This window comes from Alosa sapidissima, chromosome 10 (assembly GCF_018492685.1).
Source record: "Alosa sapidissima isolate fAloSap1 chromosome 10, fAloSap1.pri, whole genome shotgun sequence".
Lineage (NCBI taxonomy): Eukaryota > Metazoa > Chordata > Actinopteri > Clupeiformes > Clupeidae > Alosa > Alosa sapidissima.
Window position 1 is genome coordinate 8,326,773 of NC_055966.1, and position 144,179 is coordinate 8,470,951.

At 41.0% G+C, this 144,179-nt stretch overlaps 8 protein-coding genes and 3 long non-coding RNA genes across 14 annotated transcripts; 4 read left to right on the forward strand and 7 right to left on the reverse strand.

The window, feature by feature from the left end:
- Positions 1-5,588: 5,588 nt before the first annotated feature.
- On the reverse strand, positions 5,589-34,031 carry lmna (lamin A). 3 transcript variants are annotated; one of them, XM_042107315.1, is made up of 15 exons: positions 33,900-33,984; positions 31,913-32,081; positions 30,515-30,896; positions 14,601-14,757; positions 13,799-13,924; positions 12,963-12,968; positions 12,356-12,526; positions 11,907-12,032; positions 11,069-11,289; positions 10,088-10,373; positions 9,389-9,496; positions 9,161-9,280; positions 8,795-8,854; positions 8,224-8,424; positions 5,589-7,767 (listed from the first exon to the last, which is right to left on the reverse strand). In XM_042107315.1, the coding sequence occupies exons 3-15, from the start codon at positions 30,862-30,864 to the stop codon at positions 7,732-7,734; spliced, it is 1,968 nt and encodes a 655-aa protein (XP_041963249.1). In that variant the 5' UTR covers positions 30,865-30,896; positions 31,913-32,081; positions 33,900-33,984; the 3' UTR covers positions 5,589-7,731. The 3 variants fall into 3 exon arrangements, with proteins under 3 accessions (XP_041963249.1, XP_041963247.1, XP_041963248.1); XM_042107313.1 differs by lacking the exon at positions 31,913-32,081 and having other exon boundaries at positions 33,900-34,031; XM_042107314.1 differs by lacking the exons at positions 12,963-12,968; positions 31,913-32,081 and having other exon boundaries at positions 33,900-34,030.
- A 12,762-nt stretch (positions 34,032-46,793) lies between these two features.
- Positions 46,794-59,990, forward strand: mex3a (mex-3 RNA binding family member A). Its single transcript, XM_042108295.1, has 2 exons — positions 46,794-47,295; positions 51,009-59,990. Exons 1-2 carry the CDS (start codon positions 46,869-46,871, stop codon positions 52,133-52,135), a joined length of 1,554 nt encoding a protein of 517 aa, XP_041964229.1. The 5' UTR covers positions 46,794-46,868; the 3' UTR covers positions 52,136-59,990.
- A 95-nt stretch (positions 59,991-60,085) lies between these two features.
- Positions 60,086-69,817, reverse strand: rab11al (RAB11a, member RAS oncogene family, like). The gene is made up of 5 exons (XM_042108296.1): positions 69,423-69,817; positions 66,329-66,524; positions 64,770-64,963; positions 63,732-63,812; positions 60,086-62,400 (listed from the first exon to the last, which is right to left on the reverse strand). The coding sequence occupies exons 1-5, from the start codon at positions 69,460-69,462 to the stop codon at positions 62,261-62,263; spliced, it is 651 nt and encodes a 216-aa protein (XP_041964230.1). The 5' UTR covers positions 69,463-69,817; the 3' UTR covers positions 60,086-62,260.
- A 958-nt stretch (positions 69,818-70,775) lies between these two features.
- Positions 70,776-74,882, reverse strand: rab25b (RAB25, member RAS oncogene family b). The gene is made up of 6 exons (XM_042108297.1): positions 74,597-74,882; positions 72,342-72,537; positions 71,728-71,921; positions 71,486-71,566; positions 71,166-71,355; positions 70,776-71,130 (listed from the first exon to the last, which is right to left on the reverse strand). Exons 1-5 carry the CDS (start codon positions 74,631-74,633, stop codon positions 71,231-71,233), a joined length of 633 nt encoding a protein of 210 aa, XP_041964231.1. The 5' UTR covers positions 74,634-74,882; the 3' UTR covers positions 70,776-71,130; positions 71,166-71,230.
- Positions 74,883-75,213: 331 nt separating this feature from the next.
- Positions 75,214-79,109, reverse strand: lamtor2 (late endosomal/lysosomal adaptor, MAPK and MTOR activator 2). Its single transcript, XM_042108298.1, has 4 exons — positions 78,920-79,109; positions 78,416-78,578; positions 78,097-78,186; positions 75,214-75,790 (listed from the first exon to the last, which is right to left on the reverse strand). The coding sequence occupies exons 1-4, from the start codon at positions 78,985-78,987 to the stop codon at positions 75,734-75,736; spliced, it is 378 nt and encodes a 125-aa protein (XP_041964232.1). The 5' UTR covers positions 78,988-79,109; the 3' UTR covers positions 75,214-75,733.
- Positions 79,110-79,724: 615 nt separating this feature from the next.
- Positions 79,725-86,259, reverse strand: ubqln4 (ubiquilin 4). Its single transcript, XM_042108294.1, has 11 exons — positions 86,076-86,259; positions 84,976-85,127; positions 84,626-84,792; positions 84,270-84,532; positions 83,762-83,920; positions 82,908-83,145; positions 82,357-82,496; positions 82,176-82,259; positions 81,893-82,008; positions 81,440-81,743; positions 79,725-81,180 (listed from the first exon to the last, which is right to left on the reverse strand). The coding sequence occupies exons 1-11, from the start codon at positions 86,220-86,222 to the stop codon at positions 81,028-81,030; spliced, it is 1,923 nt and encodes a 640-aa protein (XP_041964228.1). The 5' UTR covers positions 86,223-86,259; the 3' UTR covers positions 79,725-81,027.
- A 5,912-nt stretch (positions 86,260-92,171) lies between these two features.
- Positions 92,172-94,562, forward strand: LOC121720835 (1-phosphatidylinositol phosphodiesterase-like). The gene is made up of 3 exons (XM_042107298.1): positions 92,172-92,215; positions 92,493-92,538; positions 92,833-94,562. The coding sequence occupies exons 2-3, from the start codon at positions 92,495-92,497 to the stop codon at positions 93,692-93,694; spliced, it is 906 nt and encodes a 301-aa protein (XP_041963232.1). The 5' UTR covers positions 92,172-92,215; positions 92,493-92,494; the 3' UTR covers positions 93,695-94,562.
- Positions 94,563-106,054: 11,492 nt separating this feature from the next.
- On the forward strand, positions 106,055-106,859 carry LOC121721383. Its single transcript, XR_006034815.1, has 2 exons — positions 106,055-106,110; positions 106,767-106,859. It is a non-coding gene; the product is annotated as an uncharacterized LOC121721383 (long non-coding RNA).
- Positions 106,860-118,202: 11,343 nt separating this feature from the next.
- LOC121721038 lies at positions 118,203-120,598 on the reverse strand. The gene is made up of 5 exons (XM_042107589.1): positions 120,513-120,598; positions 120,335-120,424; positions 119,205-119,384; positions 118,918-119,085; positions 118,203-118,515 (listed from the first exon to the last, which is right to left on the reverse strand). Exons 1-5 carry the CDS (start codon positions 120,544-120,546, stop codon positions 118,304-118,306), a joined length of 684 nt encoding a protein of 227 aa, XP_041963523.1. The 5' UTR covers positions 120,547-120,598; the 3' UTR covers positions 118,203-118,303.
- Positions 120,599-135,443: 14,845 nt separating this feature from the next.
- Positions 135,444-137,496, forward strand: LOC121720899. Its single transcript, XR_006034657.1, has 5 exons — positions 135,444-135,714; positions 136,512-136,580; positions 136,721-136,847; positions 136,962-137,027; positions 137,438-137,496. It is a non-coding gene; the product is annotated as an uncharacterized LOC121720899 (long non-coding RNA).
- A 3,095-nt stretch (positions 137,497-140,591) lies between these two features.
- LOC121720860 lies at positions 140,592-143,565 on the reverse strand. 2 transcript variants are annotated; one of them, XR_006034648.1, is made up of 4 exons: positions 143,415-143,565; positions 142,456-143,198; positions 141,357-141,542; positions 140,592-140,964 (listed from the first exon to the last, which is right to left on the reverse strand). It is a non-coding gene; the product is annotated as an uncharacterized LOC121720860 (long non-coding RNA). The 2 variants fall into 2 exon arrangements; XR_006034647.1 differs by having other exon boundaries at positions 140,592-141,542.
- Between the last annotated feature and the right edge of the window lie 614 nt (positions 143,566-144,179).

Genomic DNA, 144,179 nt, shown 5'->3' on the forward strand with positions numbered 1-144,179 from the left:
ATTACCAGGTATGTTACCCAGACACACTGTAAAATGACTTGTATGTAAGATGAATACTTTCCAAGGTAGACCTACAGCCATACAGCCAGTTTTACGGTACAGTACATGTACAGTAGGAGGCTCAAATTTTGCATGCTGGTACATAAATAGGAATAGTATGTAGCAAAATCGTCACGTTTGGTCTGGATGAACCTCAAAGTTCAGAGAAGGGTGTGGATGAAGAGTTGAAGAAGATAAAGAAACAAAAAAAGAACAACACCAAACAGAGGCCACATAGCATGAGTCAAAGGAAGTCATTTTAAAAGAGTCAAAAAGTCAAAAGGACTAAATTACAATTCTAAGAATTCTTACTGGTCTTAATCAGGCAAATAGTCATTCACATCCTCAAGGCCACTTTGTTGTGGCAAAATAAAAGAGCTTCATCCTACTATCCCCATCTTCATGTGCAGGGTGACTCACCTCTCCATTGGCACCAGGGATGTAGTGGTAAAATAAGAGGTGGATAAACTATGAATTCTGTGATCTTGGTGAGGTGGACTGCGCCATGCGGTATCCGATTTTTAAAAAAGGCATTCAGAACATGTTTGATGATGGCCGAGGTGATTATCCAATGTGTATAACAATACCAGTGGTTCCTAGAGTGTTGATGAGATATTGTGAATGTGGATAATACAGTGTGATTGTTTTGAATAATAGTTGCAATTGGTGAATAAACTCTTTTGAGGGGTGGATAAACTCTAATAACCTGGATAATATAAATCAAAAACATATTTTTACACATGTATAGGTCACAGAGTCTACTGCAGAACCTGTAAAAGTGAAAAAGTAATATGCCATAGTCACAGTAAAGTCAGTGAATGTGACATGCAATGACGCCCATCTTGGTTTAAGCATGGCAAAGGGACTCACCTGGTCAGCCTTGTTGCTCAGGCGGACAAACTTGCCTGCTGGGTGATGCGTGTGTGGGTAACGGTTCCGCACATCATGCTGGAAGCCTCGCTGTCTGTGTCGTTCAGACATTTTACAGAAATGTTAATGAATCTGTGTTGTCCTTATAAATGAATGAATGAATTAAATGTCCGATTTAAGTATCACTGACTCAGCACTTGTGTGAGTGTACACTGGTGTGTTAAATACACTGACTCAGCACTTGTGTGACTGTACACTGGTGTGTTAAGTACACTGACTCAGCACTTGTGTGAGTGTACACTGGTGTGTTAAGTACACTGACTCAGCACTTGTGTGAGTGTACACTGGTGTGTGTTAAGTACACTGACTCAGCACTTGTGTGAGTGTACACTGGTGTGTTAAGTACACTGACTCAGCACTTGTGTGAGTGTACACTGGTGTGTGTTAAGTACACTGACTCAGCACTTGTGTGAGTGTACACTGGTGTGTGTTAAGTACACTGACTGGAGTGAAGAGTGAGAGGGAGGGTCAGCTAGAAGAGAGCTATAGAGGCCATCAGGTGGCTGTTCCGCAGACTAGCAAGCGTTCCCAGGCTGCCACACACACACACACACACACACACACACACACACACACAAACACACACACACACACACACACACACACACACACACACACACACACACACACAGTCTCACTACAGACAAAGACATTTCTCACTACAGGCACAGATCAAATGTAGCCACAGTATATGTTTACTTTAAGTAACTCCACAGATATGTACCAGGGATTCAAAAGCACTGGCATGAACCTCAGATGAACCATAGGTATTAATCAGTGGAAACAAATATCCTACTAAAAGTTATTGTCTTGGAAATACTGTCCACTTATCGAATCCAAATTAGCAAATAATCACTTAACTATTTGCTAATTAGCACTCTAGAACAAGGCATCCGAAAGAGACAATGCAGACAGGAGATCTCTGAAGACTGTTGATCTTTATTCACCGTATTGCAGTGATAGTCCAGCCTAAATGATGTCCAGACCAGTCGTCAAGCAATAGGGTGAGGTGAGATGTCATCAGCTGGCGCCCCCCGATGAGATCTGACTTAAAGATGGCTGCACCCTATATTTTATACCCCTTAACCTTAGAGAAGTGTCCTCTCCTCGCGCCATTCTCGAAAGACATCTTTTGGCCAATCAGCATCTGATAGGGTTACTAATATTGGTGGAAACCATCCTCCCATCATGCATAAAAATATATGCAAAACTGTCTAGTTCTGGGTCTTTCTGGTTCTATCCAGTTGGGTGTAAGCAGGGCTTTCTTATCTTGTTTACTTCATAGCAGTCAATGCCCACCTATTATTTGTCCTTGCTCTTATCTTTACCAGCTGACATCATGCCATCTAATGAGAGGCCTAGTGTCTACTGTATCCTCCTGCACCCCACTCCTTGACTGCTGGTCTGGTCTGTTCAAGATATGTGCAGGCCTTGGAAATCTCATAATAACTGCAGTAATATTAAAGTGTATAAAACCATTCATGCATCCTTTAAAGGAACCATATGGAAGATTGTGGCCAAAACTGGTACTGCAATCACTTTCAAATTACTGTAGAGCGGTATATCCCCTCCCCCTATCCCCTGACTTGAGGTTGCCAACCCGAATGCTGAAACATTATTGACTTTGTGATTAGTAGATAGGTGGAGGGTGGCGCATCAGGCCAAAACACAACATGACATGACAAAACACAACTTCAACATCAGTTGAGGGCTGCAACTTCACTTTTTAAATGACAATATCCTGGCCGGACTACTGTTGTCAGTGATATAAGTATTTGAAATGAACAAGACTTCTTAATGTCAGTGACATATCAGAGCCATTTTATGATTAATTGAAATACATTTCTTACATATGGTTCCTTTAAGTCATAGAAAAACACGACATTATGTTATAGGCTACTATACCATGTGGTTAAGTTACCCTGTGAGTAGACCACTGATCACCTTGAGGTTGAAGGTCTTTTTGGTCTCCTCTTTGACCTGCTCCTGGAACTGTGCATGCAACTCACCCAGGGCCTCAGGCAGGTTGCTCTCAGTCTCAACCATAGTAGGCTAAAGCAAATAAATGTCTCTTGGCATTTGGAAAACAGTTACAAAAACATTTCTGCATCTATCCAATGGTATTTTTAAACATAGGCCTACTTCCTCTTGGTGTGGCAGCTACTCATTGACATTTCAATGCTTTAAATATTCAAGAGATATTAAAAATCTTGAACTTGGAGGTTTTACTTTACTAGTTTTAAAGATGAAAAATGGCTAACACACCCGGGAGCTAAAACTGGCCTAACGAGGTTAGCAAAATAGAAAATTGTTCCAATGTTCACAACAATTAAAATGCTTAGATTTGTTTCCCCCAAATACCTTAATTAGACAGCAAAAATGTGATATTAACTCAATATGAGAAATAATTGTACTTGATAACTTCTTCCATTAGGCAGGCATACAGTTAATAATTTTCACATGATTTCGAGATTAGCCCTGTGTGACAAAACCTTACCTGAAGCTTGTGAATCCCGCTTTAGCTACTTGGCTGACTGTGTGAGGTAGACACTGGTGTTTTGCCTAAATTTGGACATAATAATACATTTTCATTATCTTCTTTATTTCTTCATTTTTAAGAGTTTGGCAATGTGGTTTATGATGGGCAAAATGTGTGCAGTTAGCTATGTCAACTGTACAGAACCCATAGATAGGCCTAGGCCTAATCTAAATGTACATTGTAAATGTAGACCTAGACTTTAACTACAGTTTTTTCAGTTGGTCAAGTATGGACAGTGACACCATTTTTGCCATTTTACTTCTGTAGTTTACAAAACCAGGATGAATATGAAATGAAGCAATCAAGATGTGCTTAAAGCCTGGCTTTCATCTTTAATTTTAAGGGTTTTAGGGAAAACATAACTATATGTGGTGATATTTAATGCTTTTATGAAAACCCATCACAGTCAATGACTGCATGAAGTCCACAACCAGTAGACATCACCAAACATTACGTTTCCTCCCACAAGATGCTTTGCCAGGCCTTGACTGAAGCTTTTGGTCTTTCAACTTCAATTTGTCTTCAGTAGCCTAAGTAAAAAAGCATGGAAAACATGCTCATTTGGATTCAGTTCAACTTGGCCATTGAAGAATATTCAATTTATTTACCTTGAGAAACTCTTTGGTTGTTTTATAAACCACACCAGTGCATACAAATGACACTCGTCACATTTTGATCTTGATAAAATCTTGATATTAGCCTAACCTTTAAATCTTGACACAAACATCTATGTCCCATGATCCAAAAAGCATCACTGTTTGATTGCAGGGGGGATAATAACGGCACATCATTTCCCTGATAGGCTATGACAGAACTGTTGTTCAACAAAATAATCATTGATGGCACAGGACAATCCTAACAAACTTTATTTTACATTTTATACTACACAGTAAATGTTGCCTTGACTACGAGGACAGGATTTATTGTCTAACATTACTGTCAATCAAAAGTGCATTCAGCATTTTGTCCACAACTCAATTCAGTGCACAAGACAAATCATGTTTTGTTTTCTTTTTACTGAGTTCCCTTCCATATTTTGTGGACACAATATGAAAGCCTTCATGTTCTTTTGTGAAAAAAGGGAGACATAGGTTAACAAATAGGCCTGTGTTAGGCCTCCTTGGTGCCGCTGTAAAAGAAAGCTTGAAAGCATCTAAAAGTAACAGCTGCAGCAAATTTAATAATGCTACACACTACATGGCTATATCTATTTTCACACATTCATAATCTTGTTTCCTGGCCTTAACTGTCATATCTCACAGCATGCTGTTCTCTTGGCAACGTCCCTGAGCAGGAGCCTCAGAACCATTATGACATGCTCACCAACAGCCACATCCCAGGCCATTACGACCTGCCCCCAGTCCGCCGACCCCCTTCCCCGTCACCACGGAGAGTGCATTACTGACCCTCCACCCCCACACAGCGCTCCAGCCCACATAACAGGAACCCAGCGAGAGTGGAGCAATGCACAAGGACAATGACAACAAATGCACATGAGGACAATCAAGTTTTTAGATAGTGGCAGACTGATGCCACCTACTGGATATTCCATCCATTCATTTGTTCAAGTGAACCATCCCAGGCAATGCTGGGGACATGAGACCATTGCGATGATAAAAAAAAAAAAAGAAACATACAAGAAAATTATTGTAGGACTGCTAGGCTATATTTGCGTCCTAAGGGTTTATTTTCAAATTGTCAACTATTGTATTTTACTACAGCTAAAACTATTATGATTTGTCAATATTCACTATCCATTTTGATTCACAGCTATGTCATATAACCCTTGCCATTTTCTCCTATTTGAAATGTCCTCTTAAGTGATGAATGTAATCATTACTTTCTTTGTAAATAATGAGCAACGTTGTGCTTTATGAAGTCTTGTCTCCATCATAGTTGTATCATTGTTCAGATAACAAGGAAATAAGAAGCAATAGTTGTACTTGTAGGCCATATTAGTAAAAGTATGATCCTTTCAGAAGCTGTATTTTTGTCAGTCATTCTCACGCTTTCATAATTTCATGTCTGATAAGTCATCAATGATAGTGGTCACAAAAAAAAGAAAGAAATGAAAGAGTTGTGAAATTGAATTAATTATTTATTATGCATTATTTATTTTCCTATAGATGATTGAACAGAACAGTGATTTACAAAAAAAAAGAAAGTTTGGCATAGCTTGTTTCAAAAATATGAAATGAAAGCAACACAAATGCTCTAATCTTACAACATAGGGGAATGTAATCAGTTTTTTTCTAACATATATGTCTGACCGTTATTCTAACATGTTGATTAAAGATGTGCTGGTCTATCATTGAAACAATTTCAAAAACTGTGATTTAATTTATAGGAATTCAATTATAAGATGTCACTGGAAGCCTCAAGTCATTAATTTGAACATGAATATGAAATATACTCAAATTGTACACAATCACACAGTCATTGCACTGTGGATTCAAAAACACACAGAAAAAAAGTCCTACATATTCTAGATGAAAAACTAAGCGTCTACAATACAAACACCAAACGTAGCTGTCATTATGAAAACAAAAATATGACAGAAAGAATACATGCCCAATCAAAAAAGATATGTGACCCCCTCCCTCCCCTACCCAAACCAAAGTTTCCACTAAGCTTAACTAAATGCAAAACAATAAAAAAAAATATGTTCCTTAAACTAAAGAGCAGGAGAGAGGAGTGAACGGAGCACCATCAGCCACAGGTGACATTAGATGGGAAAGGCACGAGATACTGTGGGTCTGTGCCCAAACACAGTGGATTAACTGCATCGGTTGCAAAAAAACAAAACAATGAAACATAAAAATACTTGAGACTTCTTTGGCTTTACTCAGGTCATCAAGATGTGCAAAAAGATTATTACCCAGAGGAGTCTGTGGTATACCGATGTCTTTAGTCACTAGCCCCACTAGTCAGATCAGCCTGTGCTATGTTCAATATATTTAATTAAATCTCAATGTTTTAAAAAAAATAAATCTCAATAGGAAACAAAAATATATATTCTTTAAATTGTTCAAATAACGTTATACTCCAAATAGATCATATCTGGGTGTGGATATGTTTTTTTTTCACCTATCTGCAATCCAAAAATAATCTCAAAACAACTACCTGTAGTTGTATAACAGCTTTCTATAAAGTCTGTTTGATCAAAAATAAAAAAACATACCATTTCCAGTCTATGCTGCCATATAATGTCCCACAGTTTCCCTTTATACATACACTTTAGTAAACATTACTCAATCTTTTGATCAAACAAAATATTCAATGTTTTCACTTTCCAAATGTATGGAAATGACAGAAATTGATACCTTGACACTGACAAACAACTTGAATTCAAAACTTCTCTTCTGTGTCTTTCTTAGATTCCTTTTTTCAGCAAACAATATTACATGACTTTGACAGAGTACCACATGTCTTTGGCAGTGTAGTAAAAATGAAAAACATAAACACCAAGGCCAAGGGGCTTAGGGCCCTCAAACGTCAAAGGCATACATTTGGTTCAGCTTGGTTTCTTGAACATGTAAACATCTCCCGAGTTAAAGTAGTTTGGTATTCACCAACAAATCCTTGTGATATTCCAAACTATAAAAGGAAAATTTGATAGGAATCAGGACCATACATCACATGAATCGGACACATCTTTGGCTCCAGAGTCGACTTATTGTAAATAAATGTAACAAAATCAGCCCAATTTCATCATGGAGGCCAAACTACTAAATCTTACGTTTCTGTTCGCGTTGCATGCCAGGTCAGTAAAGACCGGTCAGAAAACAGACAGGTCTACTGAGGCAGAGACCGGTTTCCAAAGCTGTGCGTGTAAAACTCTGACAGCCATATCATTCAACACCAGGAGGGAAACCCCTGCCGTGACTGTTTGTGGTGCCCAAACAACATCCTCTTCCACATGAAGCCTTACAAAAGCAAGCCCAGCTACCATGCAACACTTGAATAATACACACAAAATATATGAACTCAATTAACTTTTTAGTGTTATTCCCATTACAAAGCCCTTTGCCACATGCAAATCTAACCCACTACCCCACCCTATCGGTTACATTGTACAAAATAAGACTGATTCTTAAAAGTATATAAAAATGAACAAAGAAAAAAAAAAATAGAAAAATAACCCTCATAAGGGGATGGCTGTCTCCTAACAGCTGTGGATGGATGACTCATTGAGGGTCTGAGGGTCTTCGTCTGTGTCTAGTCTACATGATGGAGCAGTTCTCCGGCCGAGGGCCTCCCTGAAAGAAGACAGGGACAGAAAAGGCCAAGTCAAACCAAATGAATGAGACAGAGAACTGAAGATGCTTATGAAAAAAATAATAAATATTGTCTAGGTTATTTTTCTGGAGTGTCCAGGGTCACAAGTACAAATATGAAACATGGCTGAAATTTGACATGCATACATACAAGTGCAAGAGGAAAAACTGGGGTTTCTCTTCATGTGTGTGTATGCAGCTGTGCATGTGTTTGTGTGCATGAGCTGAAGAAGCTATGATTCATGTAATATGTCTGTATGTAGTCGACACCATTTACAGAATAAGAAAACTACATGCGAAGAGAATCATTTTAATATTCAAATGTACCCTGTGTTAATTTTTTGTTTTTGAATTTAAACCAGGTCATCTACCAAACTTAATTAAACTGACATTAATTATATATGTATGTTTTTAAAGCACTCGTTGGCCTATACTTACATGCCGTGGCTGGTTGTTGCCTAGCACAAAAGACTGGGAGATCAGTCCCTCAGGCAGACCACCACCACTGCTGTAGGAGTGAGAGGAACCGGCCGACATGCAGCTGCCACTAGTTCTGTCCGATGGCTGACCGCAGGAGCCACACACGACTGTGCGGCTGCGCAGGTTGTACTCACTGTCCACGCAGGTGCTGTGCGCCGCCTGCAGGGGGAGACAAAGTACAGACTTCACCAGGAGGTCTTGCTGACCTGCTCCTCGTTCACGCTGGAGGTTCATATCATATAAACTGATGTATAACCTTTCTCTCAGCTAAGTCATTTATATGAATATAAAGACTGTATATACCAAAGTGCTGTTATCATTTACAATAATTTTTGGGACAATATTCTTAATATTTTGCAAATCTACCCAAGTCAACTCTTTCAAAATAATACATTGTAAATGCTCAAAGAGGAATGTGGAACGGTGAATAGAGCTTGGTCGTGGTCAGTACTTTTCATATTAAACTATTTAAAAAAGATCTGATATTGTATGTTCTTTAAAAAAAAAAAAAAAGTATGAAAAAAATTACCGTCTCGTCCTCCTCCTCATCCTGGAATAGAGTTCGTGTGACCTTCCTCATGGCCATTTCCTGTTTAATGGGATATGAGAGAGAGAGAGAGAGAGAGAGAGAGAGAGAGAGAGAGAGAGAGAGAGAGAGAGAGAGAGAGAGAGAGAGAGATGAAGAAAGTGAAAAAGTATATGGGTAAACACACCATTAAAAAGGTTTGAAGTGAAATAAATTAACTTTCCTGGGTGATCTTAATCAGATAGAAAAAAAAATAGTAATTTACAGCCTTAGAAAAACATCTCATGGGAAAGGCAGTTGAAAGCAAAAGAGCAGAGAGCAGCTGCCGCCCGCCAACTGTCGCTCTCTCTCTGTCTCCCTGTGACTCACCTCTCCATTAGCATTAATGAGGGTGGTCTGGAACAGGTCTCCGCTGCCCCAGGAGTTCTGGGTCTTCCACACCAGGTCAGTGGGGGGGTTGTGGGAGCCGCCTCCGCTGGCTGCCCAGATCTGTTCATCCACAGAGGAGAAGAGTGAGCAATGACATTGTTTCAGAACCACCAAGGCATTGAGTTTTATTTTGGCGATGTAGAAATACTAGTAAATAGGGAAACTTACAGTCACGGTTTGTCCGGCTTTGAGAGTGAATTTAGGGGGAAACTTGTAGACGATGGGAGCGTTGGAGCCGACCTGTCTCTTCACTTGCCAGTGGCCAAGCAGCTGGTCCTGTAGGTCAACACACACAATCACATTAGTTTTCACAACTCAACAGAGCAATGGGGCTGAACTGAATGTAACTGAAACTGCACAAGTATAGCTACAGGCAAATTGACACTGTTTTGAAAACAAAAAGGGAGATCGCACCAAATATTGTTTTTGTTATTACTGTTTACTGCACTTTCTATGTTGTTATTTACAACAAGTCAAAATCAATGTATAAGCCACAGCTAATATTTGGGAAATTACGGTACACTTCTCGGACAAGGCACTGTAAATACAAAATGACAGACACTGCATTCTAGTTTGATGGGATGGAGATCTGAGACTGAACACTGAAAATATATCTTAAGGGGACAGTTCATGATCATAAACATTGGGGAAATTATTAACAGATTAATTGACAAATTGTAACATTAAGTTGATGAGAGGTTCTAAATAAAAAGCTCTTTTTAATGTCTTGATACATTTTCAGTTAATTGCAAAGACCGACAATAAAGTAAAAAAAGTGACACCAATATGAAGGTGTATATAGTATTGTGCCGATAGCAAAGTCAGTAATGATGACCATCTTGGCCACAGTGTGGGAGAGGAGCTCACCTGGTCAGCCTTGTTGCTCAGGCGGACAAACTTGCCGTCCAGGTCCACCTCGTCCACGGTGACGCGGCCGCTGGCGGAGGCCTGCTGGGCGATGCGCGTGCGGGTGACGGTTCCGCCCATCACGCTGGACGCCTCGCTGTCCGTGTCGTTCAGACGGCGCTTCTTGGCGCTGCCAGAGGAGTTACGGCTGCTGCTGCTCTGGACGATGGTGCGGGTGTGTGCGCCCGAGCCAGACGAGCGGGTGACGGTCACACGGGTGGGTGGCGGGCTGGGAGACAGGCGAAGCCTAGGGGGCCGAAATCAAACCATTTTAAACAGAGCTGATATGTTCTAACCTAATAAATTAATGTCATTGTTCTGCTACACAGAAAAAGGAGAAAAAGAGTACAAGGAACTCATGTCTATTTAAACAGGGCGTAATAGACTTTAGGAAGTGTGTTTGGTCCAAGTATTACAAAAACAGCCATTAGCACTTCACCATCAGTACTTCCCATGGGTGTCATGTTACATGTGTCTGTCCAAAACCTGTCTAAGATAGCATGTGGTGGCAGAAAGGCATCAAGGAATATCCGAATCAAACATCTGTACAAAATTCTGCTTTCTAAGATACCTTCATTTTGCAGGCAACATGCATATATCTTTCCTGCTGCCTCCAGTATCCCATATTTTATTAAATTATGAAGTCAGCTGTCAGTATCTTGACAATGGTGTCCCAACAATTAATAAACGGACGGCAGAAATCACTAGCTTGCTAGCTTGCTAGGCCGTCCAAAGAAAAAGTTCACAGCTGGTACCTTGATGCCTGCTACGGCAAGTGACTTGTTAGACAGTTGAAGGCAGCGAGACAGCTGCCTCCCTGTTTTGGTCAGACCCCATGTGTGTAACCCGCCTCTGTAGAGCATGCTGGACATCACTGTGTGCTGTACACTTGAGTACACTGTGAAGCATGTTGCCTGTGAAGAGCTTCAGTCTGTCCCTCACCTCTCCTCCTCTCCCTCCAGCAGCTTCCTGTAGGCTGCGATCTCCATGTCCAGGGCCAGTTTGATGTCCAGTAGCTCCTGGTATTCGTCCAGCTGCTCCTGCATGCGCTGCCTCATCTCCGCCATCTCCCGGTCCTTATCGCCCAAGCGCCTACGCATCATGTCCCGCTCACGGGACAGAGCCTCCTCCAGCTCCCGAATCTTGGCCTCGCGAGCTGCCAACTGCCAATATGAGAACATGCACTTGGACATCAATGGCACATCAGGCATTTAAACATGCATGAAAACAGACAGAAATCGTGGTTGCTCCAAATGTAGATTGTAGACAAACGCTACTGTAGAGTGTAAAATTGTATGTGACATTGTTATAGAAGTAATTGAAGCAGATTTGATACGGATATAATAACTACATTGAATCTATCTGTGATCAACAAGCAAGGACTAAACTCCAAAGGTGGAAGTATAAGTATAAGTATATATACTCTTTTGATCCCGTGATGGAAATTTGGTCTCTGCATTTATCCCGATCCGTGAATTAGTGAAACACACTCAGCACACAGTGAACACACAGTGAGGTGAAGCACACACTAATCCCAGCGCAGTGAGCTGCCTGCAACAACATAGGCGCTCGGGGAGCAGTGAGGGGTTAGGTGCCTTGCTCAAGGGCACTTCAGCCGTGCCTACTGGTCGGGGTTCGAACCGGCAACCCTGCGGTTACAAGTCTGAAGCGCCAACCAGTAGGCCACGGCTGCCCCCAGACAGGCTTCCTGTAGAGTCAGATAAAAAGGCTGTCAGAGGAAGAGAGCTAGAGAGAGAGAAGTTGCAGAGGTGATGTTTACCGTCTTCTGCAGCTGGCTGAGCTGAGCGGACATTCCCTCCACCCGCACGCGCGTCTGCTGCAGTTCTTCATGGGCGGCGCCCACCAGGTGGCTGTTCCTGTCCGCAGACTGACGAGCGTTCTCCAGCTGGGAAGAACACGCACAAGATTCAAGAGAATGCCTTTATGCTATACAAATGCTATACACCGATAACAGAGGGTGCCAAAGAGTTTTCAAGAGGCATGTCTTACAACTCTGAACAGTCGTAAAAGGCCGACTTCAGAAAGTAAAAGTACTGCCACATATTTGCTCCAACCATTCACTAAATCAGATGAGTGTAAGTAGGCCTACAACTACTCAGTCAGATAGATAGTACCTGTGTTAGGTGCACAGGTAAAACCAATACAGGACTTTCACTTTCTGAAACCAGACTTTTACACCTCTGCCTGCAACCAATGCGGTCTGCTCACCTTGGAGTTGAAGGTCTTCTCGATTTCCTCCTTGTAGATGCGGACCTGCTCCTCGTGCTGTCCGCGCAGCTCGGTCAGGGCATCAGCCAGCTTGCTCTCGTACTCCTGCTGTTTGCCACTGTCGATCTCCACCATGCGCGACTCGTAGCGACGTTTGGACTCGCGCAGCTCCTGTGGATTAGGGTAGTGGACAAAAACGTTCAGTTTTATTCAGATATGTAAAGACGGTGGAACATTACCAGCTCATTCTCAAAGTTAAAGCCACTCTGGTAGAAAGACTTCAGTGACATTTCTTCACCCCTTATTCCCCTCCATTCTGTCGGTCTTTCTGTCGATCAACCTTTCAATTCGTTACATTGCTTATGCAGCCATTATTTTATTCAAGTGGTTGTAGGCTCAGGGGACATGACGCTCTTACACCACATTTAACTTCTAAAACAAGTATTTCAGGCATGATTTACAAAACACAATTAATTTACTAGAGTTACTTTTGTGCATAAATTCCTCATAGACAGTAAAAGGTATCTCTGTATCGGACACAGTGTATCCTATCTAATAGCGTTCAGGGGGTCCTAAACAAGCTGGGAATTTAGCTAGGCTATCTTACTTGTGTCTGTAACAGATGTGAGGAGTTCTTTGAAGCTCGGGGCACAACAAGGAAAATCCAAATAAATCCAGAAAAAAAGGATAACATCATTTTTTTTCCAGAGGGCAAACAATGTAAGTTGACATATATGGTATACATTCCCAGTCAATGTTCAATGCAATGGTCATCAGATCATTGTAAATCATTGTAATTGTCTGTTAACTTCTTTGGTATTTACCATGTGTTCTGGTAACTTGTAATGCCGTTCCCTCACATTTTCTAACATTACATCAATAAATGGTAACTAGTGGAGAGTGCATGTTGATTTGGTAATTTGATTGAAAACTGAATACCAGACAATTTAAGTAGGCCTACCTATCTGATCATGTGTGTTTGGATCACAGGCATATGACGACCTGTATAAACTGTTGTTCATTCATGGCTTCATAAAATATCAACATCCCATGTAGCTTTTAGAGTATTCAACCATTGGCTCAAGCAGTATGAAATAACTCAAAAGTAGAATTGCATAAGTGTAAAAGCTGAGACCTCCCACATAGCAAGCTGGTCTGAGGACAGATCTGGCATTCTTCCCAACCTCCAGTTTTGACAATTTTGATCAAAACATATTTTGAAAACGATCATTGTTATTATCTTAATAATTTGGCAAGTTTAAAATATTAGGATGTCTAATATATTAGGATATCTAGAAGCTGGATTTCACTATCTGGGTTTTTGCTCACATTTTGGTCCCACTCACTTTAAAAATATCTCCTGTGCCCCTGGTAACAACAACAGCAACAACAATGATAATCAGATGCATGGGTGAGCCTTTAACCAGTGGCTCTTGAACTGACCTCAGAGTAGATGTTCTTCTGGAAGTCCAGCTCCTCCTTTAGGGTCTGAATGCGGTTCTCAGCATCCACCCGGCGAAGCATCTCGTCCTGCAGCTGCTTCTTGGCGTCGTTAAGGCTGCCGTCCAGCTATAAGGATATAAGGTATAAGGAACCACAGCACACCTGAGCCTTGGGTCTCTCACATTATGGTCTACACAACATATATTTTCTGTATATTTTGGGAGGATTTTTGCCTTTATCTAGATAATGTAGATCGACAGGAAGCAAGTGGGAAAGAGAGAGATGGGATCAGGAAATGACCAAGGTTGGATTCAAACCGACGCCCCTGTGAGCACCTGGACTGTCCACACAATATTTAAGGAACTATACTAAGGAACTTTCAGACTGAGGGTACAGTGTCGGAATTCATACAGGTCTTACTCTGAGTGCAAAATATTAAAGACGGGCATGGCATAAAACTATTTCATCAAACTTTATGGCCATTTTCACAACAGTATTAAATACATTTTGCTTGACTACACTGAAACTCTTCCTAGAAGTTTAATAAGTGGCCAGCAGAGTTGACAACAGATCATTTCACCCATCCTGTGTGTATGCAGTCTGTGAAATGGCTGTAACACCAAAGAGAGTAATACGCCTTTTACTATACCATCAATATTAAACGTCCTCATGGAAAGGCCACTCATAAGGCTTAAGCCATCAAGTCATCAGTCATTGAATGAATATTTGTAATAAATTAAATAAAAGTTTTTTTTCTCATTCTGAATTTTATTTTCTCGATGAGCCAAAACAAATGTCCCACCTTAGCCAGCTGGGCCTTCAGTTCACGGACCTCCACTTCCAAAGTGCGCTTCTCACTCAGGGCGGTGGACAATGAGGCATCCTTGGAATTGAGAAGAGCCTCCAGGTCCTTGAGGCGAGCCAGAGCGGCCTCCAGGTCGGACTCCTTCTTCCCATTCCTGAGAGCAGACCAAAGAGAACCACGCTGGTCATTTGGAGGGTTTTTACCAAAAAGGCAATGAATAGACCAACATTTATTTGCAATTTGGTGGTCTTTATTGCAGAAAGCAAATGGATAGTGTGTTCATCTGATTGAGAATGAACCCCTACTTTTTCATGCTACCAGTTCTTACTAAGCAAATACAGCATTAGAATGAATATGGATATGCTGCAGACCTGAAGATCACCAAGATATTACAAAATTACACTAATTCAACTAGTTCAGAGGACCTATATGCAAGATAGCATACCAGATGTTCAGGAACAAGCGCTATACTGATTTACGCACATCCTTTATTGTTCTGTGTTCTATAGGGAAACTGATATGCGCACAGCCCTTACTGTTCGGTGTTCTAGAGAGAGACTTAATTATGCACAGCCCTTACTGTTCTGTGTTCTAGAGAGAGACTGATTTTTTCTGATGGGTTTACCACAGTGACCCATCTTGTAATAGGACCAGACAGTAGTAGTCTCGGTAGTCTCTCTCTCCCAGTTACTACACTGCTGTTAGTGTTTATCAGACCTACGTACATGTCGAACAGGAATCTGTCAACATAACTAAACAACATGTGCATTTGATTTCTTGGGGGGTGCAGGCGTTTACAAAAGGCGTTTACAAAAATTCAAACTTCCACATTAACAACCAAGTGGAAAACAAGACACTACATTTTAAATCATGAGCATTCCATTTTGAATGCCCCAGAATTAAGTTGAAGTAGGAGATGGGAAAACCAGCTCCGAGGTATTACATGTAGCCTCCACAGTGCAGGGTTCTCCAACACTAATGACACTCATCTGGCAAAGGAGATGGCTTCCAGACCACTGCTGCTCCTGGCACAACTCCTCAGACAATGGCAGGACCCGAATGTGTGCATTGATTCAATTACATAACACAAACTCAGAACCAGACAGTACATTTACGTATCGGTGATGCACACAGAGAGACGGCATACACACATACGTATATATACACAAATGGTAAGAGGCCTCTTTTGTAGATCTCTCCCATCAATAAACCACCCAGTTGGATAGTGTTGAGAGAGCCTCACTAGCCTGGGGGCACTTCCTTTCCAATCCTCTCAGATTTCAAAAGACAGAAAAGGGCAGCTTCCCAACCATTGAACCATTTGCGAGGGAGGCAAATGATTTACAACCTACGGCTGCTTTTCAACCCTGCGAACATAGACTACCCTCTCTTCTACTCACCACTGCTGCTAACAGTACACTTTAGATATAGCTATACTGTGCTTGCTACATGTATAGATTAGCATAGCTTCACACCCCTGCATTTCCACAAAGTGAGGCCCAAGCCACCTTTGCAATAGTGGTGTGAGCAATGGCCCGTGCGGATAAGAACCAACATGAGTGACAGTTGTAAGGAGTGTCAGTGTCGCTGACTACAAGCAATGTGAGGAATGTTCATAAAGCTCGAGAGAGAGAGAGAGAGAGAGAGAGAGAGAGAGAGAGAGAGAGAGAGAGAGAGAGAGAGAGAGAGAGAGAGAGAGAGAGAGAGAGAGAGAGAGAGAGAGAGAGAGAGAAGCAAGGCCTTTTGGGGGGGGGGGGGCTCTTTGAGCTCTGGCATCTAGTCATCACTTCCCTGTGCTATACAATACTCCCACCCAGCAGTGACAAACGCTACTGTGTGTCTCACCACATTCCTCTGAGATTAGGGAAGAGCTACAGACTTGAGGCTTTTTCAAATAAATTGACACAAAGTTAGCCCGAAATTCTGGTAAGCTTGTTAGCATGACCAGGCATACCTGAACAATGACAAAGTGTGTAGCACACAAGGGGAATGTGCAAACATAGGCTAGTCCACCTTTGTTAAATATTCCATTTTTCATATAGTAAGGCAGAAATCTGGATATTCATATGTAGTGGGAGAAATAGCATTCTTGTTTGTCCTCTGGGTATGAAGGTGCAGAAATACATGCGTCCACTGGGACTTAATGGCCAGTGTTAAAGCCGAGGGGAGCAGTGTGGGTGGCCATAGCTCAGCATCGCCCCAGTCCCACTAGCACTCCGGCAGGCTGGGAGAAGAACAATTCTTTATTAACCTAACGGGGCACAAAGTGTGTGTGTGTGTGTGTGTGTGTGTATATTTGTGTGTCTGTGTGTGTGTGTGTGTGATCTGTTTTTATCAGTGCTTACCATGGAAACAAATATTTACTGCATTAGTAATCCTTGCTTGAACACATTTAAGAAATAATTAGTTTTGGTCAGCAATTCCAAGACCACTCATCAGGAAGCCACATTGACTGAGGTGGACAATGGAAGGATGTGTCCCTGTGTGCTGTATAGGCTCAGCCTAATGCAACATCTGTCTCTGTGGAAAACACAAGTATTTTTATCCACTCCGTCGGATAGGTGGGTTTCCAGTGCATTACACATAGCCGTGATATTTTCATCATAGTTTACATTATGACCCAACGCATTTTGAATCACTTGGCAGGATAAACGTGCAAATGGAACCATGTTTATCATAGAGGAAGCGGTAGGAGTGGGAGATGTTTACACTGCCGAATTACCAGTCCAGTGGATGAACAGTGGAAAGTGCACTTCACTGGTCCAGACCCAACTGAACCTGGTGCACTGCATGAAGTGGACGAGAGTGGACAGCGATACTTTTGAGGTTGGAGGACGGTGATGCTAATTTTAGGAGGGGGTGACGTATGAGAAACCAATGAGGTTTATTTTGAGGGAATGAAATCAAAGACGACACAAAATGTGTGATTTGTAAACAGCCACACAGCAATCAGATGCAGAGGGCAAAACAAAGTAATTGCAATAGCCTTGCACACCATACCACAAGTGGAGACAGTGAGACGGACTTGATATTTGTCTCATAAACACACAGGACCTCTGAAGCGAATCAATGCTGGGAAGTGAGGAGAAAAAGGGAGGAGAGTAGGTTGTGTGTGTGTGTGTGTGTGTGTGTGTGTGTGTGTGTCTGTGTGTGTGTGATGTGGAGATATTTCATGGCACAAAGAAAGCAGAGGGAGAAAGAGGAGGAAGACAGAAAAAAAAGGTAGAATTCATCGGCCCCTTTGCCTCCAGCCTGCTATGACTCATAGCTATCTTTGTCCACTTCTGTGACGAAAATGGAAGCCACAGTTAAAAAAAAAAGAAAGAGAAAGACAAGCAACGGCCTACAGTGTGTTTGCTGTAGCATTGCCATGGCGACAGGGTCCAGACTGTAGTTCTAGTGGAAACACTGGCGTGTCGCACTTCACTCGCGTTTCCAAGGATACAGACGCAGAGTAAAATGCAGAGGGACTTTTCCCTTCTGCAACTTCTGTTTCTTCTTTTCTATTCTCTCTCATATCGGTGACGTTGAGGCTAAAAAAAAAGTATCCTTTCCATCCAGGAGGATCGACTATGGATGGAAAATCTGAAATGTCAGAGGCAGAAACAACCGCAACAGACCAAAAACTTGTATTTAACCCAAGGAGTGCTTATTATCCCAGTAAGTTCAAATTCCAAATGCTGGAGTCAGAGTTTATGAAAACCAGATCATGGCAACATTTTCAATCAAACAATATAATCTGATGACTCACACATCAGGCCTCTATTGAACAACATTTCCTAAACATTCAAGCTCAACATTTAAAATGCAAGCGGACTTTAATTTTAGTTTTAGATACTGTTATTAAGAACATTAAGATCACCCACTGTTCTGCTGGTAAGGACAGTCACTCTGGGAACAGTTCTTTAGTTCTCTATTCCAGAATATGCTATACCATTTACAGGGCTTAAAGCAAGGAAGAGTTCTATACCTGAAGTTATCAGAACCTAGCTGAAACTAACTTGGAAGTTATTATTAGTAATTACAGCACTTCGGTCAACTGTTGCTGGCTTTTTTTTTTTTCAAATCTTAAACAACTTGGCCCATGCCTGAATTCAGGTGCGGTACCAGAGAATTGTAAGTATTTCTACTTCTACATTTTACTTGCCAAAATAATGACAGTAACATGTCGAAAAAACCTGTGTTTAGTTATGGACATTCTCTGCATTCTGAAAAGGCAATCTAAATAGCACTAAACCTGCACTAAATAGCACTAAACCTGCACTAAATAGCACTAAACCTGCAAATGCCAGAAGATTCATTCTATGAAGGCAGAGAAACCGTAACAAATCACCTGTGTCCAAAACACCCGTGTTCAGTCATAAACCATCACTTTTTGACATTCTCTGCATTCTGAAAAAGCAAATCTACCTGCACACTAGGTCAAGATATAGCACTGAACCTGCACACTAGGTCAAGATACAGCACTGAACCTGCACACTAGGTCAAGATATAGCACTGAACCTGCACACTAGGTCAAGATACAGCACTGAACCTGCACACTAGGTCAAGATACAGCACTGAACCTGCACACTAGGTCAAGATATAGCACTGAACCTGCACACTAGGTCAAGATACAGCACTGAACCTGCACACTAGGTCAAGATATAGCACTGAACCGGCACACTAGGTCAAGATACAGCACTGAACCTGCACACTAGGTCAAGATATAGCACTGAACCTGCACACTAGGTCAAGATATAGCACTGAACCTGCACATGCCAGAAGATTCATTTGTCATAACGCCAAAAAAAATGGTATTTTGAATGATCCTTACAGTGAACAAAACATATAGACATTTCAAGTCTAGTTACACATTGATTTAAACTAAGGTGTCCATTTAACTTTCACAGGCTACTGGTTGGAAAGAAGGCCTCTATGGCATATATTAGGTCATAAAAGTATTTACGTCCTCTCTTGCAGTGAATGGCTTGAGGCTCTTAGAGTGTAAGAGGCTCTTACAACATGTTCTGCGTTCTTTGGCCATCTAATGTCAGGCATATTATCTCCAGTAATGTTAGACCATGCAATAAAGCTACTTTAAAAGGCGCTCTACCTGAGGCACCAGGTGCTGGTCCACTCTAGCAACGATTACTACTGTTGCCACCCACACCCACGCAGCCTTGGCTTGCAAAACCATCTACTCTAGTCACGGATGCAGGACCGGCATGTGCACACACACACACACGTACACACACACACACACACAATCACACACAATCACACACAGGCATGCCTGCATGTGTGGGCACACAAGGGTGGGGACCCTTTGGTGAGTCACACTCCAAACAAGCTAAACTTTTCCAGAGAAATTAGCCAAGGGTCCCCCCCATTCCCTGATGGATGATTGTTTAAAGGTTTCCCTCTGAATGCACAGACTGCAGTTTGAGTCACGCTTGCATACCGAAGGAGCTTTCCAATGAATTGAAGTGGAAATGTATGTGTGTGTTGAAAGACTACATTTGTGCTCGGGAGAGAAAGGTAGTAGATTGCAGCTGTTCAGAGAGTGGATGTAGCACACAGAGCCCTATAGACACATAAACTACATATAACCCGATCACTCAGAATTACCCAAAAACACACTTTTCCAAACTTGGGAGTTGGGCTAGTACACACGTTTCAACAGTCCACTATGAATAAAAAAGATCAGCTCTCCCAACTCTCTCAGAGGGAACGGCTCTGTACTGCTGATCCTAAATGATTAACATCACATTTTGGATAACATGCAATAGGAATAAACTCTTCAATGAAATGTCTGAATACAGTAGTATGATGATGAAGCGTAAGGCAAGACCAGACTGCACCAGCCAGACTGAACACAGATGTGTGGTAGACAAACTTCCATTGTTGGAGTACCACAGAGGCATATGGTCTATTTCAATATGCTTTCAAAAAAAAGGACAAGAAATAAGACATGAAGTCCTTCCAGACACTTGCATAACATTTACAATGAAACAGAAAACACACACACACACACAGAGGGAGAGAGAGAGACAAGCACAGACTGGCTTAGATGCATTCTTCTCCAGTTCTGTGGGGTTACGAGACAATAGAGATTGCTTGTTTAGTTGACTTGTTTTTGATACGAAAAATAACCAATCCCCAAGCGACACACAGCCAAAGCTACAGGGAAAGATCAAACACAAATCTGTCTGTTTTATATCTGTGAGCATGATGGAGGATTTCCTCTGTGCATTTCAGGAGTACTAGTGACTTAATAGTCCTGACTAGATTGGTCAAACTGATTTGGTGATTTATTTATATTTCAAAAGCGTGAAGCCAGTGGTAGCATGCCTTATTTGGGATTTCAGAACCCCATATTTATAGAGCTAATTTTTGAATGCATCATTGGTCTCTTGAGGTCTGAGAAGCAGTGCTTTCCATACACTTTGACAAGGTCAGATAACTGATTCAAAAGAGTTAATAAGAGATAGCCAAATCTTGTATTAACACTATCCAAATATAAGGCTGGAGCTACGCTAACACAAGAGCTGATTGAATGTGTACACCGTATACTGTACCGGTTGTTGGGTGTGGCACTTTCACACATCTTTCCTCTTTGTGTGAATTTCACAAACGCCTTGTGCTTTTCCTTTTATGTGCTTGCAAAAAAAAAAAAAAAAAAAAAAAAAAAAAAATATATATATTTTTTATGATCTCTTTTATGAGACTGGCCCGTGGAAGTGAATTGTAATTCACTGTGAATCATGCAGAGTGAGGGCTTTCCTTCCTTTTTTACTCCTGTGCTAATGGATGTCCAGATGAGTAGCAAATGAGCATTCACGCTGCAAGGCCTGAATCTGCATTTGATGGGGAAATAAAACTCACGTTGCCAGCATTAAGCACCATAGTAACATTACATACCAGACGCATTTGAATCTAGTTTGTTAATCAAAACCATAGTCAAATCTTGATGAATCAGACAAGAAGTCAACTCATATACCGCAGGTCACTTTGGACAAAAGCATCTGCCAGAGACCATAAATATAAAACATAATTCATAACTGCCAAGCATGTCCAACAACATATACACCAATATAGAAAAATCCAAGACCAAAAGCACATGGTCCATCTGGAAATGAGCCTGCTTACTCTAATAACCAATCTGGCACAATTAGCATCTTGTACTTTATAATCACACTTTCTGGTCATATAAGTTACTGCATGTCGGAAGTGTAGCAACAGCTTTTGGGCACTTTGAGCATAGTGCTCCATGGAGGCCCCTTTCCTGAACAGAGAGTTAACATATGAAGCCCCCTTCCCACAAACACACGGAGGCCCCAACCCCAATTCCGAAGCCCCTGGTGCACGCCATACCCTTCATGTACAGCAACAATAAACACCATCTGATTGGGGTTGTCAGGGAATGAAACACAGGCCAAGCCCAGGCACTCATCTACCCTCATGCATGCAGAGGGTTTGGAGCTGGGGTGGGGGGGGGGACGGGGGGGGGCGTGCAGCATTAGGAGTGCTGGAGAAACACACACCAAAGCCTGTGGTGAGGAGCTGGAGGAGCTCTCTCACGCTAGGCTAGGCCACATGGGGCAGCCATGTGAGGAGCTACAGAGAGAGCTGCCCTCTTTGAAAACAAAACACCAAACAGGGGTATATAATGAATGATGCCAGTGAAACTATGGGAATGCCAAAGATGTAGAGTCCTGTCATCAACATTGGATGTGGACTTGATGTGCTGCCCTCACATTGTCTCCTAATACAGAAGTCAGAAAAGCAAATAATGTCCCACATTAGGGTAATCCACCCCTATGCATGTAGATGTGCAATGCACTAACAGCGGTGTTACAATACCACACACACAGACACAGTGCAAAGCCAGACAAATACACACACACAGAAACACAGAGAGGCTCAGGTTTGGACATGATGGGCTTCAAAGTTGCATCGTGACAACGGAACATAGCAATCAAAAGCCAGTAATAAAAGGACTACACAAGAAAACACCAGACTTCTAAATAATATCCCTGTTCAACTCTGGAAGAGTGTTGCCAGGGATGCAAAGCATGCATGAAGGACAGATGGGGGGGGGGGGGGAAACTGACCCACAAAAGATTAAGGCAGTGTCTCCAACACACTTTCAAGTAGATTAGTGGACCATCGCAATGAAAAAGTGCATCAAAACCATAACTTTTTGTAAAACACCAATTCATTCTCATGCATTTGTGCAGAGCTGAAAGGGCACATAGAACACTACAAAGTCCCATTAAAGACATCTTGAGTTCATTCACTACATAAAAGATGCATCTACAAAACATAATAGAAATATATTTTTCATTCCCTGGGGAGATACAACAATTACATAACGGAGGAAATGAGTCAAACGTGTCTCCATCAAACATCCAATCACAGCCGTCGTTTGTGTGTGTGTGTGTGTGTGTCCACACAACACTACCATATTTAAGTGATTTACTTTCAGTGAGTGACTCATTAGTTCTTGGCCATAGTCTGGTTTGGAAAAGCCTTGACTGCCATGGAAACTCTGATCCACACACACACACACACACACACACACTTTCCTACACACTGTGTGGTGCCCCTGGAACATAGGCATGGTGCGTGGATGGCCAAAACCTTCTCTTTCATTATCTTGACTCCCAGCTCGACGCCAACCAACAATAAGGCCTCTGTGGCCATCCAGCCAATTCACAATGCTCCCCACATCTGCTTTCCATCACTCCTGCATTTGTACGAGAGACTTTTGTGCGAGAGACTGTACGAGAGAGTACTGTACCTACGCGGCATTGCCAATGAGGAAATGTGCCCATAAGGGCCTTATAGGTACCAGGAGGTGAAGCTTAACAAACGACAAGTTATTTCTGTCTTGATGACCATTAGAGTTAATTTGGAATGTATATGGTTCACGACACCTATAAAGAACAAAACCATTGCAGCGACCAAAACTGTGAATACAGTAGCAGTAATTCAAACCACAATATACAGACATGAAACTATCCCCTGTAAATGAAACTATCCCCCAGCCAATATTACCAGTTACCATTTTTAAAAAAAGAAGCAGCGCAGGGGTTGTCTTGCCTGGACATCCAGAACCAAATTTAGAATGATTTAGGGTTTGGTTATGAGTAATGAAAATGGCCCAACTCGAGGGGCGGCACCAAGCATGCATTTGAAAATATCACTGCACGCAATTGGATAACACTACGACCAATGTTTACTGACTGATTCCAGACTTCGAAGTCTCAGCGCTGTCGGCATCTGTTTAGCTCGCCTCTGGCCCGCCTACATCAGATACACCGATGTGATTGGTGCAGCTCGGCTGCAAGGGCATGGGTAATGAGCATCATTACTGATTGCCGGAGTGACTCGCTCTCGCGAGAACTCTAGATTTCCTGGGTAGGGGTTGTCCCCACCCAGCCCCCAAGACAGGTCCAGCATCACCCGAGACGGCCATGACACCGGACCCTGGCTGACGTTAGATGGGAGATTCCACAGGTTATGGGCTCCGAGGGACAACTAGAACACTGTGAAAGGATAACCGTTTCCCTCATACATTGTATTAGTCAAACAATGGCAACCTCAGTATCTTTTCCATTCTCTATAGAGATCCCAACACTGGTGTCTAAGAAAATGGTAGATGCATGTTTCCAGTATTTTATACGCTTTTTTTGGCAGAAATGGTCTTGGACACACAGGTGTGCTACCATATCTTTTATGGCAAAGAAATTCCTTAACCAAAGCTGCAACATCTCTTGCTTTAATTTACATTTACCATGGCCTGTGTCAGGAGTTCGGTAGCATATTGAGTCAGGTAAGGCCTGATCTGTCTTATGTTGTAAAGTGCGAAGCGACACGACCGGGCAACCGAGGCAATGTGATCAGAGAAAGTTAGTAGATTAGGTTAGTAGAGATGGGAGTCAATTTTGTTGTTGATGTCATGGTGTGTTGGTTTGGCTGGGAGGACCAGCAGTTCGGTTTTTGAGAGCTCAGCTGGAGATGGTGTGCCTTTATCCATGTAGATAAGTTTGAAAGGCATTCAGAGATCCGTGCAGAGAGCAAGGGGTCGTCAGATGGAAATGACAGATAGAGATGTGTGCCATCTGCATAGCAGTGATACGAGATGCCATGTGAGCAGATAATCGGACCCAGGGAGGTGGTGTGTATAGCAAAGAGAAGGGGCCCCACACACGTACTTGTTTTGTCAATTCCTTCTGTTAGGGACATTAGAAAATAACTGTGCACAGCATCCCTCACAGGGGTCTTTGCTCTGGAGAATGTGCACAGTGAATAGAGTAATAAATAGATCATGATTAATGGATATGACTACGGACGGATATCACAATTTAAAATTAGATTGCTAATCTAACAGTAGAACAATGCATTTGATACTTGAATACCAGATCATTACAATGGTATGAAATTATACGTTAGCAGGAGACATAAGCTGACACCAGACATCATTTCACTGCATTTCTTACTTCCAGTAACTATATGCATGTGACAATAAACTTCCTTTGTGTCCTTGTACATATGGTCTCTTTCTACAAACAGGAAGCAGTGAGGACTTGATAAAGGAAATGTACTGTAATATACTGACATATCATAGAGTACAGCTGGCTGCAAGCCTATGATAATTGTAATGTTCTGAGTATCCATAAAGGATACTGGTTTACTGAAAAAGAACATGACCCTCCAAACATTCTGTATTTCTTGAGAAGTTCTGGTGAACTTGCAGAATGTTGCACTGCATAATTTGATTTCATATCATAGCTATGCAGATGACACACAAATTTACTTAGCTCTATCACCAAACGACTATGGTCCTCTTGAATCTATGTGTCAGTGTATAGAACAAATCAAGACCTGGATGTCTCATTTTCATCAGCTGAACAAAGAAAAAACTGAAGTAATTATATTTGGTAAAAAGGAGGAAGACTTCAACAGCCACATGAAAGCGATAACTAAATCAGCTTTTTACCACCTCAAAAATATTGCCAAACTCAGAGGGCTGATGTCAAAACATGACATAGAAAAACTCATTCATGCATTTATCTCCAGCAGGGTTGATTACTGCAATGGACTGTTCACAGGCCTTCCTAAAAAGACTATTAAACAGCTTCAGGTGATACAAAATGCAGCAGTTAGGATTCTAACAAAAACTAAAAGAACTGACCACATTACTCCAATTCTTAAGTCCTTGCACTGGCTTCCAGTAAGTCACAGAATTGACTTTAAAGCACTATTGCTTATTTATAAATCAGTAAATGGAGCAGGACCTAAATACTGGTCAGACATGCTTCAGCAGTACACACCTTCTCATCCTCTCAGGTCCCAGGTGAAAAACCTGCTAGTAAAACCTACAGTTAGAACTAAACATGGTGAAGCAGCTTTTAGCTGCTATGCGGCTCAGCTGTGGAACCAACTTTCGGATGACATCAAAAAGGCCCCAACTGTAGCCAGTTTTAAATCTAGACTTAAGACTAAACTGTTCTCAGATGCTTTCTGCTAACTGTGCCGAGTTACAAATTCTGAATCTGCCTTGATAATTATTCTACCTTGTCTTTTATTACTTTTTTACTACTTTTGCCTTTGTTTTTGCTTACTAATTATTCTTTATTTTTAAATGATTTTACCTTGTGTTTTATGTTTTCTTTTTATTATGATCTTTACCTTTTAACTATTCTTTGACTATATTGCCCTTCTACAGTATGCTTTTATTTGTTATTATTGTTTGGTTTTGTTTATGTAAAGCACATTGAATGACCTCTGTGTATGAAATGCGCTATTTAAATAAACTTGACTTGACTTGCATTGCGCAATAATTTAAGGGTAACTCAAAAAGTAATGCAAACAATTACAAAAGTATTACAAGGAAGCCTTAAAGTGCTTTTCAAATTACATAAAAGTAGTCAACATGTTTACTACTGAGGATTCATGAGTTATAGAAAATAATTTAGTGTGCTTTTAAATCATAACAGTGGCATGGTGGCTGGATAAATCCAGTTCTAAGAGGCACCGCCTTCCTGTATTCACAATGCCGTCCCTGCATGCCAAGGGGTGTGGCAGGAGATGATATGCCATCTGAGCACAGGAAAATAAACATGTGGGCACTGCGCGCGCGCACACACACACACACACACACACAGACCAAAATCTACCTGAAGACTCCGTCCATAACACTCACACCTCCAAAACACGTGTTAGGACACTTTGACACGCTCATGAGTTCAGCATTATCTGAAGCATATTGCAGTGGCACAGCACAGCTGCACAAAGAGCACTTGCAGCGCTGGCAAACAGACCAGGAGAGTCTCCTCTTTTACCCCTTCCTTTTGTACCCCCAGGGCCAAGATCACACGTCCCACGGGAGTCTACTTCTGTGTAGCACAAACCAACTTCTCAGTTCTGTAACTGGACTGGTGGGTTCATCCAACTAGAATAACACAGAGTTTCAGAGATCAAGCAGGCTTTTATCCTCCTTGTGGGTGATGACAGTAGGTTTACTGTACACAGCAGAATACCTTTCAGCTGCTCAGCCGGTGGGCTGAGTCTGTGCGTATGTGAGGGAGGGGGAGAGAGAGAGCGAGCGAGAGAGAGAGAACTGAATGTGTATGAGTGAGAGACAGAGTGTGTGTGTGTGTGTGTGTGTGTGTGTGTGTGTGTGTGTGTGTGTGTGTTTTAAAGGAGACAGCTCAGCCAGCCACCGGGGACATGCTCCAGCCGGCACGTGGGGTCCCGTTTCAGGCGACTCCAAAGAAGAGACAGGAGGGCGTCCCGGTAGCCATGACGTCGACAAACAGATGCACGTCTAAAATGAGCATGTGCCGACTCATGGTCGGAAGCACATGCGACCTGACCAGTTGCACACTCTGGCTATACACGCATCTGTCACACTCAGTCAGTCAGTCAGTCAGTCAGTCAGTTATTCATTCATTCACTCATTTCACTCATTCATTCATTCATTTCACTCATTCATTTCATTCATTCAAGCAGTGCTGCTAAATCACAAGGCTCTCATACATGACGCAAGTGAATGGGAGCACTGTTGTTCTGCCCTGACAAATGGTCAAATACGGTTGCTCTGCACCGGCCAACTGTACTGTTGCTCTGACTGGCCAACTGGGTCGAAAGGGATCAAACACAAAGTTACTGAAGACGACATACTGCTGTAGGACAGGCATTCCAATCCAGCAGCCACTTTTTTTACAGCTTGCATGAGATAGACTAACAATGTGTCGCGGCCAAGTAGAATGGTGAAAGGAGTTGTGAATGAGTTACACATTTACAGTGTGACCAAAGGTGAGCTGTGCAAACATTTGAATTGCGCAAGGCATTCTGGGTGGCTTATCAGGCAAATTGCTATTTTACTCACACTTTTCATCACAGCTCCACCCATTAAAACACTTTCACCAGACACTGTGTAGCCTACACACACATCAAACATGCAAAACATTAACAGAGCAGACTCCGTGGCTGCTGGAAGCTAACGGGCTGCACCTCATAAAAAAAAACTAGTGCAAAAGCAACACAGAGTTTCCAGGCACAGGGCTGGTGTCTGGCTCCAGATCATCTGACCATGGCAAGGCAATTCCCACACGGCCCTGAAAAGCATCTGACTCACTCGATCGTCAGTTCGAGAACCGCCGCCCCTTCACCGCTCCTCCCCCTCCCTTACACACCCATGGCAAGGCTACAGTGCTGCCATGGTAACCAAACACTCCCCTAACACACTGCCTGCTGCGACATCAGAGATGGATTCTCGCTGAGTCCTAAACCTCATAATTGAGTGATTTCCGGGACATGGAGCGTAGGGATTGATCTCTCCCTAGGAGACACCAACTTCCACTATCCGCTGGGGCTTCACTTCTAAAAGGGGAAAATCTAACTAAGCTTCTACTTAAACAGGAGCTATGTGTGAGAAAAGACTAGCAAAGACCAATACAGAGTTACTATGGGAACTAATATTTACAGACAATCAGAATGTACAAAAGTAACCTCATGTTTCAAACAGTTAAGGTGTCAAACATCACATCAGAGGAAGATGATTACACAACATGACGTGCTTAAAACAGCAAACTTGGAATGGGACACACCTCCACACCAAAGCATTTGCTCTCCACTGCCCAACATACACACAGAGATAACCTTGAGAAACAATGTATGAACGTGCGAATGAATGAAGGGGCCCATGAGCTAACACCCAAAGCACACAGACTGAAGGTAAAGGCTCGGTGTTGACATGCCTCCTCAGCAACTCTGAATAAGGAGTCATGGAGCCTTGTTTCAAGAGCTTTAAGGGAAAACGAGGAGATTAACATCTGAACACTGATTGCCTAACCAGCAACAAATGTCAATGAGATGCGCGCCTAGACAGTGTGTGTGGTAGGCTGCTTTTGGGTTTCGTTTTTCCTTGGTTACGGAAGCTATGCTGAGCTTCAAACCTGAAAGTTTGTTCGATTTGACCACAGCACCTCAATCACCCTCAGGCGGGCCGCGTTCTACTTTCTGCCACGTTGTGAAGGGCTCAGCCAAAAGTTACATTGGAAAAGCCAAACAAGTCCCAGTGTCAGACAGAGAGAGGGAGTGCTGACGAAGTGTTAAACTTGTCATTACTCATTCCAGGTTACAGACTAGGTGTGGCCGCATGACTGGGCCTTCATGTCATCCATCTCCATGCCTTCAGGGGATCAGTGGTTCTACCTACCCACACCACCCTTTCTCTCTCTCACACACACACACACACACACACACGGTTAGCTCCGTAATCTCTCCAACACAGCACAGCGTTGGCTAGTTGGTGTTATATACTGTTTATGTGCTGCTTGGCTTCTCGAGTGACAACAGCCAAGGCAGAAGTGCAGCAGAGTATCGCTTACTAAATGTAGTCTACTACTGCTGAACTGGCAGCAGAGCAGAAAGGCATGATGTAATTGTCATTAGATCGCTAAAGGCAACTGAGGTCTTACCGCATGTGGGGTTCCCATATATAGAAGGCTCTGATAAAAAGATCAGATGGATCCCATTTAATTTGACATTTTCCCAAATCTGTTGGTAACAGAGCGAAAATCTCTTCATGACAGGGTTTGGACGTTCTCCCATCATCAATACACTTTGATTTGGACTTTAATTAAACGTTGAAATTGAGGATAAGGGGAATGTAAACATTCCTGTAATGCTCTACTCCAGTAGAGTATGAGGAAACCCTCAGTCAAAAGCATGCGACCGCATTAACATTACAGCAGAGAGCTGTAAGTCTCTGCTGACAGTCCTGTTCCCCGCGTACATGCACTCATCTTGAGGGTCGGGGTAATTACTTTAAAATGTCAGTCAGTTCAGATGGTATTATTGTTTTTGAAATGTCAAGTAAGTTATGAAGATAATAGAGGTAAGTGCCTACTGAGATCTTGCACGGTAACATTTCAATATCATTTTTGAGGTTCATTCAGAGTGCTTTTAGATTAAATAATGGACTAAACTACAGTAACCCCCCCCCCCCCCCCCCTCTGCCTGGTCTACCATTCAAATGCCATACACAACATTCACGTTTGCTTCACACAAACTTCGTAATTCTCAGACTTGTATACGGTGTCTGGTTCATAAAGTAATATTGATTAGAATGAAACAGATAATTTCTCCTCACTATAATCTTTTTTTCTCTTAAACCATTCTTAAAATTCCTGCTGGTGTATAGTTAATAAAAATGGTGCTCCAAATGTGTGAGTTTTGTTGATCTGAGTCTGATCTGGGGAAGTTACTTTGATTTAGAATTGTGTTCTGTTAATGCTTTTGAAATGGCCTCATAAGTCCCTTTCTATCCTCTATTTTCTTCGTCCAGGAATGTCAATAAAAACACTCTTCTCGTATCCTATCATGTCCAGTCTTGTCCAGTACAGTCCACTTACCTGGCCTTGAGGTCCTTGTACTCCTCCCTCACTTTGCTGAGCTCCAGCTGCAGCCGTGCGCGCTCCTTTGCCACAGAATCCAGCGTCTTGCGGGCGTCAGCCAGCTCGTTCTCGTAGGCGGCCTTCATGCCGCCCAGCTCGCGGCTGACCTCCGACTCCGACTCGGTGATGCGCATGCGCAGGCCGGCGTTCTCGGACTCCAGCGAGCGCACCTTGTCGATGTAGGTGGCCAGGCGGTCGTTGAGGTTGCACAGGTCCTCCTTCTCCTGGAGGCGCGTGATGCGGTTGGGGGAGGCCGCGGCGCTCGCTGCCCCTCCACGGCTGCTGCGTTTCTGGGCTGGGGTCTCCATCGTTGGGGTTCGGAAAGACGGGTGGACTGAAGCTGGGGACAGCCGAGAGGCAGGGAGGAAGAGAGAGAGACATAGGGGTGTGAGGAGAGGACCGCTGCCTCATGTAACACATTGACACAGAGACTTGACTCTAAGAGCTGTAGCTGTCTAAATGACGAGGTAAATGACAGACCATGGAATAAATTCATCCAGAGAGACTCTCCTTATTCCTACTCCTACTCCAATCCTTTCCATCCACCCGTCCCTCCCTCCCTACTCCAGTCCTCCTTTCCCATCCCTCCCTCCCTCTCTCCATTAAGGTCTCTTCCTGCTCTGCCATGCTCTGCCCAACCACACCCCAAAAGATGTGTGTATTTCAGTGAGGAGTCATCTCAGCTTACGCAAAAAGACACACTGTTTTCATTACTGCCTCACAAGAGTTGGGTAATAGACATTTATCATTTATTTCAAATGTTATGGTTTCCTAAGACTATGCTAATGACTTCACTTCATGCCATCTGCTGACTGGGAAAGGTTATGGATCCAGAGCTTACTCCTAAATACTGGCCACGAGGGCTACAAGCAGTTGAGCATTTTCACGGCCAGCTCAGCCTACTCTATCGTCACAACCCATTCATTTCTCAGCTGACATTCTGTATGCTTCCCAGATAAACTACTGGAATTAGGCTGCAGTGTCTTGAGTGGCTATCAACAACATAGGACTAAGACGAGATTTCAATCATGACGGCAGTGATAATGATAGCTGTAATCTGTATCAAGACATGGCAGTCATTCAAAAGACATTGCGTGGCGGGCATTGGATCACAGATACAACAGAATTAGAAAAAAGTATTCAGCATTTATAAGCAAAAAGAAACAAATGATAAAACACATTTCTATCTGAACCACACACTGCTTTACACATGCCAATGAGTTGCTCAAATTAAGCTCTAATTCAAACTCTGACAAACTATCAAGAAACTGCCAGCACAACACTCCCAAGACTTATAGGTAAAACTACTATAACAAACCACAAACTACAACAACAACACAAATAAAAGTTTTCTACCTGCTCTTTTAAATGCAAATGGTGGATCTGGCTTCCCCTGTCAGGCTGGTCGTGTCTGTCTGAGAGTTTGACTTTGGTCTCTGGAGTTGGGAGCAGTCTGTGAAGACTCAGGACAGGAATGCCGCCTCGCTCTGTGCTCCTCTGGCTTCTGCTCAGCACTGGCTGCCAGCTTTTCTCAGCCCCAGTTAATGTGCGGCAGAGCAAGCGAACAGAGAGAGAGAGAGAGAGAGAGAGAGAGAAAAAAATGATAGAGGGAGGCGGGAGAGGAGAGGAGGAGCCGGGGTTGGACTCGAGCGGTCTGCCCACAAAGGCTGAGGGAGCTGCTCGTGCTCTACTCTCTGTTGCTCCCTTTCACTTTCTGCTCTCTGTCCCAGTCATCCTTTCAGTTTGCTGACGCACTACTGATCTCAAGTCCTAAGAAATCCCCCCACACTAATATCCAGACTGAGCGATGAAGATGATGGTGCTGTTTGCCATATCTGACAGCACTGATCTGCTTTAGAGAGCTGAGAATTTCCCCCTGAAAATGAGACACTCGGCCCTCTAGGCCACAGTGGCTTGGGCAAAGTCCCACACCAACCTTTTGTCATAAAAATGAAGAGAAATTACAGATTTACAACCTCGCCTATCGACCTCAGCTGTAGTATTCAAACAAGAATAAAGTCATCCTTGTCGGCTGCGGAGTCAGAGGAGGAAATTGTCTCTCCCCCAAGAAAACGCCGTAGAGGGATGCACAAACCTGCGCTAATATTTATCACAAAGGGGTGGAGTTATGAAAAGTGCCTTGTCCAATCCCTTTATTCTACCGTGTGGGATTAGGCTGCGAGCGGGGCAACTCTGCTCTGGGTGAGGCAATGTTGGATGGGCACCCAACAACCATACTGCTGCCTATGCAGGACCAGGGCTGACTGGCTGGCTCGGCAGTCAAGCATGACCTTGGCCATGGAAGGAGAAAGGTAGGTAGGTAGGTAGAGAGGGGGGAGAGAGGGGGGAAGGGGGCAAGAGAGAGAAGAGAAAGAGAAAGAGAAAGAGAGAGAAGAGAAAAGAAAAGAAAAGAAAAGAAAAGAAAAGGAGAGAGAGAGAGAGAGAGAGAGAGAGAGAGAGAGCCAGGGAGAGAGCGACTGGGGACAGCTCACACCCCACCCCCAAACAAACAAAAAAAATGCTCTCTTGTACAAACAAATGTTTTTTCCCCACTTTCTCAGGCCCCTCCAACATTCCTGGTGACAATGCTGCTTTTTCACAAGACAGACATGTTTTTTTCCTCCCATCACCAAACCCCTCTTTGGCTGAACATTTGTTTCCTGCATGGCACTATCTGTAGGAAGCACATATGGCACGGCCACATACCTGCCTAGCCTACTAATCGAGTACATTCTTACAAGCAAACAAACAAAAAGTCATGGGAATCTAAAAAACACTCACACACAGAGGACCTGTGAAATGTGGTATGACTGCAAACATGCAGCCTCTACCTATGACACAGGTTGCAATACATGACAGGCCGCTAATGGCATGTTACTCTAACAGCCCACAGGTTTGTCTTCCCCTGACTTCAAATGCATTCCAAGGATGCAGCAAAAACACAATCACTTCACGCAGCCTCTGTGTATTTTCTTTGGAAGTTTCCTTCACAGATTCAAAAAAGGTCTACCGGTGTGTGTTGGCTGACTTCTTTAACAAGTAACAAAACTTTTCACAGTAACAACAAAGCCAGTCTATATAAACTCAAATGTATCTCAAGTCATACACACTTAGAAAGGTGAAGGATAAACAAAATTGAGTGACAAAAGCCAAATACAGGTGTCATTAATCAAATCAGAACAGGCATGGCTTTGCAACAGATTGGCAATACTGCTGTGTCATTTGTTACAACATAGAGTTACAACCCAAACCAGCTGAAACTGGCACCCACTGACATACACTGTTGAGGTTATTTACATGAAAGGCCACAGTGAGGATGGGCCCAGAGAAGAAATATTCTTACCTACATTCCTGAAAGAGCCACCCCATGTTTTGAGGCCTGCAAACATTGCTAAGATGTCTGTGCGGTTTGAGGCTCCAGGGCACGAGACGCTGCCTCCTGTGGCTAATATTCACACTGCATTACATTTTAGGGCTGGACTATTCTCTGACTTCAGAGGGAGATGTCAGGCTGGCAGTAGCAAGGTCAGTGTTGAGTATGAAGTAACAGAATATGTAACATGTAAAGCAGGCAAATGCATTGCCTGATGGTAGGCTACAATATAACACATGTTACAGTTTTTTTCAGTCGCTAACAAGCGTTTGTCTAACCAGTTGTCACATTTTCAAAACTCTAAACACAATTAGCACAGCATCATCTTTTGTGGCCATACCATTCACACATTTCATGTCGTTTTCACACAATATGCAGTCAGTGAACACATTTCCACAATGCTTACATTTTCTTAACAGATAAGCTATACCTCCCAACAAAACTATGGATTGTTTTTGTAATATTTGCCCACAATAGCAAACACAATATTCCAAACCTTATCAGATGCGATGTTGATGAAAACATGTGGCCTAACCCTGAAGATCGCAGAGATTAGATACAGTAATTTTGTGTTTTGTTAGTTCCCCCCGCCCCCTTTTTATCTGGACTTTTTGCTCTTGTGTGTTTCATGGATATTTTGTTCACTGTAAGCAATACTGTAAAACGTTTTCTGTTCTATCATACTGTAAACAGTATTTCTACTGTACCTCCTGTAGTAAACAGTAAAGGGAAAAAATTATTTGCTTTTTACTGGAATGCTTTTGAATGTGAACATTACATGTGGACATATACAGTTCCCAACCAAGAAATTTAGTGTAAAAACTGTGGATAGAGCATATTTTGCATGCAAATACCTGTAAAACTGAAACATAAAAGTCTATGCAGTTTTTGTAATGTCAACAATAGCCAGTATTTTGAAACCTGGTGTACTTTGATTGACTGCATGTACCTTGTGAAGTGAAAACAAGTGTTATTCTTTGACAGAATAATTTCCTTTTGAGTCAGATTTCCAGTGTTTTGGTAAAGTTAGTGTGTGCAGAGAAAAGATGTGTTCTGTTTTTAAATGAAGAGTTAGTATATATTTAACAAAATGTGTTTTTGAGAAGGAAATTATCCATTTGGCCAATTGTGTTTTGTAGGTGTGAGTCTGTGTTAAGAGTTTAGAAAAAGTATCTGAAGTATGGGTACGCACTTGTTGGCGATTGAAAAAAAACTGTAATGCCATAATGGTACAATTATGCAACACTCTGTTTATGGTGATCAATTCTGCTGATAATGAATAATGACTGAGAAATGAGTCCTATAATATAATAGTCAAGCCGTCAGGATAAGGAAGTGTGATTAGTCAGGACAATAATATGCCTGTAGGCTAAATCCTATTTCGTTGAAACAGTGGTTGAAAATAGGCCTGCTATTGATGCGGCTGGTAAAGTCTGTAACCTCCACACTGTTGCTGTGATTTTAATTACAAAACGTTTCGACCAAAATTGGTCTTCGTCAGGTGTTAACAGAACCAAAGGGTGGGAGGGGATATATACACATGATCATAGGCATTGTCATTGGGGGCCAAGCGGCGAAGCTGCGAGGCAACCCGATTCTATGTGTCATTATTATTATAACGAAACGCTCATTTGCCATTGAACTATACAGTAAAAAGCTGGGAAATTTGGCACATTGATGGTACAGTCCTATGATTCATGTCACCAAGTTTCGTGTCAAGTGCTCTAGCGCCACCAATGTGTCAAAGTTTGCATTACATCTATATGCGCTTAACGTTTGAACCGTACACATTGAGGTATATGTGAAATCCTTGGATAAGGCCGAACTCAACACACCCCATGATGTCAATTTCCGCCATATTGGACCTTACGCCATATTGGATTTCATCAAAAACACTTAAAGGTTTTCACAGGTCATAAAGTTTATCCGATTTTCACGAAACTTGACACAGATGATCGTCAGACCATGACTCATAAATGCATTGCTTTTTGGAGCCATATTCAAAACCTGTCGCCCGTCACAACCGAAGCCGCCAAACAGGAAGTGGCCTCATAATTCAGCAACGCTTTAACATATAGAAACCAAAGTCGGTACATGGAGTCAGGACCCAATAAGGAGAAGGCTCAATAAATTTCATGACTTTTCACCACTATGGTGGCGCTATAATCACAGAAAGTAGACTTATATTTCAGCACGCTTTCACGTAAAGAAACCAAACTTAGTATATGGACTTGGGACCCAATCCTGAGGACACTCAATAAAATTAGTGACCTTTTGACCACTAGGGGTGCTATAATTAGAAACACTTTCTCGTATTGACACCAAAATTAGTATGTGGACTCTTGACCAGAACCTGAGGATGCACAATACATTTGATGTGGGGGGTTTGTGTGTGTGTGGGGGGGAGGTTTATATGTGTGTATGGGGGGGTAATAGGGTAGCCTGATGAGCCAGACCCACATTAAAATGTAGGGTCTGGGCTCTCACTGTTCGCAGTGATCAGTCCGAGGGGCGGGATAATCGGTTGTCTTTCAAATTCCCTCTGCACGCAATACGACAGCGATATGAGTCCCATGTGTTTTCCCACCAGCGGAGCTAGTTGGCTAGTTCAAACTTTTGCCAACTTAAAAAAAAAGCTTAACTCGTGTCACACTGTTCGCCAACAGCAACATCTATCTTCTTTGTTTTCAAGTAGCAGGGAATCCAAGCCAAACCGTTGCAACTCTGCCATCAATCATTATGTTAAGCCCGCCTAACGACTCTATACACGATTTGATTGGCCTGATAGAAGTTTAATTTTTCGAGCTCACAAGCCAACAGAGAGTTGCTAGACTAGCCCTGGCAGCAAATGTAATTTGGGGTGCGTCTAGATTTCTAGGCTAGTAATAGGGTGTATGCAAGTAGCAAATGCAAAAAAGGGAGTGAAAAAAGAACAACCCTGATGAAGTGTAAGGTTGATGAGATTAGGTATAAGGAAGAGTATGACAGTTCAGCATTCTGATGGCTTGTGGATAGAAGCTGTATCTGTGTATAATTGCGTTGCCATGACAACTTGCTCAACAGCTTGGCCCCCTCATTGCGGCTTGCAGCTATATTTGTCATTGTTCTTAGCTAACCAAGGAGTCAGTGACATCATGTAGAGCAATTAAGTACATCATCTCTTAAATATAAAGATGTACTGTATCTAAGACATCTTTACATTGTGTATATAAATACAAAGTTGTTGTACAATACAAATCTTGCTCACTGGATGAAAAAGCATCAAAATCCCCCCAAAGTCTGTTCAAGTGCTGCATGTCACATCCACCACAAAACAAAAGGCAAACAGTAAAACAAAATAAGAATAGAAGAGAAGAAGACAAGTCTCCATACAAACTTTGGTGAACTAGGTTCACAGAGGAAGTTAAGGTACAACAGGCTATCATGTATATCACCAACTGTAAAGATAACAGTCAGAGACAACATAAACAGTCAGATACAGTATCATCTGGAATATTTCATAAAAATGGCTTCATCAAGATGCTTGTGGAGGTGCATGCATAGGTGGAAGTTGGAGGTGCATGCACTCTCTACAAAGTCTGTAACCTCACCTCAATCTATGTTAAAAACTACACCTAGATTTAATAAGGAAAAATTAGAGCAATGAAAATAAAAGGAAGTAGTAGTAGTAGAAGTAAGTTTTATTCTGTAGCAAAAAACAATCACTAAGGCTAGGTTCACACTACCAGGCCAATTACGATTTGTTTCACTTGATGTGACACACAGGGAAGTGCAGACATTTTGAAGGGCAAGGGCTCAAGTAAAAAAAGGACACTTCCATATTTTAAAAATGAAAACAAAACAAAATGCATTAAAACACATGGGTACAGTAATAAGTCTCTGACGTACTGATTAATCAAAATACCCTCACACTCATGCAAATGTTTAAAGGGACACCAGGCAAGCCTGATGCTTTTTCTCCCCCTCGCTCGGTCTGAAGCTCTTTTCCTTTTCTTTGCATCTTTCGTCAAGGGTTTTCGCTGCTTCTTCGCTGGCTCTGTCATTATACACACGTTTGCAACAATCGCTAGCGTTTTGTTAGCCTGCCTCTGTGATGTAAACTGATCCTGCTTCGGTCGGCGGGTACCATACACTGAACTTGCAAGTGGGATATTCTGCCTACAGGCAGTAGGGGCGGGCGAGAGAGTGTTCATTCGCCCTGTAATGAGTCATTTAACTATATACCGACTTACGAAGATGAGTAATTAACACGAAAACGTTGCCTGGTGTCCCTTTAATAGGCTACTCAAAATAGTTCTACAAATGAATCTGTTCATAGAGACTAGGGATGCACGATATATCGGCGGCCGATATATTATTGGCGATAAGTGAAAAAATGAAAATATTATTATCGGTCCCGATAAAAGAATTCTGGCCGATAATTTGCGCCGATATTTTTTAATGTCCTAATTTAGGCCTACGTAAGGTCCGTCTGGCTAACTGAGCTACTTGAGTTTGGTTGGCTATACTTTTTCCTCAATATAATGTCAGCGGTGTGAATGTATTTCACCACTCTAACAAAATCTGTGGATATGCGTTCATTTGGGAATCTGTGCATCTCAAAATCCTCTCCTGAATGATCCGCCATTTAACCTTACCAGAGCGGAGCTCAGCCCTATCTAGAGTCGTCTTGTGCTGATGCGTTTGCACTTTACCACGCTGGTCGGGGAAACAAATAAACAAACTCGTTAGTGGGACGAGTACATAAGTAGGCCTAGTTCTACTGTAAGTTGTGTTTTAGTATTATATTTGCATTACTTTAGCTTGGGTTTTGTATTATTACCTAGAAATACTCTAACCATTCCTGGTTCAGTTCCAGACAGGTCATCATAATAAGTTATTAAAACCTTCGGGGCTAACCCCTTTCATTTCTGCTGCAGCAGGTTGTGCGCAACAGAGTAGACGGACATCATGAGCGGATTATGATCTTTCGGGCCCCTGGGCCCAGATGTATTAAGGGCCCCCCATTTATTGTCGTATATGTGGGAGGGGGGGTTTGGGGGTCCTCCCCCAGAAATTTTTTAATTTGTTTGATGTGATTTCCTGTATTCTGGTGCATTTTGGGGATGGCCAATACTAAATTCAATCAGATTCATAGACTACATCCTGATTTGTTGATATTGAGGCAATGATTCCATGCAAAGGCTTGGGCTTCAGGGCCCCCTGACACCTTGGGCCCCTGGGCCTGGGCCCGGTAGGCCCGTGCAGTAATCCATCCCTGACGGACATAAGATACAGTCTGAGGAGTTGCAGCTTTATTCAGTTACCCGCAGTTGAAACGAAAAAGTTTCCCTCACAAAATCTGATTTGGTCGCTATACTGTAGCTTATTCCCAGCTGAGCCGTTTATGAGTGTTTAGTCCTACATGTAAATGAAAACTATTCATACTCTCTAGCCACTCACTCGCAATTCACTGACGTCAGGTTCACTTAAAGGAGCCACACATACTGTAGGGCTAGGCTACTGTTATGTTGACTGCTGTACTATTGAGGACTATTATGAGTTCTGTCCATCATTTGGTGGTAGGTAAAATTACTGCAATAAAATTATGCTTATTAAATGCTTTCCCCAAATCACTTTTCTCAATTTTTTTTTAAGAGTAATATTATCGGTTATCGTATCGGTATCGGCCACAACAAACCAATAAATATCGGTTATCGTTATCGGCCCTAAAATTCCATATCGGTGCATCTCTAATAGAGACACAAAGGTCTGACTATTATACATTCCCCTCTTTCACAATTGGGGAAGGCTGTCTGTATCATACATTGATGAATCTATTGGCAAAAAACAAACTAGAAAAAATAGGCATAGTTATTTGATATAATTATACATTTATAAAGTTATATAATTATATATTTGATATAGTTATTTAATATATTAAATAAGCCTATAATCAAAATGATGCAATTAAGGCAGGAGATTAGCAACTGTCCATAAGCAACTGATAAATCTCAAATGTTGGGCTGTGCATTGTTGCATTGCTTAAAGAAAACGTGCATCTTCTAATGTGTGACCATTTGGCAAATTTCAGCCAATGTCACTATATGTGATGTGAACAGTTTCTGAGAATGATGTATGTGACATCTGTCAGGCAACGTATGTGACATCTATCAGGCAACGTATGCGAAAACGTAGCCTATGTGTTGTTGACCTATATTGCGGTTGCGGATGGAAACAGCGACTTTCAAGAAGTATAGGCCTACGTGACATTTGTGGTTTCAGACCATAAAAGTCTAGGTGTAGATCTGAGCTGAAGACTGTCACCAGTCCTCACTGGGATAGGAATCTGATTTTGCCACATTTAATAAAAACAACGGAATCAGAAATGAGCATTAATACTTGTGGTGTGAACCTAGCCTAATTCATGCACAACACCACCAACTGAATCCTGGGTTTGTCTGATTAAATACTCTCATTGTTTTTAATTAATGAATCCCACTGTGCTATCTCCCACTGAAAACAAAGTCTTTGTTGGAACAATCATATCAGATTTGTTTTCCCTCTCACACCTGCTCTGAGCTTTCTCTCTTGTGATACCATAAACAGCTTTGTCACACACCTGTCACTGACTCAGCAGCACACCAAGCAGGAGACAACTGCCCCTGTTCAATAGACCACTGTCTGCCCTGTGGTCAGTCCTCATTATTAATTGCAAAATTATGCTCTATGGGTGAGGGAAGTGTACATTAATGATGGGGCATTGGCTGTAGCTTTTATCTCTTCTTAATTCTGCAGGTGTCACCTTTGTAGTCACCTCTGTTTAAACCTGTTTAAATGTAGGCCTAATGAATTGATTTCACATATGTATTTTTTACTTTTTATGTGTTACTATTTGTTAATTTGTTTGGTTAAGCCGTTATATCTGTGAGTGTGGAGCATTTTGGATTGTACTCTGCATCAAAAAATGTGCTACATAAATAAAAGACAAAGGCAAGAGAAGGTGTGTGCTTGTAGTTTGAGCTTAGCAAACACTCTCAAGTGATACTCGCAGTGTGTTGCTAGCAAAGATTTTAGGCTGTTTTTGTTTTTCTTTCAATGTTATTACCTAAATATGTCTACTGAAGTTTTGAGTGATCAGGTATTGCCCACTCATAAACAAAACATTAGACATTCATATTATTTTGTTTATTCAGGTAATCATTTTTGGCATTTGATAGAGCAGCATGTTGCTTGAATTATCACTAGAATGATTTCTAGGCAGCTGGGTTAACACTTCCGACCACTCATCCCACTACAAATGCATTGTAGCATATTTGCATTGTTCATCTGTAGTGGCGAGTGTCATCAGGAACCATGACCTGAACTCTCTTGAATATACAGTATGTGGGTTTATATTCCAAGTAGTTGCTATATATGGTGGTAACTTCAGCCATGAAGATAGATAAGGTGCACAAGGTAGCTTGACACCATTGCACGATGTTGTTCTTTGAATGTGTGTTTGCATTCTGACTCATACAGAGGTCATACAGCATCATACTCCATGGAAACCATTAACCAAATGGCTGATTGCCATCTGGGTATGCTGGAAGGTTCCTCTTCATGAGTCCAAATAATTCAGGGATGTCTCACTAAGAAGGTTAAAAACCTCTACATCGTAATTGTGGGTTGTCTGCCATAAACCATTCTCCCTAAATGGCCAGATGCAACACCCTTATTTGCTGTCTGTACACGCTCATTCCGCGGTAAGACACAGAAGTGATTTAATAACATCTGGAAATGGTTTAAAATTGAACAAACTTGTTCATCCAGCCAATACTCTGCCCTCTGGTGGCTGATCACGTCCACCCAAAGACACACTGTAAATGCTGTGCTCTCTATCATTTCTGTGACACAAACCATCCAAGCAGTGAATCACAGAGTGTATGGATGACTGACAACACAGACTTGTGTCCATAGGCTATGCAGCACTGATTTCCTCTCACTGAGCCCACATTATATTTTACCAATTACAAGCAATTGATCCTCCACAGGAGGTCAAGCCATGCATCTAAAATCTGTCTGTTAACCTTAACCGACTACTACAGTTGGGATTAACACATGAATTATATCCCTCTCGCAAGAATATGACACTCCAGCTTTCTATCCAACTCTGAATACCGTATGCTGGTTAGGCTACTCTATTTTTTTTTTTTTTTGCAGGCAAACTAAATAATTATTTTGGTGTTTGTGTGTTTATGTGTGTTTAAGTCTATGAACATGAAGAAATACAATATCTGGGTTACACATGTGACAACATGATCAGTCTGATTTGCACTGATGTCAGTGGACTCAGTTGCATTAGCACACAGTCACTACCGTTTATTTGTTGTTGTTGTTGTTGTTACAAAAAAAAAATCCTTTCACCATTTCATCAGCTCCACAAAGTCCACACTACATAAGCCAACTTCAAAGGCATTCGCAATTATGACTAACTAATTTAAAATCTACCCTTGTTACTATCTTATCTTTAGTAGCCTACATCCTAAATATGTTCACAAATGCAGTGTAGATTATCGGTGTTTGAAAAACACTCTAAATCTTGAGAATATCCCACAAAATCAATCATTACCCGCCCTTACATATAACTACAGTTTAGACAATCTTTATCATGATACTACCAGTAAAATATCATCCTCCGATGACCCGCACCAGCAACCTGTTTCCTGGATTCAAAGAGAGGCCACCTGGCTGTCTAGCTTTTTCATTGTCTTTCGGCAATGTCTGGTGTTCAAATGCAGAGGAATGGCGCCCCCGTGCGGACAATACATGTAGACACGGCTGTTTTCAAAGATCATCTGCCTTCCCGGATTTTACTGGTGCAATTGACTTGACTGATTCACACTTAGGGAAGCACAAGTGGGCTATACAGGCATTTCTTTACTTATTCATTTATTTTTTCTTTCATCGGTGGAGTCAAAGGGGTGACTCTAAGCATTCAAACAAATGTAAGGGTCTTAGTGTCGGCGCCTCTAGTTTGGCAATATAATTTGTTTAATTGATATTAATTTATATTGACATTTAATGTCAATGTAAAGGTATTGAAATTGTTCTGAGCTTGCTTACTTGTAATGAGAGGTATTAACTGAATCATCACCTGAGGTGTGTCACTCTACTCTAAAATGCTTAGATTCTGATTGGTAGTCCAGAAGGGGGGAGGGATGTGTGTGTAAAAGAGAGAGGGAGGGAGGGAGAGAAGGGGGGAAAGATGACCTAATAGTCAGGAAAAGTGATGAAGTCATAGCCACCTGACTCATATTCCCAGATGAGGGGAGTATTACCACTCCCTATGCAATTGGCTGTGTGTGTGTGTGTGTGTGAGTGTGCAAGTGTGCTTGTGTGTGTGTGTGCTTGTGTGTGTGTGTGTGTGTGTGTGTGTGCGTGTGCATGGAGGAATATGTTATTATATATGTATGTGTGTGTGTTTCTTTTCTCTTTTTTGGGGGGGGGTCCAATTAATTTCCAACCACGCCACACATCAAAGAAATCAAATGAAGCCCAAATGGTGTCAGTCTGTATTCAAACAATCTGTCAATAATCAAACCCCACCCAAGGCCATTCTGCATGGAAAAGCATAGTTTCTATTCTTCTACAAAAAAAATCATGATTGATTTAGATTTTACACCAACAATGAAAATTGTGCTAAAACTGCATTTTTTGTGTAAAAGGGTTCACACACACACATAATTATAAATGTCCATGTGAATGTAGTGGTCAGTATGTGATGTTCTCTAATATCACCACCACACAAGAGTCAGTTCATTCCATCCCTGGTAAACTAAACTACACTCAATTGTCTAGTTTGAAAAAAACCCTGCTACTGGGGCCAAAATACTTATGCTAATACTATGACTGCTTTTGGACCCCTACTTAAGCTCTTACATACAGCGCTGGCTGCTGATCCTCTATTCACAAAAAAATCCACAAAAATGCAACCGCAAAACTGCAAATGCAGTTTTTCTCCAGCAAGGCATCATGGCTGCTGAGAGCTGGACTGTTGAGTCACACTGACCTCACTGGGAGACAATTTGCCCAAGAAACCAAAAGGACTGCATACCCCACCAGCAAGACTCGCGATCAGAGCCACGCTCAAACTTCAAACATAAACACACTCAAACAGTGTGTTTATGGTTGACTAGCATGATATGACGGGTAACTATCAGTCAAACAACGTGAAATATGTGTAAGGACACAACACAAAGGTGGCTCTGTGAGAGATGTGGATCTGAAACCTCTCCAACGCCTCGGCCACCAAGGGGCCCAGAGAGCAAGAGGCAGATGGATCGCACAAGCAGATGGTCCAAATAATAGGGTGTTGTGGAGGGAGAAAAAAAGGGAGAAAAAAAAGTGGGCTCAAAGTAAGCCCAAGGGAGAGAGTTGGAGCAATAGAGAGAGTGGCAAGAGGTTGAGAGAAAGAGAGAGAGAGAGAGAGAGAGAGAGAGAGAGAGAGAGTTTGGAATTGGACACGCACCGAAACACATGAAAACACATGATGCTCTTGACACAGCCACACACAGACAGCACCCATACACCCACACCCACTCCCACACAGACAGATGGTAGAGCACAGGAAACAGTATCCGTTATCCATCGCCTCTATCGATCCGGGCCTCGGACTCCCCAGCAGACACCATTAGTAGTGGCAGATGATCTTTTGGCCACGCCGACTCTGTCACCAAGAAGATGCCCCAACTCCTGCCTCTTCAGCCCATCATGTTGGTCGGGGGGGCAGTCACTCTTGTCCACCCTGCCAGTATCCTGGAGCCACTCTCTCTTTCTGTGTCCTCCACCTCCCATCTTGTCGGCTGGCAGCCTGCTGTGGTCACTTGTCAGAGTGCGATGCGGAGGGCCGGTGGTTTTAATCCCTGCCGTCCGTGCACGGGGCATCATTGATTCTCCCTGGAGTAGCAGGCTACTCAGGCACACTGCAGGGGATCCCCGGGCCTGATTAGCGAGCAGGCGGACATGTCTAGACGACGATTATGTGCACCTGAGCTGCCCACTGCTATGACATCATTCTGCTGCGCCCTTGTAGCATCGGGCCTTTGTGATCGTTGTCACAAATATTTCTTCAGTCATTGTTGAGTAGCCAGCCATGCTATTCATGCTATTCAGCCATGCTATTCTGTTAGCTGAGTTATAGATCAATAATGGAACTGTCTAAATACTAAGACAGTGGCATGACATAAACTTATCTGAGGAGGACCTGTAATAGTCTGTAAAACAGGCAGCAACTGTCAGGATTTTTTTCTTTCTGATCTGGTTCTGAAGGCCTACTACGAATTAGGCCATTGAATAAACTTTCTGAGACTTGCATGAATAGACCACAGTATCAACAATGGCATGGACAGGTGCACTAATGGCACAATAATGACCAGCAGCGCAGATTCTAGAAGCCCAAGCTGGACACTCAACAAAGCACAGTTGTTGCCAGACATATGACTGCTATTGTTGCTGGACGGGTAACCCAATTACGCTGTTTGGAGAGACCATGTTGGTGCTGATAAGTGATTAATTGAACACACCCAGTGGAGTTCAAGCCCCAGATTATCTGGCTGAGCCACCAGGACCAAACACAGACCCATGAGGGCATCCACACTAGCCCAGCATTCAGCTGTAAACTAACTCAGTGATTCAGATTCACCTCAATACAGTGATGAGAAGGGAGAGTATGAGGACACTGGTTTCCCATGCAGAAAAATCTAGTCAAAGGCCTACATGTAAATAATAACAAAAAACATGTTTCAACTGTGAAATATTGACAACCACTTATAAAAAAGCTTTTGTCTCTGGTGAAGTAAATATTTGAAATAATAATAAAAAATAATATACTACTAATAATAATGCACTGCTGTATGTACACACATACATTAATCCATATACGATAATAATAATCATAATAATCATAATATACTGTACATGAGCCTCCAGACATGGCTTTTTGAGATATTGACGTGTTAGAGGCAAACTGCTCTTTGTTCAGGCTTTGCTCACGATGCTGTAAAGGCTCCGGTTACAGATTTTTTTTTTTAAGGATCAGTGAGTAGCCTACTGCAGCAAAGCACATGCTCTGCGACGCCCGTGTGACAGCTCTCCTTCTTCTCCTGCTCGTGGGCTCTCTCTTAGCTACCAGCCTGTCATCCCCTGCGCCACGGCGGCCAAAACAACAGTGACCTGCTGCAACCCACAGCGAAAGGGGTGGGCGGACCCTACAAAATATGTCACTTTTAACTCTTTCAGTCTCAACAACCATGTGGCACCCCAAAAACGAAAGGCACGTCCGGGTTGTGGGGGGAGCATATTGTATGACTGAAGCATTTTGTTATTTTCATGGCATGCAGTAGCCTATGTGCTAAACGCTGTGTCCAGGACATTCCTTAACGTGAACAAATGGTCACTAGTATTTTCCTGATCGTCAAAATTCCCTCCAGCCAGGATAAGCTATTTTGTATCCTGGTGATTTGGGCTATGATGAACATTAACATGTGAGATTTCCGCTCTTCAGAAACTGATCGGCAGAAAAAGCATGCGTAAACAGCGCGAATTTGCTTTGATATTTTGTCTCAGAAGTGGTGCAAAACTTGAGATTGCAATACATAGGCTACCATAGACTAAGGAACCCGAAACAGAACAGTTCTAACGGGAGGGCGGCTCGTTTTGTCTCCGCAAGGAGGGATCGGTATAAACCAGACGGGGTGGAGCATAACACTGCCGTGCCCCTCTTCCCGCAGACGGCCTTGTGTCCCGTTTGCCTTGAGCAGAGAAAAAACTGTTGAAACTAACCGACAGAAAGAGGGGGCCGGCCTATGGGAGGGACTACTGCAAAGGGAGAATTGGAAGGAGGAGGGGGTGGGGAGGCGGCACGGGTGCTGTTTCTCCAGTCTCTTTCCCGTGTCTTTGTCTCACACTCTTTTGTTAGCCATGCCTAGCCTGCTGGTTCTAGCAGGGATCATGGACAAAAATGGGGGCTACGGCGGGGATCTAGCCGGCTCCGGCTTCGGTAGTGAAGGTCTCCTGGTGCCACCCGATGAAGAAGAGGATGACTCTCGTGCCCTCAGGGTCGCGTTGGGCCAGCTGTCTCTGCTGGGTCTCGGGGAAGGCGAAGACGGTGGTGGGGTTCCAGCAACTGGAGTACAGGACCGGAGTAACAATAACAATAACCCCCACAACCATGCTAACAACGTCGGAGGAGGTGGTGGCGGCGATACCGGGCTTTTGCAAGGGAAGAGCAAGTTATGTGTCCTGTACGAGGGACCCTCAACTGAAACTAAAGGACGTGGCTGCAACATAACAGAATGCGTCCCTGTGCCCAGCTCTGAACATGTGGCCGAAATAGTGGGGAGACAAGGTAAAGACTGAGATATAATTCCCCCTCTTAATTCAAGCATGGCAGTCAGTTAAGTTTTTTGTTCGGGTTGTCGTTGTAGCCTGTTGTTTTGCTGCGCCAGAATTGATACCTGGGGTTATTGATAAAGAAAAGGGAGTGGTGCTCAATTTATGTTGTAGTCCGCTGAGACACGGCAACGTTGTTGCAGTTGTGTTATACATAACTGCCATAACTTGACACACTTACCCCTACATCGTAAATTTTAACAGTGTCCCATCGTGTCATCATTGGACAGACACAAAGCGCCAGTAGAACCGTTACCTCATGGGCGCATTATTCTAGCTCCACGCCATCAATGTCAGCATGCAGGCGCACACTTCACGCACGGGAAGCACTCCTTTGTCGTCTGAGCGCGGGCGACAGTTTTCAAAAAAAGAAGAAAAAAAAAACCGTAAGAAAGCGCAAGCTACTCAGATCAACTCAGGGATAGGCTAAGTAATTGATGCCTAATTAAGGATTGTGCCGTTAACTGCCTAGGCAACGCGTGTTCCCCGAAAACATGTCTCTTCTCAAGTTGTTCTCAGTTTCGTTAAATTTTAATGCTGGCGGTTGTTTTTGTGTTCGGATGGCCTCGGTGACAGCGGACAATGGCGAAGGTTCACGTTGTAGCCTAACTAAGTTGCTCTAGCCCATGAAGACTACTTAAGTTTAGAGACATTGTGGCAGTTCTTTTCGGGTTTTCTATGAATGGGTTGACGTCCAACGATTTGGACGATACTGTAGATGACAGCAGCTGTCAAACAAAGGTGTGAGATTGAAAGAGAGGTGTGGTTGTGGGAGGCTTGAGCTGTCGCTTCCAAACAGGGGAATGAAAACGTGACTCAGCGAGAAACTAGTTTAGATGTATTGTATTTGGTCATAATTACTTTTATGCTCTTCTATCCCCTGGGTAAACTGTAGCTGGGTTGGAGATCTGCATGTAGCCTATAATGCTGGCAGCACAATGCACATGATCTCAAATGATCAAATGGCCACATGGTTGGATAGCCTACTCTATTGGCTGTCTTGGAGTTTTAGGGAGCGTTGTTCAAAGTGCTTGTTGCTGTTATCTGGAGTAAAAAGTAGCAAAGTGTGTAGCCAATTTTTACAAAATGTGGATGCACTTAATTACCAGAATGTGCGCTGCATTGGAAATCGAGAATAGCTGGTAAAAAAATGGAGTGGGAGGGGGCGCGTTTTGGAATCGGTGAACATTCAGTCACGCCCAGCCACCCAATACAACAGTCCCTGAGATCCCCCCTACGGAGCCAGCTTGGAAACCGTGGGGTCAGAGGAGTGCGCGAAACTGGGCCATGAAACAGCTGTCTCGAGACTTTGAAACCCGAGGCTTTGAATGAATTCACTGAATGACTTTTTAAAAAAAATAAAATGCACAGCTAAAAATTTAACCAGTTGTATGTGGTTGGAGAATAGCCAACATAAACCTCACTGTATGGCTCAATGTATAGCTGTTGTAGTTATGGCTCATCTGGTTTTGGCGGTCATGTTTTGTTTTGTCTTGTCTGGCCATCCTCGCGCGTTTCTCTGAAGTGTGCGTTTGAATTTTAATATGGGAGATGACAGCGCCATAGGGTGGATCCACGGAGCACTCGTGCAGCAGAATTTGCCCTCATTGAGAATTGCTGATTTGCAGGGTTTTAAAACAGTATCTCTGTTAATATGTTTTTGTGTATGTTAGTTTGTTCAAACCTTTTGTTGCACAACCAAATAATCCCTTTCTTAATGGGTTGTGGGGTATTTTGATAGGGATAGTCACCTCTGGCACTGGGTGTAGGGTGCTGTGCAGGTTTTGTCTTAGTTATCCTTACCTTGTCCTGGAGAAGCTATGGGTGTAATTTCATTTACAGGTGTCCATTTTTCAAGAGATTGAGAGATTCAAGAGTTTCAGGGGTTGAGATTCAGAGATTGATAGGCAGATCCCACTGTAACTAGTCAGTTGCAGAGCCATGACCAGAGCGCTTATTATCAAAATCGCACAATGGTAATAAATTACACAAATCTCATGATTATCTTAGTTGTTTGTGCAACTTGTATCAATTCAGTTACGTCTTCTATTCATATACTGTCAGGATTATATAAACATAACAACACAAATGAAACATGTGAGATATTTAGATTAATGTCATTCTCTCAACAGATACCCATTGATTGCGAGCAGTGAGCAGTGTAGACATAATACATAATAACAAATAACATCATGTATACAGCCTACCTTAGTCAATATCATTCTTATTTTCAGTGCACTGAGGAACACAACTCTGGGCCCTCAATATATGAATATATTGTAGGGACTACGTGCAAGGTTCAGTCTGATATATTTCCACCACAAAAGCTTGGCTTTGTCAAAATGTCAGACAAATATTCTCTGAGAGGACCACACTGGAGGCTTTTTGTCCACCGTTAAATGCAACTACAATCTGATGCAATGCGCTCCAATAGCCATGGATCTTGGAAATAAACCACTGTGGTGAATATTTTTAATACAAATTTGTACACTGAATTTAAGCACCGAACACTGAATTTTCAAGCGTATAAAGCTAAGACCATAAAAGATGCTAAATTCCTTAAGATGGCAGGCCTTGCTTTTCAGCGGATTTGTGTGAAGCTTAAGAAATTCCTTCTTGTGGAATGTTGACGGAGTGAACACTCATCCAGGTAAACTTTTTGTCATCTTGAGGATGCAAATAGACTGATGATGCTTGGGCCTCTCCATCACCCATAGTAATTCTCATGTTTAAAACAGATTTATTAGTGAGTGGGGCTTTACATAGACATACACACACATACATACACACACACACACACACACACACACACACCCTGTTGCTGTATAGAGCTGATGTTCACTCGAGGTTCTTGATTTTCCGACTCTAATGTAGTAGCGAAAAGATGAGCAGAGCTCAATTGAATAAATTAGCTCCCATCACCAGTAAACTACATGCCATACAACAACGTGTGTGTGTGAACTTTCTCAGTTTTTTTTCCAATCTGGTACAATAACAACCAGTCTCAGGTCGCCATTCACTATTGTAGCAGAGAGTATTGTTCAGTTGTCTTTTAATATTAGTGCCATGAGGGCTCTGAACTCCGCTTTGTCACTGTTCATTATCTCTCCATTCACCAGTGTCCTGCTGTTCTTTAGCATTGCATGCTAGCATCAGGCTTCCGTGTGAAGAACACGGCAAATAGAAAGCTTTCGTATTTTACAACTCATCGCCTCATGTATAAATTAAGACTGTATTAGAGCCAAGCCACAGGTAGAAGTTGGGTGGCTAAACTACAACATACTTGCCTAGCTCTCTGTTATGTCAAAAGCATGCCTGCCATTAGTCCAGTAGTCCAGTAAAGGTCCAGTTAAATCACTGAAATATTATTGGACAACATTGTTGTTCTACAGAGCAGATACAGCTTAATTAGAGGATGTTTCTCTTCTCTTTTGAAACGGAGCTATGGGTTTGGCATTGAACGCTCCAGTCTGTGCCAGTTTGGACACGCTCTTCAGCATGAACATCCTGATGGTGAAACGCATAGTTATTAAAAAAAAAACAGTGATGCTGTAACATCAGGTTATTTCTAACTGACAGCCAGAATCATTCTTTCCTGCATATGAATGTCCTCTACCCAAGAACATGTGTCCTCTCCCCTCCCTCAATCTGGCTATGTTCTCCCTACAGGGTGCAAGATCAAGGCACTCCGAGCCAAGACCAACACCTACATCAAAACGCCCGTCCGGGGCGAGGAGCCTGTCTTCCTCATCACCGGCCGCAAAGAAGACGTGGCGCTGGCAAGACGCGAGATCATCTCAGCGGCCGAGCACTTCTCTATGCTGCGGGCTTCCCGCAACAAGCTTGGGGTCTCCTTCAGCGGTTCCCCGCCCACGCCCCTGCCTGGCCAGACCACCATCCAGGTAAGGGTCCCGTACCGTGTGGTGGGCTTGGTGGTCGGCCCCAAGGGCTCCACCATCAAGCGCATCCAGCAGCAGACGTGCACGTACATCGTGACTCCCAGCCGCGACAGGGACCCCGTCTTCGAGATCACGGGCTCCCCGAGCAACGCCGAGCGGGCACGCGAGGAGATCGAGGCGCACATTGCCTTCCGCACGGGCGGCATCCACGACCACAACAACGAGAACGACTGCCTGGGGCCCGACAGTGCCACCACGGGGTTGGAGAGTCGTCTGCAGCAGGTGTGGGGCCTGCAGGGAGGCCAGCGCAAGCCCCTCACCAGCAGCTACCGCCAGAATTTCTCTGACGCCATGGTCGGTGGTAATGGAGGAGTAGGGGGCAGCAACGGTGGTGGGGGCGGGATATACAGCAAGGGTGAGTACCCCAACCCTGGCGGCAGCGACAAGCCAGGCTCCTACTTCGGTTCCGACGGATCTTCCAGCTGGGTGGACCCTGACTACCCCAAACAAATGGCCTTCTACGCCCAGCAGCGCTCCAAAAGCTTTGGGGGTCTTCCTCTGCCTCTCACCAGACTGTCCCCCAGCCTGCCGGAGTCCTGTGGCACCACGGCGCCGCCTGTGGTCGGGGGGTCCCCCCACGCGCAGGCCCGACGTGCCCACAGCGAGCCCACCTCCAGCAGCCCCGCCTTCCCTCCCGGTCGGCTGCCACTGTCCGACTCCCCGCCCACCATGAGGGACTGCATGACGTGTTTCGAGAGCAAGGTGACAGCTGCACTGGTGCCATGCGGTCACAACCTCTTCTGCATGGAGTGCGCCATCCGTATCTGTGAGCTCAGCCACCCCGAGTGCCCTGTCTGCCACACCCTTGTTACGCAGGCCATCCGAATATTCTCATAGAAACAAACAAAAAAAAATCTTTTTTTATTTTAGTTTTATGTTACTCTGTGATTGATTGAATGAATGATTTAATGATTCAGTGAATATGATTTTTTATTTTATTTTTTATGTTTCTTTTGTTACATTTTGTGTTTTGCTCTTTTTTAAGTGAATTTTAACCAAACAAGCAGATATTTTAGAGGGCACTGCTTGCTTTACTAAAAAAAGTCAGAAATATTTTTAAGTTTTTCTTTTATAAATATACACACATATATATTTTATAAAACTTTTCATTTATACGTAAAATATAGGTCGAAACATTTTTCTTTGACTCAAAAAGGCTGCTGTTTACCCGATCTTATTCAAGAATGGGTGTGAACAGACAACTCATAATGTGAACATTTGAGTTATCTTTTTTTAAACGAGAAAGTATGGAGGATAGTTTTACATCCTGGTATTCAAATTAACATGTAAGAAGCAAACATATTTTGAAAATATGTTTAAAAGAAAAACTAGCTGCACCTTACATTTATTTCACATCAAACTATGATTGTCAACCCTCCTTGCTAATTAGAATATTATTATCGATATATAGGATTCTCCAAACCTTAACTTGATTTTATATGTATACCAAACTAACAGTTGAGAATTGAACAAAAGCTCAGAGGACTGACAATTTATTTGCTATTTAATTTGCACCATTTTTCATAATTATGAAACAAAGAACCCTTACAAAAAATGCTAGCAGTCCTGTTAATATCCACAAGAATGTTCTGGAAAAAATGGAGGGAAAGAAAAAAGTAGGAACCTAAGGAATTTTACTTAACAATATGTTTGGCCAAATGCCTAAGTCTCTATGTCCAGTCTGCCTAGTAACACTCGGTATGTCTTCATACATCAGTTAGAACCATTTTATTCTTAAACACTTTTAATAGATATTCAGATATGAACAGGAAACCATTTTTATTAGTGACTCATGTGACATCGTTGTGGTTTTCTGAATTTATAAAACTCAGTAGAAGTTGAATGAGGATGGCTGTCTGGTTAGGATTCATTCAGTCTTTCCAGGAAACAGTTTCCCCTCAGAATCCTCGTCCTAAAACCCCCCTCTCGTGCCCAGATAATTTCTCTGTTCAGTGGGTGTTGCGTAAATAATCTGAGAACTGTTTTTTTTTTTGTCTTGTTGGATGTCCAAGAGTGTCTGTGTGTGCGTTAACGGTTGAGAGAAGCTTCACAGTATAGTTGAGCTGTGAGTCACAGATGATGCAGCGATAAATTTGGGAGAAAAGTTGGCCTATAATCAGATTTGGAAAAAGCCCCGCACAAAGAAGGGGACAGGGCGAGAGGCTTAGCTCTACTCTACATCATGAGGCCTCCCCTCCCCCATTTACCACAGTCGTCTATTTGGGCTACAAAGTGCCTGCTGTCCGGTTTTTGTGTGTTGTAGTAATTACTGAAGCAGCAGCTAAAAGCAGGTGTTTCATAGTGCACTGTAGATGTGACCTCAAGTTCAAGTCCTCCCCCCTCCTGCTCCTTTCTGCCAGCCTTTCTCTCCCTTCATTTTCTTTAGGACTGCCCCCCCCTCCCCCTCCCCTTCCCCCTCCCAACTTTACCCCGTTTAGCCGCTCACACATACACAGACCCAAAGCAAGCCTTAATGACTAGCTGCTGCTCCTGTCGGGTCCTTCCCAGAGCCTCACATTGTTTCGTCCATAGTGGCGGCATTGGCGCACTACTCTCCGAGCTCAGTCCTCCCTTATGAGGGATCGATAATTAATCACGTGACCTGGTTCCAGGTGCAAGCAGCAGCGGCAGCATGGGCACAGCCGAGGCAGCAGGGGAGGACCAACAGCTCTGGGTCCAGCTGCCAGTGGCGAAACCGACACACACACACACACACACACACCACGGCCAAGCCACCACCTCCACAGTTGGGTCTGAGAAACAGGCCGCTCACTTGCTACCCCTTACTCTTTTCATTTGGAGCCTGGACTTGGTGCAGCTGGGACTGCCCTCCACCTCCCCAACAACCACCATACACACAGACACACAGACACACACACACACACACACCTCCCTCTCTAACTCTCCCTCCTCCCTGCTCTAATCTACAGTGCTTCCACAGGGGAAAGGGGCCTCCTTTGTCCTGTCAAAAAAAAAAAAACCCACAAAAAATAAAAGATTTCAAAGAAAGAAAAAACAGGGCCAGCTGAAATGGATGCCAACTCAGACTGCTTACTGCTAATAAGTTGCCTTTTGTGTGTGTGTGTGTTTTTTTTCTTCTCATTTCGCCCCCTACTTCTTTTCTTTTGGATGACAGTGGTATTGTTGGGTTAGGAAAGGATGTCCCCTTGCATGAAGTTCCCCCACACACAAGAAGAAGAGTATAAGATGATGCTGCAGAGCTAGCGAAACGAAGACCTAAGACCTAACATCATACAAACTAATGGTTGTGTTAGTGGAGGGGGAAGTGCAGATAATGTGTGAATTGTATGCCCTTATGGGTTGGTGTGTGTGTATGTTTGGGGGAGGGCTGTATCCTTCAGTTACCCCACCACACACACACACACACACACACACAAATGCACACACAGGTCATGGTTTGTGTGTGACCTCATCCAGCCCATAGCAGGACCACACTGGACTCCAGAATGCAATCACACAATTGTAAATGACAAGAAAGTGGAGGAAACGCCCCATTTAGCTTCTGCTCATGCTGAATCAAATTACAGAGCCACTGCCTGCCACATACCCAGGCTGGGGCTTTTCAGAGGAGGGGATTAGGGCCATTGGAGAGCGTCTTTTTTGAGAGCAGGGGAGAGAGGGGAGGATGGAATACTGCAAGACTGGAGAGTTGGTGTGGAACTACAGTGTTTCTGAATGGCGGGTTGCTTTTGGAATTTGGGTGAGGTTCTCCCTAATACATCCCTTTAGAGCTAGACGTTTGGGTTCATGATTGGTTTTATTCAGGAGCCTTTTAGCTACCCATGCAATAGGTGTTTTTTGAGGATGGCAAAAAAAATGTGCGGCGGTTTGGCCTTGATTTGAACTGAATATTTAAAGGCTTCCTCAACTTTAAATATTGACAGCAGCTTCTTAATAATCAGTGTGGGGCAATAATTTAAAAGACGCGGGTAAGCTTTCAGTTAGTTGTACGTAGATACCCACTTAACCCCTTCAGATAATTTTTACTTAAATTAGCCATTTAATTCATGTTAAAATGCAGCGATAATGACATTTGAAAATATTGAGAAAGCACCTTATTTCTAAGAAAGGACAGTATGGACGGAAGCTAAACCGACTGTTGATGGTGGACATTCATGGTAGTTGAGAGTTGTGCACAACCTGGATTTTATTCAAGCAAGATGATTGTTGTTTGGTGTAGTGTGACTAGATTTTGGGTGTACTTTGATTTGCACTGAAAGCTTTTGGAGAAAACCATTTCAAATAGTGGTAGGCATGATGAGACCGTGAGTTTAGTTCAAATGGGTTCAGGCATCCACACTACTATATATATCTTTCTGTTAGCTAACACCGCCCTCTTACTGAAATAGTCGTGAATCTATCAAATAAACATCAGATGAATCGCCATACTCTCTGACATAGATTTTTAGTAGAAGTGTACACACACTTTATTGCACTGCTATTACCTAACATCAATATATTACTCATTCATCAAACCATAAGCAGAAGAGTGTATCTATGCAGTGCATGGCGTTATGGTTAAACGCTTTTGTCCAAAGTGACGAACAATAACAACAATAAGCATTTAGCTAAATACATCTGTCACATTGAAAGATTGTCAAACAACAGTTTCCACCACCAAAAGATCACGCCTTTACATAAACCAGGTTGCACATAAATGCTGGAAAAAGCAATATCACTCTCAAACAAACCAGCAGTAAAACTTCATAAACAGAAAAAGATATTAAAACGGTTAACATACTTTGTTGTAAGTTTATATCTATAGTCAGTGGAAGTTCCAGTGTGAGGGAAATCCGTGACAAGTATTATTTTCAATTCTTGAGTTGTTGGATGATGTATTCTATCTTTTTCTGTTACACTAACGCGTACTATTCCCAATTGTCACTGACTGCATATGCATTCAAAATATGCCTTCTTACAAGAACTTTAATATTGTTAATGCCAGCACAGTTTGTCATCAGTGAATATGTTTGTATAGTTAGAAACTTTTTGTGTTTTTATTTTTTGTTTTGTTTCATTTTACAAAGTTCTTAAGGTGACGAGAACAAAAGCTACATTTCCTGTTTGCCCCAAGCAGGACAACAGGGGCCCCTGAACCTGTAGAATGGGATTTTTGTGTCCAAAACAAGTCATGAACAGTTGTGAGCACAATAGAAAGTTTGGGAACGGTTTACTTTATTACCCCTTTAGGACTGCTCAAAGATGGCTTTTACAACCACGAACAAACTGATGCCCACTAACTAACACTATTGAGCCAAACATATCTCTTTTAAAGAAAAGTAGCATTTATTTGACATTTATTAAGTGTACTCATATGTAGGGAAAATCTTTATAAAAAAATATATAGCATACCATAAGCATATCATGAAAATATATTTCAGTATTGAAGTTGATTAAGAAATTATTTTCTGTAGTTAATGGATGGGACTGCTTAGCTAGGTCTTTAAAATGTTACAGCTAGTTTTCCGTTCTCTGGGTAAGAAATTTAAGATCAAATGTCTATGGTAGCCAAAGAATAACCGAATAGGGAGGCATTTCTAAAATATGTAAAAATAATCACAATACATCATGATGAGCAAACATCATCTGAAATATATTGGATTTAGTATGTTCAGGCAGCTGACTGAAACCAATTCATAGCCAACTCCACCAACTCCCTCCATCTTACAACACCATCCATTCATCAATGTCTTATGCCACTGAACGATAGAAGAAAATCTTGCAAAACAACGGTGCACTTCTGTGGAATTCATATCCAGTCAAGTGCAATCCCAGTAGTATTGCATGATTCATTTGCAATCCAACTTACTTGTCTTGTATTGAACTCCATAAAAAAAAAAAATCAGGTAACACCAGGTTATGTGATGGAGTGCTGTTTTGTCAACATCACCAGGTAGTCAGGCGTGCTTAATTAAGGAGACGGGCCTTTGTTTACACTTTATTTTCATGAACAAATGCCACATGGGCTATATTATTCTTTGATTCCCCCAGGGATTTGAAATGTAAAAGGGGTCTACAAGTAAGGGTTTAGGTTAAGAGTATACTATGGTTTTACGAGTATGTATTGCTCTTGTATTTTTTAAAATACCATGTTTATAAGTAGCTCTTTGATTTTGCATGCCGTTGAATTGATGCAGAACATTAACCTATAAAATGTTAAGAGTAAGATATGGACCACAGGCTGTAAGATGAAAGCTTTAGCAATGATTTTTACCTAATGTTAGCAACAGTGTAATAATGACTATAACCACATCTTAATGAAATGTTTGCTTTGAGATATAGCTTCATATATTCCCTCAAATGGTAAAGGATGCTATCCCATGTCTTAAAATTAAGAAAGCAGAGCTTTTTTGTGACACAGGGATGTATATCTTCTATCCTCATTCCTATAATATTAGTATTATTCATACAATATTACATAAGCCTATATTACAATAGCTATGCTAGAAACTTTATGATAATTTATTTTCTGAATAAGATGTTTTCAAGGCTGCATTCTACATTTATAATCATGGCAGTGTCCCTTTTCAGTGATTGGAACTTTAGATGCACTTAAGTAAGGCCTATCAGTATAGAAAGATAGGTAGTTAATACATTTGAATGTAAAATTACCCCTCCCCTGACCCAAATCTCTACATCAACCAATGGACTTCTTTTGCCTTTTGTTTATTTGTCAAATATGAGCTTTAAGTTGTTGTCATGGCAAGGCCATGAGAGAAGGGTCAATCACAGTATATGTTTGGGTCATTCCGCTCCACATTTATAGAAAGCAACTAAAAGAAGAAAAAAATATTATTACAGTTTCGTAAAATTCTATTTTGCTAACATGAGTTATTATTTCATAGCAAGAGGAAAAAAGGGTCAGTATCTGGATGTTATTTATGAAATCAAACATATTTATGAGTGACCTCAAGACATTTTGTTTTTTAATTAAAAATTACAAGAAGTTAATATATTTCTAAACTCGAAGTTGGTTTCTACTAAAAATATTACAAAATGAAAGACGTTTTATTTATTAAAGTTTAAGAAATCCTTCCAGCTTGATTTCACTGACAAAGTGACATCAGGTGATGGAGGGTTTCTTTGACTTCTACTTAAACTTCAGATATGCACTATTTTAAAGGAAGACCAGTGCATTCAACAGTGGAAATACGTCAGAGTGTAATATAATATTTTTAGGATTTGGAAGTATTTTAGTTACTCAGCGTTAAATTCGTGCCTCAATTACGCATTACTTTTGCGTCTTGCATCAACACTTAGTAAGTGTTGTTTGCTTAACCCTCTGACTAATCCCACATAACCAACTCGACATATAACACCCCTTTTGTGTCCTAGAATTCCTCCTATAATTTGTATTTTGTTTTCCTTCCTTGCTGCTGCATCATTCCTGATTGCAGTGCTGAGAATTGATATCACAGGTGACGAAGTGAGACTGATTCATTCAGTCAACTTACTGTAAACAGATACTAACTTGCATACTTACATGCATATATCTACTACACATACTGGTGCTCTTAAAATCCTGTGGACACAATTCAGGGCCTGTGGAAAATGACATCATGGGAGAGGCAATGTGACAAATGAAATGGCTCCATTGTTATGAACTCTCATTTTAGAGACTAGAAGTGTCAAGACTGTATTTGGATTTTGTACCATATTCCCGGGATGTTTCCATGAATACTTGAGCTTATGTGTAGTGGATCTATGAGTCTCTCTGCCGCACACACATACATGCAGACACACACACACACATACAATCCAATATACCTGTACAAGTTTGCATGTATCATATATCATCACCAAAACTGGAGAAGCATTGAACCTTTTGTGTTTGTGCTGTTGAACCTATTAACACAAGGGCTCAAGTGCTTTTTTCCGCTTGTAGATTTTCATAGGCAACACTTAGAGGACTGTGTATTTACAATATGACATCAATAAAGGACACAGCTTATGTCCATCTGACTATTTACAATATGACATCAATAAAGGACACCGCTTATGTCCATCTGACTTTGATGGCACATTTCAATAGGCTGAAGTGAAGGAAATGTCTGTTGAAGTGTGTTATCAGGTCAACACTCTTCTGAACAACTTTACATCCATTTTTTTGTTGTTTTTCTTCAAACCTGTTTCATATATGCATTTACAAGAAATTGTGTGTGATTTGTTCTCAGTCATGAATGGTATTGAATTAAGAGAGGGATGGGACAGTCAGTCTTATCCTTTTCAGAAGGTGATATTCCCGTCTGTCTTAGGTAGCTTTCAGAATCTTCCAGCACAGTAGAAGTGTTCCATACCAATTTTACATGAATAAATACATACATACAGTAGTGATCTTAGTGCTTTAGGTTTAAGCCAGTCAACTCCTAGTCTCAGTTTCTGGTTTCTTTGTGGTGAGTGAGAAGAGTTGGCCCTCTCATGGCCAGCCATTGCTTAAAAATGTTCATGTTCATTTGTTTTGCTTTGTTTCTATTCCGTGCAGTGCCCTCGTCAGGCATGTCAGATTGCAGGTTTATTTCCTAGCACGATTTTTTGTGAGTTATTTTAATTTGTTTACTTTTTGGGATACTTTTATTAATGTCTATATGCCATCTAGTTTTGATTATTTTCTTTATTCTATGAAATTCAAAATGTATTGTAAATGTTTCTAATAAAACAAAAAATAATCCTCCATCATGTTGCCGTGTATTGAAGATTAAAAAGCACATGCTTTCATGCATGACACATCGTAAATGGAACAGAATCAAGATGCCTTGGCCACTTGACTAATAGCAAATTCATTTTATTCATACATATTTATTCCAAATATACATAATGTTATTTATCATTAAAAATATCTTCCCACTACCAACCTATTCCTGCTGAGCAATGCCACTAGTGTTGCCAAGCCAAAGTTTCGAGAAAACGCACTACTTCAATCACATCAGGATTTATCCAATTAACAATGTTTATGTTGCTACTGCATAGGAGAGTGTTTTTGGTTGCATTGCCATTGATAGCATTAGGCTCTGGTTCTTTGACATGTTAGAGGGAAATACAATTGAACTGCCAGCGTGTCGGTCTGCGTCGGAGCATCGCAGCGGGCACCAAGTTAATATTGACCTTCACTGCAGTGACCTTGACTTTGAAACAAGGCCCCCTACCTCCATGACAGAAGGGGTCTTGGTTGAGCCAATCCCCCACCACCACTGCCGCCGCCACCCTTTGGTCTGTCCCCTTTCCCCCGTACCACCCTGCTTAAGCCAGAACTCCAACATCCAAGCAGGAGGGAGAGCGGGGCCATAATCCATGAGATCTCCCATAAGACCCAGCTCTCTTTAGGTTACACGCAGAAGAAAAAGGGATTTCATTTACAGTGAGACGAGTGTATAACGAAGCCCATCAGACATGCACAGGACAGGCCTGAGGCAAGGCGCTGGGCCTCCCTGCTCCTTGCAACCTAATACATGCACACAGATGATGAGGAAGCAGCCTAAAGGGAGAACAGAGGGAGCGCTGCATGCCTATTTGCTCTGAGTCAGACCCTTGAAACCTTTCCATCCAATAGAGACGTGGCTTTTAGAAACCGGAGATGCACCTTCAAAACAGTGTCCGGAGGCCACAAGCCACTGGTGCACCCGTTTAATGACTTAAAACTAACAGTACAAAGTGTGCAATGCATGGATGTGTTAAATGTGAGGAGGAAATAAAATACTATGTAAAAAAAAAAAAAAACATACAGTGAATCCAACATTGTCAGAGGTAAAAGAAGCTTCCAGTAAAGCAAGTACAAAAAAATATTACTTAACATGTGCTCGTGATTTCTTTTGACACATCCTTTCATTAAAAGAAATTGATCTGCTATACTTGACAGGTCTTTCATGGCATTCCCCTCAATCAAGTATGCATTTACTCGAAGCTGAAATTAATCGCGTACAATGATTTCATCCTTAAAGAATTTCTTGTGAATTTCATGTGAATCTGTAGTCACAAAGAGAAAAGAAGAAATAAAAAAGAGTCACCCTTCATATCCCAGAAATAATATTAAATTAAAAAAGCCCAGTGTAGCTTTGAGATGATTCTCTGCGAGGCAAAAAAATAAAAAATCCTCAGGTCAAACAATACAAACGAAAAATGTTCATATTAACATTAAATAAATACAGTAGGGGATGTCAAAAAAAGCAGTAAGCCAGAACTTTGCTGGAAGGTAGAACATAAGGTAATCTTTGCCATGTGCACAATGCGGTCAAATGGGTTTTTTTTTTTTTTTTTTTTAAATTAGCTGTGATTGACTCCATAAGCACAATTTCCCTTTATGGTAATTCAGACATTGAGCCTAACTGGGATGACATCCAGTATAAACTGCTATCTGCTCTTGCACCGTGCCCTCGCTGAACGTTTCTCTCGTATACTTCTATCTCAGCTGCAAAGAAACATCAGATGTGCAAATATGTGCATGGGCCCAAATTTCACCTACATGTCCAGATGGATGGGAGAGAGACAGTGATCACAGCTAGCGGAAAGACTGCACTCTGCCCCAAACCATGGCTCGTTGTGACCCGCCCATATAATCGTATTAGTGTGAAAGATAAGAGGTATGGTGTTTCAGGAACAGACTAATCAGTATGCTAACCAAATTCATTTAATTCTACATTCACCCAACTCTTTCCTGGTGGTGCTTCATTTTTTTGTCCACAGCTTATTGCATTTGCAGATTCTGGGGCCATAGCTGTAAAGCTTATTGCAATTGTAAGTTAACAAGAATGCATAGATAGAGTAAGGGGAGTACAGCGTACACAGCACTCATGCAGACACCTGTGTGTGTGTGTGTGTGGGGGGGGGCAGTCCGGCATTCTGACTGTCTGTTTTACATTTTGCTTTTTTTTTTTTTTTGTTGCTTTTTTGCCTTTTCCCTCATGTTTTTTTTTCTGTTACCCAGGATCCTTAGCGTGTGCAGAAACTTCAGTTGTTCTGGCAGCAGGCGCCCTGCTTTGCTGAGCTCTGGGTGGGTTGCACAGTGATCGGCACAACATTGGAGTTTGGAGAGAAGTCAGCGTCACTACGCCCAGACATCTGCCGCTGGGACACTATGTGGTAGATGGCTGTGGAAGGGAGAGGTCATGAGGAGATGTATGTTAAAGGAACACTTTGCAGTTCTTTCACCTTAAAATAACAGCATCAAACTCATTCTGATGCTACACTGACACTATACAGTACCTAATCTCACTATATCCAGCTGTTTTTATAACTGGGAAGTTACTTTCAGGGTTACATGGAAACCCCTTAAAAATAATAATAAAAAATAAATAAATAAATAAAAAGACTTGCAGGTCAACTTTTGGAGCACTGCTGACAGGCAATGTTGCCGAGTGAGCACTTGGCCACTTATTTATCTGGAAACACTTTCATCATTAGTGGGCAGCTTATCACAGTCATCCGATCAGAACCACAGGAACTGGGTCAAGTAATTGTTTCAGGAACACTGCTCAAAAACATGCCCCTTGTATCATCACCACCTTAAGATATCCATTAAGAGGCCAGGGGCTGAGGGTGGTGTGCTAGTCCAGAGAGGTTTGCAAGTCCTATGATGCCAGCAAGCACCAGAGCTTAAACATGCAGTATGAGCTGTGGCCGAGTATTGACACTATTTACAAACCCACAGCAACTCTGTTCCAGAAGTAAAGAAAAGGAAGGAGCTTCTGAGATGATGCAAGAAAACTTGATCAGTGGAAGAACAGAATGCCATGGTTGTATTTTTGCAGAAGGGGAATACGTTGAAGGGGCAAGGGAACTGGAATGTACCTTTTCTCAGTTCAAATTAAAATTTGTAAAGCCATGTGAATTACCTCTCCAAAGAGATCACTAGCTATGCAGTAACTCTCTACAAAGAGGGTGGGTGGTGCCATGTACGCATACATGAGCCATTCTCTTAGACTGCCTTTTTTGAAGGCGGGTGAGGCTCCTCTGCTACACAGTAGAGCACTGAAATGGTTGGCCCCAGCTGGATGAATTAAATGAAAATATCGTTCATTAGCGTGGCGGCACGTCGTTAAGGCACTTTTATCTGTCCCCAGCGCAAGACTTTACCTGAGCTGAACCTTGTTCATTTCTGACCCTTTATGCTGTATCAACCCAAGTTCCTGGGATGACCGACTCTGATAAATGATAGATCATCTGTAAAAATGGTAAATACTTGAAGACAACAGCCTGTTTTTGATGCTCTCGGGGCAATCTCAAATTTGGTTCTTTTGTGTGCAGTAGTAAGGAAGCTGTGTAATTGACCTCAGATTGATTTCATTCATGAAACAGCAGTCACATACAAACACCACAAACTTGGAATTTGCTGCCACCTACTGGTAGCAAGAAAGGGGATGTTCTCAAAATACTTGAGTGTATTCTTTTGGTCACCGACAGGCCTACATGACCCACTGACCTGTAAGAATAGTCTGGAAAGCCAACTCCACATTGGACGAGTCCAAAGCAGACGTCTCCAGGAAGGACAGTCCATGCTTTTCTGTAAAAACAAAGAGAGAATCGTTGTCATCAGAAAAAGCATACTATTCATGGGTTTTATCACGCCCCTTTCTACAGGTGTATTAATCAAGCACCATGCAGTCTGCATTCATAATCTAGGTGCTTGATTTTATACACCTGTGGAAAGGGACCTGATGAAACCCATGAATAGAGCAGTATCACCATTCACCTCTCCCTATGAGAAAAGAAGTATACGTAATTCTAAATTTTAAAGTTTAGTAGTTTACCATATATACCACTGCATTGCTTTGCTTTCTTGGAGTTCTGAAACCACACTAATGCTTTTGAGCCCATGGATTTCTATCCTAACCAAAGAATAGTGAAATGCCTACACACTGAAGACACCATTCAGGCATCATATTCCATCCTCCCCTTGAGCCCCGTTGAAGGGATATTTTCAAATATACTAATTTCAGTTGAATTTATTCACTCTGTAAATGTTAAGAGCCGTTGACACCAAGACCAATAACGGCAAAACATTATTGCTCTAGCTAATATGAATGACAACATCCGGTCCACACATAAACTATAACAATAACAGCATCCATGTTAGCTAGTGATGCTTCTTTGCCGTTATCGTTATATTCATCGTTCTTGGTGTGAACGGGCCTAGTATATAAATATATATAGTCTTTTGATCCCATGAGGGGAAATTTGGTCTTTGCATTTATCCCAATCCGTGAATTAGTGAAACACACTCAGCACACAGTGAACACACAGTGAGGTGAAGCACACACCAATCCTGACGCAGTGAGCTGCCTGCCTACAGTGGCGCACGGGGAGCAGTGAGGGGTTAGGTGCTTCAGCCATTCCTACTGGTCGGCGTTCGAACCGGCAACCCTCCGGTTTCAAGTCCGAAGCACTAACCAGTAGGCCACGGCTGCCCCCTAAGGCCTTTACACATGGGAAGCAGAAGCAGCAGAAGCGGACGACCTACCAGCGAAGGCCTTGGCCTCGTCCGTGGGCACCGCTCTCAGGTGACGCAGGTCACTCTTGTTGCCCACCAGCATGATGACGATGTTGCTGTCAGCGTGGTCCTGCAGCTCTTTCAACCAGCGCTCGGCGTTTTCGTATGTCAGGTGCTTGGCGATGTCGTACACCAGGAGGGCACCAACAGCTCCTCGGTAGTAACTACACATGAAGGTAAGGAAATGATTAGCCCAGAAGGGGATTAAAATAGGTAGTGCCACCCATTGGACTTGTTTAAATAAAATAAAAAATACAAAAGTCAATAGGTAAAAAGGGTTGCACATGACTAATGAAATTAAAGTTGGAGAATGAACTTACTGCTACAACACTGTTGCTGATGGCCATTATATAGTCAACCTGAACCTTTGGTCAACTTATAGTTTACCGACATATGTTTCACAATGCAATAAGCAATGTCACAAGTTATGTAAGGCATAAATGTGTCTATTTCTTCACCCTGTGAGGGGGGTAGGAAGTACTTACGCGGATGTGACTGCCCTGACGGGGGTTAACAGTGACTTACGCGTAGGGTTGCAAAGGGGCGGAAAATTTCCGGAAACTTACCGGAAACTTTCCATGGGAAGTTAAGCTGGGGAATTTTGGAAATATTCCAAATTGGAAACTTTCATGGAATTAAAGGAAATTATGGTAATTAATGGGAATTTACGGGAATTAACTGGGAATTTTTGGTAACTCCTACTGTTTCATATACAGACATTAACATTTTGTTTCGTAATAAGCAATATGATTTGTTTGTTCGTATTTTCCCTTAGCTTAGCATACAAGGATAGCTAACATGCTAGCGGGAATCCCATTCTCTGCCTATGGTTTACTAGCGTGCTAAGCAACACTGAAACCACTGAACTGCCCAAGATACACCACGCCACTCAACAACAAAATCCAATTGGTTGGAACATTGACTGACAATCAGTTTGTTCAGTTAGAATCCCAGAAAATGGTAAAACAAATAAAAATATAATGACAACATACCACCCCAACCAAACCTTATAGATTATGTAAATTATATATAAATTGTCAAGCTTAATCAGACAGATTAATCGTCCCATTACAGTTTATGCAAAATTACGTACACCCATTTGAATGAAGACTCCATTGCAAACTTCCACCAGTTATTCCCACATGAGATGACATTTTCATTGGGAATTTATTTTCCCCATGCACATGAACGCATCATAGGTTTCCTTTATGTCTAGTAGCCTATGCTGATTGCTGTGTGCATGGGATTGACGTATGTGCAGGGTAGAAATTTGACTGAAATTGCATTAAATCAGGTTGTTTTAACTAATATTATGCTGCAAGATGGGGTTTTGTCCACTACATTTAAGTTCCCTGTTATAGACTAACTTGCCATATTAAAAATTCCTAGTTTATTCCCATTAATTCACGTTTATTCCTGTTAATTTCCGTATATTCCCATGGAAAGTTTCCAACTTTGAAAATTCCCGAAATTTTGCAACCCAACTTACGCGGATGTGACTGCCCTGACGGGGGTTAACAGTGACTTACGCGGATGTGATTGCCCTGTAGCGCTCCTGGCCAGCTGTGTCCCAGATCTGCGCCTTGATGGTCTTTCCCTCCACCTGGATGCTACGTGTGGCAAACTCCACCCCGATTGTGCTTTTGCTCTCCAGGTTGAACTCGTTTCGGGTGAAGCGGGACAGAAGGTTGCTCTTTCCCACGCCAGAATCCCCAATTAGCACCACTGCAAGGTTGGACCAAAGCACAGTTTCATCAGTTGTTGGGAATGGAGCATAAATGCATTAGCAAGTACTAGAGTGCAAGTGAATGTTCCAAGCAGGGAAAGAAAAACAAATGAAGAGTTTGGTTCCAAAACGCTATATCCACCATTTTAATGACTTGTCATAAATATTTTTTTATTTTATTTTGTTTTGCAAGTAATTTCAGTAGAATTGTAATTGGATATGGTCATTTGATTTATCTTTACTCAATCAAAACAACAAAACAACAATTTGATTGATATTACCTGAAATACACAATGAAATAACATGACTTTTTAATGTTTTTAATGTTGCTTCAAATGTTCTGTTTCTCTTCACTATAGTAGTGGCCTAATACATAGTGGTGCAGTAATGTATAACCTAAAACCTAATACATGGAGAGATGACTTGATAACTAGTAAGTCAAAGCAGAAAAACTACTTAAAAGTCCTAAAATTGATTTGATTTAGTGATCACTGAAATCACCAATTCAGTGGTTTCCCATTTCATTTTCTTGAGTGAATAAAAGTAAAGAAACAATAATTGTGTGGTCAGTGCTTTTGTGACCCCAATGGCCTCGTCATGCCTTGTTTGCCATTGCCATCTGAACCGTGCTACACAAGTATCATTTTCCCTTTTGCAGTGAGTCAAACAATGACTGAATCACTATGGAATCCTTCAGCCAAGTCAAAATGATCCCCTTCTCTACAACACTGTACTACCTTTGTGTCGAACCAGTACCACATGACAGTCTACCAAACCTGATCGTTTGAGTTCATCGCACACCGACACACAGGGCCATAGTGGTTGTTTTCCACTGTGACTCCCGTACGTCCCAAGTCATGCTCCCGATTGTGACGCAAGCAAACGACTGGGCGTCAGCTCAGCTGTGCCACTGGACCGAGGGTGTGTTCCCCCAGATCTCTTTTGACTGCTGAATGAAAAGCCACCTGAGAAGGACGCTCCCCTCCCATCCTCACCCACATACCATTGTGAAACGCTGCCTGGGTTGGGTGTCTGAGTGCACAACAAAGCCACAAAGAAATCACAGCCACTGCCCCATAGTGATCATGCAGAAATAACGATTATGTTATGGTGCCAAAAGTATTAGTGTTCAATGTGGCTCACAATTAGCTTTGATGTAACCTAGTATCCAGCTCAGACTGTAACTCCAAGCAATAAAAACAAAATCACAATGCAGTTATGACATACAGCCACTGATTCAGAAGCAAAGCAGTCTGCCTTACAGCAACACAGTGGGGGGTGCTGTAGAAGTGATGAAGTGGTTCTGCATGCTCTACCACAGCGTTCCTCAAAGTGTGGTCAGGGGACCACAAGTGGTCCGCGAGCAGACGTGGTAAAATATAATATAAATGAGTTGTTTGCAATATTGAACCAACTTGTATGTAAATCCAAACAGTTCTGCAACACTATGTAAGCCTATGCCAGTTTAAAACATATGAATCCTCTGAAACAATAAGCAAGGTGCAAAGACAATTAGCAAGGTGGTTCAGTGAGTAGGCCTTTTGTGTGATATACTGTTGACACTGTTGCTGTAGGTCTACTCTTTTTTTTTAGCTAGGCTGTCCATGAGTTTTTTTATTGGTTAAGTGGTCCTTGGTCTGAAAAAGCTTGAAAAACACTGTTCTACACCAACATAGTTAAACACCAACTAGGCACTGCAACTACAGTAAGACCGACCAACATCTAAGAGCATGTTTTGTGTGAATTCACCACATTCTTACTCTAACCAGTGTCATCTGTTTGTTTAATGATATCAAGAAACAAATGTGCTTGTGCCACACATTCATTGGAACCACCTCAAAGCTAGGGCACATTTTAGTCTCTAACTCACACCGGCATACGCATTACACACAACCATGCACAGACACACACTCTTCCTGATAGTAATACAGGTCTTTCCAGTTGGACAACTGCAGAGCCCGTTCCACTTGGGAACAAAGGGACACTTACTGTATTTCCTCTCTGGAATCAAAGACAGCTCAGAGAGTGAAGTCTGTGATTAAATGTATATCAATTAATATACAAGTTGTAGTGTATATATACATATAATGTGTTATATATAACACATTGTGTTCAAATGTATACTAGGCTATCCAAGACTGTAGCCTATGTCAATGTATTTAAATATAGATATTCCGCAGGTCATTTTTGGTAGGCTTAAAGGATGTATCAGGTGAGACAAAACATATTCTAAGTATATATCGATCTATCTATCCGTCTTCTAATAACAGAAGTGACCAAGAATTTCAATGGCCAAAACAAGGACACTGGCTCAAGGTACCTAGGTCCACCTCAGGGTGACTCATCGCGATGTGTCATTCTGCCAACTAAATTCCCGATGACCACCTTCTAATTAGATTGCATCACATGCCTTGCTACAGTTGCTATTTGAATAGCTAACACGTGTTAGTTAGTTTGAAGTTGCCAGTCAAAACTGTCATCTACCGATTTTTCAAATTCCCTGTCACCCATCACGCGCCTTGCAACTTAACGCAGACAGTAGAAGCTAGTGGCACTAAAACTGTTGACTTTTTCATCTGTAGATATCAACAAAACATTAGCTAAACCAGCAGCATACTGTTTGCTGGCAAACATCAGCTGATTTTAACATAGCAAATACATTGTTCACCTTTGCAAAAGTTACAGTGATCCGTCTGGCTACTTTACTGATTAGTTTGGTAAAATCATAACGATCGCAGTTAGCATGTAGACTAGCAAGCTCCAACAGCTTCAAGTGGCATTAGCTACTAACCTTGCTAGCGTACCTCGCTAGCTTACTAGCTTTTGCTAGCCAATTCACAAGGTAGCTAACTGTGCTAGCTGTGAGGCAACGTCATCGTTTAATGCGGAGGACTCACCTTTAAAGAGGTAGTCATATTCGTCTTCTCTCGTCGCCATTTCTTCAAATTGCTGTCCAGACAGCTCTTAGTGTCACCGATTAGATATCTTCTCGGGCAACGTAATTTGTAACGTTAAGTTACGACTTGTTGACTCGCCTTTGGCTAACAATTCCTAGCCACTTTATCGCGTGAGTCAAGGCAAATTCTCATCCAAACAGCTCGTGACAACCCACAAGATCCTCTTTGGTTTGTCTGTAGCACTCACTACAACTAAACTCCAAGGTCCCTGCTTCCGAAATAATTTAATTATATTATACTGCATCTACGTCTGAGAGGAGTGCAACAACAGAAACCCTGAAGCTTTTGGAAAGTTTTTAAGCGACCTACTCCTCCACTTCCGAGCGGCGTTGTGTGACGAATGCGCAGTCCCGCCCCTTGTTTGACTGGCAAGTAACAGTAGCTGTCATTGTCTCTACGATGATTTGCCAGTGGTGCTTTCAGTCACGGGTTGCTTCACTGATTTTACCTGAGTTTTTTTTCCCTGAAAAGGTATGCGGTGCCCCAGGTTTCTTGAAACCAAGTCTTACCTGTACATCAGAGAAACAGACTGTTAACTGGCTATGACCTCACTTCCACATGATTTAGCTGCTGCTGTGGTGACACGTGGCTTATACTTTTGAGTGACAGTCATGGTATCAGATAGGTGTGGGCTAGAGAAGGCCTACCAACATAATTACAAGACTTAGTAGCAGGGGTGTAGTGGTAAAATAAGAGGTGGGTGAACTATAATGGTGCCATGTGGTATCAGATTTATTAAAAAGACATTCAGAACATGTTTGATGATGGTGGAGGTTATTGTTCAATGTTTATAACAATACCAGTGGTATTAAATGGTTCCTAGAGTGTTGATGAGTGTAAATATTGTAAATGTGGTTAATACAGTGAGATTTTTGAATGTCAAAAACACTAATAAGAGGTGGATAAACTGTATTTCTGACATTTCAGAGGAGGATGACCTGTGTTTACTTGTGTTTTCCCTCACAGGATCAAAAGAGTATATATACTTACTCCACTACAGCCCTGCTAGATATATCAGCCAAGGTTGCCATATCCCTACAGCAATGAAGTCGAAGCTTGATGGAGAATTTCTCAAAATCAGCATCACCTAGGCCTACACCTATTAGCCTAGCAATTACTGGCATTTTCATAATTATTTAGTCAAATAAACCATGTTTTATACTTAACACTGGCAGGCCTATTTATTGACAAGATTGGAATGAATATCATACAACAACGATATCCGACATACTTTAGCCTACTTTACTAGCCTATCATTTCAGATACAAATACATGGACCTTAATACATTGAACTTTATATGACAAGAATCATTTATTGCAGTGATGGGAAAGACAAATCAGATTGGATCAGTAAAATCAATTTAACAGAAAGGTGTACAACAGTTTATCTAAAGGTAAACCTGCACTTTGATATGCCACGGTTTCAGATACTGTGAAAATTGTGTCTCTCATTTAAAAAAACAAAACAAATTACAATATGGATCATAACCAGAACATAACAGTGAAACGCACTCACGCTCTTCCACTTCACACAAAGCCCATACGCTTATCTGTAAGACACAAGCCTATGACTGCGATCATCTAGTGTGTTTGTAAAAAATATAATTTATTTGTTCTAGTCACTAAAATTCACATGCTATTGTATAACATGATATTTTGCCTCTTTGTGGATCAATTTTGAGTACAAGACAAAGACTTTCAGCAGAGATTCTTGAACTTTAAGGGAGTTAGAGTCCATTTAAAAAGTATCAGACATTCCTGCAGCATGGTTTATTCTCTTCATTATTGGTGGATAGAGCATTCTCGCTAGTCAATGTCACAGCACTGATTGAGCCTCTGGTCACTTCTCTGCTGGACACTTTCTTGTGGATCTCTGCAAAGAAATGAGAGTACTCATGTCATATCAGAGGACTTCAGTCAAGTGTTAGGACAGTATGATATTGAAATTATAGTTAATAGAATTTGAAGAATAGAGTTAATTAGAATTGTAATTTGTAATTTACCAGTAAGGACATTGTTAAAGGCAACCTCGACATTTGTGGATTCTAAAGCAGAGGTCTCCATGAACAACAAGCCATTCTTTTCTGCATCAAGGGGCAAAAAATGTTTTAAAACTCTGAATATAAATGTCCTTGAAAATATAATGGAAATTCATCATCAAGTGGTCCAACTCATTATACATGACCCATCAAAAAAAAAACTATTTTTGCTTTATTTTGAGAACTGGCATTCATTTAATGGATACCTGCGAAGCCCTTGGCATCCTCAGTGGGAACTGACCGCACAGATGCCAGGTCAGACTTGTTTCCTACCAACATGACGACTATGTGGGGGTCTGCATGATCGTATAGCTCCTTCAGCCACCGTGCTGCACTCTCATAAGTAAGGTGCTTTGAAATGTCATAGACAAGCAGAGCTCCAACTGCACCCCTGTAATATCTGGAGAGAATGCACCAAAAAGACTAAATGAGGAACACATTGAAACAGCAAATGTGGGTGGACAGACAGAAAAATAAATCTGGGGAGAATGTTTCTTAGGGTTAAAATGAGGTAAAGAAACAATCTGTTCAGTTGTCCTACCAATTAGAGGATTTGTTTCTCAAACAAGCTTAAGGCTACATGCCATAATTTCCCCCCAATGTTGATGTGAACACATGGGTCAAATCATATATAAGACTAATTTAAAGTTGTTGGTGTTAGGAATCAGAGCATCCCCAGCAGGAAACACACTATATAACAAAACATATCTGTTGAGAGGAAGGACGGCATTTTGAGCACATCTGTCATTCTCCTATGCTACGAGTAGACTGACAAGTGGTTAGTTTGTAGCAGAGGTGTCAATCTTGAGTAGTAACCCACGCTGAGGTGATGGCCCTGTAGCGCTCCAGGCCGGCCGTGTCCCAGATCTGGGCCTTGATCGTGAGGCCGTTCAGCTGCACGGTCCTCGTGCTGAACTCCACTCCAATGGTGGTGCGGCTGTCGTGGTTGAACTCATTTTTGGTGAAGCGTGACAGCAGGTTGCTTTTGCCCACACCAGACTCGCCAATCAGAACCACTAGAGGCAACAAGAAGAACAGTCATTTGAGAATTAGCATTCCTTAGCTCAACTAACTGAACTGTGGTACAAATAGAATAGTATAACGTTGCAGGATTATATTATTTAAAGATAGAGATAACTAGTTACTAATAAATAGCAATGTTTCCAGAAAGATGAGGTAGTCTATGTCCAGTGAAGGAGTGCAGATATGAGGTTGCAAGGTACAGTCCCTAGTATCCACATAATATGTTACAAATCCTTAAATAACCATGGTGCACATTTGAGATTGGGCAACGGGTGAAACACTGCAGTCAAGTGCTCTAAATGAATGAGTAATAACAGACACCAGACACTCCCTACACGTGATATCTGGCCTCCAGTCTTAATGCTATCAGTAAGTCAGGACATGTATTTTCAACAGAAAAAAAGCAAGGGAAAGGGAAGGGCATTGTATAGTGCTCTCTTGCACATCACTGATCCTACTGTGATTCAAGACCAAACAAGGTGGTGGGGGCAGTTGGTGATGTGCACTTGCAAGAGAAAAAGAAACATTGTTTTGCACACTTAGTCTGATATGTGAGTGGAGTATTTTCCCCCCTCAAAGTTGCAGGCAGCAAGGAATCAGTCAGTCACTAGATAATACCTGAAGACTTATGCATTACACATGCTGGTGGCATTCACCACCTCTCCTACTGTTGGCAGCTGATTCACCTTTCACATTGCTTGGAGTGGAGTAAAGGAGACTAAGTAAGACATTCTTGACAATGGGGGAGATACAGTTGGATACAGGGGTTGTGACAATGGAATTATATTCAGTGACTTTCCCAGAACACCAGGAGTGACCAAGTTAAATATTGTGTGACATGTTGCTTGGGGCCAGTTTCTTTCAAGTGTTAAGGCGTTCATTTTGTATTATGTTTTCAACCAGCCCGGTTATTTTGACAAATATGACTCAAAATAGTTCACAGTTATTTCTCAAAACATTCAAGTGCTGCTAGCTTTGTCTGAACCACACAGTGGGTGACCATAAAGTAGCCTAAGATAGTGTGAAGTAAACTTTGAGTTGCTCAACTTTCGTCTGTTTTGGGTAATTGTTCACCGCACTGCCAATGACAGACCGTTGTTTCCCTTTGGTTTTCATAAGCAAGATGAACACAACTACAAATGCTTCCCCTCCTCTACTCAGTAACCTATCTTATGCAAACAGTAGTCAGGTTGCCATGGTGAAAAGGACCGAAGACCTTGAAGCATTCCGAAAAGCTCTGTTTATATTTTTGAGAAACAGCACCTTAGGAAAACATAGTTCTGCTTGTTTCCCATTGTCATACTTTAGGATTTAATTCCTACAAACTCTTTGGACAGAACAACAAAAGTTTTATATGAACTATAAAAAGGCCTTATAAACCACTCAAAGGAGATGTATTGTTTTCTATCAGTATCATTTTACTTGCATTATTGAAACCCCTTACTTTTTCTATAGCAGAAACTCAAACAACATGCATGTTTTCTCCGTGCATAACTTAAACCCTGGGTCATATGAAGGGCTTTAGATGCATCCGAGTGAATACAAAAATGAATGACATGGCAACAAAGATGGTATCACGTTTTGGATATAAATCATGGGGCACGTGATCCATTACTGTGATCCATTACTACACAAAAAAAAACATCTTTTATTGAGGCTTCACCCAATTTTATGCCATATCACACACCAAGTATAAGTACATTTAGTTGAGACATTTTGTAATGAAGATTATTCTTCTTTGAAATGCTTTATGAAATGAAAGGGTGTAATGAAATGCCTAGCTAAATTAGTGACCATTTAAAGTTTAATAATAATAATAAAAACTTTGTCCAGAGTATTTAACAATCTTATCAAACCAGTTTCCTTTATTTACCTAAGCTACAACTGACTATTAAGGGCGAGAACCTGCCACACACTTTGTACTGTAATGTTAACTGTAATAGTTTAATCTTTATTAGTATGTATTCACTTGGCTTTGACAACATATACCATCATGCACATATATGTAAATATACTTTACAAGTATCTTTAAACAGTAAAGACACAACTCACCCTTAAAGACGAAATTATAAGCCTCATCTGACCCCATGCTTAGCCCATTCAGTAGTTCCTCAACAGCCTGGCTTAAATGTGGAGGCGTCTCTCAAACTGAGATTGCAGACTGATGACAACACCTTGAAGACTGTTTCTCTTCACCACATGGTCAAAAGACTAACAGTAAATGGCTACTATGGATTCTATCCCATTAGCGTTAGACTGGTTTTCTCTCTGTTTAGTTGAGGACAGTGTAGTCGTGTGTACAAGGAACTGCCCTGCTCTGAAGCCAGGTAGTTCCGCTAACAAGAGCAGTGGGGGTTGGGGGGAGGCGTGCCCTTCAGGAAGGCGAGAATGCAGGTTGAACAGGTAGGGCGATACAGGCACAGGTGCAGTGATACAGGCAGTGCTTTCGCTCTGCACCTGCTCAACCAATGAGATCACTTCCTTTCACAAAGAGCCAGTCATTATACCATATGGTGCCACAGTGGCCCCTGACATGGAACTCATATCTGATTTTGGTATTTGAGGTAAATATTTATATCTCAGCTACTGAATTACTGTACCCGAGATAATTACATTTACTTTGAAAACATTTCTGTTTTTCATTTAAAGAAATAACTATTGCACTGACATAATGCATATATCTTTATTCAAAATAAACAAGACATACAGTATATGACCATAAACAAGGGATGATGGTTTTAAATGGGCGTTTTAATACAATTACTTAATATATTTACTTGCGTGTTTTCAGCATCTTTAAGTACATTTGTACAAATTGTTGACATTGTACACATTTCATACAAAAAAAATCTTTCATTTTCACATATCTTTCAGATTGTTGAGCAGAGACAAGCACAACAGAAGGCATTGTTTCTCACACAGGCAAAGCTGTTAGTTCACAAAGAAAACAACACACACAGCAGTCTATACAGAACATCACACATACCTCAATCCTGCAGATATGAGTGTGAGCGTGTAAAATAGTTATATAAATAAATAGTTAATTCTCTGTGTAGACAGTTGACAGCATTCTAAGTCAAAGTCCAGACTTCCTAACATGCAGCCACACTCGAGCGCACAAAGTGAGTCTCCCTTCTGCTCCCAAAACATGACACCAGAAAGAGGAAGAAGTGATTGCGTTCATTTTCTCTAAGATGCTGCCACTTGTGTCAAGGGTTCCTCCAGGTATTGTACAAGCGCTTCCGCCTAAAAAAACAAAATAATGATGCATCTTAAACAAGTGGTTTAACGTTAAATATGAATGAAATAGATGTGTGTGTGTGTGTGTGTGTGTGAGATAGTGTGATAGATAGTGTGATGATGTGTGTGTGATAGATTGTGTGTGTATGTGTGATAGATTGTGTGTGTGTGTGTGTGTGATAGATTGTGTGTGTGTGTGTGTGTGTGTGTGTGTGTGTGTGTGTGTGTGTGTGATAGATTGTGTGTGTGTGTGTGTGTGTGTATTAAAGGTTGTATCAGCGATAGCGGGGATACGTCACTTCTGCTGATGTTCAAACAAAACAGAGAGCTAGCTCGCTACTCCCTCCCGGGCAATTAAACGCGCATCTCGTCGGTTATTGGTTAAAACACTTTATTTTGATTTTGAGGGGTTGCCAACCCTTGTTGGTAGCAATTGTTTTTGTGTACAGATCTCGGAGCCTATAGGCTGCCTAGAGAGACGCGTTTTTTTGACGGCCTGCTTATGGGGCAGGCAGCTAGCGGATCTTTAGGAGATTTGTAGAAGTTTGCATGATAACTACCTGGTGGTTATAAATGTTAACATGAGAGGAGGTGGTGCTTGACCCTAGATGAGTGCACTACAGGCCTCGGAGGTCTACAATGAAGCCATCTCACAGGGCTCCTCAAACAAATACCTTACTGTTTTTATTAACAGTTCACTGACCTGGAGCATACATGTTGACAGCCTGCATGGCAGACTACAACAACATCTGCATCAAGTTCACAAGGTTGACCCAAAATGTATGGTAATCTTTTATCAGGCAATCTTGAAAAACTTAATCAGATAGGGCACCACACCACTGCCTGATTTGGTAACCTCTCTGTGCAACTTAATTCAAAACTAGTCCGTCTCATGCAAACTGCATAAAAGATAAGGTGACTGACAGCATTCATCCCTTTGGTCTACCTATGAACAGACTGTTACAAGCAAGCCAACAAGATTATTCTTTCACACAAGCTTTGCGTCAGACAACTTGAAGGTATCAGAGTTTTGTATATCAGTTAACTTTGAAGCAGTCACCTTACTTTGGATAGAAAATAGCATTAGATCATAGGAGAAATTAGACGGGAATATCTCAACATTAGGCACCTCCGATATGTTTAGTGTTCTAAACTGGGCAGCCGTGGCCTACTGGTTAGGGGTTCGGGCTTATAACCGAAGGGTTGCCGGTTCGATCCCCGACCCAGAAGGAAAATTGTGCGTGGGGAAGTGGTTGAGCACTGCTCTCCCATGCCCACATCCACAGCTGAAGTGTCCTTGAGCAAGGCACCTAACCCCTCACTGCTCCCCAAGCGCCGCTGTTGCAAGGCAGCTCACTGCTTCGGGTTAGTGTGTGCTTCACCTCACTGTATGTTCACTGTGTGCTCTGTGTGTTCACTAATTCACGGGATGGGATAAATGCAGAGACTAAATTCCTTGTATACGCAAGTATACTTGGCCTATAAACCTGATTTACATTTACATTAAAGATGTCAAATAGCTCTTTATAGTTACCAAAATGATAGCTAAGGAGCCAGACGTGAACACATGGATATCTATAAAAATATCTATAAACACTGTACAATTAAACAAAATACTTTTATAACCCTGGAGCCAGCTCCATACTGTGGTCTCAATGGCGATCCAGCTTTTGTTTAAGTATAAGTATATATACTCTTTTGATCCCGTGAGGGAAATTTGGTCTCTGCATTGGTCTCTGCATTTATCCCAATCCGTGAATTAGTGAAACACACACAGTGAGGTGAAGCACACACTAATCCTGGCGCAGTGAGCTGCCTGCATCAACAGCGGCGCTCGGGGTTAGGTGCCTTGCTCAAGGGCACTTCAGCCGTGCCTACTGGTCGGGGTTCGAACCGGCAACCCTCCGGTTACAGGTCCGAAGTGCTAACCAGTAGGCTACGGCTGCCCCTCCAACCTCCAACAATATGGCATACCTGGTACTACCCACAAATAATGACAAATATCCACAAATGCCAGTATGTTTGAGTGAAGTAATATCGGAGTCAACTCATGTGCTACATAATGAATACCAGTTCCTACCATCAGGTTTAGAATACCGTAAGGCCTATTTATTGATGATTGACCATTAACCAGTTGTAGCGGCTCTCTGTAGGCCTCTGCTTATACAATTTTCTACACTTTGGGACAATAAAGTGAATCTTGAATCATGTATTGCAATGTTATCTATGCTAGTTCAAATAAAACTCTGAGCTCACTTGGCATTTCAATGTAGTATAGTATTTTTTTTTCTGCAGTCCAGACAGTCTCTTACCTTGGCTTTCAGCATTCCAAAGCCCACTGTCTCTTTGGCATACATACACAACAATAGGTTTGCGACACGAGTGATGGCCACTCTCCCCTCCTGTAAAGTGGTCAAATAGATATTTCAAATAAATCGTTTGGCGATATTTTGCGTCTGTAATGTTCATTAGTAACCTACAAAATAAGTGTTGATAAATGGAATCAAATAAGCAAGATAGGACATCAACATACAGAGATCAACGTCATCAACGCCACCGCAACACCATCTTCACATTGGTACAATTTCGATAGAGCTAATCCCTAAACCAAAAGGAAAAGGCCATGCTTACCATGCAGTCCATTAAGATGAATTTCAGTTTGTCCTCGTTGAAAGCTAGATGACCATTTTTGTCATAGGCTGCCCAAATGTTGCTGGCAATAGCCGCAGTGACCCGTGCGTCTGTGTCACCATAGCCAGAGTATGCCAGAAGGGAACCTTCGTTGTTCAATAGTCTAGGAGAGAATGAATTATCATTTTTGTTTATCAACATTACGTTGGGTTAATCGATCCCTTTCACTTGCTGAATACAAAGTTGGTAAAATATTTAGGCAAATCGCGTTAGGCACAAAGAAATAGAAATAAAAATCAAATAAGCTGTTTATATAAACTTTGAAAGAGTCATTTTACCAATCCACCAGGGGAGTAAAAGGGTGTCTAACTAACTTAGCAGATACATGACCTAGCAGGCTAGCATCTAGCTTCCTTTCTACCACTGCACAATTTTAGTTTGTTAGCGATGTAAACGTTAGCATGTTAGCATAATATTACGTATTTTGACCCAGGCAATACTTACAATGTGCTTTGAACTCCGTTTGTATTTGCTTGGCTGAGAACTTGGGTCAAAGCCTTTGGTCGTAACATTTCCGATAATTTAAAATGACTGCTGTCAACACAAAAGATTGGAAGTGGGAATGAAGATAGATATTTGGGCACATACGGTCCGTGGACGCGGTCAGGTGATAACTGCACGAGGGCTCACTGTTGCATACTGGGAGATGTAGTTGTTCTACTGTTAATCACATGTCCATGGTCGGTCATTTAGGTCCAGTTTACATCTGCTTACGCTGGCTTTGCCGTTACTGCTAGCGAAATAAAGCTAGCCGAGGCCTGCGCTCAATCTAGAATGGCCTATTATGTTTTTTCTTCTTCTTCTTCTAAGCAGGTTCCCTCTTAATTTGTCTGAGCAATAAGACGGACTATTAGGAACCATTTTACTGAACAATCACTGCCCGGCATGTGCATGGTGACGTTATAACTCCGTCAAGTTAACTCTGTTCAGAGTTTAACATCCAGGAAAAATACAGTGATGTGACTTGGCAATGACAAAAAAGGCTAACCTGGTGTAAGTGGCTACTCTACCTCAATTACATGGGGATTTGTGACCTAGGTTTTAAATAAAGGATGACACTCAAATGGAATGCAAGTTTCTACTTTCTGTCAGTTATACCCCAATATCCACACAAACTATCCTTTTATCATTGCAATGGTACAAAACAATGATCAGCTACGTAAATAATAAACACCAATTGATTTGCATTAACCTTCAATAATTACCAGAGTAAAGTCTAAACAATGGACTCCCGACATGCAGCAAGAGGCAAAGTTGAAGACATTTTAATTCACATCAAAATTCAACTGTTAGTTGCATTAGACTGCTGTAAGCTAGCCATATAGTTGGTGAACAGGTTGAAAATAAAGCATCATAGCTATCATGCTATTCCGTTACTGGCAGATCTTAAGTATGATGCTGCATCAAATGTACAAGTTTTTTCTTTTTTTTTTCCAAGCACAGCAGCAATCTCTTCTATGTCAAAGAATAGGGATATGGACAAAATAAAAGTTGTAAGCTTCTTAACATGGCTCTTCAGCTTAGAAATATTTATTGATACCTTGTTACATTCTTAACCATACGGAAAAGCCTCAACCATAGTTTCATGTACACCTGTCAGTAAGCAATGACTAAAGGAGATGACAATGCCTTTTTTTCTCGAGTAATTATATCTTTTCTTCCCATTCCAAATCCATTCCTCTCTACAGAAGCTGAAGTGTAAGCAATCATCTGAGTCAGGGTGTTATGGTGCTCAAACAGGGATTCCAACATCCTCATCAATATTAGATTTCAATTAACACGTCAAATGTCAAGGAATTCTCAAAGCAGTGTGAAATGAGAAGGGGTGGCACAGGAAGGAAGAGAGGTGGGAGAGAGGCGGGTGAGGGAGAAATGTCTACAGCTGTTGCAATAAATACTGATCTTAATCCAGCATGATCAAGGAGAGACTGAGAGAATTAAGATGAAGTGAGCATTCTTACGAAACACAGGGAGTCTTTGTTCTAAGAATTAAAAAGGCTTATTTCCCCCTACAACGCCTCCTACCACAAGTACTGCCTCGACAGAGAAATTTACGCATGTACGTTTGTCTCAATCCGAAAAGGAATGGTCGGCTAAGAGGGAGGAAGCACAGAGGACAAAAGTTCAGCTGTGTGTGTATCATCTTGTTAGGGTCTCAGCTGTCAGCGAGCAGAGGGGGAAAAGATGTTAGTATGACATCATTTCATACTGATTACTTCGTTGGTTTGCCCAGTTAATTTTAGTTTTGAAAACCCCAATTCCTATGATTTTCACAGATCAACCAGAGGGGACGGGAGGGGGTGAGGTGGGTAAGAAAGGGTGGGAAAAAAAGAAAAGAAAGAAAAAAGGAAAACAGAAAGAAGATGAGATGCAATTGGAATTCAGTCTATTCAGGGGGGTTGCTGTTGTAGATTTAGTTTGTTTTTTCTTTTTTTTTCTCATGTGGTGAAGGACTGTGTTCATTTCGTTATGATCTCCCCCATCCATCCATCCATCCATCCCTCCCACTGCAGCCCCCCCGCCCCGCTCCGGGCTCTCTGGTGGCCGAGGAGTTAGGAGGGCTGGGAGCCTAGTAGTCTTTCGATGGCGGCATTGATGTCTCCCCCCGTGGCAATCAGGGCCTGCAGATTGGCCTCGCGGTTGATGAAGCCCATGGCGCTCAGCTGCTCCAGCTGCTGCTGAAACCTCACCTCTGGAGTCTGGGTCTGCAAAGGTCAAAGGGCACATTTAGCTTAGCTCTTATCCTTCCACCTTTTTTGCGCTATGGGTACACGCTCTATGTGATTTTTCGATTACTGTACAATAAATATATATATTACATTTACATACACATATGGATGTCTGAACTAACAGTAAATGTCTAAATGAATGTGCATGTTCTTTTACGTGCTTCAAGGAGCCAAATTATACTGCAATCTATTAAAAGAGTCTAATGACACTGGCGTCTCCCTGTTTAAAACTTACTGATGCACTTCCTCCGGCAAACATCTGTAACATTTGCTGCATAAGCTGCTGCTGAGTGGGGTTGGCCCCAGCAGCGGGGGTGGACCCCTGGCCCGAAGGAGGAGGCGGGTTCTCTGCGGGCGCGCTGCCTGCTGCAGGAACAGGGGCACCTGGGATACCACCTGGGATACCACCAGGGATGCCACCTGGGAGACCACCTGAGAGACCACCTGGGAGACCACCTGGGAGACCACCTGGGAGACCCACGGGGATACCGCCAGGCAAACCACCAGGCAAACCGCCAGGCAAACCGCCAGGGACGAGACTGTGGGGGAGGAGGAACAATTAGCCCAACCAATGCTGCGTTAAGTGATGTTTGCTTTAACAGAATATCCAAAGTTAAAGTTAAAAAAATTATTAATAAATAAATAAATAAATAAATAAATAAAAAAATAAATAAAAAAAACTGCTTACCTGGGCATGAGCCCAGGGCATTCGGTCTGAAGGGTCTGCAGGCCTTGCTGGATCTGCATGAGGGCCTGCATGGCCCGTGGGTTCGTCATCACGGACAGGGCCTCTGGGTTCTGCATCTGTGGGTCAAACGAGGAACACCACGTGTCAAAACGCCATTCAAATGCCGTGTGTCAGAGGTCGACTAGTGGGAAGGTTCATGAAAGTTGAACTTTGTTCTGACAACAACTGACTGATACAGCGAGAAAACCACAATAGTGAGTGAAAATGGCAGGGCGGCTCTGACCTGCTGAAGAAACACAGGCAGCTGGTGTCTCAGTTGCTCCTGTAGTTGTGGGTTACCAGCAAAGAGGGGATTGTTCATCAGAACCTGTAGAACATGGAGACGTTATGATACAAAACCCAACAATCCACCCACATGTTTCCACAAACCCAACAACAACAAGGAACGGTGAGACCTCACAGACCTGTGAAGCGATATCTGGGTTCTGCGCCAGAGACTGCATCATACTGCGCATGTATGGAGCAGAGAGCATGTTCTGCATCAGCTGTGGGTTCTCAGAGATCTGCTGCATCAGGCTCTGCATGCCAGGACTGTTGAAAATGCCTAAAGAGACATTATGATTACTAAGCTTTGCACCATTAAAAATATATGCTAAATGAAGTTCTACATTCATGATTACCATCATCCACATTCCAAGTTCCATGGTAAAAAAGATCATGAAACTTCAGCATATGCACCTCTACAATTAAGTTTCTTAATCATTAAATCAGTCATAGAAACAATAATGTCCAAGCTCTCTCTCTGATGCTATGTTGCCACAACTTGCTATATCAGGTAACAATCGCTAACAACAACCAATTGCAAAAACACAGTGGCATCTTCCCAGTTATGTGTTACCACTTCTGAGACAAGTGGAAGGCAGACATATCACTGGACAAGGACTATCAGGAGCAACAATGGCCAAATTAGCATACAATACAACACTGCCTGTCGTCAACGCAATGATGCCACTACCGTTTCCAAGGCTGGCTGCATCGACGCCCAGGGGGTTAGAGACGCTGGGGGTGGTTCCGCTAGTCGAGGAGCTGGTGGAGGAGGTGGTGGTGGTGGTGCCAGTGGCTCTGTTCTCAGTGGAGCCGGTGCTAGAAGGGCCCCAGGGGTTTGGCAAAGGCTCTCTGTTTTCTGTCCTGGAGGGCTGAACCCCAGAGTTTTCTCCATTTCCTCCCAAGGCAGAGAAGGGGTTGTTTCCAAACTGGACAAGGGAAAGTTTTGTTAAAATGTGGGTGACTGACAAGCTGACCATTCATAATCTCCCAATGCAAACTTGCTGAAGTTAAAATGCAAGTAAACAAATAAAAAGAAAACAATAGGTCTGCTTTTCACAACAGAACAATTTCTTGTTCAATTAGGACATAGAATATTGTTACACAATAGCAAATGTTTATATCAGACAGGAATGCACTTACATATCGTTTACAAATGGAAGTGGCTGATTATCTGTAATGCTGCATCAAGTCTGCACTAGCTAAATGTTGTGTTATGTGTGGGGTGTGGCATTCAGAGATGGTGCTATGAAGGCCCAAAACATTTGAAAATGGTTTAGATATTTTTTTAAAAGAATATATTTGTTTCCTTGCCGCTAAAGGGCATGATTAACAATAAAAGAATGTTAAGACTCAGCAAATAAACAAAGGAATACCAGCACGGTTATCAGCCAAATTGTTATTTAAAAACAGGATTTCACAAATTGGTACATCCCTAACATTAAATAGATCAGTTCTAAGGACATAGCATCAATGCAAGTAAGCCCATATGCAACACATATCAATCTGAACAGTGAAGCACATTTAGGTTGAATAATGCATCACCTGTTCTCTCGCAGCACTGAACATGGGCTCCTGAATGTCTGTATACATCCTCCTTAGGGCATTGTATCCACCTGGGATGCTCTCCAGGTTGCTAAGCGCCCGGTCCTGGTTACGCATCATCTCTTGCATCATAGCTGGGTTCCTTGCCAACTCCATAGTCTAAGCGGGTCAAAAAGGTGGGAGAAAATTGGCATTGATTGTAGTCAGCCAAAAGCATAGTATTTCTTTAATGCCTTATTCATTCCCTTTTACCTGTGTTAATTAATTTTTACTAAACATTAAAAAGCATGCCCTAATCCCTAACAGTAATAATTTATTAGCCTATTTTTATATATCAAACCAGCACCATCTGATCACTTTTGCTTTGTATATCATAAATGGAAAGCCTACCATTCTGTTGGATTGAAATAACCACATAAAGTTTGTCTGCCAAACGGATAAATAGATACAAGCACCATGCTGCTGATTAAGAGTGTGCGGGCAGTGCTGCTACCCCATCTCTGCACACCTGTCTCATGAGCTCGGGATTGTTGAGCATGTGCGAGATTTCTGGGTTGCGCTCCATCAGCTGCTGCATCTGTGGGTTGGCCACGATCATCTGCCGCATCAGATCCGGGTTGGACATCATGTTCTGCACCAGTGGGTTCTCCATGATCTGCGACAGCATCTCGGGGTTGGACATCAGCTGCCGCTGCATCTGCTGCTGCAGCTCCATGAAGTTGGCTGAGCCCATGCCCAAACCTGACAGATTGGACAGGTCCCCAAACCCAGCTACAAACACACAAATGGGTCTACGGTCAATGTGAGGGCCTCAAGCACAACTGTACTGAGCTTCTGTGATGTGACAGGCAGTGTAAAACTCACACAGTAGGTTGGCAGGCTGAGCAGGGGCAGGAGATGGGCCTGTGCCCTGTGCCGTGCCCCCGGTGGACGCTGGACTAGGATTGGCAGAGCCAGTGCCACTTCTATTCACAGGTGGTGTGCCAGGGGTGGTGGACACTGATGCTTGTGAACTGCCACCTCCCGAGGCTCTGGAATAGCATTTAAAAAAATAAATAAATAAAAACGTCCGTTACCATTTTCCACTTATTACAATGCGACATTTGAGTGTGCCGTTGGTACATGGAGGTATATAGAAATCTCTTAAATAAACAAGACAGTAGTTCCACCAGTACCAAAAGAGGAAGAAAGCAACAGTTTCAGCACAAGCTTACTTTTGCGCGGTTTTGATGACGAGGTGGACAGTGAGTCCATCTTTGATGCCGTGTTGGTTCAGCGTGTCACCGTCTTTAAGGATTTTTCCAGCAAAAATTAATACCAACTGGTCCTGTTTTGCCTTAAATCTCTTTGATATTTCCTCCTTAAACTACCAGAAAAAAAACACATGAGAAAATTAATTGACCTAAAGGAAGAAGAACGCAAGATGCGCAATACAGTGATCATAATGAAAGTGGCGTCAGGTGACCCATGAAAACAAGTGTCATGACAGGGGCTAGCTTGTTAACATAGTCAACGTTATCGATGGTAGCAAGGTATTTCAGTAGGGTGTGAATGACTGGTTAGAGGAGGTAAAATCACGATCATGCCTAGAAATCAACCTTCCCATCCTTTGTTTCAACTACTATCTCCGAAAAAATGTGATACTCATTGGCTAACGTGTTAACGTTACCTACTGATCCAGATAAGATCAGATCCGTCGAGAATGTTCTCTTTGTTAAATCGATGTGTACATCTGATTTTAACTATTTCAGTCGGTGGTTAGGTTTGGCAAGATAAACCATTCACCAAGCTACGATACGTAATCATTTTATTCGGGAACCATAAAAGTCATCGTGAATCGTTTAATAACCAACACCTAGCCATCAACAATGTCTCTCCTACCACTACGAAGAACCTTCCGATTGGCTGCCGCCATAGCCGGCTAACATTACGCCGATACACTGGTAGCAGCATTGCCTAGCTAGCCGACAGCGTCATGACATACCATTTTTTATACCTTGTAAATCCTCATTACTTCTTACAATTAGCCATTTTCTTCACGTCAACAGTCTAACATCACCACAAAGGGCACCACAAACAACACCAACAGCTGCTAAATTTAACATAATGTCAACGCTACACGCCCAAATGTCCGTGGTAAGTTAGCTAGCTAACAAGGTAGTTAGCTTGTTAGCTTTCTATCCCGTCAAAGCTAACATTAGCCATCATTCAAGTTGCATAGACAGTCAGCTAACAAGCTAGGCAGGTAGGAAGGTTGCTAGCTACTCAGGAGGCTAACAAAACATGATACACTTCTCGTTAATCACTGAAATACCTGCGCAACAGACGAATCTTCAGATATAGCTATTTCCTCTTTATCCTTCGGAGTTTTGACAGTGACCATGATAATGGTCCCGCTGGTGGCAGCATTTTCCTCGGTGTTCGTATTCACGGCAGGATCTGTGCCGCTGTTCTCCGCCATCTTTACTCCTCTTTTACTTCATTACATCACCGGACTGACAAGAATCAAAAGCTGAGTTGGAAGTTGCGCTACCTAGACTTGTTCAACAATTCCGAACTCTAGCGGTTGGGAGGGAAATTGCGTCTGAACGAATGCAATTTCTGCTCTACCTTCAAACACAAGTTTGAGCAAAGTGTGTTTGGCTAGACTCTTTAAATTTTAACAAACAGGTCAGCAGTGTTGTGAGTGGGAGTTTTTATCATCTGAGAGATGTCGCTATGGTAAAAGCAGTTTTATCCCAAAGTGATTTCGAGCAAATTATCCATGCTTTTATCACTAGGCTAGACTACTATAAAATGTACTCTGTTTTAACCCATTCCAGCATGGCCAGATTGCAGCTGGTGCAAAATGTGGCGTATTGTGTGTAGATTGATGACATTTTTTTAAAATCCATTTTAAGATGAGTCTGAAAAATAACAAAATGTGGAAAACTTGAAAGGGTCTGAAAACTTTCCGGTTGCTCTATATTTCTTCAAATTGGAATTTAGAATTTAAAATGGAATTTTGCTCAATTTAGAAGTTTTAGATTTGTGCTTCAAAATTATCTAAATACTTCAAGTTGATTATAGATAATTGAATATTTCACAATTATCACAACCAACACCAAACAATGCACATATTCAATTCAATTTAATTTAATTTAGGCTAATTTAAAAATACACTCCGGTTGCTTACAATTGGACATTGCTATATCAAAGTAGAATTATACAAGTAGACAAAGGAGGGTTTGTTCTATATATAGGCTACAGTCTATGTGTCAAACAATCCGGTGCAACCAGGCCAGGACAGACATTTCAGAGAAGAAGAGAACCCCCGCCACCAACGCGTTGGTCCCCACGGAACCACCAGAGGAGACTGTAATCAACATCTCAGACGACCTGACGGATACAGAGAAAGCAGTAGCCTACTTCGGAAAGGACTCTCGTTTGCCCCATCTAACTATATTGACTCCTTCTCACTGAAAGTGGACTCGTTTACATTTTTTAGACAGCTACACTTGAAACATTTCTTTTCTAGGCCCAATGTCCTATTGAGTAACAGTATAAGCAAAAACCTTGATCAGTGAACCTATTAGAGAAGTGACCCCTTTCAAGAAGAAATCTAGGTTCCTGCCGTCTTCCAATTTAAATCCCACCATAGTCACTTTCAGTCAGCTAGTTGATCAAGATATGGGCAAACTAAACATGCTGCGCCCTTCCAAAAATAAAAACTTGACAAAATGTGAATTTGATGCGCTACGCTCCTTGGAATCTAGAGAGGACATTATTATTCGTCCCGCTGATAAGGGGGGCGCTGTTGTGGTCATGGGCTTAAAGAACTATAAGTGGTATATTGGAATTACTAAATGATGAAAAACACTACCAACCCCTTCCCTCTAATCCTACTTCTAGGATAAAAGAGTCGATTTATGAATATTGATGCATCTCATAAAAAAAGGTTGGATTACCGATAAAGAAAAGGCTTTCTATTAAGTGATCACCCGGATGTCCAGTATTTTATGGTCTACCTAAAATTCACAAATGACTCATTGACCCCCCTCTACGGCCCATTGTATCTGGCATAGGGAGCCTCACTGAGCCTCTCTCACAATTTGTTGATTTCTTTTTAAGACCGTATGTTCACAATCTACCATCATACCTTGGGGATACAACAGATGTTTTAAATCTTATAAATAATTGGAACTGTGAAAGCACTGATATCCTTGTGTCTTTGGATGTACAAAGTCTTTATACTTGCATACCCCACCACTACACGCAATGTAATTTTATCTTGCCAAACGTAGTGTTGATGTGTTTCCGCCATCAGAATTTCTTGTAAATTTGATCGAGATTATTCTTTCGAATAATTTCCAAATACTCTGATCAATTCTATCTACATCTACAAGGGACTGCAATGGGTAGTGCCTTTGCACCTTCATATGCATGCCTAGTGATGGGTTATTGGGAAGAAAAATGTATCCACAATACTGAAAACAACCCTTTCTACTCCAAAATATCATTATGGCGCAGATACATTGATGATGTCCTTCTGATAAGGGCACAATCCATGAGCTAAATAGTTTTTGATCTATGCCAATTCCACTGCAGATTATCTTGCTTTCACACTGGAGAATAACAACAAGTCCATTCACTTTTTAGACCTTACTATATCTAAGGACGAGAGCTAGGCTACACCCTACAATCCACAATTTACCGCAAACCACTTAGTCGGAATACTTTGTTAAGAGCGGACAGTAATCACCCGCCTCATTTAATTCGCAACATACCAGTGGGCCAGTTCTTGCGAAATTGTAGTACTACTACTGACTTCAATTTAACAGCAGCCAATCTAGCGCATCGTTTTGCACAACGCCATAGCTGCCAACTCTCACGCATTGGCCGTGAGACACACGCATTTGATTAGTTTCACACACTCACACGCCACACCCACGATTTCTCACGCTGAAGTGTCAACCCGGTCGGTCAGATGCCTGAAAAATGAGTTTAGCCTATAGATCTACCTGTTGAGCCACGGTTATGCTTTCAGAGACGGTGAGAGGGTTCGAGAGCACCCTGTGGAATTTTCTAAATTTTCTCTCATTTGCGATGCTACTTCAAAAGCCATCCCAGGCGCATTCCCCCGGCTTCAGGTAGGCCTATGCTTTGAGTATTTTTCACGCTGAAGTGTCAATGTGGTAGGTCAAATACCTGGCAGATGAGGTTCAACTAAACTAAACCTATACGAGCTATACGAGCAGAATCTAAGCTTTCCAATGATATTAGCGCCAAGTTGCTGTGATAAATGGTTCGCGAGAAAATTATCATTGAACCGACGTGCAATTTAGGCTAATCATATTTGCATTTTGCACACAGTGCACACCCATTACTCTCGGTTGTAATATCTCACTAACCCTTCACACAACATGTGGCAAACCTAATATCACAATAAACAGCAAACCGTACCGATATAAAGGATATAAAGCATGCCTCTGTTTTTGAAATTGCAACACATTTCTACATAGCCTCATTGGGGCGAAATTATAATGTATTCTAATGTAAACTATTTGTCAGTAGGCCTACATACATTTTTGTACTTTGCTCAGTAGATTATCCCACTATCATGGTTCTTATATTGTCAGGTTCCAGCCAATCCCACTTACACAGATGAATGAATATATTTATATTGCCATGCTTTCTAGTGACATTAATGCAAAAATATAAAGAAAATCAAATAAGGAGACACAAATATTGATATAAAGCCTGACATAAGCCATATGCAAACATTCACATCATGCAGATATGGGTACATCCTGAAAAAGGAATAGCCTGTAGGCTATGGCCATTACAATGACCAATATATTATCTTAAATGAACTAGCTGAAAAACACAGGTGACCACTTCTGCATAATTTCATGGAGTGCTGAACATTTCTGAACTGTGAAATGGACCATATGTTTTTGTGGTTGTGAACTTATTGCAATATCACCATAACTATTCCACCTGTGTATGCATGGTTATAATTCTGAAGTGCAAAATAGCTTAGGCTACAGCACAAATATTTCCATAAAAATAAGCAAGTCTGACCTCTGAATTTATTTTTAAAAGTGCACCAGATTGATGCATTTAAAAGTTAAAATATACAAACATTTCTTAAATTCTTACAAAACACCCACCCACTTTTTAAAATTGTTAGTTTGGACCACCCCACTATTGCCGTGCGAAATACCAGTGCTGTTTGTACGCCAAATAAATAATAACCTATAGGTTTATGTAAAACTCCCCATTAACAGCATCACGTCACTAACCACAGCTAGACTGCACAATGGTAGGCCTTCAAAAGCATGACATTTTCGCTTTAGTTTGATATTTAATTTACTTTATCCGCTTTCATGCGTTCATTGAACGTCCGCAGTGCTGTAATGGAAACCTTATTGCGTGGCCAAGTAGCCTATATATTCAGTTATTTTTAAATTATGCATGATTTACTTTTTATTAATTTCGTAGGCTGGCTTTATTTTGTTATATAGAAGTATCTAAATAACCTGGTAAAATGTACCAGAATTCAGGAAATTGCATCTAGTCCAAAAAAAAATTTTTTTGGACTAGATGCAAGTCCCCCCCCCCCTGAAATGTCCCACCCACTTTCAGAATGCCTCCATCGCCCATATGGTCCTAGCATTAGGCTAGATCCCTTTGATACCAATGTTAATTTAACTCTGGGACCCTGGTCCCTACACCTGAGAACCAATGTACTTTATTTTTACTGTACGGTATAATGCTGAACGAGCCAAACAAAAATTTCCGCAGCAAAATTTTGGTTGGCCCCACCAAATCTCACTCCAAGGTTTTTTGAAAAGTTGGCAGCCCTGCAACGCGGTTATGAGACTGATATTAACAAAGCATGGGGCAGGGCTTTAGATAGATCGCGCCTTACTGCTAAAGAAAAGAACGAAGCCACAAACAACATCTAGGCCATCTTTTTCCACTTGCTACACCCCAGCAGCGGGACACATAAAAAACATTATTCGCAAACACTGGCATGTACTAAAAAGTGACCCGACACTACCGGATATTTGCGCTGAGCCACCCAGATTTATATTTAGGCGCGCTCGTAACTTCCGCGATCGATTGGTCCACTCGGACATGACCACCCCACCTCCTACCACTTGGCTATCCTGCCCACCACAAGGTTTCTATAAATGTGGAAATTGTGCACAATGCTCAAATTCGTCCAACACAAAGTACTTCTCTCACCCTCGCACTGGCAAGACATTTCTTATCTCTTCATTTATAAACTGCAACACCACACACGTAATCTATCTTCTAAAATGTCCCTGTGGACTGGCTTATATAGGGCAAACATAACGCCAACTTAAAATACAGGTATCTGAACACAAGACCTAGCCTAGAAATCTAGACGCGCCTCTACATAAGACCGCCATTCGCACCCAAAACATATGCCATGGCGCGACATTACAAGGAGGCCAATCATGGTTCTCCGGCATCTTTGAGATTCTGGGGAATAGAGAAAATCACAGCCCCACCCAGAGGTGGTGATATTATTAAAAAGCTCCTGTGTAGGGAAGCTTATTGGATACATGCACTTGGCACTTTAGAACCTTTAGGCCTTAATGATGAATTAAATCTATCATGCTTTCTGTAAATGTTAAACTGTTAATGTTAAATGTTTCTCCCTATTATATTGTGAACTATGTATGCTTGTTTATACGTATGCCTGTTCGATCATTTTAATTACTTCTCTGGTTGGGCAATTTGCCTTTAATGACTTAATGTTGTGAGTGTAGCTCCTTGGAAGCTGTGGGTGTATCTTCAGGTAGCCAACGCCCCCTTTTATGCTCAATCACACCTGTAGGTAATCCTTATCAGGGCTTTACCCCCCATTCCTTCCAAGGACTCTGATGAAGATGTGACTACATCGAAACGTATGTTCTGCACCTTTTACTAAATAAATTAGAATTATACAACTTTCAACTTAATATTATCAAAAAAAGAGAGAAGGGAGTACATTACAAATACAAAACTTTCTAAACGTGGGGACCCATGGGCCTATACATTTCTAAACTGCATGCCTATTTCCAGGTTCACATTAGGCTCTATGGGCTGGCGAATATGTGCCTTTAGCTCTCCCTTTATTAAACTGTGATAAAATTTTGATGAAAAAGGGAAACCTTTAATATGATAATGATAGGCTAATGATATCGGCCAAGTATAGGGCCTCTAACAACACAACCAGAACGTCCATAACTAACTGCTTATATCCTAGTCCTACAAGCCTCCATTTTTTTATCTGGACAAATATGTGGCCAAGCCTCATGTCGTTGACCTTCACTTTAAGGTTGTTTAATAATTAATTCTCCTTGGACACACCCTTTTTCAAACACTGTTAAATACGTGTGAGCACCATCTTACAGCACACTAATTCAAAGCTTTGTTTGCCTACAGTCTTATGAGAAGGTAAGTCATGTTGTCAAAATAGTATTTGAGGTTAATTATTTAATATGCTGAGCCATTATGGGCCAACTTGGACATTTATGTCTTCTTTTGTTGACAGCTATTGGAACTAAATGTTGGATAACAGCTAAGCTATTTTGTGTAGTCAACAAACGATTAAAGAAAGTAAAAAATGATGGGCTTCCATTGGATATGGTTGTTATGGTTGCATAGCCTATTTGAATTTGATTCATTTTATCAAGTAAGCTGTGAGTAACTTGGATTTATGCGCAAAACCCAGATATGAACAACGTCATTTGGAAGGTTCTTTTTGTCTCATTGCTCATGTAAGTAACCTATGAACGATGGAGGTATGAATTATATTTGGCTACAAAGACATGAGTTGAATGAGAAATGCTAAAAACAGAACTATAATTATATTATTCACCTTATTGAAATTAATGTTAGAATTCATAGTTAATATTTGCTATTAGTTGGTGCATGAACAAAATCAAGATAAGCTTATCACTATCGGAAATTCACAGTTCTTTATCAAACAATCTGTTCCATAAACACCTTCAAGTCCTTGATGAGTGCTCCAAGATCCTAGAAAAAAAATAACCCAGTGTTTGATCTCACAGGACATTTGAGCACATGAGCTGCAGTGAAGACCAATCATTTAATGACGCCTCAGTGCTTAGACTACCACAATCATATCGCATTGACTGGATGAGATCCATTGATGACAACAAGTTGATCTCTGACATCACCATTCCCGGCACCCATGACACCATGGCCCTTCACGGTGGCCCGGCTGCAGAATGCCAGGCCTGGTCATTGGCAGATCAGCTAAGGGCAGGCATACGCTATCTGGATCTCCGGGTGTTTGCCTTTGACCATAAGCTCTACATCATGCATGGTGTGATTTATCAGCACACTACATTTACTGATGTGCTGAGCACTCTTCGGGACTTTCTAAAGGAGTACAGGAGTGAAGCTGTTTTCGTGAGGGTAAAACCAGATGGCCAACTGTTTGATAAAGATGAGGTTGAGGGGTTGGTTGAAAAGCTCATTGTTGGTGATGAAGATTTCTGGGTTGAGTCAGCTATACCAAGGATGGGTGAGGTTAGAGGCAAGATTGTGTTACTGCAGAAAGACAGCTTTAAGTTAGGTATTCCAATTCTGGGTACTGACAAGAAGGGTGACTACGAGGTTACCCACATTCCTGAGAAAGAGCGTATGATCGAGACACATTTGAAAGAGGCTGAGGGAGCCTGTGGTGGTGGGGATTATGTTGTACTGTCTTACTCCAGTGGGACTGGCATTGGCACACTGGAGGGCATGTTTTTAACGCCAAAAAGAGTAGCTGAGAAAATTGATCCTTGGTTCTATGGCTATCTGAATAAGCTTGACCCAGAAAAGGGATCCTGTTTTGGCATCATTGCCATGGATTTTCCTGGCTTAAACCTCATACAAACTGTGATCAACCTAAATACATTTTAGATGTTATACCAAATGTGTAATCACTAATCAAATCTATGCAGAATATAATATATAATCAAAAGACTGCATTGTAGTCAGCATATGTTGCACAAATACAAATCCATTTGCATGATTTTAAACCGTGAGAACCTTTCAATCAAATAGCTTATCCTCTAATAAAGTGATAGTTGAGGGCACTCTTGGAATGTGATTTAAAACATCAATTGTTGTTTATTCAGGGAAAACTGACTGAGCATTAAGCTCTTTTACAGCAATGCCCTGTGTTTACAAACAAAGAGAATCAAACAAAAACAATTATGTAGACAGATGAAGACACAAATAAACAAATAGACCCAAAAATACAATAGATAGAGCGGCGTGACTCGCCAGCATAACTGTAACTCAGAACACTTATTTTAAATAAGGCTAACAAATAATAATAAAATGTTTAAAAAAAAAAAAAAACTAAACAGATGTTGTTTAACTCAAAGTTGTATCAACACTTTATCATGGCCAGTTTGTCATGTATTGTGTATGGTGACATTCCTGATGATTTCTTATGAAAAATCATGACAGAGTGAAAAACTGTGATTATTAAATAAAGACTTTTGTGACACACACTAAATGTCCCATTTATTGCAATCTGTTTGTTCCAATTTTGAAAATTGAATGTCTGTCATTTCTGTAGCTCTAATTTCTGTAACAATGTATTTTATATCTGAGATCTATAAGAGATCTTGGACCATTTTAAGATGGTATTCAAAATAAATATTCTAACAACAAGTATACGTAACAAATAACCACAGTTTTGAAAACGAACGTTAAGGGTTGTTTTAAGGACATGTTTGTGCATGCCCATAGCCAGCCACTCTGAAATAGTCAAAGGCGATTGAAAACGAGTCAGAAAGTCAAAACAGGACCCATCGTCAAAATTTCGGTGTTCACCACTCTAGTTCATCCAAAACAAACCAGAAAAGGGACTCAAAGTGCTAAATACCGGAATTATCCTTTAAGACATATCACATGACATAACCCTTGCTTATTTGACTGATGGGCCCCATTTAGATATCAGGGATGGAGGACATAGCGACTTCACGCAGAAGCTTGGCCTTCAGGGCCCCGACAGACCTGATCAGTTATCCATCCCTGGATGGAGATGATAACAATAAAAAAAAAGAAGTTTGGTTAAATTAACAGTCTGCTCAGTGCAGAAGGCAAGAAATGTCATTGGGTCTGTGTAAAAAGATGCTAACCAGGTCCTAGAAACATGTATGTACTATAATGTGACCAGCAATATAGAGAAGAAACAAGTACAGCCTCAATGTTCCAGAGAGGTCTTAAAAAAACATCTGTTTAGATACACTACTTTTGTTATCATGAATATTAAAACTTTTTAAACGTGGGGACCCATAGGCCTATACATTTCTAAACTTTGGTGTGCCTATACTCAACATTTCCAGGTTCACATTAGGCTGGCGAATATGTGACTTTAGCTCTCCCTTTATTGTCACTTTGCATGTGCAACTGGCAACTGTGATGAAATTTTGATGAAAAAGGGACATCTTTAAAATGATAATGATAGGCTAATGATATCACCCCTATCAACACAACCAGAACGTCCATAACTAACTGCTCATATAGCCTATACAAGCCTCCATTGTTTTTATCCGAGGACATACTGTATATGTGGCCAGGCCAGGTCATTGATCTTCAACTAAGGTTGTTTAATCATTAATTCTCCTTGGACACACCCTTTTTTCAAACACTGTTAAATAAATACTGGTGTGACCACAATCTTACAGCAAATAATTCAAAGCTTTGTTTGCCTAATATGCTGAGCCATTGTGGGCCAACTTGGAAAAACTATTAAAGAAAGTTAAAAAAAATGATGGGCTTCCATTTACATTGATGTTATGGTTGCATAGCCTAAGTTTGGTTAAGTTAACAGTCTGCTCAGTGCAGAATGTTAAGGCAAGACATTTTTACAGATACATTTATCATGTGAATATCAAAATATTTTGGTGGCAGCTCCTGGTAGAGATGGGCTACGGTCAAACTTTTATTTTAATTAAATCTTTACTTTTTGTAACAGTGGTTAAGTTCTGTGCAACTCTCACTCTCTTTCTCTCTCTCTCTCTGTCTCTCTCTCTCTCTCTCTGGAGATCCTATATCCTATTATCCTTTAAATGCGCAGTCAGGGATTTCGCAGGAAGTCACATTTGTTTGTGTTTATGTGTAGCTCACACAGAGGTGGACAAAGTACACAATTCCTTTACTTAAGTGAAAGCATAGATACGCCTTGTCAAATATTACTACAAGTGAAAGTTGCTAAGTCAGATTTTTATTTAAGTTGAAGTACACAAGTACTTGCTTTGAAAAATATTTTAGTATTCAGAAGTAAAAATAATGTAATGTTTATTTGGCCATTAATAGGGTATACATCCTTTGGTTGGTCATAGGACTAGAACAGAACTTTAGTTTCTTACATCCAACAAAAAATATTTTACCTATTTGTAACTTTGCGACTGTTCAAATGGATGCAATAATATAATTATAATTATTATATATATATATATATATATATATATATATATATATATATATATATATATATATAATTATTTATTCTCTGTTCACAAATCTAAAACATTTCCACCACTGAATACAAAACCAGACAACTCAACTAGATTGTCCTCTTCATCCTCTCCCGCTTGTCAATTTGTAACTTGCAACTTTTGTGTATGCTTATGTGCGTGCCTGTGTGTGTGTGTACATTTAGTGTGTGTATGTTAATTTATCTCCATCTCCTATAGAGCCTGACCAATATGCAATATGGGATTTTGAAGGCTGATAAACTACCGATTTCGATATTTGAGTCATTCAAAAACTGATAAGTGATATATCGGCCGATAGTAATTTTTAATAAAAGTTTTAACATGTGTAGCACCCCTCTACTCTACTTAATAAAAATAATGTAGCCTACTTTAAAGTAAAAGGAGGTGCTTCTATAGGTTACTGTTAAGTTTAGGCCAGGCATTAAGGGGGGAGTAAATTGACAAGGACACCAGTATGTAAAATGTTATAAATAAATAATGCAGGTTTATTAAATGCAAGAATATCTTTTCTCTATGAGAAAAGAAGAGGAAATATTAGTAAATAGAAAATAAATAGTAAATAAATACAAAACCCTATTAAATAATAAAAGAGCTCTTAAAAATTCAAAGTATCAAAAACTCAAATGTCCAAAACAAAAGAAATACCCGGGTAGGTGGTGTGAGTGTACAATGTCAGTGTATGTGTGAAGGCTTATCTGTGTCCAGGGAACAGATCCAAGGGACAACATTGTAAAGACGGTCCTGGACAAACATGACAATGTGGGTCCTGGACCAACATTGTAAAGACGGTCCTGGACAAACATGACAATGTGGGTCCTGGACCAACATTGTAATGACGGTCCTGGACAAACATGACAATGTGGGTCCTGGACCAACATTGTAAAGACGGTCCAAGACCAACATGGCAACATCGCTCCAGGACCATGTACAAACAAAAGCTAGTGCTTTAGCCTATTACCAAGCTACATTAGTAGTCCAAAAGTGTGCTCCTTAGCAAGTGAACTAACATAACACCAGCTTGGCACTTCACATAGTTGCATGCTGCACCTACCTATTAGCAAGCTAATTTGGTAGCATAAATGTATGTTCCCTAGCCTAGCCTCTAACATAATAACAGTGGCACCAAGATTGCTAAATGAGCTTCAAAGCTACTTCAACTACTGTATCCCTTCGAAATAAGTTATTTAAAAGATGCATAGCCACTGAATTACCTATTAGGAAGCTAATGTATTACAGTAAATGTATTGTCCCTAGCCTGGCAGCTAACATTAGACAAACATGGAACCAAGTCAACTAAAATGAAAATAAAAAAAATCTAAGGTGCATATATTCAGATTCCACTCGGAATTACTTTATTTTACAACTATTTTACACACAAATATGCAAGGACCTACCCTTATTGAGATACAAGTATGTGATCCACTGGTTGTTTCTGGAGGGAAATTTCAAAATGGCAATGGGAGAAGCAGAAGACTCACATTGATGACATCACAAGGCTGTGATTGGTTAAAGAGTTGTTGGTCCAGGACCGTCTTTAGAATGTTGGTCCAGGAACAACTCTTACTTGAACAAATCATGGTCACCCTGATGACATCACAATGGACTAATTAACTTGATTTGCACCTGTATCAACTTCCAGCTGCTCATATAGGCCCCATCAAAGAATCAGTTCAACTGATTGCACCTGTATCAACTGCTTTCTGCTGAACTAGGCCAACTCTCTCTGTGTCTCTCCATTCTACAAGGATATAAGGCACATTTCATCCAACTTTCTATCCATTCATCCTCTTCAAACCATTCACTCATCCACCCATTAAACTATCCATCAACATCCATTCAACTTTCTGTCTATCAACATCCATTACACTATCTACATTTTTTAAACTATATACTCTGTCTCAGGCTTTAAGCATACAATATGGCTCTATTAAGACTGCCGTTAAACAATTAGAATCCTAGGCCAGGTGGCCAGGCTATATTAAACCTCATCTACCTAGTTCAGTCATTCCAACTATATTAAACCTTATCTACCTAGTTCAGTCATTCCAACTATATTAAACCTTATCTACCTAGCAAATAATTTAACCTTTTACACTATCCACCTATTTAACTGTTTAGTCATTCCAACTATATTAAACCTCATCTACCTAGTTCAGTCATTCCAACTATATTAAGGGGCCGTTTATACGAGAATGATTGCGAAGGAAGACGACAAAATATTTTATCATAAGTGCCTTTCGTTTACACGGCGACCCCGCCATCGGGGCTTGAAGACGCAAAAATCTGAAGACTCCTTCCAGAGTGTAGAGTTTTGAAAACGACCCGGGTTGCGTCTCCGTCTAAATGGCTAAACCATCTAAACTGTCAAATTAGAATGTCTGCGAGTGACGTATCAGGATTCTATCACTCCACCACCCAGCGTTCTGGAATGCATATCCAATCGAATATCACATACTCTTGCGTCTATAAACAAAGATTTCCCCCTGAGAATGCTCGTCTATACACAAATTAAAAAATGAAGACGCGACGCCACTTCTGCGTCTTCTCTTTTCATCGTCACCGTATAAACGTAGCCTAAATCTCATCTACCTAATAATTTAACCATTTAAACTATCCACCTATTTAACTGTCCATGTCATTCCAACTATATTAAACCTCGTCTACCTAGCAAATAATTTAACCTTTTAAACTATCCACCTATCTGTTCAGTCATTCCAACTATATTAAACCTCATCTACCTAGTTCAGTCATTTCAACTATATTAAACCTCATCATGTTGGTTGCCAATTAGCACATCATCTTTTTTAACAATATATTTCACACCATATGTTTTGTATTTTCATGCACTGGTAATTCCCTGGAATTGCATTTTCTAGTTGTTATTCTTCTTCCGACCAAATTTGACGTTCAAAGGCTCTAAAACCACTGAACCGTTCGACGTCATTTAACCATTCCTACAAAGGTCTTGTAACGGAGATTTGTTCTATGTTTTTTCACATTTGTGAACTTTATACTTTTTTAGATATTTATGATAAAATAGCAAGAAATTCTCATAGAGTTAACATTGACCGCCATGGCGGCAACTTTTAGCATTATGACGTGACCTGCAGCTGAAAACAATCAACAGCTGAACGCGAGCTACTAGGCCTACTACCACTGGAGCTGTGAATCTTCTGAACGTCTTCGCCTGCTGTGCTGTGGTCACTTTATTTGCTCGTAAAACTCTCATTCAGAGGCACATTTCTCTAATTACAGACAAGGTAAGTGTTCCGGTTTTTGGTATTGGAGTCATTTATGTCATCAAATATTATGTTATGTAATGTTAAGTTGTATGAAATGATGGGTCACAAATAGATAAACTAACGTTATAACGTTAGGTCATGTTAACGTTATAACGTTAGGTAACGTTAACGTTAGTGAAATAGTTAACGTTAGCACCTTGCTACATTGATGATATTTAAGGAAACCCACTGTTAATCAACGTAAATATGTCGTCAACTTTACAGTGACCGGTTAGCTGTAGGTTTCGATAGCTAACGACAATCAAACGTAACGCACTAACGTTACATTTGTTATTAGGCTAACCAGCAGCGTTTTAACTATAACCAGAGCCCGTCTGTCTTCTCTGCTAGAACGTTAATGTAGGCCTACAGATAGGCCTACTAATGGCTCTGGTTCTATTCAACATCAGGTCACTTTCCACAGGTTTATAGAATCAAGCACCTAGAATAGATTATGAATGCAGACTACATGGTGCTTGATTAGGCTATACTGTGTGAAGGGACCTGATGAAACCCATGATGTGTTTCATTCATTGCATGAATAACGTTACTCATTGTTGATGGTCATAACGTTATAGCTTCTACCTTTCACATTTAGTTAAAGCTAACAAATATGTTACTGTTTTTATTTTACCAAATTTTTAACGTTGTACACCGCTTGTTTGTGTATCAAATAGGCCAGGCCTACACTATCACGGTATGCTATCGTTCGTCTATTGTTTCGTCAGGTCCCTTTCCACAGGTGTACATAACACCTAGGTTATGAATGCATTGGTGCTTGATTAATACTCCTGTGGAAAGGGACCTTATGAAAGCCATGAATAGGCTACTGCTAGGAAATGGACCATATCATTTAAGTCTTGTTAAAACACACTACAGAAGTTGAGCTGTACCGTTTGTGTTGTCAACATACGCTACAATAGTATGTTTACTTGGCTTACTCATTTCTGCATTGTTCTGGTCTATAAATTAAAGTGTAGCCTGGCACGTGAATCAAGCTTTCCAGTTGTAGTACATAGTAATCTGTAGAAGAAAATGTTGCTCACAGACCTAGCAAGCTGTTTAAGTTATAGCAGTTGGTTATCAAGATACTTAGTATCAGAATGATCTGTCCTTACTCATATGATTATTAACAGCAACAACTAAGCTATTTATGTTTCGCAAATTGAAGTAAAATACTACTGCTAAATAACAACAGCAGGCTTACAACCTCAGAACAGTATGCTTGTGTTTGTGTTTGTCTGTGTCTAAATTGTCTTTATTGCCACAGGGTCTGAGCTCCAGGGTGAGTAGTGTATAATGACTTTATCCTAAGCTTTATTTTCATAGGAATGTGTTCAAACCAAAATCTTATAAAACAATGCTTACATTTTACAATACACCGTACATATCCTAACTTATGAATCCATGTCGTTGGATTCATTATGCATTTATTTTTACTCTATCCTTGTTCTATGTGCAAAGCATGTTTCTGTTTTTTTTCCCCCCAGAACCTATATGCTCAGCATTTTAGCGCATCATGAAGATACAGGTATGTAACATACGACAGGTAAGTTACATTATATTTAATTTTCAATGATATTAATGAGTACCTTGTTCGCCAATATGCATAATAGAGCCATGTATAGATTTTTAAGTTTGCAGGAAGGTGGGGTATGTACTAATGTATGTTAAATGACACCTACTAGTGATAGGCTTTCAGAAAAAATGTAGTTTGTATAGGAGAAATTGGTTTGCCTTTTGAATTGGAGCTCAAAATGGGTCATGTGTGTACCTCGTTCGCCAATATGCATAATAGAGTCATGTATAGATTTATGTTGTCCAAAGATTGCAGGAAGGTGGGGTATGTACTAATGTATGTTAAATGACACCTACAAGTGACAGGCTTTCAGAAAATACATGGTTTGGATACGTGAAATTGCTTTTCCTTTTAATAGGAGCTCAAAATTTGTCATATTTGCACCTTTTTTTAAAGTATTAACCTGCCATGTAATGCACTTTGGGTCAACTCCTGTTGTATTTAAATGTGCTATATAAATAAAAGTGACTTGACTTGATTTGTTGACTTGACTCTATTGATTGTGTTATTATGACCGCCGCGCAGCGAAGCGGCGGTCATATAGGTTTAGTCAGATTTTTTATTTTTTTTTTTTTTTTTTTTCGCATGCCCAAATTTCCGTCAATGATTCCCGGGACACTGAAAGACCGGGGTACACGAAACTTGGTGGGCATGTAACCCCACATGGATAGCATGGAACCATCGTTTTTCGTTTTGATCTGTAGCCCCCCCACTGGACTGGACCCCCCGAAAGGAGGGTAGGGCAGACACAGTTTTCTGTGAATATCTCGAAAACCGTAGGGTTTAGGAGGACCATTTTTTTTTTGTATGTTGATCTCAAGGGGCCATGTCAACCCATTCCATAACCACTCATTTCATGTATAGCGCCACCTAGTTAAACACAAAAAAGTAAAAATGAGGTGTTGTAATTGTAGGTATCTGTGACCTAACATAGTCAAAACTGCACGAAATTGGAATTGTAGGATCATTATGACACCCTCTGTATGCACGCCAAGTTTTGTGGAATTCCATTCATGGGGGGCCACACAATAAATTAATTTATGTTACTATACACCAACTGGCCTGTAGGTGGCCGGAGACAGTTTTCTGTGAATATCTCGATAACCGTAGGGCCTAGGAGGTCCACCTTTTTTATGTATGTTGGTCTTAAGGGGGCATGTCAACCCATCCCATTACCACTTATTTCATGTATAGCGCCACCTAGTTAAAAATTAAAAAGCAAAAAATTAGGTGTTTTCATCACAATATCTCTGGCTGACAAGGTCAAAACTGCACGAAATTAAAAGTGTAGGATCATTATGACACCCTCCGAATGCATGCCAAGTTTTGTGTACTTTCGTTCATGGGGGGCCTTACAATAAAATAATTTATGTGTACATTTAGTGACGTACACCAACAAGGATTCCCGGGACACTGAAAGACCGGGGTACACAAAACTTGGTGGGCATGTACCCCCACATGGATAGCATGGAACCGTCATTCTTCGTTTTGATCTGTAGCCCCCCCGCTGGACTGGACCCCCCGAAAGGAGGGTAGGGCAGACACAGTTCTCTGTGAATATCTTGAGAACTGTAGGGCCTAGGATGACCAATTTTTTCCGTATGTTTGCCTCCAGGGGTCATGTTAACCCATTCCATGTGCACACATGTGCATAAACAGATACACACGCACACACATACATTTACAGTAATCATACGTATGACACATACTCACACAGTAGACATATGTACGCATGCATGCACATGCACAAACACACATACGCAGGCAAACACACAAGCACGCACATACACACACACACACACACCCACACACATAAACATAAATTTGTACACGCACACATGCACATAATTCAAGAATTTTTCCCGTCATCTACTCCCTGAATTTTTGGTCATTGATACCCGGGACACCGAACCACCGGGGTACATGAAATTTGGTGGGTATGTAGCCCCACTAGACTTTTACGGAAAAATTTAATTTCGTCCCCGGGGACCACCACCAGCCCCACCCCCCGGGCTGGGCCCCCCGAACTGCAAAAAAAACAAACAGTTTTTCCTAAATAACTACCTGAACCGTGGCACTGAGGATGAAGAATCTTTTATGGTATGTTGGTCTCAAGGGCCCACATCAACCTGGCTCATAATCACTCATTTGTGATTTGCACCCCCACCCCCCGGTAAAAAATGAAAATGCAATATTATTCTGCTTTAATTGCCCCTATCTTCAGTTAAGATGTTCAGAACTGCACCAAATTGTATGTGTATGATTTACCTGGCATTCTCTGGGGGTATGCCAAGTTTCGTAGAATTTCATCCATGGGGGGGTCTAAAAAAATTAGGTTATGTGTACATTTAGTGACTGTACACTCATTGGCCTGTAAATGGCGGTGCACACATATACACATGCACACACACAGGCACCCACATACTATCGGTATTAGAACGGCCGATACATAATTACAAATTCAGTAGGATTAAAAGAAAGCCAAAATAAATATTCATCATCATCATCATGGCTGCATTTTCAGTATTGGCGATAAGTAGTCGTTTGTCCACTAGATGGCGCATCGTTGCAGTGAGACGTAATTTTGTTGGAAGTTAAAAGTGGGTTGGAAAAAACAATGGACGCTTCCTACAAGGACTGTAATTTACCTCAGCGGACATCTAATAAGAATAGGACGATGTTCACATGAAGTGTAATTCCCATTTCTTCTTGAAGCCGAAATAAATCTGAGGATATTTATCGGACATGCTTGGTTTTTACTGCAGGTACGTTAATCTTGTAATATCAATAAGGACCTAGGTAATGTTACCGTTAGCGTTAGTTGAGTGATGGAGGCATTTGATTGATTGCATTTGTAGAAAACTATAAATGCGGTTATACCAAGCAAATTGATAGCAGCACTGTTTGTATCTTTCGACTGTCATTTATTGCACGTGCTACAAAATCATTCTGTGCAATGGAAGATTTACCAACGTTACACCGGTCTGATACAGTTTTGCCTATACATGCGTGAGACTGAGACGCCTGTTTATTTTGTTTTAAGTGCGTGCATGGTGTGAGAGGGGAATCGATGTGCTTTGATTACAGCTTGGTAGTTGTAGTCTTGTGAAATTTAAAAGCACGTGTGTGTGAAGTATCCAAACAATGACACCTTCATTTCATTATGGCTGCTTTAGCAACACACCTTAAGCTACTGTGTAGTGGGGTCCCATCTAGAAGTGGCTACTTCATTCGCGCTTTCCTTGACTCATGGAGCTGCTTGAATGTTATTACAAATTTTCGCCACGATATGGCAGTTTAAGTCCGCTTGATACTGTAAGGCGTAAGCCATTGGTTTCCAAAGGAGATTTTATTTGTGTCGCCAGCATAGCCTATTGACAATTTATGGTGTAAATAGGCCTACCTTATAATCCTACCTGTAGCTTAGGGAAGCTAACAGCTTTCTATTAGGATCTAGTTTGTTAGTTACCGTTTTGTCATAACTCCCTGTTGCATTTTTGCATTTAGAATAGCCAGAGCGTGTATATCTCAATCGGAAAATTAAACAATATCGGGTGCCTATGGACTAGGCTGGGCGAACCCAGCCTGATCTGCCCGCTATTTATTTTTTGATTTCTTAAAAGATTGAGCTTGGTCTGATGAAAGCCAGACTAGCCATGGACCTCAGTTACACAATGCAAGGGAACATGAATCAGCCTATATTTGCACGAACAATAACGGACAAAAGCTCTTCAACTTTGGCCCGTTAAAATGTGTATGAACAGTCTAGCGACGCATTTCATCAAGGCCCATTTGGACATGTCAGTTATTTGCACCACTGGTTAGATGTAAAACAGCATTTCGTTTCAGACTAGGCTACTGTTACTTAATTTGTGCATTAACAATAACGTTTCAGACTACTGTTACTTAATTTGTGCATTGACAATAAAGTATTACATGAACTAAAGATGACTAAAATCTTATGTAGAAGAAGAAACATTCACAAAAAATCCATCCATCCAAAAATTACCTTTGTTTTTGATAGCTGTTGAAAACGGCATAAACGGCATTGTTATAAATACACAATACATAAATAAATAAATAAATAAATAAATAACATTATGCTGATACCTTTTGCTTTTCCCAAATACAATGTAGCCTACAGGTGGAAGTGACCTTTCATCAATCCAGTTGCAATGGATGAACTGTGATTAACTGCCCTACTTGTGATTGTTTAGAGATTTTAAAGGTTTTATAACAATGCTACATCTTCTTTGGCTATTCTACAATCTATTCACCTTTTCAGCACCAGTAGGCTACTTTCTGTGCAGCCGCACACACACACTCAGGCATGCCAAACAAGCATACACAAAAGTTTCAAGAGTGGGGGATGGAGTAAAATATGGAGACAAATTGAAGTGTGATTTATTTTCGCGGAAAGGATGTACAGGACTGAGCGGCGGTCATATTTTGTACCGCTATGCGGTACATCTAGTTATATTTGATATAGGCCTAAGCAAATTCCTTGTATGTGAAATTCTTAATAAACCTGATTCTTACCATTTTTATTATTATGATTATTATTATTGTTACTACTACTGTTGCTACTATCACTCTAAAAAATGATTCATGAGGTTAGTAGATAAAACTTAAAATGAAGAACATTTTCGACATAAAAAAATTAAGTTTGCTACTTGTACATGTATAGGTGAGTTGACAACTTATTTTAAGGAGTTTGTCATGCTGAAAAAGAAAGAAAGCTGTCTCAACTTATTAATATTTGGATTTTCAACACACAGTCTTGCTTTCACCTAACAATAGATAAGTATTAAGTTACTGAAACTTGTAAATCTCGTGACCAAACTTATAAAGCTGATAACACAACTATCGTTTATCGATAAACGTTCAGAACCTTCCAGACCACGCCTGAGAAGTAACAGAAATTATGACACAGGATCCTGTAGCCTGCATCGAACATCAAAGGTACGTGAAAGTAGTCTAGCCTACTATTTTTGTGTTTGTTTTAAAAGAAACAGCTATCAAACTACGGCACACAGTGCATCAAAATCATTGTCACGTGACACTACATATGAAATTAATGTTACAGCTTGCCCTTTTGCTGAATATTTGAAAATATGGATTTAGCTAGCTGTCTACAGACAGTTAGCTATCATGTCTTCCAAGCTAGCTGCTGCTTGCACGGTAATTAAACCATTTGAAAAGATTACTTTAGCTGGCATCTTCAAAGTTACCTGCAGCCTGCCTTTTGATAATTTGGAGTTAGTAAAGGTAAATTTAGCTGTCTGGTGTCTTCAAACTTCACCGTGGCAGCTGTATTCAGCACTTTATTGTGCTGAATACAGCTGTACATTAGTATTGTTAGTTCTAACACTGCACGTGTTTGAGAATCATATTTGGTCGTCCTAGTTAAGCCTAACATTGTCACTATTTATGAAGGATTGTGGGCCATTTGACATTCTTAGCTTAACCTGAACATAATAGGTAGGCCAACATTTATTTATGTTTTGAAGTTTGAGAAATATTCTGTGTCAATCCCTGCAAACCACGTTGTAGATTTTGTTCATTTTGTTGTTTGTCTTGAGGTAAATTTTCTAACATTGTGCCTTTCTTTTATACAGATAAATGACGAATTCAGACGGATCTCTACATTCATTCATTGCACAACTGGACCAGTTGCCATTGCTTTAAAAATAAACAATGCTTTCAGAAAATTTAAATCTGTGTGCTTTTATTCAGACAGAAGTGAAGTAAGTTACTATAACTTAAAAAGATCCATGCAAATTGTTACCTTAATTTTTTTAAGTAATTTCAACTCAAGTTGTTTTTGAGTAAATATTGTGAGACTTTTATAGTGAGAAGAACTCAATTAGTTTAGCACAATCAACCTGATTTGTCCTCTAAAAGCTTAATTAAGTTGAACCAACTTAATTATATTAATTTGATCATATAATATAATTCAGTTGTTCTAACTATATAAGTATCACAATATTTACTCAAAAACGGCTCGAGTTGAAATTACTTAAAAAGATCCATGCAAATTGTTACCTCAGTTTTTTTAAGTTTAGCCAGTGTATTATTATGACGGCGGCGGTCATATAGGTTTAGTGAGATTTGTTTTTTTTCTTTTTTTTTTTTTTTTCTTTTTCGCATGCCCAAATTTCCGTCAATGATTCCCGGGACACTGAAAGACCGGGATACACGAAACTTGGTGGACATGTAACCCCACATGGATAGCATGGAACCATCGTTTTTCGTTTTGATCTGTAGCCCCCCCGCTGAATTGGACCCCCCGAAAGGAGGGTAGGGCAGACACAGTTTTCTGTGAATATCTCGAAAACCGTAGGGTTTAGGAGGACCATTTTTTTTTTGTATGTTGATCTCAAGGGGCCATGTCAACTCATTCCATAACCACTCATTTCATGTATAGCGCCACCTAGTTAAACACAAAAAAGTAAAAATGAGGTGGTGTAATTGAAGGTATCTGTGACCTAACATAGTCAAAACTGCACGAAATTGGAAGTGTAGGATCATTATGACACCCTCTGTATGCACGCCAAGTTTTGTGGAATTCCATTCATGGGGGGCCACACAATAAATTAATTTATGTTACTATACACCAACTGGCCTGTAGGTGGCCGGAGACAGTTTTCTGTGAATATCTCGAGAACCGTAGGGCCTAGGAGGTCCACCTTTTTTTTGTATGTTGGTCTTAAGGGGGCATGTCAACCCATCCCATTACCACTTATTTCATGTATAGCGCCACCTAGTTAAAAATTAAAAAGCAAAAAATTAGGTGTTTTCATCACAATATCTCTGGCTGACAAGGTCAAAACTGCACGAAATTAAAAGTGTAGGATCATTATGACACCCTCCGAATGCATGCCAAGTTTTGTGTACTTTCGGTCAATGGGGGCCCTACAATAAAATAACTTATGTGTACATTTAGTGACGTACACCAACAAGGATTCCCGGGACACTGAAAGACCGGGGTACACAAAACTTGGTGGGCATGTACCCCCACATGGATAGCATGGAACCGTAATTTTTCGTTTTGATCTGCAGCCCCCCCGCTGGACTGGACCCCCCGAAAGGAGGGTAGGGCAGACACAGTTCTCTGTGGGCAGACACAGTTCTCTTTTATGGTATGTTGGTCTCAAGGGCCCACATCAACCTGGCTCATAATCACTCATTTGTGATTTGCACCCCCCCCCGGGTAAAAAATGAAAATGCAATATTATTCTGCTTTAATCGCCCCTATCTTCAGTTAAGATGTTCAGAACTGCACCAAATTTTATGTGTATGATTGACCTGGCATTCTCTGGGGGTCTGGGGGTATGCCAAGTTTCGTAGAATTTCATCCATGGGGGGTCTAAAAAAATTAGGTTATGTGTACATTTAGTGACTGTACACTCATTGGCCTGTAAATGGCGGTGCACACATATAAACATGCACACACACAGGCACCCACGTACTATCGGTATTAGAACGGCCGATACATAATTACAAATTCAGTAGGATCAAAAGAAAGCCAAAATAAATATTCATCATCATCATCATGGCTGCATTTTCAGTATTGGCGATAAGTAGTCGTTTGTCCACTAGATGGCGCATCGTTGCAGTGAGACGTAATTTTGTTGGAAGTTAAAAGTGGGTTGGGGAAAAACAATGGACACTTCCTACAAGGACTGTAATTTACCGCAGCGAACATCTAATAAGGACAGGACGATGTTCACATGAAGTGTAATTCCCATTTCTTCTTGAAGCCGAAATAAATCTGAGGATGTTTATCGGACATGCTTGGTTTTTACTGCAGGTACGTTAATCTTGTAATATCAATAAGGACCTAGGTAATGTTACCGTTAGCGTTGGTTGAGTGATGGAGGCCCATTTGATTGATTGCATTTGTAGAAAACTATAAATGCGGTTATACCAAGCAAATTGATAGCAGCACTGTTTGTATCTTTCGACTGTCATTTATTGCACGTGCTACAAAATCATTCTGTGCAATGGAAGATTTACCAACGTTACACCAGTCTGATACAGTTTTGCCTATACATGCGTGAGACGCCTGTTTATTTTGTTTTAAGTGCGTGCAGGGTGTGAGAGGGGAATCGATGTGCTTTGATTCCAGCTTGGTAGTTGTAGTCTGTGAAATTAAAAAGCACGTGTGTGTGAAGTATCCAAACAATGACACCTTCATTTCATTATGGCTGCTTTTAGCAACACACCTTAAGCTACTGTGTAGTGGGTCCCATTTAGAAGTGGCTACTTCATTCGCGCTTTCCTTGACTCATGGAGCTGCGTGAATGTTATTACAACTTTTCGCCACGATATGGCAGTTTAAGTCTGCTTGATACTGTAAGTCGTAAGCCATTGGTTTCCAAAGGAGATTTTATTTGTGTCGCCAGCATAGCCTATTGACAATTTATGTTGTAAATAGGCCTACCTTATAATCCTACCTGTAGCTTAGGGAAGCTAACAGCTTTCTATTAGGATCTAGTTTGTTAGTTACAGTTTTGTCATAACTCCCTAATGCATTTTTGCATTTAGAATAGCCAGAGCGTGTATATATCAATCTGAAAATTAAACAATATCGGGTGCCTATGGACTAGGCTGGGTGAACCCAGCCTGATCTGCCCGCTATTTATTTTTTGATTTCTTAAAAGATTGAGCTTGGTCTGATGAAAGCCAGACTAGCCATGGACCTCAGTTACACAATGCAAGGGAACATGAATCAGCCTATATTTGCACGAACAATAACGGACAAAAGCTCTTCAACTTTGGCCCGTTAAAATGTGTATGAACAGTCTAGCGACGCATTTCATCAAGACCCATTTGGACATGTCAGTTATTTGCACCACTGGTTAGATGTAAAACAGCATTTCGTTTCAGACTACTGTTACTTAATTTGTGCATTGACAATAAAGTATTACATGAACTAAAGATGACTAAAATCTTATGTAGAAGAAGAAACATTCACAAAAAATCCATCCATCCAAAAATGACCTTTGTTTTTGATAGCTGTTGAAAACGGCATGGGACTGACAGAGATGTTTTTGTTTATAAATACATAAAAAATAAATAAATAAATAACATTATGCTGATACCTTTTGCTTTTCCCAAATACAATGTAGCCTACAGGTGTAAGTGACCTTTCATCAATCCAGTTGCAATGGATGAACTGTGATGAACTGCCCTACTTGTGATTGTTTAGAGATTTTAAAGGTTTTATAACAATGCTACATCTTCTTTGGCTATTCTACAATCTATTCACCTTTTCAGCACCAGTAGGCTACTTTCTGTGCAGCCGCACACACACACTCAGGCATGCCAAACAAGCATACACAAAAGTTTCAAGAGTGGGGGATGGAGTAAAATATGGAGACAAATTGAAGTGTGATTTATTTTCGCGGAATGGATGTACAGGACTGAGCGGCGTTCATATTTTGTAGTTTTTTAGAGTGTAGGCCTACTACTACTATTAGGCTATTATTATTATTATTATTATTATTATTATTATTACTATTAGAACCACATTCCTCCCATTACCCACATTGCATTTTGTTAAATCTTTTTCTCATCTGACGTCAGCTCTCCAGTGGCAAGGTAGGTTGTATGCTAACGTGTTTTGTGTAATCTTAATAGTAGTCAATAGTGGTTAAGGAGCTGGTAAGGTAGTTGAAACAACTCTACTAGGTTGTGTTGTATTGGTCTGATATTATACATGATCAGAATTATTTTGAGGATTAAACAACTCTTTAGTGCATTGCTGGTATTGTTATCATTAGCTTTTGACATAGCGTTAGCGCTCACTAACAAACATTAAGGTTAGCTATCCTTAGCTGCTACCAATTGATTACTTTATTTATAATCAGTAGAAAGGAATTAAGCTTACACTTACACTAACTTTTTCTTTTTCATGTATATATATGACCACCTAACTGGTAATCTTGCTGATTGTGGCTCCTTACTCCTCTCTCTCCTACTCAAGCGAGTAGGACGCATTTCACACTGCTCCTGCTTCACCTATCCTTTTAGCAATTTCCACTCTTTTTCATTCTTTTATTTCATTTACAAGATAGTTTAGCAAAAACAGTGAAACCAGTACATTTAAATCTGAAACTTTAGTGGTTAGTTTTTTACTTTAAATGAGCCAGCCAAGTCAACGAGCAAAAACTGAACGGCAATTCACCTTGAAGTTGGATTAAAACAAAATGCGCTCCTCCGGCCAGAGACCCAGGAGATCATGCCGAAAATGTACTGAGCTAGAACAGAGGATTTCTACTTTGGAATCAAAGATGCATGCCCTTCCATCAATGACAGATGAACTACGAGAGGCATCTCATGAAGTGAGTACAGCAACTACTGGAAATGCAAAGAATGTAACCCAGCAGTCTAATATCACTGCTAATAGAGCAGATGAATGCATCGACCTCACAAAGGGAAATGTGAGTACAGAGCCTTGGCACAGGCAAGGTGCCAGACCAAAAAACAAAAAACGTAATACAAGAACTGTAATTACCTCAACACCAGTAAATTCAGATGTTAACTTCAGGCCTCGTATCAGAAATACAGACAGATCAGCAAACTACTGTAACAGGGCTTGTGGTCCTAAGGGAACCCCACAGCCCCTAACACTATGGAACAGATTTGAATGCCTCCGGGACGTGAGAGAGGAATTTCCCAGGGAACAGACCCAAAGCAGGCAGCGATCAAACCACAACAATAGAAATATGGGCACAGACAAGAAGCAGCACTCGACACCTATTCATCCCACAACCCTCGTTCTAGGCGACTCTGCTGTGAGACATATAAATGGGGAAAGGATGATTGTATGTTGTTTCCCAAATGCTTCAGTGTCTGACACAAAAAACAAGCTTGCAGAACTGGTGTCAAAATATGCAACTATTAAGCGCATCATTGTGCATGTTGGAGCAAATGACATCTACAGAGAACAGCTGTATGTCAAAGAAGATTTCAAGGAACTTTTCTTGGCCCTATATGAGCTTGGAATCAGTGGCCCACTCCCAGCAGAGGGAAGCTTTGTATTTTCCAGACTATTCAGTTTAAACACCTGGCTCGCAAAAACATGCTTTTCAGTTGGGATGAATTTTATTGACAATTTTAACCTTTTTTGGAATCGCAGGGAATACTTCAGACCAAATAGCACAGAGCTGAGTTGGACTGGGGCCAAGATCTTAACCGAATACTATTACCTCTCTCTCCTGCACCCAACATTTTTTCTGCCAACCTTGAGCCGAGCCTCTGATAAGTGCTCAGTGGCCATACAGACGGAACAAGCGGATGACCTCAACAACTCAGCTAAACCAAAACACTCTGCACAGGCTGAAACAGAGATATGCCCAACCTCCCCTGCTGTGGGGCCCTCTGATAACCACCCACTAGCCTCCACTGAAATGCAGACCTTGGAGAAACATAAACAACCAGCTCAACAATGCCAAGCCATGTCCACTGGACAAGATAAGATGGGTGCTGCTAAAATGACTCAAAGTCAATCACTGGCGTCAAACTCCCTGGAATCTCAGCAAACAAATGGATGTGATGAGCATGAGGAGATAGCACCTATCAAAGCTGCTGAGAGGATATCAGAAAGGAAGGGTCATGTTGTAACACCAGTACCAATACCCCTCCCCACCTCCGTCGTCTCCTTGTCACCACAAAGACACAACAACATGGAATACACTACTGGAATACATGTTGAAAGCGGAGCATCTGCAACAAACTTCCCAGAACCTCAGCAGGCAGATGGAGACTCTGGATCAATTTTCAACCCCAACCTCCTTGATTTCCCATCACCACCCACACCCAATCACATCCCCACCCAATCAAACTCCCCAGGCCACACAAACCCCCCTAATCTCCCATCACCATCCCCACCCCGTCATCCCACCACCCACTCAAACTCCACAGGATCCCCTGAATACCCATCACCATCCCCACCCAAGCACATGATGTTCCCTGCAAGAATGGAGAGACTGCTACCAGTAGCCATGCAGAGTTTTACTAGCCCAAGATCATTAGCACCAAAGAAGCGAAGGGCACCTCCACCCCCTCGCCCTCCCCCTCCCCGTTTAGAAGGATCTCTTAAGCAGCAGCAACCTCTTAGTTCATTTTCTCAGCCGGCATATAGCATGGAATGTGCAGTGGAAAATACAGATGGCAGCAGCAAGGGACAATTATATGATGACTGTATTGCATGATATTCTCAGGGTCCCTGCAATATAAATGGTACTGACAGTAGTTTTGAGAACATGCCGGGACCCAGTAAGCCCATGACATTCTCTATTCCTGTATTGACAAGAAATAGAACACAAATGCATCGAGCTTATAGGGTAAACCAGTCCAATCTCCTACCCGTACCACATCAACCTCAGATTTCCCCCATGGATCATATTTCCCCAACACTTACAGCACTTACAACAGAAAGTTAAGGACAAACAGAAAGCACCATGGAGGCAAAATCCAGCAGTTAAACTTCTAAAAAGAGAGTGTAGGAAGACTGAAAGAAAATGGCGTAAATACAAACTTCAGATCCACTATGAAATCCATAAAGAGATGCTCCGCACATATAACTCTGAAATATGCAAAGCAAGACAGTCTCTCTTTTCTAACATTATCAATAGAAGTTCAAATAACACTCGTATTCTATTTTCAACTGTTGATAAGTTAACAAATCCCCCCTCACAATTAGCGCCTGAACTTCTCTCAACTAATAAATGCAATGAGTTTTCATCTTTTTTTAAAGGTAAAATTGACAAAATCAGACTCAACATATCTGCTCAATTACAAATTCAACAACCTGAACTTCCAGCAACAAACAGAGGGAAACTAAACTTGATGTCAGAGTTCAGCTTGATAGACTACGAAACACTTGAAAAAACGGTACAGAATCTCAGCTCTTCCACATGTGTCTTAGACACTCTGCCTACCAATTTCTTCAGAATTGTTTTTCACCTCATAGCGGCGGATGTCCTTCAAATTGTAAATGTATCACTGCTGTCTGGCACTTTTCCTAAGTCACTGAAAACAGCTGTTGTAAAGCCACTTCTCAAGAAGAATAACCTGGATGCCTCCATGCTAAACAATTACAGGCCCATATCCAATCTACCTTTTATTGGCAAAATTATTGAAAAAGTAGTCTTTAATCAATTAACCACCTTCCTAACATCAAATGGGTATTTTGATTACTTTCAGTCTGGTTTTCGGGCAAATCACAGCACTGAAACAGCTCTCATTAAAGTTTCCAATGACATACGCCTCAACACAGATTCAGGTAAAACATCAGTCCTAGTGCTACTGGACCTTAGTGCAGCATTTGACACTGTTGCTGATGGACTATCAGCTGGCTAAAATCATATCTACAAGAAAGGAGCTTCTTTGTTGCCATCGGAAACTGTACCTCAACACCAACGTCCTTGACCTGTGGTGTTCCCCAGGGGTTGATCTTGGGGCCACTATTATTCAACCTCTATATGCTCCCACTTGGACAAATCATTCAAAATAATTTGATTTCATATCATATCACAAATTTACTTAGCTCTATCACCAAACGACTATGGTCCTCTTGAATCTATGTGTCAGTGTATAGAACAAATCAACACCTGGATGTCTCAAAATTTTCTTCAGCTGAACAAAGAAAAAACTGAAGTAATTATATTTGGTAAAAATGAGGAAAGACTTAGGGTTGCCACTCTCCTTGACACAAAAGGGTTGAAGGCAAAGGATACTGTTAAACATCTTGGTGTATTAATTGACAGTGATCTAAATTTCAACAGCCACATGAAAGCTATAACTAAATCAGCTTTTTACCACCTCAAAAATATTGCCAAACTCAGAGGGCTGATGTCAAAACATGACTTAGAAAAACTCATTCATGCATTTATCTTCAGCAGGGTTGATTACTGCAATGGACTGTTCACAGGCCTTCCTAAAAAGACTATTAAACAGCTTCAGGTGATACAAAATGCAGCAGCTAGGACTCTAACAAAAACTAAAAGAACTGACCACATTACTCCAATTCTTAAGTCCTTGCACTGGCTTCCAGTAAGTCACAGAATTGACTTTAAAGCACTATTGCTTGTTTATAAATCAGTAAATGGAGCAGGACCTAAATACTTGTCAGACATGCTTCAGCAGTACACACCTTCTCGTCCTCTCAGGTCCCAGGTGAAAAACCTGCTAGTAAAACCTACAGTTAGAAATAAACATGGTGAAGCAGCTTTTAGCTGCTATGCGGCTCAGCTGTGGAACCAACTTTCGGATGACATTAAAAAGGCCCCAACTGTAGCCAGTTTTAAATCTAGACTTAAGACCAAACTGTTCTCAGATGCTTTCTGCTAACTGTGCCGAGTTACAAATTCTGAATCTGCCTTGATAATTATTCTACTTTGTCTTTTATTACTTTTTTTTACTACTTTTGCCTTTGTTTTTGCTTACTAATTATTCTTTATTTTTAAATGATTTTACCTTGGGTTTTATGTTTTCTTTTTATTATGATCTTTACCTTTTAACTATTCTTTGACTATATTGCCCTTCTATGCTATTTGTTATTATTGTTTGGTTTTGTTTATGTAAAGCACATTGAATGACCTCTGTGTATGAAATGTGCTATATAAATAAACTTGACTTGACTTTCAAATGTTTTATTGTTTGTTTCTGTCATGCTAACTAGGACATACCCAATAGCTAAGCTTAGCTGTTTTATTTATAAATAGGATAGGTTAACTGGAGCTTTTTAATAGCAAATTTGTCAATCACTGTTACAGATCCTTTCATTCTGTCTTCAGTACATCAGTAGCCTACAGTTCTTTGTGGTGGTAAGACCATTTTCTATCTTGATAGTCTATTGAAATGTTGGTCAAATAAGTGTTTTAAAAATCTCTTTTTTTAATTAGGCTACTTTATTTGAGTAGCAACCCTAACTCTGGTGATTGGCAGCAGGTCCTGCAATATGTTACACAATTAAAATGCATTGAAAAGTATGACAGTAGGCTATTGTAAATCAGCTTTACAGCAGTAGGCTATTGTGTGTGTATGCAGAGTGTCCTGTGTTTTATCAGAATTCACTGAGAGCCTCCCTTCCTCTGTTGAGTTAGAGAATAGCCTACTGGTGAAGCCCTTGTTTGGGGTGGCACAAATATTTACCTCTCAGGACAGTGGCCCCTCATTGAAAAGAATAAAAGCCTGTATCCTGATCTTCCATCATCCTGACTAAGTCTCCAGATAAATGTGTTAGTAAAAATATGCTATCTTGTAGTACCACTTCCCCCAACCCCAGGATTTCCACTTTTTCCCCTCTCACGTTTTTTGCATCCCTGCATTTAGCAACTGACATCTTTGTTTATGGCTTTTTTTATTTCAGAAAATGCCTCGTCCACAGCGACAATGCCCTGCATGTTTGGCATTTATTGCAATTTCATGCAGGGTGTGCAAAGAGTGTCAGGCCCCCCTTCCACACAAGGAGATAAGCCGCAGAAAAAAAATAAACAAAGAGTTCAAATCTAGTGTCATGACCAACCGTAATCGGGCGGCCGTCATTGACACTTCTTACGTCATGGTAATAATTTACACTATATTTCTATATACAATAGTAGGTACTTGCTGATGGAGCCTATTGACTCTCACCAGATGAATTTCGTTTTGCCTAGCTCCACTCACATCCATCTGGGATTGGTTCCGTTGAGAGTGATTTCAGCACGAGATTGGCTCTACCATACAATCAGGACGCAGGGCCGGAGTTTCATAGATGTGACGTAGCGTAGAAGCGACTGAGACTGTTCTCAGCGTCACGGGTTGGCTTCGATGTGAGTGGTTGAAGTAGCACGTCAATAGATGACGGACAAGTGGCTTATCCAATCTTATACAAGGATTTTTTTAATAAGGCCCAGCCTTCTGAAGCACCACTCCAATGGATCGATCCCAGATGGATGAGTGGAGCGGATATTAGGCGGAACGAAATTCATCTGGCGAGAGTCAGGTTACACAGAGGCTGCTTTGTTGGTTAAAAAAACATTGAATGTAGTAAGTTGTAATGTGGGCATTGGTCGCACACACATGCAATTTGTTAAATGTATGATGCTTTTGTTTTTGTCAGTGAATTGCTTAAATTTTCCTTTTTAGCTGGACAAACTGTCCACTCTTGGTTGTTACCCTGTCCTCTTACTGGGTAAGAGGACCAAAAAGGGCTTCAAGGCCAGCATGATGGTGCCCCACAGCATGGCTGGGGGCAGAGATGAAAAGGGGGAGCTATGCTCCAACGTAATTTCATTTTATGAGAGAATCCTGAAGTGTAAGTGTGTATTTCTCTATCATGATCCCGTTTTACATTAATACTGATTACATACTGGTTAAATATTTGTATGTATTTCTCTTCAGTCAACTTTCCTGTGCCAGTGCCGGGTACAGCGACCCAAACCTCACTTCCTGATGGGGAACCCCAGACCCCACCTCCTGATGGGGAACCCCAGACCCCACCCCCATCCCAAGATGGAGCACCCCTTGCCCTAAACCCAATTCAATTTGAACATTCATACAGCAAGCTTTAACTATGAAATTAAATGAAATAAAAAAACAGTATGTACTAAATAAAATTAAACAATTGCAATACTTTTTAGTTTGTAGGATCATTGACGGCACGGCAGCTACACATACTTTTCATGGTCTCTGAAAAACACCCTTGAGGGCATATAGGCTGCTTAGTAATATGGGTTTATTCTAGTCACTACATGGTTACTGAAGACACACAGTCATTATTTTAATATTTGACTCTTGCATCAACTCACCAGTCACAGACGGTCTCTGAAAACACCCTTGACAGAGCATTTTGGCTGCTTTTCCCGTGCAGTGAAGGTACCTTGAAGTTCACCAAAGGTAAAAGTCAACCCAAAACCTAGTAATATGGGTTTATTCTAGTCACTACGTGGTTACTGAAGACACACAAAGTTTTTTTTTAACTTTTATTCAATTATGTATTTTGTTTTTATTGTAATTATAACAAATTGTTAAAATTGTAACAATGTAACACGCGCAAACGACCAAATCAATTTCAGATGGTTAACACTGCCCCATCTTGATAGTCTTTGCCTGTGACGGACTATCAATATGGTAATACTTATGGGCTCAGACGATCTCCTAATTAATAACATTCTTCATCGTTATTGCCATCACTGTCTCCACCGCTTTCATCTTCGTCTGTGTCATTTGTCATCCATTGTTCCTCATTATCATTGGGGTCCACTACTGCTGCGTTTGACATGTATGCCTGGCAGACCACCTCTAAATGTTTTTGGAGTTGGGCCAACTTTGACCTTAACAGACAGAGATGGCTACATGTTTCATCTAGGGAGTCTGTAAAAGTTCAGTTGAATGCACACATTTACACACATAGTCACAGCCATTGAAAACATGGTGCAATTATTTTACTAATGAGATATTAGTCTTTGTAATACCCTACAAAACCAAAGTGCAGTATCTGTTTTGTCAAATTCCCTTCTTTGCACCAATATAACATGCCATATCCTCTGATCAATCTATTAAAACGCATTTATCTATATGGCAACATTTCCTGGAGACAAAGGGGTTTTCATGTCACAGTCTTTACTACAATAGAGTGTAAAAGACAAAGGAAAAGCTTTTTTCTCAGAAACTTTAGCAGATACTGCACTTTGGCCTTAAACAGTGTACATACATCCTCCTAATGACCAAGCATTTGATTATAAACAATTGTCTGTGATAGTGGTTTGGATTCACCTCTACATCTATGGGCATGTATTTCCCTCCTCACTGCTTCTGCCTCTGCTTTGAGTGAGGCTGAGTGTTGGGCCATCTCTCCCTCCAAAATGGCTTTCTCCTCTTCCAAGCGCAGTCTTGCCATGGCCACATCAAAGACTTTCTTTTTCTCAAGAAGGTTGCATGTATCTGTACCATTTACAATGTCTTTCATCAGTACTACAGTATAAACAAAATGTAATTGACCTCCATATCAATAATATTGAAAGAAAAAAAGCAATATTTTGGTATGGTGTTATTCATTATACCTCCTCCACTCCATGGCCATAGCTGTACAGCAGGAGCATTGCTGGCTAAGTTGGCCATAACACCTCCTATATCCAACTGTTCCACCAGAGGTGTGGAATTGTACTGCAGAATCAGTCTTTTTAAGGTCATTCTATCTCCTTCAATTTTTTTCCGGATTCTGTTCCTGAATTTGTTGGTATCTGTTAAATATACGGGGTGAAGTAGTGATAAATGAGCTGGGCTAGCAAGCAGAAGCCACACAAAAAACCCAGAGTTGCACTGGGGACAATGACCCTTGTAATATAATTGACAGATAAAAGTGTCTAGCTTCGTGAGACCACCCTGATCTCGCAAGCTTCAGGTTTTCACTCGCAGATCAGTCTGGCAACTTTCTGATAGAGAAAATTTGGAGCAGTTCACCAAACGAACGGCCAATCAGCGTTGGTTTTGAGGCGGGTTTAGGTGTGATGCAACGAACAACATTACGACATCCACAGATGAGATGAGCACAGCTATCGCGCAAGTTTTATTCAAATAAGAAAGTATTCCTGGGTAAGCTGTGAAGCTATGAGTCTCAGCCATGCAGCTGGGAGGAATGATCGACACAGACATCCTCCACAGCCGATTCCAGTTCATAATGGAATATACTTTCTTCAGAAGTGTACTAGTGTACTAGGGCCTACCGTGAAAACTTGATGGGAATTGTCGTTGATTAGGTTCATGTCACATACAAATGGTAAGTTAAAAAATGTTAACGTAAGTTACGTTATCTAACTTAATTGTATGTTAAACAAAGGCATTAGAAGAACACTTTGTTCATCTAATTGGTTGATTTGGCCCGTCAATAACCAACATAGGTGGTGATAGACAGATGGTTTATCCAATCAGCTAACCAGTATTTCCGCCCCTTCACAAAAGTTTTCCAACAGAAAGTTCCCAGATGGACATGCAGAGCAAATGTGAAGCACCCATCTAGCGGAGTCAGGTTAAAAAGTGTCTACTAAATGAATAAATGTAAATGTGAAGGCCTTAAGTCAGTTTGTGTGAAAGCAATGACACTTAATTGATAGACACACAACAGAGTTATACCAACTATGTCATATATAGTTTTTTCAAATACTGTACTGTGAAGAGATCAGGGGACAGTTACCATTGTGTCGGTACAGGTCCATTTTCCTTTGTTTAATGGAGAGGAAGAGGCTCTCAATTTTGTCCTGAAGAGGACTGTTTGCTACAGAAGCTACAAATGCACAGACAAATGTGTTCATATTGTTGTTTTAATCCACGTACTGAAGAAGGCTGTTTATGCCATTACATGTGGGTCTTACCCTTCTCTGCCCATTGGTGAACATCCTCAACCATCTTGTTTATGTGTCCCTCACCAAGGGACTGTTTTAGGCCCTCGAACTGTATGTTCATCTCTGTTTTTTTCTGTAAGGTCTTTTGAAATGCACAGTATGATATACAGCAGGAGAAATCAATATTGAACACAGCAGCAACTATACTTCCAGTGAGGCTATATTAGCATTTCACCAGACATTAGTATTAAGTCAGATAATCCACACATGTAAAACAATCCAAACATTTATATTAATTTGCACAGATAGGAGGGATAATTAATGAACTAATACAGATTCCAGCTTGTTCCTTGCCTTGGTGTACCACTTTTCAATACTTTTTTCTTTATTCTTTATTACACATAACTCTATTTATGGACTTTAATGTTCAGATTCTTTATACGTCTGGACGTATGTATGTATCAGGTACATCATGTCTCAATAACTATTGCTCAGATGTGAATTTCTGTATGGTGATATACCTTCCTGTAACGTTGTGAGAGATACCGGTGGAGATGATCTCTTTTCCTTCGGTTCCACTCCAAAGCCTGGACAGTGATCATATCCACCCGTGCTAGATACAGTATAGCAATGTTAAAAACTGTGTTGGTCAGTTTATAACCACTCTGTAACTTAACACAGCTGTGATTACTAACCTGCTTTAGTCATGTGTTTGCTGGTAGAACCAACCCTTGACATGTAGGAATTAACCTGCTCTACCTCCTCTCCCAGAGTCTTTCCCCCACCAGTCTGATTCATTCCTCCCCACTTGATCTGCAACAAAACATTTTTTGCTTTTTTTTTAATGAAAAATACTACTTTTACAGAATTTTCAAAACCTTCATATGGACTTTAAAGGAGCTACAGTATTGTAATCAAGACAGGAATAAAATATATGTACCAACATACTGCCCACATAGAAATGACATATGGTATAGAAAGGAACACAGTGAAATTACCTCACATTTGAGGGAGTGTGCCTTGGCATGCATTACGGAGAGGAATGGCTTGGTGTGAAGGATTAGCTCCTTCACATCCGCCCGTGCCTCCGCAACTCTTTCCAGGTATGGCCAGTATTTGCACACCATATCTGTACATACAAATTCGGCCCTAAACTGACTGTGGAGGTACAGGGGGTAGGCAAATATTTCCCCCCTGGTCATATTTAATGACCCTAGGAGAAAGCCGTGTCTACACACGGCAATCTCCAGGCCTTCCTCATCAAGGCGGGAGCCTGATTTCTGGGAGGTTTCGCGAGCTGCTCCCCATGAGGAGTCCCCACATTTTCCCTTGCCTGCTTTCTGGACCAGACAAAAAAAAAAAAAAACAGTAAGAAATTCATGTACATGTTCTCACATGTAATCAATGCAATTTATAGACGGATGGGAATTACATGAGTGGTTTGCCTTATGCCATCCACAAAACTGGCCACCTCATCATCTGCCGCCACAAACATCCCATTGAAAATGGGCTTGTCGTTGTTCCTGTAATAATGACATGAAATGATAATGTCCAAAGTCAAGCTATTTAATAACAAGGCAATATTTATTTACTAATGTAATACTATGAGCAAGGTCCTAAGCACAAACATTAGTGGAACAGCTCAATGGTCCTACACACCACATTCAATTAAATTTCAATTTATTTTTTCCTTATAGAGCGCCAAAACATTAGACATGTCTCATAGCCCTTTACAGAGTGTTAGACAATCAGAGAAAAGAAAAGAAGAGAAGGCCCATGGGTAACAGGGGCGAGGAAAAACTCCCTAGAATTGGAGATACATATAGGGAGAAACCCCGAGCAGATCCACGACTCAAGGGCCTGACCCATCTGCCTGAGGTCAGTTACAGAACAGTAAGGTCTGTATACATCATGGGTCTCAAACACCCGGCCCGCGGGCCAAATCCGGCCCGCGTCCTGCCCAATTCCGGCCCGCGACGTATGTCAAAATAATAATGTAATCCGGCCCTTGAGGCTATTTTTAATTGCGACAAACAACGATACTGATTAAAGTAGACGATGGATCCAAGTATGGTGACATCTCAATTGTAGCCTACTCGATCTGCTCCACTATGTGCTAGACATCCAGAGCTTGATTAAAACCCAAAATCGCTGCGCAAAGTTTCCAGAAATACTTGTATTACACGCGAGAAACACAAAGACGTGCATTTGTAATGACGCGGAAGCGATGCAGGCCATAGTTTTGCACAAATTGAAGCAGAAATAGGCCTACACCTAATGTTGAAAAACGTTCACGTGTGATGAAGTCTTAGGTAGGCTATGTTATTCACCTATTCTGATTCTGAAGGAGAATATCCTTTTGTAGATTATGATCGATCGTCTATTGACAGTGATAGTCACAGTGCGTCTGTTAATGGAGGTGCGTCTTTGCGTGTATACGACGGTGTCCACTAAGCATACCATGCTTATTTCGACCCTCTGCCCAACATAGCTTGGAGGTTGCAGTGGTAATCGTGTCCGTAATGGACGTGGTACAGACAGCAGGGCTAGTAAAAACAGGGCTCCAAAGAACTACAAAGTCACCCGCAATATGATGTGAACTTCTGATCAGATTACCCGCGATAGGAACTGATTTGACCAGAATACTTTATTGTAGGCCTTGTGGTTTAGTAATACATCACTAAACCATATACATCTTAGGTGTTTTCCTGTTCATTTGTTATGTGGGTAATATGAAAAAAAGGAAAGTAAACCTGCTCAAATATGTTCATCCAGTATTTACTGAAAGGTGCATAATTTGAGGTGCTTGCCATCCAGTGATGGGTACATTTACCCCCTTCATAAACTTTTGTTTATACTCAAAGATTTTTATATTTACAGTAGGACTTTATCTCTGATCACTTTCAAGCCATGACCTTTTGAAATTTTGATATAAAAATCCAATGGTGTTGCTTTCTTAACCCTGACGCCTAGTTTGCCAGGTTTAAAAAAGTTATGAGAGGAAAATATTTTGATTTGGTGTGAAACACACACATACCCATTTTTATGCTTTTTGTTTGTTTTATAATTTGTATTAATATTTATTTTATCATTATTTTATTTATAAGCTAAGGTTGCTAGCACAGGTGTCTAAAACTAGATAAAAACACTTGCACTTTCTGTTTGCAGTTTTGTGTGGTATTTGAAAAAAAGAACATTGCTTTTTCAGAAATAGCCGGCCCTCCAATCAGATGACGTTGGCAGAAGTGGCCCCCAGCTCATTTGAGTTTGAGACCCCTTGTATACATGATAAATGCATAAGTTAGTCGGATGTGGAGAATAGAACATGGTGTTTGTATGTTACAAGAGGTGGGATGGTTACATATCCGGTATGATAATGCATTAATCCTATTTAGTGTCAGAAAGTTCAAATAGTCCAGTGTAGGAAATGGAATTGTCAAATAGTCCAGTGTAGGAAATGGGATTAGGAGTTGTCATAAGGCAAGTGGTGGATCGCTAGGCAGTAAGGGCCAGGAATCCGGGCAGAGTTGTCATAGGGCAGGTGGTGGGTTGCTATGATGTACGGGCCAGGAATTCAGGTAGGGGGGGGGCAGTAATAGGCGATGATAGGGCAGTCATAGGGGTGGGACTTCAGGTGAGATGAGTGAGATGAGGGCCAAACACATGGATGGCTGATGACTGGTGATGGTATACCTCACAAGTCAGGTAAGGGGGAAGAGGGGATGTTGCACTTTGCCCATCATTGAAATTATGTGATAAAGATTAAACTTACCCTTCTTGTTTTCGGAAACGGTACAGCTTCCTGTTTCCATCAATTGCAACAGCCGTCATATGAGGACTGCAGGCAGGGCACTGGAAGGAGTTAAACCCTGCCATCCTCTCCAGCGAGTGGTTAACAAAAGCCCACTGCAAAAAGCTCCGCTGAAACATATCCCCGTTGATTTTTCCCTCCTTTGAAATACATATCATGTATTTTGCTAAGTGTTTTTGGAATGTCACAATACTCTTAGCTATGTTACAAATTGTTAATATCACCTATGTTAACATCTTTGTTGCAGCTGCGCACCACCCCGGGTTCGAACCGGGATACAAGAATAGGGGTCTTGCATGGAGCCACTCCACCAGTAGTGCTTAGTTTGCAAACATGTCCACATTCATTTCCCTTCCTTAACAATAACAAGTTGCACATGCACAGTAATTTAGCAAATTCAATGTATAAAAGTTCATAGTCAGGAAATAGCAGTATTTTACAGTGTTGTAGGAATGTCTCAATACTCTTAACTATGCTAATACTTTTTTATGTTACCAACTTTCTTTGTTGCAGCTGCGCACCACCCCGGGTTCGAACCGGGATACAAGAATAAGGGTCTTGCATGGAGCCACTCCACCAGTAGTGCTTAGTTTGCAAACATTTTCACATGATATTGTCAATGTTTATCTACAACCTAAGCTATGCTACTTTTGTATGGATCCAAATGTGTTTATACTTACACGACCAAACCGGACACTCCTACGCTCAAGCATTGTGAGAAATGCTTGGCGAGAGAAACCTGGGGCTGTCCCTTTAATTTCTTCAAAACTTTGCATCACATCTGTCTGAAACAATGTGTTGCAGCTAAGGCTTCCGGGCCAGTACCCTAGATCTACCATGTCCCTTAGGGAGGGTGTCCATGATATTGGACATTCACAGTCCACAACCGGAAGGTGAACATCAAACCGACCTGCAAAAATAATGCATAACATTAATGTCACACAAAAGGTACTACTTATTTATAAACAATATTTACAAAGGTAAACAGTCAAAAAATGTAATATATATATATATCAGTCAACAATACCAAATTAGCAGTGATCTACTGCTTAACACTGTGGTGTGCTTTGTTTATGAGGTCAAACAAGGGTTGATAGTATTGTAGTGAGCTGTACTCGCATTCAATAGCCAGAAAAGTTGTGAGTTCAGAGTTGCTCTAGGGAGATTGACCCTGGTAGTGATTGACATATGTAAGTCGCATTGGATAAAAGTGAATCAGTAAGAAACAGAATGGGAAAAAAAACAGAAATGTTTTTGAGTTAGGGAAAAATTGTACTGGTCAGTTACCATTCATGGTGACAAGAATAATGGCCTGGCCTGCCCGTTGCTGTCTAGCCAGAGGTCCACACTTACAGCCTCTCTCCACCGGCAGCACACAGGCTATGAAATCATACATTCAAAATTTCATAAAACATTTACATGTTCTATAACATCTTCATGTATGATAGAGAACCAAAACAGAGCTGACAACTTACACTTTTTAACCACTGCCAGGCTTCCTGTGCTGTCTTCTATCAGTATCTCCGATGGCGCAATATGCTTATAAAACCCATCCAACATGGATTCTCTATTGTGCAGGACATGGGACTCATGCACAGCCTTATCACACGCACAACAGAGATGCATGGCATGCATACAATCCCTGCATCGTATGCAGGCCTCCTTTAGCTGACAGCGCTGACATGGCATCTTTTTGATCTTTTTTGATGCCAAAACTCCCTCGGTGAGGTCTGTGTGTGCTTCTTTCCACCTCTGCTGGGAATGGTCTTGACGTTTCCTCCAGGTCATGCAATGACTGGACCTCTCTGGACCCACTAGACAATCAAAACTTGGCAAAGCTTGTAGCCATTCTCCTTAGATGGTGAGTAATAAGAGACACTACATAACTATCACCTGACGTTACATAAATGTATTAATGTAACTTGCATGATGTATTACATTCGTAGCAGTTGTGTCCTATACTAAGTGATTGTTCATTGATATAACTGAATATTCAATATCAATTGACAAACCTGTATCCTCCTGTTGTGCCACTGAAGATGTAGATTCTGGAGGAATGGGACAGTAATGTTTTGCACATAGAACATACATACAGAAAGTGAAATGGAAATTAGGAATGGAAAGCAGAAACATGGAGTAATAACTTGGAAAAGAAGTGTCCATGTTAACGTGGCAACTGTAGCGCTAAACTCACCCTGGGGCTCAGTCAGGGGTTTATTTCTAGATCCTGCCGGGGATAATAGAGACAATTTAGATCACAGGTGTGTTGACATGCTTTAAATGTAACACTTGCAATATCATGCACAGACAAACACAAGCATACTTTTCCGGGGTTGTAGGCCTAGTGGATGAATCAAGCGTCCCCACTCATCCCTCTCCTCCCAAGTGATTTTACAATCAACCTGACACATGAAAATATGTATCTCTATGCAATCGATGTAGTTTACTTCCATTTACTCCTTAAAAAAAAGCCAACAGACTGATTGATCAAGTTACCTTGTTCGGTTTCGGCTTTTTTGGAATAAGGTGCTGTGTCGCTCTATCAAAAGCTGCCATGTCCTCAAGCAACTTGGCATATTCCTCCTCTCTGCTAGGACATGCCATTGAGAGATAGAGAGAGAGAGAGAGAGAGAGAGAGAGAGAGAGAGAGAGAGAGAGAAGAAAGAAAGAAAGAAAGAAAGAAAGAGAGAGAGAGAGACAGAGAGAGAGAGTACTGGCTCTTAAAAGAGCCGTTGGCTTCTAAATTGATGTGAAGTGTATGTGTGTGCTTGTGTGTGTGTGTGTGTGAGTGTGTTTGTATGCGTGCGTAGGTAAAGGAAGCAGGAAATGTAAGACGTTGTATTTGTAAAATTAAATTAATTCTCTGAAAGAAAGAAAGAAAGAAAGAAAGAAAATGTTGTGATGACTTAACAATACATTCTGGTTAACCAAGCTCCATTTCAGTGCTGTAATACAACTTTCATGTAATTCAAAGTATTGAAAATACTCACTCACACTTAATCACTTTGAGTGATCTGTAAACTGTAGTGGGATACATTTTAAAAGTAACCTTCCCAACATTGTCTATGAGATACAGTCTCAGCTGCATCCATGAAGCAACCAACTCATACAAGTAGCCCTACAGTTGCAAAGACATAAATAGTGGTGTAGTAACACCACAACAACAGTATCAGCAACAACACTGTACTACTACAACATCGAAAACACAGCAACTAATGTCAATCTAACATCATCAACAACAAAACCGATACACTAAAACAACAACAACACAAACACCAAAACAACAACCATAATAACAACAAGTGTCAACTTAACATCATCAACAACAACACTCCTGTGGGGTATACTACGAATCTCGATTAGTGGGTTAGCGAGGTATGTTGCGCTCAAAGCCAGGGTATGCTGTGACACGAAAGTGGATCTGTTTTAGTGTGGCTATATCACCATAGTATCTTATGCTGTTAACCAAACCTGGTCGGGAGGAGGTTATGTGCTAAATTATAGCTCAAATCGTGTAATCTACCGCCCACTGACCAATCAATTGTCTTAAAAACGAAGTTATCTCCCATGTAGGATTCTGTCATAGATCTTACAGGTGGAGCTCCGCCTCTACTAACATTCTGGATCTCGAATGCCCGAACTAACTAATAGTGCTGTGCGTGCAAATATCCCACTATGGACGTGCTACCATACAACAACTGATGACAATTGATTTCTTTGATGTTATAGGTTAGACACAAAAAATGACCGCAGTGTAGATTAAGCTATCACTCATGAATGCGGAAGTAATTGTTTTTAAATAGGTCTTCACGTCTCCACGTTTCACGATTGGCCAACGTCATCCCAACACCGAGAACGCACACAGATCTGAGCTGAAAGCCTAGTTTGACAAATATATCACATAACTGCTATCGTAGTATCACTTAACGTATAGCCCTGAGTCAAGGCTTTGTGAAGCCTTGATATGTCTACATAGCCTAGATATGTCTAACGTGCTTCGTAGTATAGCCCACCGCACTACTACAACATCAAAAACACAACAACTAAAACAACAAGGCTGCCCTACAACATCAACACAAACATTAAAACAACACAATAACCATAAGATAAACAACAGTGTCAACTTAACTTCATCAACAACAGCACTGCTGCACTACAACAACATCAAAAACTCATACAAGTAGTCCTACAGTTGCAAAGACATTTATAGTGGTGTAGCGACACCACTACATGCACCGCTGCTCTAAAACAATAACAGAAAACACCAAATCAACAACAACACAACCACATCAAATCAACAGCATCAACGTAAACATAAACAACGAAACACAGCACTAGAACAACAAGCACAACACCACCGCCACAACAACCACCACAAAAAATATCACAACAACAACAACAAGACAATAACCATAATAACAACAACAGTAGTATCAGCCTTACACCATCAAAAACAACACTGATCCAGACTAGATCTCCCTGAAAGAAGGTGGGTGGGTTGCAAGCTTTTTTCAATTAATTTGCACAAGATCTACTGTAGGTTATGATTAGTAACAATATAGCAATATAGAATATTATATATTCATATATGTATATATATAATAGATTGCAACTTCCAACAACACAACAACCATAATAACAACAACAGTGTCAACTTAACTTGATGAACAACAACACTGATGCACTACAACATCAAAAACACAACAACTAATGTCAACCTAACATCATCAACAACAACAACAACACAAACACTGAGCAACATCTAATAACAGACAGGTGGCTAAGCTAAGCTAACCTTACAGCACATTCCTTTTAATTAGCTTAAGTTACAAGGATCGTTTTTCAAAACGAAGCCAATCAAAATGCAAGTCAATAATCAATATCAAATATATTAAGTTTTTTTGTCTATTGGTGTTCTTAAATACGTCTAATAGAGCTTATTATGTTGATTATAGACTGTGACAATTTAGTTTTGGTGAATACTAATGAGCTAACAACAGAAATACGGACAGCGAAATAGATGCTAACGTTAGCAGCTACATTAACGTTACCGTTAACGGGAGGCTAAGTTAGTCGTTGAAGTGAAGATTAGCACACAGCTCCCGTAACAGTCGATGCATGATATACTTGGTTTTATTAGTTGTTGCTGTTTTCAAATATCTCAATCTTAATGTATGCCATCTCAACATGGAGTAACCATTGACTGTACATGGGGATTAATAACACTAGACAGTCAGTACAGTATATGATGTGATAAAGCAACGCAAGTTAACGTTAACGTAATGTGAAGCATGGACCTCATCAACCCGTCATGTTAATGTAACTACTAGCCAGTGTCGTTAACGTTAACGACAGACACCTCTGTTAGAGCTACTTCTGTGATGGTAGGTCGGTAGTTGTAGACCGCATAAGTGAATGATAAATGAAACGCCTGCATTAAACACTACTCCAAGAACCAGTCACTTCCCAGGGATATCGGTAGTGATGTAGTACTCGAGTCCGGTCTCGGACTCGAGTCCGGTCTCGAGACCAATTTCTGCTTTCTCGGTCTCGTCTCGGACTCGTTCCTTCAAAGACTCGGTCTTGACTCGGTCTCGGACCACAGTGGGAGGAGAAGGACTCGTAATTTCAGACCGAGTCCTCGAGACCAACGCATTTTTTATGTTCATATAAAAAAACAGACAACATATAACAACAATAATAATAAAATGCAATGTTGACCGGCATTATTTGAAAATGACATCCCATGGTGCAATGCAAAGATACTGCCGTCAGAGCCGTTTATTTATCTCTATGGCTCTGCTGCCGGTGAGTGTCTGTAGGTCAGCATAGTCCATATTAAGACGTTAAGACTGCTCCTCTAAACAATTCCCAATCTAGCTTAGTCTGTAGGCCTAACTGTTGATTATTAACTGGGGTGATATTAAATTATGAATATTAAAACTGAAATTTTTTTATGGTCTTGGTCTCGGCCTCCTAAAGGACTCGGTCTCGACTCGGACTTGCTTCCTCAAAGACTCGGTCTTGACTCGGACTCGACTATATTTGAAAACCAACAGACTCGGTCTCGACTCGGTCTCGACCCTTCAAAGACTCGGTCTTGACTCGGACTCGGCATAGGCGGTCTCGTCCCCATCACTAGATATCGGTGAACATTTGAGAAAGACCTTAGTTTGTCATCTAACGTCCATGATCAGTCATACTGATATCGTTATTTTTTTCAAGCTGACGCAAGTTAATAACATTCACACCGCATATTTAAATGTGTAGTTAACATTAGGTAGGCTGTGAAGTTTATTGTACACACATATTTAATTAATTGGTATTACTAGTGGTGTTGAGTGCCTGATTAGATGCTTTGTAATGTTGTAAAATTGTCTGACTAACTTTATTGTAACTTTCCTTTTTGCAGGTAAGATATGGGTGATGGCTGAATGTACTGGAGGTGGCGGCAAGGTGGTCTCCATGATCTACATTAGTCTGCAAGCAAGGGAATGCCTACGTGAAGTGGTTTGGCTGGAGTGGTCTGAGGTGGCATGTCCTCCCCCTTTCTCCAAGTCCCCTGACATCCATCTCCCTGACATCATCACCCACCGTCACTGGATCAACATGAAGCCCCTTATACATGGGACATGGCACAGCACCACTACGTTCTGAAAACACATGACTTTCAATAACTTGCGTGGCACCAAGAAAAGTCTGCCGCTGCTCTGAACCTTCTGTTAATGTGACATCATTCATACTAGAGTCTGTACACATCCCTTTGTTTCTATTTTCTTTATTGATGTCACCCAAACTTCAACTTTCTGTATGCCCCTGAACTCACACAAATTGTAAATTGCAATGCGCCATTTAACCAGTGGTGTAGTCTAGTTAGTTAGTTGTAGTGGTGGGTATACTGTGAGCAACCCCAAATGTTATTAAATACGTATCCTTGCCTATTTTAAATGGGTATACTGAGATGATGATGCTTTTTAAATGGGTTTACTGTGTAGTCCTGTGTATCACGTAGACTATAACATACCACGGTCATTTAACTGCCTTGGTATTTAAGTCAGAGGCCATTGCTTAGTATTTAACTGTAGCCTACACAAAGATGTAGACGTTACTAAAATAATAATTATTTGTTGATACTAAATCAATATTGAATGTTTTTTTTTTTATTTCTTTTGTGTGATATATCATTCAGAATGCTGTAACATGACTGGTCTTCAATCAGCCAAAGAGGACACATCGTAACTCCTCTCCTAGTTACTCTCCATTGGCTCCCTACAGTAGCCAGAATTAAATTTAAATCTCTCACTTTGGCCTATAGGACACTGACTGGATCTGCTCCTTGTTATTTTAATTCAATGATCAAGATATACATCCCCAACCGTCCACTGCGGTCTTCTGATGAGCTTCAGTCTTAAACGCTAGGTCAAATTCAAGACTCTTTTCCTCAGTGGTTCCATGTTGGTGGAATGAGTTGCCCAGTGCTCTTCGTTCTTGTGATAGTTTTTGGTCTTTTAAGCACTTCTTATACATTATGGTTTGTATGCAGTAGTACTGTTTTATTTTCATTATAGGCTGTTGATTAATTTGACATTTTTTATTATTGATATTCTCTTTAATGTAGTCTTACCATGTTTTTGATATTATTGATTGAATGGGCATTATTATTTATTATTGCTTTCCCCCCTCATTGTTTATTTCATTAGGCTATTGATTGATCCCTGTTTTAAGTATTATATTGTTTTGTATTTGTTAAGGGTAACCATAACCATCATCATCATAATGTGGTATTTTCTTATGCACTTGAAACAAAGAATAAAAATGTTTCTTTAAACGTAGTACCACTTTAAACACATCACACACTGAACAGCAAAGTAGCTTCCTGATTATGTGTAAAATGTTTACAGAGTATCCTGATGTAGTAGGTCCATGTTCTCATATTTTTACAGCTGACATGAAGGCTGCAGTATTACATTTTTGATTTATAATGGAGCACCCTCTCTGGTGAAAGACTAGCAAGCCTGTGGTAGAGGCATACGATTACAGACATATTGAGAGAGCCTATCAATGAGTTGTCACAGTTTTCAATTTAGACGTATTATTTTGAAATGGGGTACGTCTATGGGAGGATTTACACATCACTGGGAATACCTGATCAAATCATACCGTCTCTGCTAATATACTTAGCATCTACGAAAGAACAGCACATATCTTTTTTCACAAAGAATCTGTAACAACTAACAACGATGTCTCTTACAAACAACTACACAATGTATGACTATCAATATGTATTTAGTCAGACTGTGATAAGATATAGCCTAATGATAATAACAGCAACACTTATTTAGGTTAGATTATGTGTCGAAATCAGGTGTCATTAAAATAAGTGAGCGATGGCGTGGTAGTGTCTGCAGCCTAGACGGTAAAACATAATGGACAAAGCGTCGTGTCTGCAGCCAGCCAGCTGTCAATCATAGGTGTAAACACGCCCTTTTTAGATTTGTTAATATAACATTAAAAAAAATAATTTCAGCGAGAAAAGAAAAATTGTGTGTATTGAAGCATCTTGAAAACTATTTTTTCGAATAAAAAGTTGTTGATACAAAAATAGTTTTAGGTGAGAAAAGTGACACGGAAAGTTGGCTACTTGGCCATTGAAATACATGGGGATGGGCGGAGTTACACATTGTACTGCAGCCAGCCACCAGGGGGCTCTGGACTAGCGCTCGCATCACTCTTAACAGACGGCACACTGTCCAGTTCTATATATACAGTCTATGGCAAAACCCATAGATATATCTATGAGCAAAACCTAGCATTCACGACCGTATGTTAAGGTAAAGCATTACACAGAGGCAATCTAATAATAATAAAAAAAGTAAACCTAATTTTTTTTAAAAAACGGCACTAATCATTTCAGAGGTTTTCGATGGATTGACCGTAGGTCGGAAAAGTGGAAAGAAGATTAGCTTCAAGGCTATAACTTTTTTGTTTTGTTTTAGCATGACTGTTTTTGAAGATGATCATGTATGGTAGCTTCAACATTAACACGACTTGGTGAGAATGATAATAATACATAAATAAATGTTTAACTTTGATGACTTTGAAGGCGAAGGAAGTGTGAGAAGAATTTCTGTGTATCTATCATATGCATAGACTGTATATATAGAACTGGACAGTGTGCCGTCTGTTAAGAGTGATGCGAGCGTTAGTCCAGAGCCCCCTGGTGGCTGGCTGCAGTACAATGTGTAACTCCGCCCATCCCCATGTATTTCAATGGCCAAGTAGCCAACTTTCCGTGTCACTTTTCTCATCTAAAACTATTTTTGTATCAACAACTTTTTATTCGAAAAAATAGTTTTCAAGATGCTTCAATACACACAATTTTTATTTTCTCGCTGAAATTATTTTTTTTAATGTTATATTAACAAATCTAAAAGGGCGTGTTTACACCTATGATTGACAGCTGGCTGCAGACATTACCGCGTCATCGCTCACTTATTTTAACACCTGATTTCGACCCTATGATTTCGACACATAATCTAACCTAAATAAGTGTTGCTGTTATTATCATTAGGCTATATCTTATCACAGTCTGACTAAATACATATTGATAGTCATACATTGTGTAGTTGCTGGTAAGAGACATCGTTGTTAGTCGTGACAGATTCTTTGTGAAAAAAGATATGTGCTGTTCTTTCGTAGATGCTAAGTATATTAGCTCATAGCATGCTACATCATGCTAGCATTAGCCAGTTGATAGGTAAAGTAAAAGGGCTCTGCTATATTGATCCGAAGTGACGTTAGCCATAGTCACCATCATTTACAGTCCTACTTGTTTCAAATGGTTTAACGTAACCAGTGATTGCCGCCATCATCGTTGCAACTTCATTTGAATATACTTTGTCACTGGAGAAGGCGATGTAAAGTTTCATTAACGTTAACTCTTGCTTAGTTTTGCGAATGGCAAAAAAAGCCACCTAGCCTGCTAGGTCGACAACCTCGGTATGCCCATTAATGAATCAGCCCGACAAATAACGTTACTTGTGTTTTAGTGAACACATTATTGGACCATAGCTTAACGTGAGGAGGGATTCAAAGTTACAAATGGCCAATTTGCTTAGTATGCTCAGAACAGCGGTATCTGAAAATGCGTTAAGGTATCGTTGTTACCTGCGATTGCACTGCTGGAGAAGCATTTTGCATTAGAAATCCTCCCGTAGACGTACATCATTTCAAAATAATACGTCTAAATTGAAAACTGTGACAACTGAGGGCCATTGATAGGCCCTCTCAATATGTCTGTAATCGTATGCCTCTACCACAGGCTTGCTAGTCTTTCACCAGAGAGGGTGCTCCATTATAAATCAAAAATGTAATACTGCAGCCTTCATGTCAGCTGTAAAAACATGAGAACATGGACCTACTACATCAGGACAGGATACTCTAAACATTTTACACATAATCAGGAAGCTACTTTGCTGTTCAGTGTGTGATGTGTTTAAAGTGGTACTACGTTTAAAGAAACATTTTTATTCTTTGTTTCAAGTGCATAAGAAAATACCACATTATGATGGTTATGGTTACCCTTAACAAATACAAACAGCCTATAATGAAAATAAAACAGTACTACTGCATACAAACCATAATGTATAAGAAGTGCTTAAAAGACCAAAAACTATCACAAGAACAAAGAGCACTGGGCAACTCATTCCACCAACATGGTACCACTGAGGAAAAGAGTCTTGAATTTGACCTAGCGTTTAAGACTGGTCGACACAACAGAAGTTCATCAGAAGACCACAGTGGGCGGTTGGGGATGTATATCTTGATCATTGAATTAAAATAACAAGGAGCAGATTCAGTCAATGTCCTATAGGCCAAAGTGAGAGATTTAAATTTAATTCTGTCTACTGTAGGGAGCCAATGGAGAGTAACTAGGAGAGGAGTTACGATGTGTGCTCTTTGGCTGATTGTGGCATGTTGCAGCATTCTGAATGATAGATCACACAAAAGAAATAAAAAACATTCAATATTGATTTAGTATCAACCAATAATTATTCTGATATTAACATTCTTGTAACATCTACATCTTTGTGTAGGCTACAGTTAAATACTAAGCAATGGCCTCTGACTTAAATACCAACCCACACAGCAGTAGACTCCTAGGCGGATCCGCCTTCAAGACGCCAAACCCGCGTGACTGTCGCATTCGTTTTGGTGCCTCACAGAGGATCAGCTCCGCCTCCAGGCGGTCCCGTAAATTCTACTGTCAAACAGCGGATCCTGAGTGGACCCATGTCGGATCCGCGGGCGCGGACGCGCATTTACTGTAACGGTTGAACATGACTGTACACCAAGAGCCAAGAAGAGTCATACTAGTGGATATTTTCTTTGCTGGGACACGGTTGCGCTGAACCCTCTCGAGTAAGTGATATTTATTAATATATTGCGACATTCACAATAGCTAAACATTGGCCTTTGTGGTTTTATAATCATCATGTTTATTAATTGTAATGACGTTGTTTGATATTAGGACTAACGTTAACGTTAGTGCAACCAGAGACGTTTGTCATTTTGTGCAACAGTTTGTGCAAAGTTAAAGTTATTGTTAGCTGTGATGCTCATAGGAGTCTGTAGCCTATCTGATTTAAAATGGGATAGCAATTTCGGCAGAATATGTAATGGTAGTGTGATTTAAAAAACACACATTGTTATTTAACATTAGTCTGGTCTTGTCTGTTTTAATGTGTCGCTGTTGTCCATATAGTGCTACTATGCTAGCGGCATATAGCTGCTAGCTAGCATGCTGCTAGGCGCAATTGCATAAGTTATTGCTAATGTCTATTAGTGCTATACATATATTGAAATCACGTTTGCGATGCAAACCTTGATTAAGGTGATATTGGCACTGGTATTTCAGTCAATGAAGTCAGTGAAGCACTCTGCTATGATGGCTACCTACAACTTTAGCATGTTGACTCACTGATAATGGTTTAGCCCTAGCCTCTAGCTAGCTGTGCATTAACGTTTGCATTTTGCCAAGTTTGGTCTCATACGTAACTTTAGTGTCTATCTGCCATCTTTGTAATGAAAGCCTCGGCAATTTAATCACTGTTTAAGTCGGTTCAGACAACTATTGGCATCGGTTTGTGATTTATTATGCTAACGTAACTTAACTGTATGGAACTTGGTCCCCATCTTCTATTTTGTTTGTTCTGCAGCGTCAACTTTTATCGGCTGGATTCTAGCATCTAACGTTACGATTGCCTCTGTTGGGTTTGCTTGATCAAGTAAGATACTTTCTGGGTTGTTAAAATGTAATGTGAACACATTCCCGTAGCATTCCAAAATAGACCAGAGATGCTTGTACTATATGTATATTTGGACATTTTGGGATTGCAATAACCATAATGATATCGTTATGTAACAGCCATCGTTTCGGGGACTCTGATGACAGTGAAGAGCCAGAAAATGGTGACTTTGCATCTCTGAGGTACCTTCCAACTCGCCTGGTATATCAGTTGAAGCCTCAAGCCCAAGCCAATTGCACTGTCAAAGTAAGTAATAATCTCTTTACATTGAAATAACTAAATCATAATATTAATATTAGAGATATGGTTAACATTCTTAGTGCTAAATACATTCCCCTCTCTTTGTATCTATTCCTCCAGCTCCACCATCTCGCCGAGTGCCAGGCAGCTGAGTCACTACCCCTCAACCTGGAGAAAACTGTTAAGGTAAAGACTGATCTCTGAAATAATATTGAATACAGTGGCCCCATCTATATTAACACAGCAGTAGTCACTCCATTTCAGATCAACAGATTGCATCTGCATTACCATCTGAGATTTTCTGCATACTTTATCCATTACTTTCAAAATCTCAGCCAAATATTTTGTCAGTTAAAACATCTGCATTCATGCAATATTGCCTGAAAAGTTCATTCATTATTATCAGATTGTATTGAAACACATTGATTTCAATGTCAATCCATTCATGGAGTTGATATAGATAGTGCATACCAAAATATTGAAACATACAAATTCATGTCCAGCATGACCAGAGATTTGTTTTTGTTTGCCATTGTTTGGCCCTGTAGCTCTCAGCCTACCATGTTTAACAGATCACAACCATTTATCTCCCTTAGCACCTCACCATGGGGCAGGACCGCAACACTTCACCACCTCAACTCCCTATACCTGCACCTGCATTTAACATACGGAGAGTTACTCAAGGTAGGGACTGATCTCTGAAATATTAGTGAATAGAAAGGCCCCATGTGTATTATCAGTCATGGTTAACAGATTTAATAAAAAAAAAAACAATTTAATACAATTTTACAATTTAATACTACCATTTAATAAAAAAATGTTCCCCCTCTCGCACACCGCCCACCTCACTATGGGCCAGGAACGGCAGTCCCTCCTCAACTCCCTCCACCCCCACACCAGCCCTCAACGTGCAGCGAACAGAGGAGCTTTGTAAGTCATGTTTCTTTTTAAATTTAATCTCCTTAATACCTATCTCATATATTGTATTGTGTAAGCATACTTGGCTTTGGATGCTACATACCATAAACATAAACATATCTGTCTGTTTGATTACAGGTGCTGTGAGGAAAAACATGGTGACACGGTCTGCCACGGACACTGAGGTCACCAAACACGCAATCAGGTGTTTCAACCGGCGGTGGATCGGGCAACGAGGAGATGTGTTCCGCCTCCATCCACACAAATGGAGTAATAGGAGAAATAAGCATTAAACAATCTTTTTATTGAACTTCTTGTCATTCACCAGTTATTCATTTTCTGATATTTTAGCTGTGCATAGCGCAGTATTTCATTGAAGTTGTAGCCTATTAGATAAAATATTTAATGTCTGCACTGACCTAGGCCTATAAAGCACTAAATTAGGTTTTGACCACAAAATGAATGTAAAGTAGCCTAGGCAATGTAGGCTACTTAACAAAAACAGAATAGCTTATAACCTGTAACTTTCCATAAATGTCCATTTTATATTTCCATTGAGTAGTGATCACGTTTGTACAGTAAATTGATGTCTTGACTTAAACCTTTTCTGTTAGGTTTATTGACAGTATTGTTAAGTTAAAAATACGAGGCAATGCAGATTAATCGTAGGCCTATATTGCTGTAGTAGCCTAGGCTAGGCCTAGTGATAGTTTTACTTTTATCCTATAGTTGCCTAGTTTTATCCTACAGCAAGAACAGAAGGAATTTTGAAAATGAGATAAACGGGTCCAAAACGGACCCGGGCCAGATGAGCCTTTGAGTCCGTTCCGGGTCCGCGGCGGATGTATGTATCGATTTGCGGATCCCAAACGGACCCGCCGCGGAGGTAAGGTTTTAATCGCGGATGCGGAGTGGATGCAGTGCGGAGCCACGGCGGGTCCGCGATCCGCCTTCGTAGCGGATCCGTTCCTGAGAGCATCTGGACTCCGATACGGGTCCGTTTCGCGGGTCCGTTCCGGAAGGCGTCATACCTCCGCGGCGGATCCGCCGCGGAGTCCTTTTGCTGTGTGGGAAGGCAGTTAAATGACCGTGGTATAGTCTACGTGATACACAGGACTACACAGTAAACCCATTTAAAATAGGCAAGGATATGTATTTAATAACATTTGGGGTTGCTCACAGTATATATGGCGTTCCATTAGTGCCAAAAATAATGCCTATGTCGACTAAATATTGCTTTTGTCAACTACTTATGTCCACTGAAGATGTCTATGCAACATTCACTTAACGACAGACGTGACAAAACGGCCTTGTTCATGTCATTGCTCACCTTACAAAACGACACCCCCTAGTGTTGACTGTGATATTGTGCCATGACTCTGTTGTTGCACATGTCGTCAAGTATGTCGACAGGCCTGTTGTTTGATTCTGCTGTTGTGCATGTCGTCTTCTGTGTCGTCTTCTATGTCGTTTGGTTTTAATGTTGTGCATGTTGTCTTCTGTGTTGTTTGAATCAGCTGTTGTGCATGTCGTCTTATGTGTCGTTTGATTCAGCTGTTGTGCATGTCGTCTTCTGTGTCGTTTGATTCAGCTGTTGTGCATGTCGTCTTCTGTGTAGTTTGGATCAGCTGTTGTGCCTGTCGTCTGCTGTGTCGTTTGATTCAGCTGTTGTGCATGTTGTCTTCTGTGTCGTTTGGATCAGCTGTTGTGCATGTCGTCAGCTGTGTCATTTGATTCTGCTGTTGTGCATGTCGTCTTCTATGTCGTTTGGTTTTAATGTTGTGCATGTCGTCTTCTGTGTTGTTTGAATCAGCTGTTGTGTATGTCGTCCTCGCTGTCGTTTGTTTTTAATGTTGTGCATGTCGTCTGCTCTGTCGTTTGATTCTGCTGTTGTGTGTCGTCCTCTCTGTCGTTTGTTTTTAATGTTGTGCATGTTGTCTGCTCTGTCGTTTGATTCTGCTGTTGTGTGTGTCGTCCTCTCTGTCGTTTGGTTTTAATTTGGGTTTAATGTTGTGTCGTCTGCTGTTCACCCCCCCCCCATATCAAACGTGGATAAACCAATCGCGGCTCAGCACCAGGCACTCTCGGCCAACTTCAGCCCAGACAGAGCTCGAACTGCCGAAATTCTATCGAAATTGGTTGCAGTCCACCTTTAGTTCCTCTAGGGGCGGTCGCATTAAAAACGTCCCCCCACTGCTTGTTTCACTTCACAAAAAAAAAAAAACCTCACGGACCACCTAGCTAAAAAAAGAGTAGACCTACTTCAACAGTATATTATACAATAGTTTACTCACTGAACCACCTTGCTTATCGTCTTTGCACCTTGCTTATTGTGTCAGAGGATTCATATGATTTAAACTGGCATAGCTTACAGTACATAGTTAGTTCAATATTGCAAACAACTCATCTATATTATATTTTACCAGGTCTGCTCGCGTACCACCTGTGGTTCCTGGACCACACTTTGAGAAACACTGCTGTTTGTGGTTGTCAAGAGTGTTAGCCTTACCGGGCAACAGCTTTATTACTTGCAAATTTAGATACCCAATATTTACAACATCGTCTCAGATATGTCAGCATGCTGTGGCCTACAGATCTAGTGTTCAGGCATTTCTGTTAGTGTCCTATTCAGTTATTTTGATAAAATAAAAGTTCCCACCACAGCATTGATAAAATTGTAAGACTCAGCCATAATCATGTGTCAAATAAATATACAAATGATCAATTACAGCTTAAATGTTAAAAATAAGTTCTATCAATACACACCCACTGTTTCCATAACACACTTGCAACTCAATAGGCAATCAACCGTTTCAATAAAACAGTTGCAACTCATATTTTACATATTTTATTCATTTTTCAATGTGTGAAACAAGTGTGTGTTAACAAAAAAAACCAGGGGGAAAAACAACAAAAATACCAGAAGGAAGGTGTGGTGGGACTGCAACATAGAAAGGAGGTTTGACACTCATTTATATTTTCAAAAAAGATTTCAGTTCCTAATGTCTGAAGTGTGTGTGTGAACAACAGAAAATACACAATGTGGAAAGGATGGGTAGCTGTCTATAAACTCTGCACACCTATAACAGGGACAAGCTAAGGAGGATGCAGCACGTTTGATGGAGCCAGGAGTGTTAGGGGTGATGTTGAAGCTGAAGGCTGTTCATCCTACCGCACACCTTTCTCGTCCTCAGCATCCTTGGTCCTAGGTAAGCAGAACAGGCACAGTGGAGAATGGAGGGAGAACAGAGCGGGTAACATTCAGTTTATACCTGGAACAACACATTTACAGCTGCCACATTAAGTCATAACCATAAACCAAAGCAAGAGGCCATCTCCAGCAAGACCCACCACACACGGCCGACCACCTTACATCCACACATAAACTGTAACGATAACATGAAGAAAGATGTTGTTGGGGATCACTTTCCAAACGATGTTGAGAACAATACAAAGCTGACAGCCAACCAAAATCCATCAAATTTTAGCTATCATATTCAAGGAGAGACTTTTCTTAATTGATCAGTGAGGACACTTATCATTATAGTTATCGTTCCTGATGCAAACGGCCATTAACACAGGAACAACCGTACATACCCATTTATCCTTCATGACCGCCAACCCACTCCCATTTCAGTGTCCAACCTGCCATGCACGTCTTTAGTAGAGTGACCAGTGCTCTCCTGAAAAACCTGGTTGAGGAGGAGAAACGGCCAGTCCTCCCTGAAAACATCATGGTTCCTTGAGGAAGTAGACCACCGGTTCGACCTTGTCGTAATTGCCCTAAGCAGATTGAAAGAGAATGAGTTAGAGAAAGGCATAAACTTGTATTGGGACACCTTCCATCTTTTTCGTGGCCTGAAGATTGGATACATTGTTAAGAGGGTCAACAGCAATTGACTTTGTGAGTAATGCCAGCATGCTGTAACAGGAAATGGCAATGACGACACACTTCTTTCATGCTATGACCTAAAAAAGAAATTTTCAGCACATACATTAGAAGCAAAATCAAATAAGGCACCAAGGAAGGAAAAGAGAACGGACGATTGGCACCTTGGGAGCAAGGTTTAAAGCAGAGAGGCAAGGAAGATGTACTTGGCCTGTCCGTTCCAGCTTCAGGGAGCCCCCAGCAGCCTAATCTTCATGCCAACCACCACTACATCACTCCAATAACCATCCATCAACCCGGTGAGGTATCTGCTTTACATGTGGTGTTTTCTTAATGTCTTGATGAAATTATCACCAAATTAAGTCTGATGTGAGCTCTGAATATCATAGCCATGGGTGTTAGCTACACATGGTGATGGAAATATTGAAAAATGTTAGGTGGTTTCACTACTAACAATTAGAACTTCAGCGTTAACATTTATAATACTAATGAGGTAGGTGTTAGCAAACCTGTGAGTTCCCCTCTGTGACTGTCAATGGCACATCCTGTTAAGGACAAAGTCCCTGGAATATCACTGTAGCTCCCTGCCTGAAATGGGGCTTTGCTTGCTACGTAATGATTCAATAACAGCCGCAGATTTACCATGCCATTATCATTTAAATATACCCCATTTTGTAATGGGTGGCAGGGCTGTACGTTAACTCTTTCGTTGTTAGCACTGGTGCTACAGAACCATACAAGGTAAAAAGGACATATATCCACAAAAGGTAAAAAGGACATTTTATCCTTCTTATAAAGATTACTGACCTAATGATAGGCAATGTCCTCTTGTCACTTCAGCCTCTCTCGGCATCTGCAAAGCTCATATGCATTTAAGAAATTATTTGGCAGATACAGCAATACAAATTATTCCATCAACATTACATCAAGAACACAAACCTGCACTGGTGAGACTTTAGAAGTGCAAATTTACAGGGAAATAAATGATCTGAAAGCAGTTGGAGCAAAAACTCCTATCTAGCTATATCAGGTTCAAAGCAAATGTAGCACATTAATTTACTCCACTGTTCATCTGCATAACAGTAATAGCAAACTCGTTGATAACCACCACATCTGAATATAGTTACCATGCTGAATGAAACGTATTTGATCAAAATCACGTTGGTGTCCTAGCTCATAGCATGTTTAACGTTAACACTAATGTCAGTGAGCTGTCTCGCTAACGTTAGGTAACGCTTCGGCAAATATCATTATAAACTTAAAATCCCATTGATAACCAATCTAATTAAACAACGTCGTACTTACTGTACTTACCACTCCCGTCGTGGTACTGTACTTACCACTGACATTATTAGGCAGACAGCAATGGAATTGAATGAGGCCAACTGGCGAATGTCAATTTGTCAAAGTTTGGCACTGTTGAGCTCTCAGCACAATCAGAAGTGACTTGGGAATATCTCCGCCATTTTTCCATGGTCTTCTAGTTCAACAAATCACGCAGACCACAAGTTCCAGTACACTTTTCATGGTGTTGATGAAGTAGGCTAAAACTGAGAAATGAAAACACAACATTTATCCTATTAAATAAGCTGGCTACAGAAAATTACCCTAGCTGCTAAGTTAGGTTCGCCAGAAGGCTAGCACTAACGTGACTAAATACCCTTCGGCGGTGTGCTAATTCGTTTACAAGTTAACATTAAATAAGTGACATTAATTACATTATATTTCTAATAATCTCGTAAACATAGCATTTCATTCACACGTACCAACGATGCTTTCAAAAGCCAACTTGAAGCTTAACTTAAAGAGGTTTGAAACCAGTGCAGATCACCATAACTTTCCGATCCAGTGTGTAACGATAACGTTCGTTGAGTCCAAGGCATATGACATCATCAGACAAAGACGTAAGTATCCGAAGCGCTACCCACTTTCACCTATTAGATGGCATTAGTGGACCATTACTCTCGTCTCTGATTACTAAACCTTAAAAACATGGAATTACATTCGTTGAACACAGGACAAAATGCATTTAACTGAACATGACACGGCCTAGTTTGTATGCCCTTTTGTATGCCATTTGTGTGCACCTATTGTTTTGCTCAATTAAAGACTTTTCCTTAACTCTATTTATGAGAAGAATAGGCTATATAGCCCATCAACTGATGAAATATGGATGATCCAAGCTGTCAGAGGAGGTCTGGAATGCATGACATGTTGAACAACATAAATAAATAAATTACAAAAACAGCAAATAGCAAGAGAGAAACTGACATGTCTTACATATTACAATTTCAATTTCCCTTTCTCTACAGCCTTGCCATTTTTTGCTGAAAACATCACATTAGCATCACATTGTCCTGTTGGCAATGGGCCGACATTCTCACCTTTATCGACAGTAACCTGACCAGCTTCTAGCTCAGTGGACATGGCATTTACTGTATATACAGGGCATAGGAAACGTGTGGATGGGAGCAGAACATTTATCATGGATCGGCAAGTAAATACCGTCATTAACTTGATGGAATGAAATA

Coding starts and splice junctions, on each gene's coding strand:
- lmna (XM_042107313.1), bottom strand. CDS start 33,945: ATGTTTGCAGGCCTCAAAACATGGGGTGGCTCTTTCAGGAATGTAG. Junction 9,497..10,087: donor TGAGCAACAAGGCTGACCAG/GTGAGCTCCTCT, acceptor GTTGACCTACAG/GACCAGCTGCTTGGCCACTG. Junction 7,768..8,223: donor GCAACAACCAGCCACGGCAT/GTAAGTATAGGC, acceptor GTCTTCTTTCAG/GGAGGCCCTCGGCCGGAGAA.
- mex3a (XM_042108295.1), top strand. CDS start 46,869: ATGCCTAGCCTGCTGGTTCTAGCAGGGATCATGGACAAAAATGGGGGC. Junction 47,296..51,008: donor CGAAATAGTGGGGAGACAAG/GTAAAGACTGAG, acceptor TTCTCCCTACAG/GGTGCAAGATCAAGGCACTC.
- rab11al (XM_042108296.1), bottom strand. CDS start 69,462: ATGGCGACGAGAGAAGACGAATATGACTACCTCTTTAAAG. Junction 66,525..69,422: donor ATATGACTACCTCTTTAAAG/GTGAGTCCTCCG, acceptor CCAACCTTGCAG/TGGTGCTAATTGGGGATTCT. Junction 64,964..66,328: donor TACAGGGCAATCACATCCGC/GTAAGTCACTGT, acceptor CTTCATGTGTAG/TTACTACCGAGGAGCTGTTG.
- rab25b (XM_042108297.1), bottom strand. CDS start 74,633: ATGGGGTCAGATGAGGCTTATAATTTCGTCTTTAAGG. Junction 72,538..74,596: donor TTATAATTTCGTCTTTAAGG/GTGAGTTGTGTC, acceptor TGTTGCCTCTAG/TGGTTCTGATTGGCGAGTCT. Junction 71,567..71,727: donor GGATGCCAAGGGCTTCGCAG/GTATCCATTAAA, acceptor CCCTTGATGCAG/AAAAGAATGGCTTGTTGTTC.
- lamtor2 (XM_042108298.1), bottom strand. CDS start 78,987: ATGTTACGACCAAAGGCTTTGACCCAAGTTCTCAGCCAAGCAAATACA. Junction 78,579..78,919: donor AACGGAGTTCAAAGCACATT/GTAAGTATTGCC, acceptor ATTCTCTCCTAG/ACTATTGAACAACGAAGGTT. Junction 75,791..78,096: donor TTGGAATGCTGAAAGCCAAG/GTAAGAGACTGT, acceptor TTGTTTTTTTAG/GCGGAAGCGCTTGTACAATA.
- ubqln4 (XM_042108294.1), bottom strand. CDS start 86,222: ATGGCGGAGAACAGCGGCACAGATCCTGCCGTGAATACGAACACCGAG. Junction 84,533..84,625: donor TCAGCCTGCCAACCTACTGT/GTGAGTTTTACA, acceptor GTGTGTTTGTAG/CTGGGTTTGGGGACCTGTCC. Junction 82,260..82,356: donor ACCCAGATATCGCTTCACAG/GTCTGTGAGGTC, acceptor CATGTTCTACAG/GTTCTGATGAACAATCCCCT.
- LOC121720835 (XM_042107298.1), top strand. CDS start 92,495: ATGAACAACGTCATTTGGAAGGTTCTTTTTGTCTCATTGCTCAT. Junction 92,539..92,832: donor CTTTTTGTCTCATTGCTCAT/GTAAGTAACCTA, acceptor TTGATCTCACAG/GACATTTGAGCACATGAGCT.
- LOC121721038 (XM_042107589.1), bottom strand. CDS start 120,546: ATGGTTGAGGATGTTCACCAATGGGCAGAGAAGG. Junction 120,425..120,512: donor TCACCAATGGGCAGAGAAGG/GTAAGACCCACA, acceptor GTGCATTTGTAG/CTTCTGTAGCAAACAGTCCT. Junction 119,385..120,334: donor GGACCTGTACCGACACAATG/GTAACTGTCCCC, acceptor TATATTTAACAG/ATACCAACAAATTCAGGAAC.